We start from the raw sequence: 144,179 nt of genomic DNA, 5'->3' as shown, positions 1-144,179 counted from the left end.
TCGTGTAAACACTCGTACACGTGAAAATGACAAAATAAAAATTACTAATCAATTTGGATTGAAACAAGCGAAAACGACTCTTATTACCTTTAGCAGTTGGTGTTGCAGGTGGTAGTGGTGGTGGTGATGGTGATTTTGGTATATGCTACTTTTGACGGTGCTGCAGCGGAAACGCTGCGATTTTTCTTTGCTCGCCGCAATTGTCACGGTCGTTATTGCTGCTGACTTTCTCGTCCAGTTGTCCCGTTTTCCGGTCAACGTGTAGGTAGGTACTTACCTACCGGTGTATAGGAAAGTCGTCCGTTCGATATGAGTGGTGTTGACAGACTGAACAGATTTATTTTAGACTTGGGGCGAATATGAGTGAAATATATATCGACGACGACTACGACAATTATTATAATTATCGAAACATTTAAATTAATTTCGATGCCGATTACGTAGATTACTGCCAGTCATCAGTCATCACTATCTGTTAGTGGTGACTTCTATGCTCTTTAAATCTATGCTGGCTAAACTGTTTGATAAATGAAGCGAAGTCGAGTTACTGCTGATGTTGCTGCCTTGCAACTATTAGATACGCGACTATCATACGAAACTATAATATGTCAATGAATGAACGAATTTGACAACAGAATATGATAATGATATTGTATTGAGACGACATAATTATAACTGAGTGCGTAGATTGCACCAATTTATCTTAATGATAGAATCGATCGAAGCAGCTTTATACGTCCCAAAGTGGTGACGGCGGCGCCTCGAAATTACAATAGCGATAACGCATGCGATAATAATTACTCTGACCATGAGCGTCGAGTGAGCATTACGCGTAACCGAATGCAATTTGAACGTGCGGAAAACCGAACACCAATAATAATATCACAAAATGTGCATACACACCAACGATATATTATGTATAATATTATTATTAAACGGTATCACAATTATACGACAACGATAAGACGGTCAGCATGTGAACTGTATAGGTACCTAATGTATCCTATGGTTTAATTATATGTCGGGATCACCTATATTGATTTTTGTAAGAACCGATTTCAGTTGTTATCGCATTATTAACATAATATACTTATTAAAATAATATATAATAATAAAATAGATATTCACTATATCCAATTATTTTAAGTACCTTCTAGTATTCGTAATTGTTTTGATTATGCATTCGCGCGTGTTAATTATAAAAACGTTCTTTACGAATTATTTCATCAAAACATTCAAAACAATATACATATATATAAATATATAAATATATATATATATAAATATATATATATATATATATATATATATATATATAATTGTTGTTGTCGTTTAAATTTCAAGAACCACAATAGCACAATTTATTATAAGATAAAAATATAATCTATAAGTATTTGGTGGCTTCCCCTAACAATTTTTCAGTCTTGTTCAATTATCATGTCATATTTTCATTGTACCCTAGGGTCTAGAGCCTAAAGCAAGGATCGCAATCTTTAAAAAATTATAATCATTATAAGATTCAAGATTTAATATGCAAGGTTCTATCAGTGCGAAGTTGTTTTGTTTTTACTAAAGTCGGTTATTTTTGTGTTCATATGTCTAAAGCATTAACTATTGTAAGTTATTATTATTCATAAGACAATTATGAAGGTGTTGGAGCGAAAATATAACGGATAGACTTGTTATAATTATAAATTCCTACGTTGCAGTACTATTAATTAATAAATTACAATATCTTTATTTTTAAATCAATACTGAATTCCTGTGGTTCTATAATAATAATTAATAAGTACTACAAAATAAAAACATGATAGTCGACAATTATTAAATAGATTATAAATTAATAATTATTTAAGTGACGTTAAGATGAAATATAATGTTAATAAATGTTTAATAATATCTTAATAAAATAAAAAGTCATAGTTCATAAATTTTAAACCATTTTTTATTTTAATTAATATAATTACATTTTATGATAGGTACCTAGCTATATATTTTTTTTATGATTTAATTTTAAAAAGGCCAAGTTTGAATTTTGTTATACATTTTGAATAGTAACATAGAACATTTGTAAGCTAATTTAATAAAAATTATATATTACAATTTTATCTGTATATGCTGTCTTAAGAAATTAAGTATATCTAATTATGTATTGTTTTAATCTCTTGGTAGTGTTCGAATTAAACATTAAATATTAATACTTAACTAATAATAATAATAATAATAATTATTATTATTATTAGTTAATATTAATTTATTAATAATAATTATTATTATTATTATTATAAATATTCTGTTATAGTCTATAGGCGTTCAAAATATTTGGTGTTTAGTGGGTCACTGTAATGGATGTGTTAAATTTGAATTATAAATTATAATATTGGTACCTATAATATCATTGTATTTGAAATACAATTTTAAGCGAGGACAATCTGTCAGCCTATACTGGCTATACAACTGTATGTAATATATTTTATGAAAATATTGGAATTTATCAAGTATTCAAGTAATTATTAAAAGTAATTTAAAACAGTATCTAGGTCGGATTAATTATTTGTAAAAAATATAACTTAAAATCTTTATTCTCCATTTAAGTATTTAATTTCGTTCAAATTTTTACTCACTACATGTAACTGGAAGAATATAATTTATATTTATATATAAAGGGAATATATTTATAATATATATATATATATATATATATAATGTATAAATTCTTAAATTGTTTCGTAATGTAAAAATTGTTATTCTTTTATACATTTTAAATTCATAAGTAGTTCTTACTTATACCATATTGTGATCTGATTTACAAAATGTTAAATAATTTAATTATATATACATAAATTTAGATGATGAATGTCAGAAAAACTTTAAATACCAAATAAAATAAAAAAAGTTTTGATATTAAATTTACATCAGGATTTTGGTCGATGTACAATATCAATGAGACAATGACATACACAACATGGTTTTGGTTGGTGTTAACAAAGGTAATTCGCACATAATATTATAGAATAATAGTTAAATAGTACTATATAATAGTCTAAAGACAATATTACAATAATTTAACATAGAAACAACTATATGTTCAATTATAAATATATTTATTATTATTATTATTATTAAATAATATTACACTTGTATTATTGATTTAAATTAGGATTATTTTGCCATACAAAATTTATTATTGAAAAAAAATAGGGAAAGTTATTCTTCTTATTTATTGCAACATGAAATGTCTTACTACATTTCCAACAGTAAATAACATTATCAATAGGTACTAGAATAGTAAATAGTATAATTAGACAAATGAGGGAAATGATATCAAACAAACGGAAGTGAAAATATTTGATTCACGTATAAAATCAGGTGATTGCTATGTTTACCGCTGTGTGTTATAGCAAATTGAAAAAAAAAACAACTATTAATTATCAATTACCAAGTATTTTCGAAATACATATTTTTTCTTTTGTCATGATATTTGTTAATTTTTTAATTTAGTTGTAAGGCATTTAAATATAATTAAATTGTGTAGGTATATATATTATCAGAATTTTACATGTTAAAATAACTTTCAGGGCACGCCATTGGCAGCCTTTTGCATACCCTATAAAAGAGACCACCGCACGCATTTGATACAACATATACCTACCGTATAATGGGTGTGACGATGGCCAAAGTTGATTACAGAGGAAGTTAAGTAAATTTAAGTAAATATGTTTTTCGATACTACAATAGTTTTAACTTTTTTAATGACCTGCATTATTGATACATTAATACAGATACCTATTAAAATTAATAATTATTTTATTTTCACGGCAATATGCCTTCGTTATCTCGAAAATGCGTTTTATCATACAATTGTTTTTAACTATTCAGATGTAGACATATGAATACAATAATACATAATGCTATAATCTATGGGTATTTATACGTCTACTAAATTGTTAATGATATTATCTAGTTATTATTAATTTAACCTAACGCCATATAATTTAAATCAGCTGTGTAAGTGTAAAATTCAAATCCGCAAAATAAGTAGTAATCTTTCAAGACTAACTACAGTTTTTCTGTTTAATAATAATTGTATCGGAAGTTAACGCGTAGCTCAATTTCCTCTGATGATGTTATCAAGATTACATAAAACCTACTATGTACAACATTTCAAGAAATGTACGGATAGCTGTCAGTGGACGAATTTAAATTTAATTATTTATATACCTACGTCTTTTTGATTTAGAACGACACATTCAATTCCATAAAGTTATTAAATCAGAATGTACCAGTACAAATTTATTTAAAATTAACTTTTAAATAATATATTTGATCCATAATGAATAGATAATAAGCACCTACGCAGATTTATACACATAACACGTTTTTTATTAAACAAAATTTGTTTTTCACAACAAGTTAATTGGAAGGATTTTAGTTAAATCAATATTTTATTTTAGTAAATATATATATACATTGTTTTTAAAGTATTATTTTAATAATTTAATTTAAGCATCTTGCTAATAAATAATAAACGTATTTACCAAAATATAATAATAATAATATATTAATGTTTATGATACATATCTTCATAATTACTTGATTCTTTGATATTTTTAATAGAACGGTAGATTTTTTTAAATATAGGATCTTTGTATTTGTTGATTATGTACTAAGTATACAAATAGACCTAATATATCCACGCCAGGTTAAAACATAAAAGTTTGTTTAATTGAAGATCAAATATTTTGTGGAAAGAGAAGAAATATACAATCGTTTAAGTGGGTTTGAAAACTGTAATTATATTTAATTTTAATTATATTAATTTATTATATTTTCATAATAATAATAATTTATTAATTTGTTTTGTTTATTTGGTAGAATCTTATAGGAAAGGTAATAATAGTTTATTAATTTTCAATAAATTGAAATAATTTTTTACTAGTATTATCAATAGATTTTTGAATAGTTAAATTTTGTGTTCAGTTTTAATGTTATACATCATGATATGCAATCTTATTATTGATAAAACTTGTGAAACTAGAAAATTGAATAAAAGATTAATCAAATACTATTTGAATAAATTCTAACAAAAAAATTTAAAAATAAAATTGTTGTACCTACCTACCTAGCTGAAATTTCATGAAGTAATAATAATAACTTTAAGTATAATTTTTATTCTTTTTATAAGTTAGTTACAATTTTTGTATGGGCTTTTTTAAATATTGTAATTTATGTATTATAATTTTTAATTTCCATAAATAACAATTTTTTTGTCACATTGTTTGTTATAAGTATTTGGAAACAAAAAAAAAAAAAAAATTATCTTGGTAATATAAACAAATTAATTGACACGTATATCACTTACTCGTTTTAGCATTTATGTTGACATGTCGTATTAGCCGAAGTTGTGTAGACACTATAGAATGCATTTTGAACGTCCATTGGGAATTTATGTTTATTAAGAGTTATACATTACCTATAGGGTATAATAAATATGATTTTAAATTTAACTTAAAATATGAGAACATCTTTATTGTAACCCAAAATTCCATAAATTATTTTTTTTATAAATACATTTGATAACAATTGACGCGAATGTGGTAGTAGAAGATTTGAGTACAGTAAAATACCTCTTTTGTTGGAAATAAAAATCGAATCTTTTACGTACATTACCCCGGTCTCCGCCAATCTGAATTTTGCAATTTTTTTTTACATTAATAATTAGTACTTAATTGCTGTGAATTCATGATCACCTTTTTATAATTCCTGCTCTTATAGTTTTCCCGGAAAATTGATTTTTGCTGGGTGGTTACCCCAGTACCACCCACTAACTAATTTAACTTTTTGCAATTATTTTGCACCAATAATTAGTACTCAATTCCTGTGAATTCAAAACATTTGATGACAACGTAGTACAGAAAAAAAATAGAAGTAGGTGAAGTATGACTAATAATTCAAACGATGTTATAGGTTTTTTTTATTTTCAATAAAATTAAAAATCTGTGATAGCTGATATTTTATGATTTATGTTTCAAAATAATGTGGTTTAATTTGTTTTTATACTGTTTTATTATTAATTTTTATATACGTAAAATAAAAAAAATACCAAGGAGAGATTGCTTCTTTGCCATTTTATTATAAAATTGCATCATTAAATAAATCTGTAATAGGCACTACTAAAAAAAGGACGTAACACGTTTGGGCACAAAACAATATTTTTACCTGGGTTTTGAGAGAATGATGATTGGGAACATAGGATTAGGTACACATTTTTTCAGTCCTCAAAAATTTACACAACCTTTGGGTACATTATATTTTTAAAATAACACCACTATTGGGTACCAACGTTGAGTACTATACATTTATTTTATTTTCTAACAAAATTTGGACCAATGTCATATAGATAATTTCATATATTATTATCAATTTTAAACTCGTTATATTTTTTTATAAAATATTTAAAATAAATCTTAATTAAGATTTTAATATAAATAACAAGTACTAGATTTATAAATATTCGTAGTCACTTATACTATACGATAATAATCATATAAGAATCAACATAATATAATTGATATTAATTGGTTTGTAGATAAATTATCGAGCAATAAATACCATTTTTGTAGATCACGCTTATATTATGATGTGCTCCCAAACATATCTCATATTATATGTGTGCGCGAACGTTCTCTGATTTACCTGCAGGTAAAATTATAAAATACCTTTTTATTCCATGTGACCAGACGTATTTGTACCCAAACGTGTTTGATTTTGGGGCAATGTGCCCAAACGTTTTGTGCCATAAAAATTAATAAAAATGTTCGTGAATATTTATTAGTATCCGTGCAATCTATTGTACATTCATGACAGATCAATTAAAAACAGGGATACTTAAATACGGGTACTTGCTTCAGGAACATCTCAAATATACCACTCATATATTGCTGCACAATGCCAGTGTATACTAGTTGCCTCCTAAAATATATGAATTGCCTCTTAGTTTTATCGTAAATAAAAAGGTTAATATATTAAAATATTATACAGTATAAGTTATAACTATCACCCTAATTTTTTTATCTAATAAATGTTTTATAAATTTTAAGTTTATATTATGTATAATAATATTACACTTGTTTAAAATGTACAAAAGGTATCTATAAATTTGTTGGTATTTTATTTTTTAATTAAACTTGCTCTTATAAAATCTATACATACAACTAATATTTAAGGTATATTCATGTTAAAAAATTAATTGTCATTTTAGAGGTGCCAGGATTTAGATCTCTATCAGGGAAAAAAATATGTTGTGGCCTGGGTATAATCGCCATAAAATTGACATAACATATTTGTATTATACTTCAAAATTACAAACTTATTTTGATACGTATTTGGAACCACTTATGCATTTATTATCTGTTCATTTTAAGGTAACTAATACTAGGCCCTTTTTTGTTTTTCTAGGTGTCAACTCATATATAGTCGGGAGGCAATTCATATAAAAATAAATGACCTTTTGAACTTCAGGAGACAACTAGTATGCGCCCCACAATGCACATTACAATATAACATTGAACAATGTATTTCTTTATGGTTTAACTTTTTACATAACATTATTATATTTCATGTTATACTAATAAGTAATCAAATAGACTATTTTAGGAAAAATATTAGATTTGTTGCTCTAACTTTGGAAGTATTTATAATTTAGTTACTTATAATAACTATTAGTGGTTAAAACTGTTAGAAGGATATAGTAGTTGTTCAGGATAATATTAAAGATACCAAAATATAACAAAATATGATAAATATTAATATGATTATATTAATAAATTAAATCTACAATAATGAGTAAAAATAATAGTAATTAATTATCGAAAATAAAATATTATAAAACTATGTGTATTTTTATGCTTAAATCTAAGGAAATAATTCGTACTAAAAACGGAAACAAAACAATTCGGTAGCCTATCGTGATGAGCAACAACGTAGGAAATTCATAATTAACGACTGTTATGGTTATAGGCCAATAGTCCACAGTCTATTATATTTCAGTATATTTTAATGTATAATCGTTTGTGTATGAAACTTATAAATGTCATGTGGTGATCGAGAAACATAATATAATATTGTCTCCCCATAGACACCGTTCTCAACACTAATGACGTATGGTTTTATTATAATAGGCATTCAAGTAATAAATTATTGTAATTTTTAAATTGTTATTAAGCTTCAATACGAGAAATGTCTGGTGCCGGCACGCTGTGGCTCGGAGTGAATATTTCTTTTAAATTGTAGTAGGCTCCACCGGTCAGTGCGAAAAATGCCAATATGACATAAATAGAATTTTTCACATGGCGTAAGGTTCTGCGGATGGCCATTTTTCGTCTGGCTTTATCAGTCTTTGCAACCTTTGACATCAGCACCGCCGCTGAAGCTAATCCATTTCCATCTTCCACTGTTTCACCATCGCAGTTTGTCCCTTGTAGGGTTTCTTCGAAGTCATTCTCGCTTTTTGGGTCCCAATACCACGCGGTTTCCATTGCTACAGGTATTATGATACCAAGTACTGAAAAACCGACTGAGCCGACCAGAGAAATCATTGGCCCGACGTCGGGTACAATAGTCGCGATAATTACTGCAATCAAAAACGAAACCATAAAACATCCATTAATAATTTATCAATCAACTTGTCACGATTGATTGTACAGATATATTTCGAATAATAGACAGGAAACAATGTACTCCGAAGTCAGTGGTGTACCCAAGGGATAGTTTAGATTTTTATCCCTCTATTACTTTTTCCATTCTAATAAATATATTTTTTATGTAACTATTATATACGAATGCTGAAAAAAGTTTAGTTTAGCTTATACTTAACACCCTATTCATTTATAATCAATAATCAATGATTATTAATCATGACCACACAACTGCTTCGAGTCCTCAAGTATTAAGTCCATTTACATTTGTATATGTAACTATCAGAGATGTTGCCAGGGGAGGTCATGGGGTCCAACCCCACTCCCCTCAAAAAAATAAAATAAAATAAAATTCTGGCTACGTCTCTTACCTATACTAGATAATATTATTATGTCTTGTGTATACGCTTACCGGTACCGACAATTAGGATAAACCTCATTATATAATAATCAAGATTGAAATTTTTTTCTTTTTCCTGTTTTTTCGATCCAATTCTATGAAAAACTTTTGGCTCTGTCCTTCTTTTAAGCCATTGCCCCACAAGATCCGCAGTGACAGTCAGCTGAAGTCCGTATGTCATGAGAATTCCCAAAGTCACAACAATTTTTACAGCCTCTGAAAGTCTAAACAAACACGAAATTGATAGTTACAATATAATAAATAATAACTTGTCATTACCAGGCTTATCGTATAGGTAATATATATGCAAAATATTATGCCAACCTATTATCTGAAGGTAAGTTGAGTGGCACGCTGCCCAGACACCGATCACCGTAACGTACATATCCGAAGAATCCCAAAGCCCCGTTGAGTATCACGATGATAAGCATAGACCAATGTAGCGTGTAAGTTGGTGGGCCAATAAGTTGGCGAGGTTTCTTCATTGAGTTTTCGACGTGCATGAGCTTTATTCGTGGCAGGTGCATAGGTTGGAAAATGACGAGAGATGGACGGAGGAGTGACATATTCAACAAGACAACAAAATTTAGTCTTAAGGTTATTGAAAGCTAGTCGTTGATTGTGCATTTGCATTAATAATTGGGAGGAAAATAAACATGCTTCCAAAAGTTCAATTTTAATTTTGAAAATATACATAAATTTGTTCGTTTCTTTTGTGTTTTGCAGGAAGTAATTTTTTATTTTAGTAACACTTGAGTAAAAATATATTATATTATTTACGTATTAAACAATACAATAAATCAAAAATCAATTTCTTACTTAACCAAGAAAAGAGCATAAATAATTAAAATTTGTTTTCAAAATTAAAATTGGGCTTTTAGTACTGGTTGAACCTTGTTTGGATTTTCATGTTGAAAATGTTTTGATCACAATATATAGTGACATGTGTTTGCGCGTATATACGTTACAGATTTCCAAGAATCTTAGCCGTAGTACATTATCTTTAATTAAATAAAGTGTTCGGGGAACTCACGCACACTCATAATTAGTCAGTTTAATATATCACAGTCACGCATTACTCGGATATAAAATATTGCCTAAATCCAACTCCTTAAGAATGGTTTACTTTAATCAGTCTTAAATGATATGGTAAATAGGCAGTGATGCTTTATTTAAGGGGCCGAGGGAGCAGAATCTCTTATATAAAAAAAATTATTTTATTTTATTTTACACCTGGATATACCGTACCCATTTTGAATATATTATAATCAACAAATATTCAGGTACCTACGCATTTATGATATAAATATTATATTATAAATTATACACTTTTGAAACTCCTTTATAATTTTTTTTTGCCAAATCAAGCACTGCCTATAGGTATAGTATAATATGTATGTATATGTATGTATATGTATATATATACCGGGTGATTCTTTTATCATTTAACACTCATTATTTTAAAAAGTATCAATGTTTTTGAAAATATTTTTTTACAGAGTTTCATATTGTTAAAGAAACAACATTTTTATTAAAAAATTATATTTTTAATAAAAACGTTGGTTTTTTAACAACTTGAAACTATGTAAAAAAAATATTTTGAAAAAAGTAAATACTGTTTTAAATAATGAGTGTTCAATGATAAAAGAATCATCCTGTATATATATATAATACATAAAAGTAATATGTGTGTTATTATATATTATTCCTATGCTATTGCATGTATTAGATTTGAGGAAAAGATATTTTGTATTATTGTAATATATATAATATATATTTAAAATGTGTTATTTTACTATAATCAATATTTAATCATGGTTATAAAATAAAGTTACCTGTATTAATGTATTCGATGGCATAAACTATAATTTGTATTGCTTAAAATATTTCATTTAGGTATTAGTTATTATTGTGTTGAATAGAATTATACCCAATTATAATAGTAATACATCGCAAAGTGAACGGATTTACCCTTTTAACTATAACTACACATAGTCGGAATATTATGTAGTTTTAGTTAACTAATTTTTATTGTAATGATATATGTGTATGTATAATATGCATAAAAATATAGCTGATTTTTTAAAAATCATATTGTAATGTATAATATGATAAACATATATTTATAAATATATAATTGTACCTACTTATAAATTAAGTTTGGATTTGTTTTATATTTTAATAAAATTAATGGACCTCACATATTTTATTTTTCGAGTCAAAATAATGTATCATTGAAATATTCGTTCTACGATCCTGACCCTAAAATCTACTACCTGTAAGTCAGTGGAATGTACATTCCTTAAAAGAACAACATACCTACATATTATCGAATACCAGAGATTTATAATCTCCCCTTCCAAACACGGACGCATGGATGTTTTATGATATAATAATAGCCACTGACGAATTTACAACAACCCCTGCTGAGTAATATGTATAACTCTAACTGCGTTTATGTACATACCATATTCTTTCAACACGTTTTTTTTTCAAATAGTGTAGTCATTTATATAACAATGTTGTAACTTTGTAGGTACGAGAAAAAAAATAAACATGTGTCTTTAATATAGTTTTGACTGTTCTTAGACTCAAGTATATTTTGTCTGCTTACCTTCTAAATGCAAAATGAAACCTATTTATAAAACGCATAATATTATGAACAATATTTGAATACTTCAATAATGTACTGGTAACCAAAAATAAATCTAAACGGAATGATGTATTAACGCATATTATTTTGTCTTTTTTTTATCTTGTTTTGTCGTGTCATTTATATTATGAACTTAGGCTTCCACGATAAAAAAAAATATTTGAAAAATAAACAATGCTCACCATTCCAACGCCCTCCATTGAACACAGAGCACTTCCGGCAAACAGCGACCAGCGAGTAATTGGCCATACTACCAATTTTGAACGTTCTTCGGGGCGGAGAGGGTCACGTCCTCCATCGTCAGTGAAAATGAAGTAAAACAACACTGCAGCACTTGCCGAAATGAGCACGTTTGCAATAATGGAAAATGGTACCAATAATTTGATAATTCGTATCATTCCCATGGGAATGATCAATAGAGCTACAAACAAGGGGTACCAGCGGATGTTCAAATCGTGAAATGTGTAGCTCCAAGTGCCCACTTCTGCACCCGTAGTGTAAAGGTCGACGAGCTGTAATGGAAAAGGTGGATGCTGAATAATCTGCCATTATAATATACGTATTATGGAACCGTACAATGGCTGTAAATAAATATAAAACGTTTACACGGCAGTGCGTTTAACGAGTCTCCTTATCTGTTTGTAGAATATTAAGATGAGATTTGATTAAAATTGTTTCACTTAGTATTTACGATCTACCATAATAGTTCTAAAACAGTAATGCGTTTAATTTCTAGCATTAATCCTTATAGGTGATAACAGTGTATTAAAATAGATTTTAGTTGTGAACTTTTCGTGATTTATATAAATACGAGCCAAATTATAATGAAGTAGGTATAGTTAGGAACTTAATTTATGTAAATGTTTTGAGGTCTGAATTATTTTTTATGTGTTTTGATATAATATTATAAGCGATGGAAAACCTGCCTATATTTAGTACACTGTGCAGTATGAAATGCACACTAAGAAAAATGTGGTGAGGTGCCATATATCTAATAAAAATAAACATGTTAGTTACTAGATTTTATGTTTAATTAACTATCCGGCATGTACCTATATTATTATGCTGGTTTGTCTAAATCGTACCTGCTTAGTGGTGCTCGCCACGACGCACACGTAGATGATGTTGACTCCGTAATAAGTTACGATCAATGATATAGTGGTGAACTTACTGATGATAGTATTTGGAGTTATGGTAGTGAAGTAGTCAAACAAACATACAAACAAACAAAATATTTTATGGTTAATAATACATTGGTGAGTATGTAATTTAGTTCAGAAGTCTATACTATTGCAATATAGAAAGTGTAGGAGTCGCGAATTAATGCAAATGGCTCAAAATCCCAAAAATCAAAAGGATCTCAGCTATATATTTTATTATATTCTCGGGAGGTTCGAGAATCATAGGTATGCATGATATATGAGGTATCTATGTATCTACTTCGACCTTTATTTATGATCAAAGATATTTATACCACGATATTATTTTCATCCGAATACATATTTGATATGATAATTATATTTAAATCCATTACATTACATTATAATATATGCAATGTTTATAGGTAAATACTTGTGTATATAATTCGAAATTTTCGTATCATTGTAATAAGATATATTAGTATGTCACTCATTGCAATCGACTATAGTTAAGAGTAGGTATAAATTAAAATGATATGTAAATACGATTTATTACAAGAATATATGGAATGGTTATCGAAGGGTATTATGATTTGTTTATTTTATATACGTACTTGATAAGTTTGGTCCATGATGCGAAGCGGCCTCCAGAGCCGTATTTAAACACTAACCCCACTGTTTCCGGGAAGTCCAATGGTTCCAACACTAGTTCATTGCTTTTAATATCGATTGGCTCTTGGTTATGTTCTTCTTCAGCCACATCATTATCTACATTCTGATCTGTCAAAATCATAATGGCATATTTGGGGGTTCGCAATACCTGTGATGCCCGAACCTAAACATATGCATTATTGAGTATTCCCAGTAAAGTAACATAATTATTATTTATTAATTTAATAATAATTGTGTGGTTTATTACATTTGAAGTCAAAGCTGGACAAGATCAATCGTGTTTACTTAACGAAGAAAAAGTTTTAAGCTTAATGAAATTCAAAAAAAAAAAAAGAATGAATTGCATTTTTTTTTAAAGACAATACATTTAACTTTGACAATATTTTACTAGTTTAGTAATACTTAAACTCAATTTAAATGGATATCTTATTAATTTAACCACAACTTCTCAAGGTTTTTAATATAATAATATGTAAATGTTATATACTAATATTAATATACTATACACATATCAAATATTATATTAATTATATTAAAAAATCTTTATTATTTTATTTATTTTATATATATTTTATAAAAATATATAACTTGATGTAATTTAAAACCAACTTGTTATTTATTCAAGCTAATGGCTGTAATAGAAGTTAATAGATAGGTTCAGTTAAAATTATAAGTAGGTATATTAAAATAAACTAAATTACTAAGTTCAGAAATTCAAATAAAACATTAACTTGTTATGGTTAATAATTTCTTAAAATGAATTGAAATTGTGTCCACCGTATTGTGATAATAGATGAAAGATGCTCTTACGTTTAAAAACTATCAATATTTTTCTCAAAATTTATTAAAATTTAAGGGATTTTATTTTACTTTTATTATTTTACATGTTTTTTTTTGTAAATTATTGGTATCTATGTTATAATAATATAAAAAATAAAAAATCATATGTAATTATTCATGAACGATTTGTTGTTAATAAATAACAAAGGTATAATAATCAATGTTTCCCTGTTAAATAAAAAAGAAGTATTATTACTATAAATCATATTGTAAACATATTGTATACTTAAATATAAACAATAACCATAATAATATATTATATACATTATACAACCATAAATATTATTAACTGGGTAATAATATTATAATTCATTTACATATTAAAGAATTACATATTTTAATTAAAATATATTAATATTGACCAGTTTAGTCAGCTGATATATCAAAAATTCCATGAAGTACCTACGGGATGCTGTATGATATCTAAATGTATCAGTGACTGGGTGGAGGTAGAATATAGTGATATAATTTTATGCCTCATTCAAATTTCTATGACGAGTGTATGTATCTTCCTGAGTTTAATTTATGGAAAACTACATCGATTGGCTTATTATAATATTTTGAACGTGGACACTGTACACGCGAGCAATAAAAAAAAATATGTAGACATTATGAAATTTTTTAATGTCTATGCCAAACGGTGAATTTAATTAATGTAATAATAGCTAATCTATCCTAACCATGGTGATTAGTCTATACAGATATCTTGCTTAGTCCAAATTCAAAAATGTCGTACAATAAATTAGTTACATTTTATAAATAAAAATCTCTATACTCACAATAAAAGACATCATATTTAGAACCGAAATTCCTAATATCATGGTGCCTATTGAACCCACCAACAGTCCAGCATTGCTAAAAGCCTCAGGCATGGCTAAGAACCCACCGCCAATGGTTGACTTAATGATATGCATCATGGCCTCCAAGTTTCTGTATGCAGCGGGTGAACGAGTGTAGTGGCGGATGCAGTTAGTGGTCGGAAACCGGAAATAAAACACGGTGATATAAAATATATGCATTTGGTTATTTTGATTAATTTCTTTAATTTTATTACTTAACCAAATAAACGAGTATTGATTTATAATAAATTAGTATAGTTTCTTACGAGATTCTATCATCCTTCTCATTCGGAATGTTGGCGGCTTCTTGCACTTCTATGGTGGCACCATCTTCGGTAGTGCCCGTTGATTTGGTTTTCATTTTCTTATTAATTACTGCATTCCACATTTTCGCAAACTTTATAATATATAATGCTAAATCAGCCAATAGTGTTAATCAAACCGAATGCGATTATTATGTTATTTTCTGTAAAATAATTATTAATTGTAGTTTTATGTATTATATATAATAATATAGGTAGAAAAGAAATATGCATTTTTAACTTGTCTAAATTTATTAATTTCTTTATTTTTTAAAGAAGAATTACTTAAATTAAAATGCATGAAATATTTTCATTTTAATAATATAGTCTAATGAGACACATTGAATATGACCAAATGAAAACCCATTAAAACTGAACCAGACATATTACTGTTAATAATTCAATAAATAAAAAATATATTATGAAAAATATTCCTGTTATATTATTTCTTAAGCTAACAAATAAATAACCTGAAACATAAATTAAGAAATAAGAATTTATTGTAAATATTAGGTATAATTAAAAACATTAAATACCTCCACTAAAATCTATCAATAACAAAAATATGTGTAAGTAAGTAAAAATTATAAACGATTCCTATTTAACGAAAATAATTTCACGATAATAGTCACCAACAACTATTAAATCAAGAAAAGACTTATCTAGTAAGAATGTGCTTTGTTTACTCGACGCTTATAGTAAAATACCATGCATATCATGAAATATATTTCATAAATTTATAAAATTGGACACACACATTTCTCTTCCGCAGTTTTAAGAAAAATGTGCAATTGGGTTAAAAATTAAAATAAATAGTATAGCTGTACTAAAATTAATAAACTTAAACATTATTAAATTATAATTTATTTTGTTAATAAGTTAAAAGATTTGAATGTATAAAATTATAATAAAATTAATGAAATCTTTTTTGTCTTAAAGTATGATATAATTGTATTTTCTATTGATGTGAAATTAAGTAGTCAATATTTTTAATTATTAATACTTCATTTTTATTTTTTATAATCCATTTATCAAGAAAATATTCTAAATAGTAATATAATCAAAAAAGCATTTTTTATTGATATAAAATTGAGTCTTATATAATATTTTTCATATTATAACTATGAGTATAAAATATATTGTTTTTTAAGAAATTCTCATAGAACATTTCATGCAAATTTTATGAATTATAATAACGCTTTGAGTATCAATTAAATGCACAGATGCCGTATTTTGTGCCTAAACTAAATTATATATAAAAAACAATTTCTGGTTAAAATTACGGCTTTAGAAACACTGAATAGGTCAAAGAGAAATTATAAAATCATTATTGGAATTCGTAATTATATTACGTGAATAATAATTATAAAGAAAAAATGATTTATATACATATATTATGCACATAATTTTAGATTGAGAATGTGAAAATCCGATAGTGATTGAACGAATGCAACGAAAATTCTAAAACGTCTTAGAATAAAATGTCATCATATATTTATTTATATAATACATCATACAATCAGAACTAAAATAAGTGGCTGACGAATAAAAATATCATGTAGGTTAGGATATAAATTATTCATAAGCATTGATAGTTAAGGTGTGATACTTGGATGATCCAACATTTTGTTGGTTATCCCCTATCAGTCCATTCATCACTTACTTCAACTCAAAATAATTAACAAGTAATAAGTCATTGATTCGATATTTGAAAAACCTTCGACAAAATTCTCAGAAAACATTATGTTTTAATATACCACAAAAAATAAATAGGTTGTGGCAAAAAAGGTCAGGACACAACGATAAACTGACTAAATAACGATTCGATAAAAAATTACAACCAGGAACGTCCAAAAACGATAATTATAGTCTTGTTTCAACGCGTAAGACATAAATAATAATAACTGAATGGATCAGATAGTTGGTCAATGCCCAAATATTTATGAACAGAAAGAACAAAATAAATATAAATTACTTTATACTAAATTGCTGAATCCGCGAAAAAAGTGATCGGTGAGTATACACATTACACAGTAATAATAATAATAATAATAATAGGTAATTATAATAATACGTTTATTGTAATTTGTAATATACTCACAGTGATACGCACAGCAGCAGGTACAATAATGTACAATGGCGCGTGATCGTGGAACAGGTTTTTGGCGGTGAAAACACAGTGTAGCAGTTGGACGCGCTCTACGATGTGGTAAATGCAACTGCAACTCTTGGCTGACGGGTGGACGACAACTGGTGCTGGGCGGCTCTACAGAAGAATCCGTTACAACAATTATTTTATATAAATGCTGAGTCGGCTCTATCTCACCGGTGTACACCGTGCTGCTTTAATGTCTCAATGCACACTGAAAGGGACGGATCAGTGGACACGGTTATATAAGCGCGTCGCGGACGCCGAGGAGATGGTGTGGATCTCCGTCGAATTATTTGACTAAATGCGTATTATGCGTGCGTGAGTGCGTGAGTGCGTGAGTGCGTATGCGTGTGCGTTTTCCCTCTGCGGTCCGGTGGTGCTGCACATGACCCGCTGGAGGGGAGCGATAGAGCGGTGCAGTGTAGGGTGGTGTTTGGGTGGACGATTCGGGAGGGAGAGGGGGGAAGGGGACATCCGAAACGTTTCGAACATCTAACAAAATAACAATAGGTATACAACATTCTACCAAAATATTTTATTATATGCCTCTACTAGCATTCACTATACGTATAATAATTTATATAAACACGCCTCCGGATGATGCACACAAAATTTTTTACCGCACACTGACTGGCTCAACAAAGTTATGCGTAGGTACCGATGTTGTGTCGTTGGTGTGGTTGGTTGTGAGAGGGGAGGGGTTTTGAGGGGATGCGTCCACCATTGTAACGCTGAGCAGGTCGCGTATTATACGAAATGTATTATTATATTATATACTTCTAAATTATAGTAGCACTGTATTGCATTGCTATTATGTTACAGAATACTGTGTTGCTGTCAAGTAAAATATTATTAATATGCAGTACTGCAGTAAGAGAGGCTGTATTATTATTATTAAGGGTATCTGTCTTAATAATACATTATAATTATTATTTATGACGTGAAAAAAGTAATAAGATTATATTATATAGGATAAAAATTAAAAACATATTTACGTATGGGAATTGGATCGTTCTCGTTGACGAAAAATATTATTTCGAAAATGATTTAAAATTTACGATAAAGAAGCATATTTGATATTTTATGTATAATTTAGGCACATTTAAAAATAACAAGTCTGACTTTTTGACATATAATATATCATATTACGTACCTAATAATATTTCAATCTGCTGTACGTATACAAATAAAAATTATACTTTTGGTCACCACGAAGGAGATTGTCTAGCCACACAAACGATATACAACAACATTATATAAAATTTCGAGATACGTTTTTTATTAAAACATTGATTTTGGCCATAGGTTTAGTTTTACCGTCAGACTTGTCAATTCAGCGTTATCATTACTCACTAGTATTAATTTTAGTGATTACTAATGAGTGAATTAGTTTTTTCTTAGAGACGTCCGTACGCCGTAATAAGGCGTGAGCATTTTTTCGATAATATATGTTAAATTTTATTTTTTCATAATAGGGTATACCCATAATGGGTAGTGATTTAAAAATTCCTGAAATCAACCGATTTCAAAAAATATTATTTTCTCGTCGATTTTTGTATTAAAGGAAGTATCTAAAAATTAAGTAATGACCTACAATAATCGAAACACAAAAACCTGATTTTAGTGTAATACTACTATTTTAGTAGGGCGAGGCACGTGTGCTTACAGATTGAAACAACTAATAATATTATAGTGCAACGCCCTCTCATTAGTGTTAAAAAAACAACAAATACATATTCATAGGCAATACATTCAAATCAAAATACATAAACACATTATTATTTTGTTTTTATAAATCTAACTAGCAACTTATCATAAAGCATATTACACCAATTATTACTTTAATATTATAGAGTCTTATAGTTTTTTATTTAAAGGTAACTAATTATTTCTTTATGTCTAAAATCATCAGACCTTTATCACCATTGTTTCTACATCCTGTATCGATAAAAAAAATTATTAATTTTTATAAACTATAATAACCATTTGTGTTATAATATTTTTTGTTTCTATTATACCCTATAGAAGATTTCTTATTATATTATACGTTAAAATTCTGAGATGCAGACGATTTTTCAAGAACAATAACCCAAAAGACATTAATATCATCTTTCTTGAAGAATATGATACATACCTACCTAAGTATAGTTAATTGGAATTTTAAAATAATCGTTTTTGATTATTTTTGTGACAAACATGTGTAAAACCGAAAATCAAAATATTTTTTCAGTTTATATATTAACTTATTATGTTATAGATCACCTTTGAATCTAGGTAGAAATAACATTGTAACGAAATCAACTATATCAATTATAATGACTTCAAAAATATGTCTACGAATTAGGTATTGCATGCGTCTATTAACTATGGTTTACAAATTTTATTAGAATACATAGTTCATATTTGGGTTTGAATCTGTGTAAAATTGTTATAAAATAAACAAACAACCATGATGATAAATCTGATAGTATCAAATGAAGTAAATTAAGTGTATGTGAATGTTGACAAGTTTTTTAATCTATGAGTTTAAATATTTATTCATTACAAATTTATTCAATTGCCAGTGTTTATTTTAAAACAGACAACAAAGAATACAATTATAAATACTACATAATCTAATATAAATAATTATTCAATCATTAATAATATCTTTACTGCGCAATAAATTAATTCAAACTAGATTTTTAAGCCGTCATTTATCTTTTGTTTTTGTTTAAAGATACCGTATACAATGTTAAAACATAATAGCCAATCATATTAAAATATATATATTAAAATAATAAACATAATATATTGATAAAGATTTAAAAAATTAAATAAAAAGTTTGAATCATATAAATTACAAAAATCTTGGAAGTTTTTCGAGTGTGTCCTGAAGTGGCCGTTATTTTATGTTTGAAATGCGTACAGAAAAAGGTATCCCAGTGCGTCCTAAAAAAAAAATCATACTCCCCATGCGTCCCAAAAAAAGATATGTACTAACGAGTGTCTCGCTGTCTGTTCATAGTTACACTGTTACAAAAGCTTCTCTATGGGAATTTATTTCGTCGCCCGTCAGTTTAAAAGCTATCATATTTACTGTGAGTGATACTTTTATAGTAAGTGACAAAGTCTTTACCGATATTATTTCAAAACATATTATTAATGATAAAACTGTGTGCTGTAAACGGAAGTTATCAAAAATGACGTGTAAAGCGTCAAAATTCTATATAGGCGCTTTTCTTATTAAATAAGTGAGTCGTAAGCAACGGAATAATTGTTGTTTTAAAAGCTATAAAATATTTAATATTAACGTAAACAGTTCTCTAGAAATTTTATTATTGAGTATGTTGTAGTAGTACTTCATTATTATCGAAGTTGAAATAAAATTTAATTTCCCCATTGTTACTGTCACAGTTGTCATTGTGAAAATTTCGTATCTATAAACTATTGTAATTGTAAATTTGAACGTAAGACTTGTGTATCTTAAAAGTTTTTAGGCAATTAGTTTATAGCGTATAGCTCTGGACAAAGGACTATTCTATGTAATTTGTTTATAAAAATGCTCTTGAATATTGATTTATAATTTGCCGGTAATACTGCAAACACAAACGGAATATGTACCTATGTAAAAGGTAAAAATCATCAAGGTACTCAGAATATCACATTAATTTTAATTAGACACCTAGGTACTTAGTACTTACTAAACACTTATAGGCACCTTGAGATGTTTTAAGTTAGTTAAGTTTACACTACAAACTCAAAATATTAATCGCTATAATTATAACAGATCAAAGTACCTACTCTACTTATATTATAAGGTTGACACAAGAGTGGTTCTGTAGAACCTAAATATTGTAATATGTTATATAGGTACGTTTGTAACCTATTATATAAAAGCAGAGGACACACACACACACACATAAACTAATATAAATGCAGGTTTAAGTACGCCACTGAATGAAGCACCGAAACAACAGGTGCGTATTTTTAAGAAATGTAGTCGTTTGGTTTTAAAGAAAATATTGTCCATACAAACTATAAACCAGTCTCTTTAAATATTTTGGTTAGTTTTAAGAAAAAAGTTTCAAAACTTAAGTGAAGGAAGTGGGATTTTCCAATGCCAAGTATACAGCATCTAAGACGGCATGTCTGTTATTAAATTTGAATTGTATTTATAGGTCTTATACGTATATTAAGTTGATATTATTATGATATAAACCCAGCAAAATTTTAGTTTAAGTATAACGACAAATTTCAAAAAAGAGATTCCACATTTTTTAGTAAACTGAAATTCATATTTCCATGATAATATGTTATTAAATCTGATGATTTAATACATGTGCCTAAACAATTAAAAAACTTTAAACTTTCCCTTTTTAGTTTATTCATAATAAAAATTACACATAAATATAATATTTTGAATGGTATTTATTAACAGCTAATATACTTACGAGTTAATTTTATAAAATAAATTTAATATTTTGATATCATTTATTTCTAATCTTATGGTAAGGTATTAATTAAAATAAAATAATACGAAACCTCAATTAAAATAAAATAATTGTTATCTATTGGTGTTTAGTTATAGTCTGATAATTTAACTTGTTGCCCAACTTTTAACGTGATACATTTGGCTGTAAATATTGTGTTTTGTTTTTCGATTACGAACTAATAATTATATTAATATAATAATTGCTTCGGACAATCGAGCATTGACTTTTTATCGGTTCCACATATCCGGTTCAATATGTCTGATTTATCTGTTCAGACGAATTTTGTTCTGTTTGTTTGTTTTATTTATTTTTTTTTAAAGATAAACCATTATATTAAAGAAAACCTTTCACCCTTGCGTTGATTAACATACAATGACTTACATGTACAAGTGTACGTGTATAATATCTGTGTCCTTTCAATTTTTACGATAACCTTTATGCTGGATGTTTACTCACATACTCGATAACAAAATCCGTTGTAGTTTGACCTATAACGTTGAACCTAGTCTTATATTTTTCGGTGAATTATTTATTACAATATAGTATTATATTATACAAGCGAGTTCTGCGAAACTTTTATAACTTATATAAATTATGTAACTAATACAACAAAAAATATAATAATAATTTTTATTACTTCCAGACATAAACTCCTAACACGATATAGAAACGACAATTATTCGGAACATAATGTGAATTATATTTTTATAATAAAATTTGATGTGAATGTATCTAAAATATAAAATAATTATGTATAAAATAATTATTGGAAGCCGTGCATCGTACATATATAAATTCAAATGACTTGATATGACCAATAATGATAATTCTTGAATTTTGTAATTTAGGTAATTGTAGTTTTCTCGAATATCATTTAAATATAAATAATTCAGTAAAGGAAACTTACAACCGATCACTTAACATTCCAAATTAAATTTTTACTTAGTAGTTAGTACCGGATAAAAACAATACAAAATTAATTATTATTTTTATTTTTTAGCTACACTAGGTATATAATAATATTTTAAAATTATTTTCTAATACCATATTATCCATAGACCATAGGTACCAAAGATGAGTGAAATAAACTAAATTACTAATTTACTATATTGTATCCAATTATTTGATTTTAGTTTTTATGTCTCTTTTTATAAATGTGTTGAACCTATGTAGATGAAACTTAAAAAAAAATTGTTTGTACTGATATTTAGATATTCTATTTTATTTCTAGATATTTAATCAATTTGAGTCTTAATAAAATAAAATTCTTCTCCTTCTCATTTGATTTTATAAACAGTGGCGTATATAGGAATTAATTGGGGGGGGGGGGGGGGGGGTTATAAAAATGCATTTTATTATTATTATAAATTAACTTTATTTTAATAATAAATTATAAAAACTAGAATATTATATAAATTAAATTTAAGCAAAAAATACAATTTTCGAGGCAGGTTTGCAAAATTATTAATCACTTCTTCAGTGTCTACTGAAATACTGTGATGATTTGACATGAGGTCTAATCCTGTTAGTCGATTTTCACTTGTACTATTTATTAAGTACGACTTCAACCTTTTTAGCGTTGAAAATGATCTTACCGATGATGCTGTTGATACCGGTAAAGTTACTATTATTGAAATCAAGCACCATATATTTTGAAAAAAATCAACGGATACTTTATTGAAAGTATCAATATCAGACTTTGGACACTCATTCTGGAGAATATTTTTCCATTTTTCTATCCATACTTTTAATTTTGATTCAAATGTATTGTAACTGGGTAAAACCTGTTTATAAAAGTCTATACATTTTTTGATACATTGTTTAGAAAATCGTTCTATTAATTGATTTTTAAAATAATTGAATTGGGAATTTCGAAAAGGGCTCATATCTGAAAATTAAAATTTTTTAGGGAACTCAAAAAAACTGATTGTCTTTTTAATTTTGTTTTTATTGAACCGTTTTTTTTTTCCTAAAATTACAGACAATTATTTAATGTTAAGCTCTTGTAATATATTATTCTTGAAGTGAAATTTTATCGGAAAAGCGATTCATTAAGTTTTCTGAAATCTATTTTAGTAAAAATTCGAGATGGGCCCTTTTCGAAATTCCCAATTCAATTGGTAAATGGTATAAATATTGTTCCTTTACAATACTGTTCCGATGATTGACCCCCCCCCCCCCCCCTATAAACGCTACTGATTTTAAATGTTTATTATAAATTTGTATTATGTATTCAATGTATTTTACTATATTACTCAGTAGTATGTACACCTTATAATAATATACGAATAGATCGGGTTTACATATAGAGTAATATTTTAGTAGTGACCGGTTTAATACTCGTCAGTGATGTATTATACCTATAGTTAGTATGAAAATAGTGATATATTAATATCCTTCATTAATACACCTAAACATATTATGAAGATGTGAACCACTATTGAATATATGTAACGATATTATAGTAATAATCATGTATTTATATTATATAAATTATAAAATTGTATTTATTACATCTCAATCTCAATGCATTTCCGATATTAGAGGCGCTTTCTATCTTTCAACTATCGATGTACAAGTCCTATAATACAACTGATACAAGTTTTTAAGTTTTTTTTTGAAATAAATAATTTATAGGTATATTTAATTTAAAACAATTTATAGTTTAATATTAAGAACCAGAATATTGTTTTGAAAATATTCATAAAACATTGAAGAAGTATTATTCCAATCAAATCTCAAATATGCTTAAGTATTTTATTCATTCTGCATATTAAATTATTGAATAATATGTAGAGTGAATAAAAAAGACGTATCCCGCATCATCATTGTGCAATCCATTAATGTGCTTATATTATATTATAAATTATAAAATTGGTATTAAAGGTACCTTTCTATGAGCCAAATTTGAACAAATATTTTAAATGAAATATATACATTTTGATATAGTTAGGTAGGTATTTTATTTAAACAACTACCTAACTTCTGCTGTGAATTAGATTTTGCAAGTTGTTTGTTGAGTCTAGATATTTTTAAAATCGCAATGTGCACGGAAAAATAAAAATCAACGTATATGTCAAAAGTTTCAAATTTCAACGTTTAATAATCTGTAAATTACCTACATGTCTGTATGACTGTATAGAAATCATAGATTTTGAATGTACTTCATCATTCAATAAATTATCGGAATAAATTTATTGAAATCTAATAAAAATTAAAAGTAGACGGTTTTGAAAAAATATTCATTATTGAAAAGTAATAATATCTAAAAACAATTATATTATAATAAACAGTTCATTCATTCCTATTATTTGTATTAGATTTTTTTACTATTGTTTTATTTAAAAAAAATAAAATTTCTATTATTTTTTTTACCAAACAGAATTTAATAATTTTTTAATTCTAGGAGAATAAATAATCAGCACGAAACGACAACAACTGATATCACGAATTCATTATTTATATAATTATTTTCAGTCTCACATACTTTAAATATTTTATATTTTTAATTAATCAATATTTCAATCATGTACTATTTATTTCGTGCTGTATTAGAATAATATTAACAATAGCATAATAATTATATCAAATTTTTATATTATATTTTAGATGTTACCTATGGTTTTGTTTAAGCATTGAGTTTATATAAGTAATCCAATCATATTACTTTACTCTCTTTATATGTAAATATACGTATATAATTTTTATAGTTTTCCAAATCCATAATTAGTGTTTACATGAATGAGTTTCTGTGACAACCTTTGATACATGACGTATATTTCTATGATGTTTGCCAAAGATTATTTTACTTGGACGTTTTCAATGATTACTTTCTCAAATAATGAAAATATATTGAAGTTTCTTGTGCATAAAAAAAAAAAAACTTAAATGTTATACCATTATACCAATATTGGCCAGAGTTGAGAGCATCAATTAAGTATAATATGATTACTTAATTTATTATGTATCGAGAAAACAGAAACTAGTGAGAATATTTTTTTTTCCTAACTTCACATTATCAGGAAATCAAATTTGTTTACGGGTAATACATTTTATAGCATTATAAAAATATATTTATTCAAGTTATTTTAAATTGAAATATTAAAGTACCTACCACATATTTTTTTCTCGGATACAACTATATATTAATTTACATGGGTACACATTTTAGATTCTATTTTCAATAATTTTATTTTATTTTAAATCTATAATTTCATTTAAATGTCATCAGAAAGTTTTAAAATTTGCTACTTATATTAAATTTGAGTTAATTACGACTAAATAGGAAATAAAATATTCTAAAGAATCTAATCTGGCCTAGTTTATCTAATCGAAGTTTTAAAATTTTCTTTGATATTTATTTATTAGAAATACCATGTATCCCAAGAAGTAGGATACACTTTATCACTATCATTACCCTGTAAATCTTTCGATTATGTTTGCGTAATATAAGCTAGACTAATCGATCAAAAATTCTTATGACCTAAAAATTTTTTAAACAATCAAAATGTCTTGAAAAAATCGATCAATTCATAAATAATGTTTTAAATAGTGGTTGCCATTTAAAAGAAATTAAGTTTTGTTACGCATGCGCAAAATATATGAGTTAAATAAATTTGAAGTTATAGTAATTTATGATCGATTAGTTTAGTTTAATGTTTTGCAAACAGAATTGAGTGATAAAGTGTACCATGTTTTTTGGGACCTACGGTATATGTGTATAATCATTAATTATAATTCAGAATATCTCGTCGAACCAAACTTGGGCATTCTTTATTACTATTTATACATTTTTACTTTTTACTATAAACTATTGTTTTTTTAAAATGCTAGTTAATTTTTGGTAGGCTGAATTAATTTTTATATTTCAATTTTTTTTTTTTTGTGAAGCAAACATGACATAATTGATATAACAATAAATTCTACATTTTGCAATGAGTATTGTACAATATTACGTTTTTATTTCGATGCAAAGGAATACTCAAATTCAGTGTTTTTAAATAATAGAAATTAGAAAATTTAATAAAACTGTAGGTGAACGTCCTCTTTCAAACCTACTAAACGTATTGTGATCAAAAACGCATTATTTTATGAATAACTTAATAACATTTTTAATATTGAGATTTAAAAATATGTAATTATTTATACTACCATCAAACTCCACTGTTTGGTAACCCCTATGTACTTTTATTACTATAATACTTTATAGCCATATGTAATAGGTTCAAAACATGCTGGATAATCTCTCCCTTTGGAAAGATTCTAACTATCTAGGTGTTTTATAATGTAGTCGTATATGTTAATAAATAACCGGTTTGTTGAGAAAATTTTAAAGAAATATTCTATTCCATTTAGATTTTTTTTTTAAATAGCTGTGAATTACCTATTATTTTATTCAGAAAGGCGATAGGTACGTATCATTTACATTTCCGCTTTGGTTTTATCTTTTCATAAAAACTCATACACTCTAATTTATTCTTTGAAATAACATAATAAAATATTACCCTACCAATCGAATTAGTATCAACTACAAATATTACATTTTAATAATATTGTTATTATAAAATAGTTAATTTAATAACAGTTTAATCGATTAAGTATATTATTCAGAAATCATTAGCAAACTAGGTTTAAAATGTTAAAAGAAATTTAATACATAAAATATATGAATATATGATATATCTAATATAGGTGTAATTTAATATATTATAAGCTAAAATCTAAAACAAAATATACATTATAATTTATAGATATACAAAAAATATAAGTTTTACATACAAACCATGCACAAGTAAAAATATTTTTGAGCCAAAGCATCAAGTTTGAATGAAATGTTTAGTAAATAAAGCTGATTTATTATACGAGTATATAATTAAATCTATTAATTATTTTGTCAATACAATTTATTTAATTCAAATAGTATTAGGTTTACAACAAACTATAATTATGAAAATGTTAAATATTTGTTTAATTTTATAATATTGAATAAATATAAAATATTGTTTATCACTGTTATATAATATTATATTCAATTTAATGTTTATTAAACGAAATTAGTTAATTAGGTACTTAATTAAATACAGAAAGTTACCTGTTGGTCATCATATAGTCATTTCTTAACTTATCAGAGCTAAAAAAGAGATATGGAAACATTTTAACCTTTTAAAAAATTGAGCAATTTCTAACGGCATAAAGCATTTATAATCTACCTATATAATTTAGAAACGACCATAATATTATATACCTGTACCTATCACCTTTAATCTCTAAGCTCCATATATTAAATTTAAATGAGGCATTATCAAAAACTACCTAATTAAAAAGTATTATTTAATTTATATGATTAGCTATGAAGATGAAAATAATTATCAAGTTGTTTTTTTTTCGATAGGTTAGTAGTCTAATATTTTTGGTTACGACCAATCTTATCATTAATATTTATTTTTCCTGGTAATTTATTCTACCTTATACCTATTGACTATATAAAAGATGAATTAAAAATACTGAATTCCTATTTTTTTAAATTTTTTTTTTTAAGTAATAAGTTAAAAAAACCTTTTGTTTGTACAACAAACTTATGTATACAAGTACTGTATACTGTATACATGTATACAAGCTACTGGTCTCATTCACTCACCACGGCAAAGTTATCCTGTCATGTACAATGATTTGTGTTTACAATATGATTTAAAATATAACCTTGCGTTTTTACAGAAGTAGGTAAAGTAAACCATGCCATTTAGTATAAACGTAAAGAACATTAGGTAAGTTATAAGGAAAAACAAATAAACAATTGTTAATGCATAAAAATTTTAAGATAATTTGAGGAAATATTATCTTAACTCATCTGAAAAGAATTTAGTGTATGTTAAAAAAAGATATATAACCACTTTGGTCTAACATATTATAGTGCAAATTACAATTATTTTTTAAAAATAAAATCAACCTAATTATTATGGATTCTAAAAGAAGTTATTGCATTGACGTAAGTAATTAATTGTATCTACCTATACATATTCTGTAGTAAAATATAAGCTTCAATATACAAATTTGAGCGTAGTTTCAGATAAAAAATTCAATTCAGTTAGTATTTTTAGTGAGTAAGAAAAAATTTCAAGTTCTTCAATAAAAAAACAAATAAATTCAAGTTTTTGACAATATTCAAATCATTTTAATAGAATTTATTAGTTGCAAGTTCAGTACTGGCAAATTTGTGGGCCATTATTACAAGAAGGTTGGGGAACCTTACAGGTGGTACACTGGTACCTATATAGGTATTTTATAATAATTTAATAATTAGGTAGTTATAATATTATAAAGGCTACTTTAGGTAGGTAGATAATAGATTTATTCTAACATTGATTTTTGGAATTTTCAAACATTTATATGTACTAGCACAATTATATAAAAGGTTATTCACGAAAAATGCAGCTTTGGACAGCGATACACAATTAGGCACGATTACCTATAATTTGTTCATATAGGTTTAAATCATATTCATTATTTGAATAAATGAAACACACAATATGTGGATATATTTATATAAAAATATTATTATGTCCATATATATATATGATATACAATATACATTAATAATAGATAGAACAATTCCTGTTGTAAGTGAAACGTGTAAACAGGAAAACTCGGTAAACAAACTTTTTCAATTACTATTAATGTAAAATTTGGAAAATCCATACCTATTGATGGATATTGTAATATTGTTAGAAAATGCAGAGATACCTTCATCAAAAATTATAACTGTGAACTGTTGCAGGTGTTACCTATTGACTTTTTGCCTTAAAATATTTAGTTCCTATAATATAATGGCACAGTGCTTCAACCATTCTAGTACTTGTTTACCGGTAGTTATTATGGTTTATAATATTTAGACCCGTATATTTTTAATAACAAAAATTTTTTTTTAAATATTAAATCATCCGTAGAAGACAAATTTGTCTGTCAGATGGTAGGTTTTAATGATTCTCCAGAAGCCCTAGCGATGATGTCACGAATGTTGTAGAATGCACCACCAATCAATGCTATCAAGCCGAGCAGAAGAAGTATCAGGTTCTTCACGTGTCGTATGATTCGGCGACAGCAATTACCTCGTTTCGATGACCTGCGTTCTGCTCCACCAGCTGCAACAGCTGCCATTGTGGCTGACCCACCGGCCACTATAGCTGTCGTCCCCGATATCGTCACCGTCGTTACGTCCCAGCAGTCTTGTTCTTGACCGTCGTCGTTTTCGTCAGACCAGTACCATACAGTTTCCATTAAAACGGGCACTATCAGGCCCAGTGTTGAGAACCCGACAGAACCCACGAGCGATACGAGTGGTCCAATGTCTGGTATGGCTACGGCCACCACAACTGTAATATTTGGAGATAAATGAGATATGTTAAAAAAATTCACATGTGATGCTGTGGATGTGTGTGTGTTTAGGCACAACTAGGGTCAAATTTTAAAGTGGAGGGGGGGGGGCTGAAGAGGAGGGATCTGTTTTTTCACTACACCATTATACTGTTTTATTAAATTGGTATACTTTAAAATGGTTTGTTAATTGTAACCAATATAAAATTATTTAAATATTCAAATACATATAACATATATAATTATCTATATTATAAGAATAAATCGTGACCTTGGAGCCGAAAGCATACATTTCTTTCTAAAACATAAAGTTTATATATTTCTCTCTGTCGCTCTTCTAAACAGCTGATTAAAGTTATTTTAATATTCCGTTTTGTGAGCAGTCGTAGATGTTTATTTATTTATTTACTATCATTTTGAAATATAAAGCCTGAAATTCAGCATCATAAACATTCGATTTGGAAGCGTTATTAATAAAGCGTGGCAAATCGGTGGATATGCTGATGATATTGTAATAATAGCAAAAAATTATAGTGCTACGGGGGAAGCCTATTCTAATATTAAAATCAAGTGAAGTTTTATGGGATTAAAAATTAGTACAGATAAAACTAAAGACATGGAACTATCTGCAGTGGAAGCGCGGCGAAGGCTAAAGGTACAAAACATTACAATCGTACACTTCAAGTTCGAACATACGGCATTCGAACACATGACCCTCATACCACAGCAAGTACATGGTATATTATATTCATGCTTACTGGTGCCGAATATCAGGATGAACCGCATGCTATAGTAGTAAGTCATTAACTTTGGTGAAGAATCATCATCTTTAACTTCATCGTCGCTGTCAGTAGATCCACCCATGGATTTAATGAGCTTGTTACGCAGTCCCTGCCACGCCAGGTCAGCGGTGACGGTCAGCTGAAGTCCATACGTCAATAGGATGCCCAAAGCGATCATAAGTTTTATGACTTCTGACAAACTGACATTGAAAACACAATAATATTATAATATCATAAATCGTCATCATTAATATAATAACCTAAACATATCTTGTATTAACATTAACAATAACTTTAACTTAATTGCGTAAAAGACTACTATTAGCGTTAACAACGATAGCAGCCGATTGTGGATTGAAATAAGTCATATGGGCCCACTCCCTCTTAGTGCTCTGCACGGTGCGTTTTAGGAACCGGACCAGACTTTAAATTTTAACAAAATACTAAAGTCGGACTGGATCTTATTTAAAAGTAACAAGAGGACCAAATTCAGACCAAACCCATGGCTACATATTATTCATAGATCAAATCGCACCAATAATTAAATTAAATTTGATAGAGTACACTGGAATCAGATTGCTGGTTCAATCTTAAAACATTCTAGACCGTAAAAATGTATTAACTGGACCGGGCCAGACCGTAGAAGTGTATGGATCTGACCCTAAGTTTAGCGAGAAATGCTCAAACTAGATCATATAAATTTATTTTATATTAGACTGGACCGAACTGTATAGCTTAGTCTGTGTTTTTTTTAAATGTGCTTTGTGTGATGTTAAACATATTATGTGACGTATCAGTGTTGAATTGCCTACATGTGGAGCCACATGTGCGAAACATCTAATAATTCATTAAAATAAAGAAACGTTTTTCTTAAAAATATCTACATACTTTTTTTTTTGATTATGTCATGTTTATTTCCTTAAATAAATGATCTTTTCAATTTTCATTCACATTCTCTATGTAAAATAATTTCGATCTTTCATATTTGCCAGGTGTCTCTCGACGGCTCACTTTTTTTTACTCTTCGCTATAGTAGTCCTACACATCAATTATTAAGTAGTATTTTTCATATTTAAATGATGATTTTTTTCCAACGTGTTTACACTATTTTACACTATATGTATTTATTTAATCGTTGTTGGTAAATTGTTTGATATTTTAACAATTGAACTATTTGATTAACCCATTGAAATAAACTATTCTGAATAATAATAACAAGACTGTCAATATTAGAGTGGTCAATTAAAAAAAGAAAACGGTATTTTCCATAAGCTTACAACAGTTTAAAATAATGAGCGTATAACGGACTTGTTTCGTACACTGATAAACGCATTTAAAATAGCTATAACAAAAATTATTTAATGATCTTAAATGATAAAATTATATATATATATATATGTGATTATGTAAAATTATTTTTTTTAAATAGTTGTCATAAAATGTAACATGGTTTAAGTAAACAATTGGTGGGGGACATAGACGAAACTACGGGGGTCAGGCCACTATGGCCATAGCCTGACCTAATACCAACTGGATAATATACTGACATAATACAATTTTAAATTTAAATAAAAAAACTTATTTTATAATTAGAATTTTTTTTCATATTTTTCATTTGGCCTGCCCTAATACAATTTTCTAGTTTCGCCTATGGTAGGGGAATATTAGTACATGGAATATACTAGTATAATATATTAGAATATACGTAGTATATTACATTGAAATTCTAAAGAAGAATCTTATGCCTAATGGAAATATTAAAAACCAAAATCTAAATTATGTAAATCGTCTTCAACTGAGTTCAAGGACTACAGGTTTTTAATATTTTTTTTACCTGCCTAAGTTATTATGGTTTGGTCTTGGTGACAATATTTTAGAATGTTTTAGTTTTATTTATCGTCAGAGTCATAGTGGATACATAATAATTAATTCTATAGGCATAACCAGAAACGAGTAAACGACTACCTATACTCATTTAGATTGTAGTAAATACGGAAAGTCTATATTATGATATTAAATATATTATACAACATTACAGTTTATATGCAACGAAAACGAAAAATCACCTCTCTTTCTTCGCATAGTATACAAAGTGGGTCATATAATACTGACTACACTAGTTTCTCGTCAAATTTGTAATCAAAAAATTAAAAATTTTCACATAAATTAAGTACTTATAACAGAAAAAACTTGCAAAGTTGAGCAGCATTAATGGTTTATTAAGTTAAAAATAAATAATGGAGTTTTTTAACTTATTAACTTAAATATTAATAGAAAATTAATAATAGTTAATATTTAATGACGAATAAGTAAATTAATAAGTATATGCAAACAATTTTATAATTAAATTTACATATGTAAATTAAACACAAATTTGTCAAATTATTTAATATAATAAATCAGAAGAAGCCGTAATCACCCGTATAAATAGCACATGGAAATGGCAAAGGCCATAAACCCAAACCTATTCTTATGGGTTGATAAGTTAAGTTACTTAATTTTTAAGGCAATTGACGTCAATTTTATTTTATCCCTAAAAATACGCTCCACGGGAATACTGATTCAGTCCTATAGTATCCTCCTAATTATTTTTAAATTATTAAGTAACTTTAAAAGTGGCCATTTTAATTTTTGTTTATTGTAGAGGACTTATATCAGTATATTATAATTTGTACAGTTTTTTTTTAATTTTCTACTCATTACACTGCTGCAGCTTACATTGTTTCATTATTATCTACTTTTCACTATACTTAGTTCAAACTACAATCAGAAATGTGGGGAACAAGGTCTAGGTATTTATCACTTACTTATTTTGAGTATCTACTTATGTACCTGTAGTATTTACCTATGTTGTATTAATTTGTTGAAACATTCATCCAGGAAATTATGTAAATTAATTAACAAGACCACATACATTGAGAGTATATTTACAATAGAAAAGACGCAAAATATAATATAAGTACTCCTTTATAAAAAATATAGTATAATTTATTTAATAAAATTGATTTATTTGTATGTATTTTTTATATATTTTTTATTTATGTTTGAAGTATTTGCTTTATAAAATATAACTACATATTACTATATTAAATAATAAGCACATTAATTAAGTACACTAAAATATGAATTTAAATGATTCACGAATTTAAAATCCGAATAGAGTTCTTTAGTAAATGCTGCTGGTTTTAAAATGCATTTATAATATTTTATGTATAAAAACAGAGTTATTAATAATAATATTACTAAAATAACTATTATTAGTAGTATTAATAAATATACAATCACAACATGGTAAAATGTTCTAAAAAAAATTAATGTTTTGAGTTATTAACCTAACGTTTGTTTATCTAAATAAATTTTATCTAAAAATTGATTAAGAAACTAATCGAATCCACTCTGTATAACCTACCTAACCTGCTCTAACTGCGTAGTACCTTAGACCGCAAGCTGGTGCAGCTCTACAGGTAGCTGAAACGGAGGAAATATAATACGACACATTCTTACAATATGTGGCAACCTGGAGAATGGTTTTGTATGCAGTTTTGGAAAGTATTTTTAAAGAAACGCCGTCGTAGAGAAACAGATTTTAATCGTACAATAATATTATTATTATGTTTTAGATTAGTGGTTTTCTTTATTTAATTATTATTTTTATTTTATTTGATTGCATATATTTTACCAATATTATAATAATAGTATGGCACATATATTAAATTTTAATTTGACTAAAACAGTAAAACGCATATAGGTACTAACCGGTTGTCCTGTGGGAGATTAAGCGATATGCTACCTGCGCACTGATCTCCGTAACGCAAATACCCGAACAAGCCCAGCACGCTATTCATAGCGATGATTACCAGCATGGATTTGTGCAGCGTGTAAGCAGGTGGTCCGGTGAGTTCCAGCGGTCTCTTCATCGCGTTCTCGATGTGCATCAGCTTTTCGTGTGTTTGACAAGGACCGAATGATGACACGAGTGAACCAGCACATGTAAAGAGACGTAATACGTTAAGCCATGTTATCATACTATAGCCTATAGGCTTATATTAAATGCATAATAATGCGTGTGTAATATTAAACAATTTTATATTATATTATTATGTTCCTGCATAGCTAGGTGGCCGATATTTTTACTTGGTCAAGTTAAATTATTACCGATTAGGATACTTCTCGCCCTTCCTGATTAAAAATAGTTAAAAGTTTTTAAAAAATTTGTATTTTCTTGACTAAACTAAGAATTAAAAATAAGCAATTGTTTTAAAAGTTTTTGTTAATTCGAAAAAAAAATGTTCTTGTTTTGCGAAATCATAGTAGATTATAATATCATACGATCGTACATTTGTCGTAAAATGTTTGTTGTAAAATGTCCATATTAATAATTAATAGTAAATATTAGATCAAATGCCTTTTAAAAAACTTTGAAACTATATTAAAAGGACGCCACACCAAAAAAAGTTATTCAAGTTTTAAACAATTAATTTTTAAACTATCAGAACTCTTTTCGTACACTTTATAGTCTGAAAATTTCGTTTCTTAGTTATGAGAAACTATTATTATTATAACTATAGCCTTCTCGGTTGTTTTACGCGAAAACATTTTTTGTTATGTTATTGTACGTTTGTAAGATGGAGACAACACATTGAGGGGATGTGGTGTCCTCTAAATAAAAGATGGAAATCTACAACGTACTATTAATTGTTGATGGTCATAGAAAAAATCATGGTGAATCGATTGGCATCCTAATAATGAATCAAAAGTACTATTCAAGTCAAATTTCTAGTCAAATCCACTGTTCCAAATTACAGGTTTATCCAAAACAAACTTTTTGCATACCTAAAAATAATATTTAGACAGTCAAAACGTACCTACTGTTTCCAGTTTTATGACAAAACATACTCCATATGATTTTAAAAAATGTTTTATTACTCGTGTTGAAAGTATTGATATGAAAAAAAAAGTTAATTCAAAATGTAATAAAATTTTATTAAAAAAATAGAATCAAATTTAAAATTAAAGTTAAATTAAAAATATAATCATAGCATATTAAACACGTTTCAATCGCTTTGAATATAAATAATATATTATTAAATGATTTTAAAAATTGACTACCTTCAAAATGATGTGTGTATAAAATTGTTTAAAAATAGTTTTATTTTTATATATTGTTAAGATACAAAAAATCATTTCTCCCGAAAAATCAGTATTTTTATGGTAATATGTTTTAGATTTGCACCCCTCATTTATGAAAATAATATTAGTTTTTAAAAGTTTGATCGTATTTGTATAATATACTTATTACAACAAATTAATTAAAACATAATATATATTATTTTATATATATATATTACTAACTATAGGTAACTATTACCATTCCAACGCCCTCCAATGAGCACAAGGAACTGCCGGCGAACAGCGTCCACCGGGTGGCCGGCCACACGATTAGCTTGGCTTGTTCCTCGGGCGCGAGTTGATTCGATCTGTCGTCACCGAATAAAATGAAGTAAAACACAGCCAAAGTGCCGGAAAGCATGCAAAAGTTGGCGGCCACTGAGAACGGGACTAGGAATTTGATCAACCGGACCATACCCACGGGGATGATTAACACCGAGACAAATATCGGGTACCAACGAATGGACAGTCCATGCATCAAATGACCCCACGAGTCCACAGCTGCGTCAGTGGTATAATGGTCGACGAGCTAAAACATGTCCGAGCGTGGGGCGCACACGGTGTAAATTGCGTTACGAAATTATTGCACATTTTTATAAATGTTAATGTTTACAGTATATTGTTAATTATTTGTAAAAATAATAGTAATGAATTACTCTGTAACCCTTATCCCTAATTCAATATTGTGTAGTATGAATATTTTTGTCCCGTTTTTTTATTGTAACCAATGGCAAAAACTGAAAAACATTATTTTATTTTTAAAAAATTAAAAATATTCATATTATGTACTACTTTTTGATAATATAAAAAAAAAACAATTTGAAATTAAATGAATATAATCATTTCATATTTTCAATAATACAGCAAATTATATAAATTTTTTTCTTAAATAGCCAGTTTAGGTACATCCAAAAACAAACACACTAATTGTTGATAATTTTATTTTTTCCTACGAGTTTTCAAATAACTTCACTTAGATCTTTATTGTATTCTAAACACATGTTAATTTACGGCGCTTACCATTACCTCAATAACAAGACCCAAAACCGAACAATACCACACACAAAAATAGTAATCCACACAGATTTATAGAAAGATATATTATTCTAATTCCACTCAAAACAAATAGTACGATACTGCATAAATTTATTAAATATGAAAATTTATAAAACATATTATATAGAAATAAATAATTGAAAATAGCATCTAAATGGTCATAATTTGTAGTAATATAGTATAATAGTAATAAAAATACAATTACTGAAATATAAATATTGTAGGCACCTATAATGGTTTAAAATTTAAACTTGTAATTTTTTATATTATATTCCATTATAATATATTGATTTTATTTTAAATCTCACGTACGATGGTTCATTCATCTTTTGCAGATAAAGCTTAATAATTTTGCTGTAGATTATTGTCGATAATCGTCCAAAATAAACGTGTGCAGTCATGGGATATCCAATATTTTTGAATCTGCGTGTGGTTTTTTCCCATGCGTATTTTGCGCGTTTGTGTGGTTATAGGCGACGCTCTTAATTAAAACTACTTACATTTAAAGTGAATCGTAGTTAAAATCAAACTAAGTCTCAATGTTTAAATACACGAATACACTATAAAGTATTAATATAAGTCATTAACGACATTAACTATTAGTTATTACAATTATAGTATAAACTATAAAGTATACTCTAAAAATGTCAAGTACTAACGAATAATACTTTTAAATAATTACAACAATATAACTAACATAGTTATTATTGCTTATTTAAAATGTAAAATTATCCAAATTTGAACTAAAAATAAATATTTAAAAAACTGTGGTTGTATAGTTTCTAAATTTTTTTAATTGCAGAATTAACAACTTACGTGAAACCTTGTTTTAAATATTCAATTCTTAAAACGTTAAACGTTTTATAAATTTTTAACAATTTAATAATTTGTAAATTTTCAATTAAATACATTTTGTCAAAATTTTAACTTTAAACAGTTATAAAAAAAAAACGTGTTAATGTATTTTTAATATTTTCCAACTGCTTTATATCAACTTATGGAGAACCTTGTATTCAATTTTCAAGCGTTTTGATCCAACAAATAAAATCTCATTGAAGTGTATGAAATAAAAAGCTTATAAAAGGAAATTTCAAATCTGCATTAATTACCTAAAAATTGTTGAAATATTTTGAAAATTCGATCATGTATAGAAAATACTATTATTGAAAATTTCAAGTATCTACCTAAGATAATTTTTTTTAGAGTTACACCAATATCTAAAATCGATTTTCTCAAAAACCTATTTTGCATAAAATTTCCCATTTTTCCTAAATTTTTTTGTATCTCCCGGCGCTATGAAAACCACTTGAAATTTTTTTAATTTTGACCTTTCAATGCACCAACTTAATTCACTTTCTAACCGAAAAAGCTACAGAAGTTTAAAATCGAAACATTATTTTGACAACTTATCGTGTATACAGGCACAAAAAATAAATAAATTAAAACACACTGCATTATTGTAAAGTCAATATATTCATCGGTTTGCTCAAAATCTTAATAGGTCTATCAAATAGCTTTTCTCATGTGTTGATAAAAATTGATATATAAAAACCAAAAATATATTAATCGTTTTTTATAACCTATAGTAAAATATTATATAATTGTAGATATATAAAATTATGGTTCCAAAATATTCACACTACATCTATAATTAGGTCTATAGAGATCCAATGAATGAACATAATATATTAATATGTATATATATATATGTATATCCAGACCCAAATAAGGTTACACCTACCTGCTTACACGTACTTGACACGATGCACACATATATGATGTTCACCCCGTAATACGTGACCACCAGGGATATACTTGTAAATTTTCTGTTATCAACAATATTAATGTTGTGGTTGCGATTGATGGAACATAAAAAACATTTTTGTAGATTAATACATTTGTTTTGATATTTATTGGCTGACCTCATTAAAATATATTATCTTAAACTTAAAAAAAAAATTACAGTTAAAGCTTTTTATTAGCATCAATATGCAGTATCACAATGGTTAACACAATGTGTCCTAAATATTATTATTATTTTACTGCATTGCAGCAATGAAAAGTAGGTACACAAAAGCAGTATGAATTTCAATGAATCAAAGTAATTAATCTTTCAGAATCTCTAATCTAACATACGCATATACCTACTAAAGACAATGTATTATTATTATATACATATTATTAGTTTTTTTAATATTTGTATTACTTTTTGTTTATTTTATTGACTAAAAATATATTACCTGATCAATTTATTTATCATCATGGTATCGTGTATGTGATTAATTTTTCATTATTTATGTATTTTTATGGACCTACCTAACAACTTTTATTACCTCTCAATAAAGCACTAAGGTTCAATAAAAATTTGTTTGTACCATTGTTCATTGGTATGCTATTTCTAATCGCTATATCAATTACCTATAGACGATAGGCCTATGGATCTAGGACATTTTGGAGTGGCCGTTTTGGCATGAAGCCATTTTGACGTGAAACCGTTTTGGCGTAAATTCTCAGGTTATTTAAAATAAAATTATTTATTATTATTTATTCAATTTAAAAAAATTCAGTTGATTAAAAAAATTTAAAAAATCTAAAAAAATACAATTGACAATTGATAACTGATAATAAATTAAAAAACTTACTAAAAAAACATTATTATTGTAAAGAAATATTATGTGCTACACCTCTTAAATATGTTAAAATGTCTCGTGTATCTGTTTCTTGAACTATTTTTAATAGACGTTTATCTGTGTCAATAATTTCTTGAGCTTTTTAGGGGGACTCTTTCCTGATTCCAATTGAAATAAATAAGTATCTCTTCCAGCTTGAATCTTTTTTAAACACGTTATAAATGATCATAATGTTGGATGAACCATTCCCATTTCAATTTTTTGTCAGATGAAAGAAACAACCATAAATAATAATATTTGGGAAATGTTTTTTCATTGCATTTATAACAGCTAATTCAAAGTCTAATGAAATTGATGTAGGATTTAATCAAGTACATAGATTTCTTAACATTTGAAAAAGTTTTTCATACGTTTTTGTATATTTATCAGGCAGTAATGCATATATATAATATATATATATATATATATAATAGGGTGTAGTACACCATTTAAATATTCGGCAAGTATGACTTATTATAGTACTTATAATGGTAAATTAATTAATATAATAACCTGAGACACTTACGCCAAAACGGCTTCACGTCAAAATGACTTCATGCAAAAACGGCCACGCCATAACGGCCGCGCCAAAACGGCCACGCAAAAACGGCCACGCCAAAACGGCCACGCCAAAATGTCCCATTTCGTAGGCCTATTGTTATTGCTTATGATTAGTCATTAGTTAGTATTCGTACCTCAAGAACGTCGTATGAGAAATTTTTTATCTCATAAATTTTAACGAATTTTAATTTTAATGCGCCTAAATCATATGGAAAAATTAGGAATTTTTACACTTCACATAGTTTAAAAAAATAATCTAAGAGTCAACATATTATCAGTTGATACAAATTAAATTCTAGCCGTTGGCAAATCATATACTTGACCTAACCCCTCTTCTCCCCCAAAAAATTGTATAATGGTGGCCCTTCAATTCTCTTTCCAAGTATTTAAGACAGACAAATAAAAAATAGGTAGTTTTGCACATTAAGATGGGCCCTCCCTGCATAAGTTGCCTTCGTTTTACAAACGTATAACATAGCATAATATTGTACATTCAAAATAATACATTAATCAAGGTTTTTTTTTAATAATTTAATTTCGAAATAAGTTATAAACAATTGTTTACAAAAAAAGAAAATGTACAGTTTTAAAATGCTCATAATTTGCATTTATAAATAAAAATTAACAAAGGCCTCCGAAATACCCTAAAATATTATTTTAACTTGAAATTTTATAGTCTATCAATTCAAAATTACTATTTTATAATTTGTTAGTAATATCAAAAATATAGTGATTATTTAACAATTATTATATAATTATTAATAATTATATAACAATTTTAATGTTGTACGTCCGTAAGACGATGCCAACACATGTTGGTATGGTAAATAATTTCGAAAAATATTAAAATATTTATAGTTGATTGCATCAATGAACATATTAAAGATTAGTCATTGCATAATGAATGATCAGTGATTCTCACTTACAAATGTCACAAATATGCACTTAAATACACTATAGAGTGACCAAGCGATACGGCTTACATCAATATAATTTCTAAAGTTATGAGAATTGGTCAGCCTCGTATTCATAAAGATAAATATATACCTAGTTTATATAAAGGACCAACATATATTTTCATCAAAACTGTAAATTTGTTACTTTATATCTATAAATTATAATATTCTAGGGTAACCACAGTTGCATAAAGTTTCTGGGATGTCAATGGAATTACGGCCTTTCATTACCAAACCCTTATCACATCGTCAATAAATCAAGGTACAGATAATATTTAATTATTTATATGGTGATAAACGTACCTGGCAAATGACGCAAGATGAGCGAACCGGCCACAGGCACGATACTTGAACACAGCGGCCACAGTGTCAGGATAATCCATTGGAGGCAGAACTAACTGATTGCTGTTCCGCCGTTTTGGTGGCAGCTTACTATCATCTTTGTCATCAACTTCTCCATTGGCCACCGCGTCGTTCTTACCGTTCTGTTCGGCCAAGATGATGTCAACATATTTGCCGGACCGCAATGTCTGCGAGCACATGACCTAAATCGTAAAAGAAAAAATCAAAACTATAAATTATAACTCCAAAGTTCCTTTGAATTATTAAAAAAAAACAGAACTTGTCCTACTAAATATATTAAACAATAATCGTTTGAAATATTTATGAGTTTGATAATATTTATAAACAACGATTTTGATTATTTTGTTGTTGTTCACAAAATTATATTCATAGAGAAACTACATAAAATTGAATATAAATTTAACACATTCTTTACAGTGACCTCGTTAATAATGAATATTTTTACACCTACTATACAGCAGACAGAATTTTCCGAGTTTTTAAATGTATTTGGGTGAGGCCTTTTTGAACGAATTCTTAACTAGGTAATATAATGACTTAGTTTAATTTCCTAATGTTATTTTTAAGTTTATCATTATTCTTGCTTCTATGTTATTTTAGCCATTGTATCTAATACATTAATAAATAATTATTAGACAACATACCTATCTAATGAGCTAAACAATTTATACCGATGGAAAGTAGTATTTTACTTAATAACGGAAAGCTGAAAACAGAACAAAAATCACTGACTCATAATTCACATTTAAAATATAATACTATTATAATGTTATGAAAGGTAGGTATATAGAAAAAATTGTGTTCATTCTGCTGATTTATAGAAGATGTTATATGTACCTCATCACGGAGGTCATAATAATAGATGCATTCAATTTGGATTTAATGTTAGTTCATAGCATACGAAAATTGATTCTGAGCGGAGACTATTTGTTAGTTTATATTACTTTCATTGTATATTTATATTTCCATGATAATAATTTACTTTAGTATTATGAATACATTTTTTCAAAAATATAGTATTTATTATTATAATAGTACATATCTATATACGAGTATTTATATTTAATTATTTTTTTAATTGATTGGTACTTATTAACTTATTGTAATTAGATGTGAATAAGTAATGGTGGTTCATGGTATAAATAGGCGATACCTTAAACTCATAATGCAAATCTAATGTTGTTTATAAACGACTGCCTATGTTTATAATGGCATCTAATATCTAAAACAGTTATGTTTAAAATGTAATTGTGTAGCTATGTATAATAGAACCTAATAATATAGCCATATAGGTACATAAAAGTTTTAAATAATATGTTTGATTGTTTTAGTAGTATTTTGTAAATTATTTTCAAGTTTTAGAGATTAAAATTCATAATTTTTAATGAAAAGGTAATACAAAGATCTTCAAAAGTTATTATAAGTTTATTGTAAAATTTACTAATATTAGACAATTTTCATGTAAGATCATTTTTCGCATAGATGGCACTTGGTGGGGGGGGGGGTCATGAGGGGGCAGTTGCCACCCCAAAAAAATCTTTAGGGTGGCAAATGTATACTTTTGCCCTCCCCCCAACAAAAAAACCTATTATTTCAATCCTTTATTAATGAATCGTAATTCGTAATAATTGAATAATCGAAATTCGAATATTGATAAAATGATAATTATTTTTGAATTTAAACATTGTTTTGTAATTCAAAGTAAAGTTTAAAGTTATTTTTACAAAATATATAGATATGTGTAAATCTAAAATGTGAATTATTATTCAAATATTCATACCCCAAAATACAATTGTTATTAGTTTGAAATATCTCCTAATATTTTAGCTTATATTTTTAAATTATTATACTTTATTTAAGTAAATTAAGTTAAAAAACTTTTTTACTGAAATCAATTTTGGTGAAAATACACTTCATACAAAAAAAAAAATTAAATCAATGTTGAAATTTTTTTGGGGATGATTGGGTTATGAAAGTCAATTAATTGTTTGCCCCATCCCCTGGAATCATCACCAAGTGCTGCCTATGATTTTTCGTTTACGTAATAAAAGGATTACAAATTTATTTTTCATTAGAATCAATTACTACATAGACTGTTTCAGTAACCTAATCACTACTATAACAAAATACATCCAAGGGCGTAGCCATGAATTTTCAAGGGGGGGGGGGGGGTGTTACGAAAAATAACAACTTTAATAGAAAAATAAACCATGAATATAGTTATAAAAAAATAAATCGTATCTCTGTATACTAATATTTGAGTATAAATATTATAAATTCGCTGATATTGATGTAATTATACCTATCTATCTTGATTTGAAAATAATAAACGTGATTACCTATTAACAAATAGCTGTAAGCCATACGGCAACAGCATACACCATCATAGTTCGTTTTACCAATCTTTGATATTATATTTTTATAAAATATGAGCATACCTATTGTTATGTCAAATGTCAATTACATATGTCACTATATAGTAATAGTTACGTTTCCGTATGGGGTGTATGGTCATTGGTCATATTGTAAAATAATTTTTCTTGCCCTATATCATTGTATGTATATTATAGTAAATAAACACGGTCAAGGGTTTTGTTACTACACTTACAACATCTCCCCCCATCGCTACGCCACTGGGTACAACATAACAAAAATCGAGCTAGTCCTCTGGTTTAAAATATTCTTTTCAAAAGCTGGGGGTGTAGTTGTTCCTATCAACCCTTCCGTATTCTTTATTATTAGTCTTTTGATAGATATATTATTATCGTATATTCTATTCATAATTTTGAAAATCTGATCCACTTAAAATTGAGGGGTAGGTCAAATTTCTTGCTGGGTGGGACACGGGAATAGGGCTAAAAATAGATGGGGTTTTCTCAACGTAGGCTGAGTGTGAGTAAGTCGAAAAGGTCTCATTCGATCCGTTAGATAATGCCATTTAGTTTCTACAATGGAGCAGTGTAGTGTCGTTCACCGTGTGTTCGCGTACGACTCATTTGTCAAAAACAACGAATTGATAGTGAAAGTACAGCGTGCATTCAGAATTGTTTTTAACATTAGTCGGCACGGTGCGGTTCCCGATCGGCAAACAATTATGAGATGGGTCACTGCTTTTCGAACAATGGGAATAATAAAATTACAACAAGCCACCTGGCCTCGTAACAACTCCCAAAAATACGGAAAGGGTAAGAGCCGCTGTTCTCCAAAGTCCAGAACGCTCGGTGCGTAAATAAGCTTAGGCTTTACAAATTAAACATGCTTCCGTTCGACGCATCATCAAACGTGAATTGAACTTCCATCCTTATTAAACTTAAAAATTTTATCATACTTGTGTATGATAAAATATTAATAAAATAATTGTACGTCTACAACATCATGAGTTATATCTATTTGTTTTTGTCCCTAATTCCGTGAACCCCCCTGTATTTCGTATATCTATCTTTTAAGTGTGAAAACAAACTTTTATACACTTATTCTGTTTTGAATTTTATCGGCCTGAATACGTTCTACGGATATACTCTAAGCACGTATACTCACTATGCACGACATCATGTTTAATACTGAAATGCCTAGTATTACGGTGCCCACGATGCCCATCACTATGCCGATGTTATGAAAGGCTTCGGGCATGGCCAGAAAACCTCCACCGATGGTTGCCTTTACCATATGCATAAGTGCTTCGTTGTTGCTGTGTGGAGATTTCAGTACGTCCGTCAAATACCGAGAAAAAACCATGAAAAGATTAGATATATTATGTACCGCACATAAAATCACATTCTAATTTTCATTTCATTTTTCCAAATAACATTGGACAGAAATCGATACGGTGGTACTTAGCACCATAATTTTTGGAGCAATATCTCGACTTGGTACCGTTTTCCATTCAGTGTGCGTGGAGTGCTATGCACATCAGGATCATAGCCAAAAATAGGTAAATAAAAGCATTGGCATTACCCAATGACTGCCCTAAGTGGAATGACCCAGGTATTTTGGAACGAGTTACTTTGTATAACGGCATTAAAATGGCGATTGTCTCCCTCCTCCTGATAATATGATCTAACTACCTTTAGTGCCAGGTATCATGCAGCAAAAATCTTAAAAAGGCCGTTATATCAACATGTCTTTGCCTAACCAAAATATAACACAGTAGATTTCACGATCAGAAAAATCCGTTTTACTCTGTAAGTTAAAATATTTCTAAAGGCGAAGAGCAGCTTTTCTTTTCTTTTACTTTAATTTTGAATCAAGTATAGATCATTTCAAAATTGTAAATTTATAAATAAACTTTAATCAGGCACACAATACTGACGATATAATAATGATGAGTATAATATACTCACGATATCTTGTGTTTTTCGGAGACCGGGATGCCGACGGCTGCGGCCGACACCACTGACGAGGCGTTGGACATAAGACGTGAGTGTCGGCGCCGACGACGCCTCATCTCCGACGCCGTGGGTGACCCGATAGCTATTGGTACTTCCGTACACTTCCTAATGACTTTAAGCTTGGGACTCGTGGTCTGTGACTGTACCTCCACCATGGCGCAGTGGTTTACCGGCTTCACAATTTTTGGTATGTATGTTCTCCGGTTGCCGTTGCCAAGCCGATAAGACTCAGGTCACAAACTTTTGTACGCAATGGAGTCCCTTATATGATTATAACAATAATAATAATAATACTATCGTTGAAATGCAGGTTATGATGCTTGCCAAACGAGACAGGCGTCCTTCACGTAAACAGTAGCCTACGCGAAACTTACTATTGACGATAGAAATGTATCGAAAACGCAAAAACAATGTAATGTCATGTATTATTATACGACTTGGTTTATATAAAGGTTACCGGCTGGTTCTAACAATGTGTTCTATACATTATATTATATGTACACACCGTATTGACGCCACGAGAAAACAACACCATCGATTATATTATTTTTTGGTTACAAAAAAAAAAAAATATGATAACAATAAAAGTAATAATTCAGTCAGCCTGGCTGTGAAAACCAAGATGAATTGTGTCGTGTATAACGCGTTAGGTCGAGTGTGATGTTAAAACCACCGTCGCGGTCGGTACAGTGCGTGTGTTATCGCCGATCCAAAAAGGTTATCGCCAAAAATCCCGGCCAACAGGTATATATCATGGCAGGTTCTATCACATAAGTATGTGGGGGATTTTTCACGTTTGTTTGTTTAATACGATGAAAGGATTTACAGCGACTTTGTCTGTGAAGGTAAGAGCGGGGAGATTAAAAACGAAAAAAATAAATACCGATAAATCGATCGTATCCGGATACTTACTGGTTAATCGTCTTATCTAACAGATTAAGAATAATAATAAAATATCGAATGTCACCGCTGTTAACTACGGTGAATAAGTATGTGATAAATAATATAATCCCATGACGGCAAATGTGATTTATTGCAATAGTGTAATAATGTTATAAAACACAAAAATGATATAATTACATTAGGAGTGGCAAACATCGTTTGATTAATATCAACTAAAAATAAAGGCAAGTACCTATTTTTTTTTTTTGATGATCTACTCTCGTAAACAAAAATAATTATTTTAATTTTAAATTTAAATTTGTAACTAATATTAACAATTAACATACTAATTAGGTACTGATATAAGTAACAAAATCAATTAGAAAAATTATATGAAAATATATTTTTAATTTTGTATTGTAGTCAGCGTATAATGGAATATTCTTGGTAATAATCTAGGTAATAGTAACTGACCGCTAAACCAAGATGCTAATCTAAATTATCATTAGAAAGTATAGTTCAGTATTCAGATTTTATAGCTTAGTGTGAAGAAATTCCATTTCACACAAACACTTTAAGTCAAAATTTATATCTACCTCCTTAATGTAAGTACTAACAATGAGGGGAGGTTAACTTTGAAATTGTCTAAAATCGACCATTTGGCCACCCTTGCTATACCTATAGGGGGACATCCCGAGTGCGTCCCGTTTTTAATTGTTACCTTTTTTATAACCCGAGTGCATCCGCGGTCTTATCGAAAAATTATATTACAGTGTCCGAGTGCGTCCGCCGTCTTTTCAACAAATTATAATGAATAGCCCGAGTGCGTCCTCGGTCCACAGCTGCTATAGGTATCTATTTAAGATAAAATAATCAAACTTTTAAGATACCTACATGTTTGACGATGGATATGGTGGTTAAAATGTACAATTATAATATTTGCATTTGTACATTTATGACTGTAAACACTGGAAACAGTGGGGAAATTAATTTTAGCGCCGATAATAATTTTACACGATTACCAGTTAAAACTTACTCAGTTACGGTAAATAAGTGCTATAGTGAAATTGTGTGTTAAGTAGTGCCGTAATATTATATAATACAAATTGTCAATTTGCAAATTTTCAAAATGTCATTGCCCGAAAACATGTTAAGTCAACATGGTAAGGAAATAAAAATTATTGAAGGGTATAATTTAAGATTTCATAAAATATTAAATAATGATGTAAGACAATGGAATTGTACAAACAAAAAGTGTGAAACATATTTTAAAACCGATAAAAGGGGAGATACTGTTATAGAGAATAAATTAGATCATAACCATGAAAAAGTGTACGGCCACTTAAATGAATACATCATGAACTTAAGAAAATTAACACAGATACATTAAATAAAACTTAACGGTTTAAGTTAAAATAAATTAATAATAATAATAATAATAATAAATTAATAATAATAAAAATAATATTTTGGGGTGTAAGCCAGATCACCTTCTCGTGGTGCACCCTGGGTAATTATAAATGAACTGGGGACGCATTCGGGCTATGTAAAAATTATGACCTTTTTTTCTTGGAACGCACTCGGATGATACTTTATTCTGGACGCATTAGGAACATTAAAAAATGGTCATTTCGGGACGCACTCGGGAAACTCCCACCTATAGCCTTATTCGATGATATAATAAAATGTATGACAACGGTCTAAGGTAAGGCTACACGCTTGTCTCACTGCTATGACAAATGCGATATAACTTACTATATTAATATTAAATTAGCTGCAGACCTCCCCCACCGACACTGGATTATCATTGACCACGACAGCATTTATTGATTTAAGCCCTGACCATCATGTAGTCTGCAAATGGTTGCAATTACATTATTGGGACTGTTTTTTGTTAGCGCGATAATAAAATAATAAATATTGTATAGATGGTGCTTAACAAGCGGACTAACGTGTTTTTTACAAGGCTCAAGTACCTCTATAGAGTATAGACAGATGAAGCGGCGGCAGCAGTCGAGTGCTGTTCCTTCGATTTATTTTTGAGCCGTATTCTACTCAATAATTATAACTTATAATTATTTTTAGAGAATATTGTAAATGTAAACATATTTCAGGTTTAAATATTGTAGTGTTGAATAATGCCTTAGCTTTAATAATAATGATATCAAAATCGAGTGTTCATGTGCTTCACTGTGTACCAAACGTCGAATTTTAGATTTAAGAAAACTGTATCGGTTATGATTATGAATCATTTTAAAAAGCACTTATCCATTGAAAAGGAAATACTTGAATCAATGATTTGATAATGTTTTTTTTTAAATTTAATATCTCGCATTGCATACTATTTAGATCTAACTATAATCCCAATCAAGAATAGGTACTGCCGAAAAAATGGGTACACCAGCACAAACTATTAATAACACCTTTGTAAACATTAAATAGAATAATTATTGTTTATAGAATGACTTGTAGTATTTGTTGTTCCTCTCAGATCCACGCACAACCGCTCATTGAACATCAATAAAGCATTTCCACGTAAACTGGTAATTATAATATTTGAGTAAAAACCATAAACATGAAGGACAATATTTTTGAGGGTTTATACGTTTTGTATTTTATTACTATTCGACTTCATAACCATTTAGCTATTTAAAAATGTAATATTGTATAAACATAAACTATTTTAAACAATATTTAGACAAATCAGACATTTTACAAAATTACACGAATACCTACTCATAACTCGGTCGGATATTGAAATATCGTAAAAAAAAACAGTATATGAACAGTGAACACATATTATAATGTTCTTACTTTTTATGTTTGATATACTTTCAATCTAATGTTGACATGAGTAACAAACACACTATGAGTTCGACCTAGTAATGTTAATTTATAAATTATTAAAAAATTATTGTTGATAATGCGCATAGCATAAGCATTTACTTTTATTATTTTAATGCTTTTTCTATGCTCTAAATTTATACATTTAAAAAAAATTCGTATAACTCAAAAGTTGTAAGTTCCCATACTACTTTTAACTCAACTCAATTAAAAATCATCAATCATTTGCCCAGGATCGATATTATGTATCTGTTAGGAATCCGGTTTACTTTCATGTAGTTGGATTTATTTATTTAATATTTGAATAGAATTTATTAAAATTAATAAATCTATTAATATATAATAGGTGTACCTATTAAAAATCGATCTCGCAAAATACTGCAATAGTTATTATGTATGACGAAATTATTTTTCGTATTTCATTAGTTTTCAATCAAGGATTGTTTGTGGCACGTGGGACAATAGACAATATTGTTTCTTTCAAAACCTCCGTAATAAATAGATAAAGCTAAAGTTTACTATCTATGTTCTGACAAAAGATTAATTGTATGTACATTTGACTTTATTTGTGAACAAATAATGAATGGATTTTATTTCCTAAAAGCACTGATAAAGTTATTTTCTTTCTAATTGAAAATATTTTTATCTACATTTTGACGAAATAAGAAAACATGTTTTTGAACACACTTTTGATAAAGTGACAATCATATGTAATTTATATACATACAATTTACTGATATTACATAAAACTGAGCCACTTGTAATTTTTATACAAATGCTTTATAATTTTTTTCACTTCTTTTTTTATTTATCTTAATATTTTGTTGCAGGCGTAACCTCCAAGAGAAAAAAAAAACCAGTAGCTACCTTAAAAATCTAAGTTATCTAAGTATCGTAGGGTAAAATAAGGACTAACAATTAATATCTACATTCTAAAATTAACGAACAGTTTACAATTCTGGTGAAAACTTCACGACAATTTTTTTGGATACTGATTAGTGTAGTAATACAATATTGTTTAACATCAATCACTACCGTGAGGGACCATGTATAAGGGAACAAACATAAATTTGATTTATTGATGTCCCTAATTCAGTATAAGCCATTATTCACAAGTAAATTCCCTTAAAAAAAAATAAATGTTTATAATAATTTAAACAATATTAAATATAATCAAACAATAGGCTATCCAGAGTAGTATACATCATAAAATTGTGCATTATTGTGTTTGGGAGGCTTGGCAGATATATCTCCTTAAGGCAAGATACTATATATAATAATAATAGTGTTACATTACAAATAGCGCGTAGACATAACGAAAACAAAGTCCCCAAGATCGCAACAGCGTTCTCTCTCAATATATTATTTAAACCTAATATTAGAATTCATTATGATTTTAGATATTCCAATAAGCGACAACATAAATACGTAAACTAAAATAATTAATATTTTATTTTTATTAAAGCTATTATAAACGATATTATCTTTTTTGTTATCTTTAAATATTTTGTCGGTCCGGTCTTGTCATCCCTAGATTCTTTTGCTTTCTCTTGCAATCAGTTATAATAACGTCTCGAACTGGGAACGCCATGTAGGTGACCTCTTCGAGATTACACAGCTTCAAATCAAATATTAAGTTAAACAAAAGTGGCTGTGCTAGTTGTGTAGAACAGTAATATAGGCTGCAATTCTTTTAGTATCCTAGGTAAACGGCCACACAAAGGATAAGGAAAACTTATTATGAATGCATACAAGTTCACGTGGTTACGATCTGACGACCAAGGTATAGTGACATGGGGGAATCGTAAGTTCCTACACGAGAGTAACAGGTAGACAATTACATCCGTTAATTCCTACATATGTGATGTGTAAGTTCCTACACGAAAAAAAAAAGGTACGTATGTTAGTTCCTACACGGCGGAAGACAGGTACATGTGTAAGTTCCTACACAGTAAAAAAAGGTACACGTGTAAGTTCCTACACTAGGAATATTATAAGTTATCAATCTAATAACAGTTATATCATTATTTTTAAAATTATTAAATATTATATAGAATGGATAATTTTTATTTTTATTTTTTTCAATAAATGACGAATTATTATTATATTATTACAATTATTATTTTTAAAATTATTAAATTGATAATATTTATAAGGTAAATTATTAAATATTATAAAGAATTATATATTATATAGAATAAAGGGTTAAAATGTATGACAGTATTATAATATGATATATCATTATAACTAATATCATATTGATAACTTATAATATACTTAGTGTAGGAACTTACACATGTACCTATTTTTTACTGTGTAGGAACTTACACATGTACCTGCTTTTTACGGTGTAGGAACTTACACATGTACCTGGTTATTACTATGTAGGAACTTACATATGTACCTTATTTTATCGTGTAGGAACTACCATATGTATCTTGTTTACCTGCTAGGTCTCGTGTAGGAACTTACATTCGCCCGTGACATGTGGCAGGTAGGAGGTATATCGTTGATGGGCATGGAGGTCAGCTGACCTTTCCTTGGACCCGCAATTCTACTTAGGTACACGCGTCATCCTGGCTAGACACTATTATATAGCCATATGCGCAGCGTCCGCGTGTAATAGTTCGTCATTATATTATAATGATTATAATGAAGTATATAAGTAATTAATGTAAGGAATGTTGAAACGATTGAAAATAGGATACATTTTTTTTCACTGTAGGTAGTAGGTAATTCTGCGTTGTGTTTATGATTTCTGAAATAACATATTATAAAAATGTTTCACAATCACGGTGACTAAAATATTTAAATATGTTAAATCGTTTAATCATCGACGTTCTTCACGTGATGATCACACTTTGTACGGTGGTTATCACAGTAGTCGAAATTACCGACTTTCAATGGACTAAAATATTCAATAAAAAGAAAATTACTGTATAACAGTTAAAACTTAAATAAAAAATAAAAGTAAATAATATTTATACAAAGCATACCTATTACCTATAATATTTATAGGAATTACAAATATGCTGATGTATTATTTGTAAGTCTTTATAAACAAAACACGCCATCATTGTAAACTCAAAAAAAAAAAATTATTAATGGGACGTAGTGTATACATATCGTATTTTTTAAATGTATATGACATATGTAAATAGTATCGATCAGTAAACCTCAACGAGTGCTCGATCTAAACACGAGACCTACACTATATAGTATATATACATGTACAATGTACATAGGTAACATAAGTAAAATCGTAATAGTATACTTTTCACACAGACAATTTTTTAAAACTTTTATTGTAAGATTAATTTTGAATGGATTATGATGGGCATAGGTATTATACAAGGCATATTGGAATTTTAGAAGAAAGAAAACTAGATGAGTTTCTCTATATAAATTGATGTCATCAGGGCCAGCCAAAAATATTTTGACGTCCGGGCAATTTTTTGAAAGGTGCCGTTAATCAAATGCTCCATAATACATTTAATACTTTTTATACGAGTACTTGCCTACATATTTTGCTTAAAATTCTTATATTTATGGATAGGTAAAGGATTGCAAAACTTATTTGGATACGATTTATAGACGTATCAGCTGTAACCACATACTTTTTTGATTTTCCCAAGTTAATGATTATATATCATTGTATATTATTTTGTAATTATTTGTAATATAATAATAAAAACTGGAAAGTGGAGTAAAATATATAACAGAATATTCTGTCATAGATAATTTAGTCATTTAGCTATATTTTTGTCAATTTAAATAAATATTAAGCTAAAATGTATAAAATATATTAGTATATTAAAAGCGCCCCTAAAAAAGTAGTACCCCGGGCAACCAAGCGGGTCACCCGTATCTTGGGTCGGCACTGGATGTCATCACCATAATACTCGTACCTACAATTTAAAACTGAAATAGGAATGTTTATTTTAAAATTAAACATTTTCCTGGAGACTTTTTATTACAAAAAGTAAAGGTTTATTAATTATTAAACGGGAAACGCACATCGCGACTACACCTTTACCGATAATCGCCGTGCCAATATTGTACCAATTGTATCAATTATTATATTTAGACAAAACCGACGATACTGTAATTTATCATTTAAAATGACACACTTTAAATGGTAAAAAAATCTAAGTATTATATGGTCCGTAATCATACTTAAAAATATCTAAAATCAGAATTATAATAATTGTTTACCTATTAAATATAAAAATGGTGGTGAGTACGATAAGAAACATCCTGTATATTATTAAAAGTTGATAAACATAAACTAATTAAATAATATAATCTTAAATAATGTAAATAATATGATGTTTAATTGGCTAATAACCTTGTACCTATATGAAGCCATAAATATTTAGAAAAAATATATAACATAATAGGTATAACCTTTAAAATTTCTCTAAGGTCATTTGTACTAAATTTATGTTTTAAAAAGTACATTTCACAAAACAAAATTGTCCTATACATTAGTCATTAAGTTATGGTTAAGTACTTAAATCAGTAAATGTATAGATACACAAAGAAAAATTATTTAAAAAAATTCAATAAAAATTAGAGCGATTTTGTTATTTTTTGAAATGACCAAAAAAGGTAACTTTATTTACCTTTCGTTTATAATAATATGTATTATAATTAAATAAAGTTCAATTTATTGTTTCGTCAAATATTAACACATAACACAGTTATTCAACATTAATTAGTATAAGTGCTTATATGAAATAATTCATTTACATAAGTAAATATTAATTTGTAAAAGCAATACCTAGGTACCTACTGCAGCATACTAAAATTTTTACTTTTTAATATAATAGCCAATAGGTACTGAATATTATATTTTATAATGATATATGTTATAAAGTGATCTTTATTTAAATAGATTAAGTTCATTTGCTAGTAAAGTCAGGCAAATAAAACCAATTTTCGAGTACCTACCTATTATCAATAGACTAATATCTTGTTATCTTTAATTTGGAATTGACTTACTATTTTATTAATTTAGATCAATAATAATAATAATGTAACATAGTGTATGCTTGTAGTAGGTAATAATATTATTTAATTCAAGGATGCCAGAAATAATTATTTTTACTAGAAATATAATTATTACATTATTTGTTTTTATTTATTTGTTACCGTCTGATGTTCATGGTTTATTTGTCAAATTGTTATTATGATTTTGTATCAGAAAAGTAAAGTTGGCAATTATATTTATTTATTTAATATACTAGTCGACTCCGTGAACTTTGTTGCTGGTTAAAATATCACTATGAATATAAATCATATTAAATACCACAAATCTACCTCTATATATGACTCGAAATGTGTAGATTTAAAGCATCTCAATTTTCATAATATTTCTAACAGAGACATATAAAATAAAGGTTTAAAATTAGATTCAATCTTTTTTATTCTGTAAACACTTTTTCTCCCTTTAAACTTGCTCAAAAGTATCAAGTGCATCTTTTCTGAAAGGCAATATTTTTGAGCTGATACTTCAAAGAGGTCATTTTTCGATTTTCGAAACGGTACTTGAAATAAAAGCGGTTAAAGGAGAAAAAACGTACGATTTCATCATTTTATAATATTAAATAATAACGGACGACGTTTTCTACCAGAAATATTACTTCAAACGAAAAATGACAAGAGATCTTTTTGTTGTTTTTGGATTTTGTTCCTTACAGTTTAAAGTTCGGAAAATTTTGGTCATTTTTAAGCTATATAGAGACATTTTAATTTTGGGAGTTATTTTGTCGTAATTTGGTTAAAAACATTCGTAAAAACTTGAAATTTGAGTTGTTAACTTATATTAGCCTTACCTAGACATGGTAAAATTTTGGAAACATTTGAGCGACGTTTTTATCTAAAAAATCTAAGATTTGAAAATTTTTAATAATCTATAATAAGATATCTATATATATAGACATTCTAGAAAGATAAACCGGCTCGTTAGGTCAATATGATATAATATCATTGAATTAAAATTTAATTCCATCCATTACAGTATCCCACTTGTAACCTACTGTACAACATAATGACATCCTTGACTTACCCCCTTTTAGATTCTGAGCGGAGCGATGAATGTATTGATTTTACCATGATGTGTTTTTTTTTTTTGTCTGTCATCAGTCTAGAGCGCGGATTTATATGCATTAATAATCAATCAAATATGCGCTAAAAATCTTAAATATATGCATAAATATAAGCACTAAAATGTTAAAATATGAATGAAAAATAAAAAAATATGCATAAAAAATTTATTTTTGGAACATTTAATTAATACAATATATTATAAATAAAAATTATTGAACAATACTAAAACCACTTTTCTTTTTTTTTCCACTTTCACTATTTTCGGGTAGCTTTATTTAATCTATATATACAAAAAGGAATCAATTTATATCAAAAATGTCTCCTAAAATAAATGTACTTACCTATATTTTGATATTAATCGAAACAATCGAAACTATAAATATAATTATAATATAAATATAATTTTTTTTTCTTATATTATAATTGAAAATAGTATAAATTTAAAAAAATTCCAATAAAACAAAACAAACATCGAAATATGCACTAAAACATGAAATATGCAATTAAAATTGTAAAATAATCCCTTAAAATAGAAAAATGACAAAATATGCACTAACAAAGTTTCATTTTTTAAATCGTTATGTCATGAAACAAATTTTGTGCTCACTTAGCATATCATACGATCAACCAGAATAAATATGCAAATGCATACACATCCTCGCTCTAGTCATCACGTTTTGGGGTAGTAAAAGTGCTTCGATTTATGACTTCAGTACCTCGTTTGATCAGAAAGGGAATCTAGTTGGTACTTTGGGGGGGGGGGGGTCAAATGTGAAAAATTCTTAATAATTTTTAATAATCGAGAAAAACAAACTAAAATTTAAAGGAAAAACGGGAATTTTTACGCACACTCATTTTTCGACAAAATTTATTTTGGTTTTTGATGTAACATTTTTAGTTTTTTTTTAATTAATATCGATAAAAATATATTTGTTAGGCAGAAAAGCTTGAACATTTAATACAAAGCTCTTAACATATTTTTACAATAGCAGTTGAAAAATAAAAGAAATTCATAGTCACAATTTTTTTTTATAAGCATTCAAAGTTTGAATTTTACAGATAAAATATGTAAAAATCACGAAAATTCACAAATTATTTTATGCAAGAAATTCATAAAAAAATTTCCTTTTATATATAAGAATTTTAAATTTTATATAAGGCTCCTAACATATTTTTACAATACCAGGTGAAATATAAAAGAAATATATTGGCACAATTTTTTTTCACAAGCATTCAGTTTGAATTTTAACAACATATGTAAAAATCACGAAAATCACGAAAATTCACAAATTATTTTAAACTAGAAATTATTAAAAAAATTTCTTTTTAAATCTAAGATTTGAAAATTTTTAATAATTTATAATATATCCTAGACAGATAAACCGTCTTCGCTCAGAATCGTTTTTCGTATACAATGATATAATATCATTGGATTCAAATTTAATTCCATCCATTACTGCAGTAACCCACTTGTAACCTACTGTACAGCAGAACGACATTCACGACTTATCCACCTTTTTTTATTTCTTGCATTTTTTTTTTTAATAGGTCCCTAATAAAGTTCTGACCAATTGCTAATTTCTTTTTCATAATACAAATAAGATAATATTCCATGTAATTATCAATTATAATAACTGTTTTATTTTATAACCATTAGCAATAACCCTTAAAATTGACAAAAATTATTATTAGTATTGTTTGTTCGTGTTATATAAAAAATTCTTAAATTTGCAATAAAAATAATAAACCTCACTTATCGAGAGAAAATATAGATCATCATTGGGATAGTGTACCTAAATATAAATAAAGAGAGAGATAGAGAGCTCTAATGAAGAAAAAAAATTAAATCGGTTAATAGGTAGATATATTTCCAAAGATTACCCCTAAGAAATGAACATAATTTTTTCTTCTGTATATCATATATTAATATAAATATATTTTATACGGTCAATAGACAATAAATAAGTAATAATGAATTGAATAGTACCTAAAAATAAATGCTGCGTTTCGTAAAAAAATAAAAACCAACTTCCCATTTTTAAAGAAACTCTTTTTTTTTATACATACCTAATAGAATTATGTTTTAATTTGAAATTTATAAACAGTTACCTATAGCAACAGCTATCATTGCTTATGTACATTTTATATAAATTGTAACATGAAATACCAATGGTGACATAATTATAATTATGTGGTTTTATAGAAGTACGTTCAAACACATGTAATACGTAATATTAATATTAATAGTTGCATATTAATTATTCCTAGGTAATATAATATTATGGTTATTAGATACCTACTTATAATAACTAGTGGCAATTATTTACTATCTTTACACATTTTTCATAGTGTATTTAATTTAATTATATTTGTTATTTTCACGAATTTCCCAGCATCTCGATCTCGATGTAATATATTATTATATTGTATGTTTGTAAAATGTATTCTACGGGAAAGTGTATATTCTGCTTAGATAATAAAGTAATACTGCGTGTGATCGATGTCGAAATTGTTGTAATGTAGAAAGCTTAAACCGCGTTTATTATTGTACAATTGGATTTTATGTATGCTGGCACTACGTCATAATCCATTAGTTTTTTTTTATAAGATAAGTACAAGATTTAGTTTTTCTATTTGCAATATTAATAATTTTCGACAGGAAGTACCATTTCGAAATTCATCATATTATTATTATATTATCTTATCTGCATTCGTACCTATAGGCCATAACAGAAAAAACAGATAACATTTTTCTTTACAAAATATTACATCAATAAACATGTATTATATAAATAATTAGGTACCTACTACAATATTTGTATTATAATTCAATATCATATTAATTATATTGAATAACTTTAAAAAAATTAAACTGACGTAAGTATACCTATCTAGTTTGAATAAAGCTTAGTTCAATTTAAAATAATTCATGTATAATGTATTTATTATACAAATTAATTAAAGAATTAATTGTAACCTTAAAAATTGCATTGAAATTAAAAGTTACTAGCAGTAATTAATCAATCAAATATATTATATAATTTATAAATTGTTCATTGTCATTGACCTATTATTTACTAACATACTTAAACAATCTGCACAAACACATATTCCATTTATGAACTGTTTTTATTTAGTGCACTTTAATTTTTAAATTCAATTCCAATCATCAAAAAATTTCTTTATCTAAACGCACATTAATATTAACTATATTATGTCAATTTATTAATACATAACTTCACTTCCATTCACCAGTATTGTTTTGTTATTATTCTATTCCTAAATATAAATTGGAGTACACTTATGTCATAACTTATTGTCTTATAAAACGATTTAGGTAAATTGCACAGAAGAGAAATCTCTACCTTTCGTGATATCGTTATTCATTTAAAAAATTTGAACAACGACTATAAAAAATTCATAAAATGCTATCCATAATTTATTGTATTGACACCATTTATTAATGTGCAACAATATTCAGTTATTTTATATTATCATCGGCAGTTATCCAACCCACATAACACATCAAGCCACATCTAATAATAACACTGTTTGATATTCACAGGTAGTCTTTCAGCCAGACCAAACGTGTGGACCACTGTTAAATACTGTCCACTCAACCATTTCCACCTCATTCGTCTTGGTGATGTAACTTTATTAAATTCTATCACCTTTTAGTTATTTACATTGGTAGTAGTTGTAATTCTAAGATATTATTTGTGGCTACCTATAATACGTATTTTATTATATTTTACTGTACACATTGATATTTTTGAAACACATAAATGAATTTTAAGTTATTACCTATTTATATATTTTTATAATACCATGAACATATTTACACCATTCTGTACACGGTCCACCACTTACTCGAAGAAGAAGTACACTTGTAACCTTTTATAGTGCAGAGCGAATTCCTTGATAATTAAAAATCAATTTGGGTGTGGAATTTTATCTTCCGCTTCAAGTACTTGAATTTTTTTAAAAAACAATTAAACTTCAATTTAAATTCCAAATGGGATTTTATATACTCATCATTATTTTTGCTTTTATGATTTGTACACTATCATTATAAAATAGTTAATATCTTATTCAAAGCAAATACTAAGCTATAATGAGCTAATCATTAAATGTTAACGTGATTTTTAGAATTCAGTAAAAACTACTTACGAGGATCCTTTTATTAAACTGTCAAGCCATTATACTAAAATATTTAGCATTATACTAAAATAATCAATTCATGATTACAGTGATTCATTCGACGCCTATTATACCTATAGCAGAACGTACAAACTTACTCATCTTTTTTTTCTCAACTATTTTGAAAAGCAACGGGGATTTCTTAATCTTGATCCCCCCCCCCCCCCCCCCCCGAAAAATTTCACACCAGTACCGATTTGAAAATTAATAATTTTGAGGTAACAATAAAAAGTGGTGACAATAAACCTAAGTGCATCGTTGCAAAACCATTTACGTAAAAAGAACTTAAACATTTTTTTTTTTATTTGACTAGGTATATTCATTACTTAAGTAGGTACATTGCACTTTCAATAATTTCTAGTTCAAAATTTCATTGGTTATCTTAAACAATAAAAACTCTTCTCTTGTTTTCAAGAATATATTTTATAGGTATGTAGCGTTTGTCCGACATCGAAGACCGAACAAATCAACAAAACTAATATAGATAATCTACTATGCAACCAATCAAACGGCTGATATATATGAGACACCCCGTCTATGTATTATTGTGTCCATCAATAAACCGTATATAGGCAAGTAAAAAAACAGAGTGAGATAGGAAACGTTTGAAACGATCGTGTGTAGAAATCGGAAATCCGTCACGTCGCGCGTCGTACGTTATGTACACATCACTTAAATCACACCGATCTGTCGGATAAAGTCACAACACATATAGACATATTATACTGTTTTTGGGTGCAAAACCATATTTCTTAGCGGAAATTACCGAACATTGGTGTGCACAGCGCTGACCTAACCGACGACGGTGTACATTGAATGTATATTTACTTTAATAATATAGGTAGCTTAATATGTCTTTAGTTTTGCGGCGTATGCATTGGGACGGCGCTGTTTCACTACCTATATCAATAATATAAGATTAAATCGACGTTATATTGCCGATAGATTTTTGCCTAGTCCTCAAACCGTATAACATTGGTACGTACCTTCTATAAAATGAAACGAACCGTTCACGCTGTAATAATATAATTATTAGAGCGAGGATTTGTATGCATTTGCATATTTATTCTGGTTGATCGTATGATATTATGCTAAGTGAGTACATAATTTGTTTCACGACATAACGATTTAAAAAATGAAACTTTATATTAGTGCATATTTTTGCATATTTTGTCATTTTTCTATTTTAAGGGCTTATTTTACAATTTTAATTGCATATTTCATCTTTTAGTGCATATTTCGATGTTTGTTTTGTTTTATTGTAAATTTTTTAAATTTATACTATTTTCAATTATAATATAAGAAAAAAAAAATTATATTTATAGTTTCGATTGTTTCGATTAATATCAAAATATAGGTAAGTACATTTATTTTAGGAGACATTTTTGATATAAATTGATTCCTTTTTGTATATATAGATTAAATAAAGCTACCTGAAAATAGTGAAAGTGGAAAAAATAAAGAAAAGTGTTTTTAGTATTGTTCAATAATTTTTATTTATAATATATTGTATTAATTAAATGTTCCAAAAATAAATTTTTTTATGCATATTTTTTTATTTTTCATGCATATTTTAACATTTTAGTGCATATATTTATGCATATTTAAGATTTTTTTAGCGCATATTCGATTGATTTTTAATGCATATAAATCCGCGCTCTAATAATTATCATCCGATGACTATTTTGCGAATTCATTTAGTTAGTGAAAATCTAAACAACAACACGATCAATGTATAACACTTCACGCTCATAATAAATATTGGGTCTAACTAATCGTTAAACAAGTATTTAAATTGGCCTATATAAAAGAAAGCATTGATTATTTTTTAATTTATTAGAAAAATATACAATCTGTAAACATAAATTACAATAAGCACATCAGCGATAACATACATTGGGAGTGAATGCTTGAGGAGAGTAACACTAAATTGATTCGATTTAAGCTGAAATAATGTGAGAGCACATTTTGCGTAAACACTATAAGCGCATTTGTTTGATTTCTTAAAAATGTATTTTTTCCTTTTCTATTGATTTAAATAGACAATGAATAACTCAGCACATTCGTGTACAACTATTGCTAAAGGACGAGCTGATGACTGTTTTGTTTAAATAATTTATTTTGTTTGTTGTTTTTTTTTTTTTTTTGCAATTAACTATACCTATTGTAATAAAATTATTATAAGCTGAAATAATGTTCAATGAATTTATATCAGGTCTATTGATAGCTATTTGTAATGCGCACTTGTTAAACCGATTGAAGAGTTTGCTGTTTGGAACCAACGTGTGCAAAAGAATTAAAATTGAAATGGTTTAAATTTTGCTGTTTTATTATTTGTTGAAAATTGACCACGAACAATATTGGCTGGTATTGAAATATAAAATAAATTTCGTAAACCTTTACCGATAATGTGAATTATTATTGTGAACTAAAGACTACTATTATAGTATTATTTTAGGTATAATACATGTTCCTACAATCCTATACGGTATAGCTCATCGATGGACCTGCAGTCTACTGCCATGCGATACTTGACCAAGTTAGATTTAAGACTCCTTATTTCCATCGACGATATTCCTATATTTTCTGCAATTTATATAGAGCGTTTGAGCGTAGATACCTCTATAAGTCTATAACTATAATATCCTCGTAACCGTGACCAATATTTATAGGATGACTCGCATTTCCAACTATAAGGTCCATTATTTAGATTTAATTACTATTTACTATGCATTTTATGTAAATCTATTAAAGTTTGCGTATTTGTTCATTGTACCAATAACGTATTTAATTTGTAAATTATATGTATATCAGCCACAGCCCATTTCTTTAAATAAATCATCGAAACTACACTTCTCTACATTAAAATTTGATGCGGTGCCATTATAATATGAAAACTAGCTATTATACTGTGCTGGTGTTTTGAAGTAAACTCGCATCTATTCTTGGAAAAAAAACATAATCTAATAACTGACTGTCGCAAATATCATGCAAAAATAAACAAAATAGGCATAGTGGAAAAATTAAAATAAAGTTTACTTTGTTCATTGTTGTGATCTAAACGACAAACGCAAAACGCATTCATGGTAGCTATAATATTGTCTTGGTGACCGAAAGAGCACGATATATTGCTCGAAAACCTAGAGCTGTTAATTATAATTTATAATATTAACACGGCAACACGCAATAAATATAAGCTTGGGTGGCTACGTTTCCGCATATTTATACATACGACTGTAATGACAACGTACCTAGGCATACATAATAATATATTTATTATTTAATATTATTACAGTGTCACAGTTTATGCAAAACGCATAGTATAGGTATAACAGCTTACAGGTTGCAACAAAATATAATGTAATTTCGTAAAGATCTCATAATAATATTATATACCTACTGCAACTGCATATTTTAGTCGTTTGTTGTTGTTATAAATATTATTTTAATATATTTAAATAAATTAGTACAGAATATGCATTTACCGCAGACACGACGACTTGCGAACGACTTGTGTGTGTGTGTGTGTGTGTGTGCGTGCGTGCGTGCGTGCGTGCGTGCGTGCGTGCGTGCGTGTGTGTGTGTGTGTGTGTGTGTGTGTGTGTGTGTGTGTGTGTGTGTGTGTGTGTGTGTGTGTGTGTGTGTGTGTGTGTGTGTGTGTGTGTGTGTGTGTGTGTGTGTGTGTGTGTGTGTGTGTGTGTGTGTGTGTGTGTGTGTGTGTGTGTGTGTGTGTGTGTGTGTGTGTGTGTGTGTGTGTGTGTGTGTGTGTGTGTGTGTGTGTGTGTGTGTGTGTGTGTGTGTGTGTGTGTGTGTGTGTGTGTGTGTGTGTGTGTGTGTGTGTGTGTGTGTGTGTGTGTGTGTGTGTGTGTGTGTGTGTGTGTGTGTGTGTGTGTGTGTGTGTGTGTAATATTGTTGTGCAATTGTGTGCATTTCATTTCATGCACACATACCAGATACCGATACACTTACCTACCTAATATAGGAACAAGTTATTCTTAACTATAAAACTAAAGTCGTCGTCGTCACGTTGGAGAACAGAACACGCGCGTCTGTGTGAGATAATGCGACATCAAATTATTACTATCTCGGAGCTATTACTTTTTTACAATAATTTATAATATATTTTGTTTGATATACTGTAGGTACACAATAACTACAAATGGGCATATAATTATGATTTACAACGTCGCGCGACATTTGGACGCGATGACCGTAACGGCCAGGACGACAGACGAGGCGATATATTATATATTATTTATATTGTATTATATGTATATGGATGTATAATGTGCTTAATCATACGATTATGTATATATAATCACCGTGCGATGACTGTATATTATAGTATTTATATAATTGTTTAATATCATAATGATGGTAAGATTACGGTAGGGAGAAAACATATAATGATAATAATTAGAACAAGAATAAAAATAGTATAAGCAACGATCATTGTGATAATAAATGATATAATTATATATTAAACCAATTTTTTTAATTGACATTTATACATTTATAATAATATGATTCCAGTAGGTACCATACAAAATATTGTACTTTATGATTTTATGCATTCTTAAGAATCAATAATGAAATAAATAATAAATTATTATGTGAAAATAGTAAAAGTAGTAATATTTTGAATTTTAATAATAACTATAATGATAATGTATACTAATGTACCATATTAATTGCATATTTTACGATTACAAAATATTTTCTCGTGAACTATCATGCGTTTGTTAAATTATTAGCCCAACATCATTAAAAAAAAAGTCATAACATTAAAACTAAATGTAAATCATAGGGAATTTGTCATGATCACCATATAATAATATTATAATAAATAAAATTATATAGAGAGAATCTTTAAAGCGAAAAACAATATGAAAATAATGTTTGCGCTGGAATTAAACTACACACTAACTTATCAACTAACAATAATAATAATAATATATAATATCATACACACAAGTAGTTAATAAATAAAAAAAAAAATGTTTAAAACAAAAGGCAATACAGCGATAATAAGATAAAATATACATGGGCAGCGTTGTCGATATTATTAGTTATCACCAAAAATAATTACTTCGACAGGCGACAGTTTTAAAATAATATCAAAAATGTAAGGACGTCTAGTACATAATATAAGTATACATAGGGAGAGGCGAAATGTTTCTGACGATGAATAATTAAATATGATTCGGACGAAAATGCACACAGGCGATTGAAAAATAAAAAAATAAAAACAAGAAAGTCGCGTATTACAACAGTGATTAAAATATTATAAAGGTATAATATATATATAGGAAGGTAACCATTATTATAGCCATGCCGGGCTGTATGGCTGGCGGGCGGGGGTGGGCAACGACGACGACGACAGCCGTTGGTGCAGTGGATGGTGTATATTATAATATTATTATCTTATTGTATATTGTTTTGTTTTCCCGTCCGCCAATCTATTGTGGTGTCACGTTCGCCGCTATCAGGAACGCCGATTCCGGTCCCGGTCCGATAGTGGTGGTGCCGGAAGTGACGGCGGTGCCGTTGGCGTTGGCAACGTGGTGACCGCCCTCGCCACCTAATCCGTAGAACGCCACGATGTCCACGAGCGACGCATACGTGCCGGACACCAGTGCGATGAGCGCGATCAACACGATGGCCACATCCTTGGCCACGATCCAACGACTCATGCCCTTACGGCGGCGTCGTGTCGACCGGCCGCTGCTTCTCCTCCGCTGTGGCTGTCGCTGCACCGCCTCCAGGTCCGTGTCGTCGTCCACCGCGTAATAGTCGCCGTCAAAGTCCAAGTCGTCTTCCGAGTCGGTCGCATCGTCCGCGTCCTCACCGTCCTCGTCACCGTGGTTCCAGAACGCGACCAGATGGATGACGGCCGGACACATCAGGCCCAGTATTGAGAAGAACACTGCACCGATGAGCGAGATGAATGGCGCCAGATCAGGCACCAGGGCGGCGATAAACACTGCAAACATAATATTATATTGTAATATTAAAGTATTAGTTAATGACTGTATTATAATATTATTATGTGTTGGAAAAACGTATATTTTGCAGCAAAATGCAGAATGTAAAACTGCAGTTGCAATAGACCGCTGCAGGTTTACGAATTATAACGTCGTTAGTTGTAAGTGTTTAATAATTAATATTCGATCAAAATTACGCAAGTAAATACTATAAAAATAATATCAGAAATACGATTTTTCGTTAGTAACAAATTAAAATTGTTATTTAATAATTTTTTAATTTTTAATTTTGTAATATTATATTTTTTTTGGACTCCAGGATTATGGCGATAACCTTTATATATTAATTGTCATATCGAACGATATACAGCCAAATAGTTTTAGAATAATATATTAATATGGTAATATTATTATTATCAGGTGGTGTATCTTTGGTGTTTGTCAAACGGTCGTTCAAAATTTCAAATATAATCTCCATCATAATAAATCGGACGATTTGTCCGGAATCACAGAAAAACACATTTAATATACCTAGGTACATACATTACAATAAGAATAACAGGGATGATATATATATATATACCATTAGTTATAGTAACCAATTCGTAACCACAAATTTCGAATTCGTAACTATCTTACCGGTTCCCAGGATCATGGTGGCTCTCATCACATAGTACGCTCCTTCCATGGGTTTCTCCTGTAAGTTAGACTCGAGTTCGAGCTGCTTTTTCTCATCCACGGATGTAATGGTGGCCGTAGTGACCGTGGTGGCCGTAGACATGGTGCTACCGGCGATGGTGTTCACGACCGCACCGCAGGACGTCGATGTCTTGGTGTCCGCAGAATACTTGTCGTTTTGACGACGCTTGCGCAACCATGGCTCCAGGCGGGTCCACACAATCTCGCTGGGCACGCAGAACTGCAGACCGTAAGAGAAAAGTATGGACAGCGCCACCATGATTTTCACCGACTCGGCGAACCTGCAGCACAATACGTCCGTTGTTGAGTGGACAATTTTATAAGTTATATAGGCTCGCCCTACGCCCTACATCACTGTATTATAGCCCCTACCATGTTTGATATTTATATTATATAACGTATAAAAATGTGAACGTGACTACTCAAATAAATTTCACTAAACACACGTTATTTGGACATGTGGTGAAAAAAACTATAAAGATCCTCTGTCGTACAGAAACTTTTCTGAACAATAAAGAAACTAACATCTAAACGGAAGTGAAAAGAGATGCAATCATGTTGCGATTAACAATGACGGTATCAGTGATGTTCGACAACAAATTTGAATGGATACAATTCCTAGACCTTATTCAAGGTTTTTCTAAAAAAAGTTGTGTAAATCCTAGAATATACAGACACTGTCCTAAAGGATGTTAAATCTAATAAATAAACGGTAGAAAATAATAATATACTTTTTGAAAAATCTTGAATTTTTATTCAAATTAAAATTCACAAAATCAATACTAATAATATTATAGTTGTAGGTACCTATATTAAATTCAACCATGCATCTTTTGTTTACATTTCTTTAATTTCTATTTTATTTTTGTGTCAGCTTTTACTGACATAATTTACCTATTTATCCAAGGATGTAGGTACACGTTTTTAATAAAAGTCCGAAATTATAACCTAACCTAATTTTTATTGAGTGCAATTAGTAATTCTTAGCATTAATTATTAAAGGTTATGAATACATATGGGTAAAATATCTATAGGTAGTAATGTAATATACATCTGGTAACGTATATTATATACGAGAATCTGGCTGAAAATTATGTATTAACCAAATGCAACAGTAAAACGGACGCAAGAAAAGAAATTAAAATCCTATGAGAGTTCTTAAAAGCATAAAAGCATTTAAAAAAAATACTAATTGAGCTCTCAAAAACGATTTTTATTTTCAAGACACGATAATGATGGCTAAGTTTTGTTTTTAGTATTGTATATATTGAAAAATACCGTTAAGAAGTTACAATTGTCTCTGGTTATATAATATACGTCTAAAATCTACGAATTTTTACATCAAGTTGGCAAAAATTATATATCTATTGTGACGAGTGACTAAATAAAAGTAAAAGAATAGGTAGCATTAAAGTTAATTTTGCAGCATAAATATTTCTTTCTGAAACATAATTTAGTTTTCATAATATTGATATTTATATACAGCATTGGCGCTCATACTATTTACTATCTTTCAAGCCATATAAGCACGATCGATTGTACTTAATAATTGTTGCATATTAATATATGGATTAGCAATGTTGCATATTTTTAACGTTTTATTTATTTAAGCACTGCAATTGCATTTATACGTACAGATCGTTGGGCAGATTGAGCGTGATCGATCCGTCAGTGGCGTCACCGAAACGCAAATATCCAAGGAATCCGGCGACCGAGTACAAGCACACGACTAGCACCATGGCGGCGTTCAAAACTCCGCAAGGACGAGCATTGAGGAACCGTTGCGGATGGCGCATTGAATTCTCGATCGGGAGTACCTGCAAAAGTCATGCTGTGTGTAGACTATTTACAAAATTATATTATTATGGTTTTACGCGACGACAGAATGCATTTCTATTAATGATAAAAATATAATCAATATAGTTGATTTCAAATCGAAACGTGAATTTTAGTTCACATCATTAAAATACTATGTAGGTAACCGTGAAAGTATTTTTATATATCAACTAGGTATAAAAATATATTAAATCAGAATATTTTGGTTTTTATTTCAGCACGAGTTCTATGTGCTATACTCACCAAGAAACGCATCAGAATTTCCCTCTACAGAAAGTTAATATAAAGTTGTTTTACAATAATATGACACTATATATATTATAGTCATATTATTTCTATTATATATTTAATTGGTTTCTATATAAGTGGATAGTATGATAGGTAGTAACACTATGTGTATACTAGAACCGTAGTAGATGTAGGTACTCACGGTGCCGATGCCCTCCATGGCGAACAGGACGGTGGCGAAGAACAGGGGCATGTGGCCTACGGGGGCGATCCACGGGCGGGATCCGATTTCCGGCAGTGGTACGGCCGCCGTCAGGGCACTCTCGTCGGCAAACAGACTGACGCCGGTCACAACCCACGACATGGTACATCCCAAGCCGACCATTATGAACGCGGTGGCTATGGCCGAGAACGGGACAAGCAGACGGAGCGAGCGAACGATGCCGAGAGGCACCAGCGGGATGGCCAGGCCGAGGATCCAGGCGCGGATAGACATGTGCCATTCCAGTGGAGTGTGCGTGTCGGCCACCTGTGCGTGAACGATAAACCACATGGTGAACATTACATTTTTTTTTTTGCACGACATTGTGTGTACAGAGTGTATCGCGTAAAAAAAGTTATCGGTATAAACTCATATACGTATATGCCATAGGCGTATCCAGATCTCATTCGCTGCAGTTCATGCACATCATTGGCATATCCAGGAGAGGAGGCAACTGCACCTCTCCCACCCAATGCCAAAAAAAAAAAAAAATGGTTGATAGGGTTTAGGGATATGACCTCCGAATTTAAAGATTTTAAATTAAAATCAAATTTCGCTGGTCATGCCTGTGCATGATAGACAAGACCCATGGACACGCCTATACTACCTATATGGTACCTATATAACGTGTGCTGTGAGGCTGTAGATATTGTACAAGCATGTGTGTGCATAATATTAAATACATATGTAAGTGGGTAGTATAAAGCCTCAATTATACGATACGTGGTCTGGGGGAATGGACCCAAAAACTATAATATTGATGACTCTAATAAAAGGTGTAATTTGTTTTCAATTTAAAAAATACTCACAGTGAACCTATAATATTGATTGCATAAATAATAGTTCAGAGACCAGAATATAAGCAGATGACATTTATACGTTTTAAATGGCAATGCGTTTCACTTTGATATTTTCGGTGAATTGCACAACGAATAAAATATCTAATGAAAAAATGTTAATTAATTGTTGTCGAGATATCTATATTATGTGAACGTTATTGTAATTTTATATTTCAGTAAAATCAAAACCATAATAATGTGTGTACTATAGTTATCCATTTAATTTTAACAGCATCTTCCAATAATAATATACACGATGATTCGGCTAATTAAACACTCTAAAAAATAGAACCTTGTGTAATGTGTATAATATAATATAATATTACCTGCTTGAAAGAAGCGGCGACGAGAACCACGTATACGGTGTTACCAAAATAATACGTGCAGAACAAGGCGGCATTGACAAACTCTCTGCATGTTCAGTTCAAAAATATAGTTTACAATTCGTTGTATTGAACAGGGTGCATCAAAATGTAAAAAAAAAAAAAAAAACAAATTAGAAAATTAATTTTATTCGGTGCCTGCACTATTTGCTAACATTTTATTAAACCACCACAATATTGAAGAAAACCTGCAAGATTTCTTCGTTCTATCGTATGTTATACTCTAATAATATTTATTGAGGTGAGCACAAAAACAACGCCTAGCAATATTATTAATGGTAAATATTAAAATCACCAAATAATATTATACTCAGAATGTTAATAATGTTATAATCTTACTGTAATAATTGTCTCGCGCGCTCTCTCTCTCTCTCTCTCTCTCTCTCTCTCTCTCTCTTCCTGTATTTACAAATGTCATAAAAATACAGTGCAATTCACCAATGTCACCAACATTTTATGTAGTTAATAAGTACAAGTAGTATTTAATAAATCATGCTCAGTAGGTATTGATGAAAATGGCTTTAAAAATAGGTTTTAGTTCTATACCTACTACCTAGTACTGAAAGTTTGGAAAAATATTAAAATATACGAGTAAAAATATTAAAATATACGAGTTCATACACATAGTTCACGTATTATTACATTCTGCCACTCAGTATAAACTTCGCAAGTGTGCAATATTAGTGTATAAAGTATAATAGTTTTACCTATAATATAAGTTCTAACTTAGGTATATGTATTATACCTATATAACGTATATGTTACGTGGAAATGGTGCTTGGAATTTGCAAATAAATTAATGAAATGAATATCAATTAATATAAAAATAATATGTTCAAATCTAAAGCTGTTGAAGATTATTTGTATGCATTTGGTTTTTCGATAAAGATAATGTTTAAGTTGCAATCAACTATTTATAAAATATCAATTCACATTTCAATTAAGAATATATTGTATTATTTATTTTAATATTTACTTATAATTCTACATTAATTATCTACGTATTATGGTACAGTAATTTCGTCAAACTCAACTTTCTTTTAATAACCTATTATGCTTATTCCTCTGCGGTTTATGAAGGCGTGCACCTCTGCCAAGACCAGATTTCCTAATGACAATATTATTATTGCATCCGACAAGCGGAAATATACTATAAACTATTACTAAGTATACCAATTATAAAATTTCACAACATATATATTATACATATGATATTTACACATTGGCTATAACGTGACTGATACTGTTGTTATTGAAGGCAATCTTATATTTGATCGTTCGTAAAAGGCCATGCTTCATGATTTTTTGAATATCTTCATAAAAGGTCATGACATTTTGTTATTGAGTGATGTATGTATATATTTATATATATATATATATCATCATAAATGTAATAATGTTTAAAGATTAATAATATTTATCAGTAATCACCAAATAGTATGTGTAAACATAATAATCAATCCATAATATGTCATTACAATTACCTACTAAATTACATATTTACATATAACATATTATTATTATGTTATCCTTGCAGACACGTATTTTGAGAGGACGATAAACTAATGAGATCGAACTAACTTCTTACAATAAGCATTGACTAAGAAATTTAAATACATTTAGAAATAATACTCAATGTAGTTTAACGTAATGAAAATGCATAGTAGGTACCTATTGATAAACGTGCATATCGTGGTTTGTATTTTATCACTATCTACGAGTATACTGCAAATTCATGATAACCAGATTTTACAAGTATTTATAATCAATGACATTATCCATATGAAAGAAAATAATAAGAAAAATATAATATTTTCAATTGAGTGAGATAAAAAAATATTTTTTTAGTCAATTTAAAATATTAATGTACGTTCGTCGTAATATATTATAATAATAAATTAATATAATACCTTATAATATCCAATGCATTGTATTATTTTTTTAACATTTTAAATTAAATTAAATATTTGTAATAATTGAAATACTACTAATATTATTATATACATAAACGTTTAATGTGTCATGTGTGGGAAACTTATGGTTCTCACATTTTTTGAAACTGCTTATAAAATTTATTTAGATGCTTATCCTCATATAGTCCTATATCTTCTATATCCAAGGCGATTTAATTGTAGGTGATTAAAATGACATATTATCATAATAACCCTGCGTATTCTTATTTCTCTATTAGTTTATTACCCCATTAAAAGTTCATAAGTATACTAGAATATTTAATATTAAAACGTAAAACCTGTTGATAGCTGATAAAACAATTAATTAGAGAAAAACATATTTTTTAATTTTGTTTGTGTTAAGCTTGAAAATATTCAAAATGTTTTATAATCTCCTTTTTATGTTATTTTAATACCAAAATATTACTAGTATATACATTTATTTAACCACTAAGATAATCAATTTTTGAATTATGAATGTGATATATATTCTACAGATTTTTCCACGGTTTTCAATTTAAAATGTATTTATGACAACGTCTTAATGAAGATGAGGTATTTGGAGATTTTACAAATGTTGAAATTTCTAAATATGGGTAATTTATAAGTACCAACTATTAACTAGAACTATGAGAAAAACACATAATTTAAAATGACTAATTTGTAAAGATTCTGAGCGAGACATTGAATAAATTCATGATATTGATTTAAAAAATAATTATTTCATTTTCATAAATTAAAATGATAATTTTTTTAATTGACTTTTTAATAGAACTCCTATAAGGTCACCAAATACAATTCAGTTTGAGTCTTAATCATTTAAATAATTGATATTAACTAACAAATTAAAATGTACCTATTGAAATTATTTCAGCGTCTGGAAAATATTTTAATAAATTAAATTTATGAATATTATGAATTTTGCATGAATTAAAATATCTAGTTTTAGTTATGGATTAAAATGTAAAAAACCTGAAATAAATTTTTGTGTTAAGAGTAACTTGTTAATCATAATTATAAACTTTGTAGATTCTTTCATAAGTATAAATAAATAAATACATCTATTTATCCATATGATAGTGTTTATATTCAGAGTTCGTATATTTATTTATTTATTTATTTAAGTAGGTTGTAGGTGTATCGACGTATCGTATTCATAAATACCAATGTATTATAATATATGATTATAATTAATTATGGGAACTATTAGAATAATAGAATCGCTATAATATTCTATTGATAATTTATTATAATTTTTACCTACATAATATACATTGTAATAATTATAAATTTATAAATAATAGAAAGTTATTGAATATATTTTAATAATTTATTTAAATATTGAAAAACTTATACGTTACATATAAATAATTAATAGAATATACCAGAATTAGTATACCTTTATTTTGTTATGAAATTTAAAATTTAACTTTGCTTTAACTTATTTTTTTCTTATAATATAAATAAATAAATAATATAATGTATAATATATTTGGTTAAATATTATACTTCAGTCATTTTTAGTGTAATTCGAATATAATCTAACTCAACGAAAATCAAATTATTATGAAGTTATTCTCTTTGATAATTTTTTTTTTTTTTTGAACGATACAAACATTAGATATATTATATAATATATACAGCGATCAGTGGCGTATATAGGGGGAAGGATGATCTAGTGGGTTGCACCCCCTTCCGAAGTTACAGCTTTAACTGTTAAATATATATAGTAGCCTCTGGGTGCTAGATCATTATTGTTAGAAACTTTATATTATAGCCTACCCCGAAAATTATTTCTTTATACACTACTGACAGCGATGTAAATATTATAATTTTTTAATGTATATTGGTAAGGTTGTATAAATTAACTACGGAGAGCCGATAGGTATTCACAAAATATCTTACGTCTTTAATTCATAGAGGTTTAATACTCTTGTGATATACATTATTTAATTGTAATGGAGGCTATAGAAAGGTAATTTAATGTTCCAAAAATTTTAAATTTTAAAAATGTGCCAATTTAAAAATAAACGGACAGATAACAATATAAAATCATTAAATTTAATAGCCAAATAAGAATGAAGATTTTAAATGTAGGCATTCATTTTGATGTTATTATACATAATATAAAAAACAATAATCATACAAATATTGACTTGAAAGTCTCTTAGAACTCGTAAGAAAAATAATCTTTGATAAAAGCTATTAAAAATCTAGAGAAGAAAACTATTAAGCAACTAATTGTAGAGTTATAAAAATACAAATAAAAAAAAAACATCTACTGACGACTTTTCTCAAGGTAGGTATTATTTTATTTTATACATACTTTAAACTAAATTAGATATATCTACATTTTAATGAAGTATATAATTGCTACTACAAATACGGCAATCGCTAATGTACCTAAATAATTCATTTACATATACGTATTTAACATAAATTAATTATTTATCAAGTGCCGTTATATTCATTAACATTGAATTATGAATTTGTATGTTCTTTATACTGAAAATTCAGTCGTTCAACACACAAAAATTAAAATAATTTGTTATAAAGGAACCATAACAATATGAAACGAAATCGGTTTTAAAAAGCATGGCTATAAGTATACAAAGCTACTAAAACTTGATACGAGGAATAAATATAAGTTAACAATTAATTGGATATAATATTAATTTCATCCACAATAATGTGAACAATTGTTGGTAGACTTTCCATAAATTTACCTAGTTCATTGTAATTGCGTATAATGAAATTTTATTAAATATAGTAATAATGCATATTTAGATTGATATATTATTTTGCTACATTGCATTAATGCATTAATTTGTTATTAATATAGGTACAAATAATATGTATTGTAAACGTTTTGTTTTAGAATTTATAAATAACAGTTTGTACATTTTAATTTGTTAGTTATCACGTAATACCTATTGTGTATTTCATGGTGATATTATACCAAACATAAAATATATTACAGTATACCATCATGCAATACTGTTGTATCTTAAAAGTGTTTGCATGTTATATCATCTTTGTACGCAGGGCTTTGCGATCTTCACATTTATTTGTAGTCTCATGTTCTAAAATTGTAACGGAATTTATAGGGAAAAAACATAACATACATTTTTAATTATATCTATAGTTATAGTCCAAAAAGAGTTAAAATGTTGTGAATATTGCATAATATTGTATCATTAGTAATATAGAGTTTGAATATATATATATACACATATGAAATAATTATGTATGTTTATTGTTTACATAATAAACAAAGTTTTTGGTATTTTCATAAAGACTGGAGGACAACGATCAAATTTGATGAGAAAATTTCGATCAAATTTATGTTGTATTGTTAACTAGAGTGCGTGTAACATAACTTACTAGAGTAAATTTAATTGTTTTAGTGTTTGTTGTCAGTTGTCTGAAGTCATATGAGTTTAAGTAGGTACCTACTATAATATTATGTCATTTCAAACAATCATGATTCTAATCTACTATATCACACAAAGTTGTTTATCCAAAATAACAACTAAACACACACTGTGAAATATATAATAACATTTTTAATTACTGAAATCTTTCTTAGTAAATTTTCATCTACTCGAATTATAATTAATGAAAATACATTCATCAGCTTCTGTCATCTAAACTAAAAACGACCTTTACACTTCACACAAAAAACATCCAGAACATGTCTAGAAAATAATACGAAAATGTAGGTACTATAAATTATAATACATAGGTACTATGACAACACGCTATGTTCCGGAAGTCTTTAGCGTAAGGATCGCTATTGTTAATTTTGAATTGTTTTACCCTATATTTTTATTTATCGTTTAATATTTCACTTATATTTATTATAAATAAGATGAATAGATTAATATTTTTATCTAAACGCAAAAAGCCTATATGGTAAAGTAAATGAAATCAAAAACCTAAACAGTAACAGAAACAAATTAAATATTTACGACACTCAGTTCATTTTTAATTTTTATACACATAATTTTTAAGACCAATAGATACTTAATTATATCTGCTGAAAAATAGCAATATTATTTAAATTAGTATAATATAGTAACAGGCAACAGCAAAGTTTCTAAATAGGTACACACATACTTGAAAAAAGCTCAAAGAAAATATTATGAAAATCTATATTTACATATTTTACAAATTTTGGGATTGACTCAAAGACCATTTTTATTTCTTAAGATATTCAGAAAAATTATCTGTTAAATAATTTTCAGTATATAAAAAGATGGTTCCTATTTTAAGAACAGAAGTTTTTCTCCATATAACAGCCTAAAAGTAGCACGAAAAATCTCAAGAACTTTAAAATATGGCATCAAGTCAATACCTTCTAATTTGAAAAATCATATTTTGAATAACAGTGTTATTGAAGAAAAATGCTGCAGGTTAGCATGTTTGGTAAATCATTATGCATATTACCTATACCCACGTTTTAAAAAATCCCGAAGTCTCAATAAAAAATGGTAACTATGTATACTTTTTTTTAAAAAGACTAAAAAAATGAATATACTTCTATATAAAAATAATTTATCTGTAAGAATATTACAATATTACAATTTACAAGACATCATCGACTATACTACAGTATACTTATTATTGCTAACATTGCATATATAGTGTAATAATTATTATTATTATATCGTTGCGGTGAAGTGACTACAACAGCGATCGATCACTAGGTAGCTATAACATTTAAATATCTATGTACCTATATAGCTATACTACTTAACGTTTTTCACACACCCGCCAACAAGAGCATGTGGGGAGGTGAATAAAATTAAATCACTGGTTTTCAATCTCGTAGGCCGCCACCACAGTTGTAATGATGGATTATTATATAAACAAACAACCATTATGCTGCGTTTATCTATTATACGAGTGTAAATCCGAAATCGAGGGTCACACAAAAAAAAATACATAAACTGTCTAATAATAATCATGATAAAATAATTAAGCCGGAAACCATTAAATTGAATAAGCATAATATTATTATAGCATACCTGGCGAACGTAGCCCAGGCACGGAAACGGCGAGGACCAGTGCTGAACGCGGCTGCAGCGGTGTCGGCAAAGCCGAGGGCAGGGCGGCGAGTACGGCGGGCAAGCGTTTGCGAACATAGCACCTGAAAAACAATATCACTTCAATATCTACTTCACACTAGTTTAGTTTAGTTAAGCATGTGATTGCGAGACGTAAACGTAACAATCATAATATAAATAAACCACAAAAGAACCATATATAATATTATAATATATATTGTACCTATTTAGCTGGTATTATAGGACATGGCGGGTATCAGAACATAACATAATATTATCGGATAATTGTAATTATAATACACAGCGGCAAAAAATTACCAGATAGGTATATCATTATCATTAAAATATATTGGATGAACAGACTCAAGGTCAAAAATTTTTTTATAAAACTTTTTAAAAAATATTTCCGGACTATTTCATTTATTTATTTTTTATCTACCTATCTCTAGTATCTCTATTTCCATTATATATAATATTCCATACATTTTAACAGAACATTATAATATAATATAGCTACTCATATATTTACTTTTCACGTATTCAACACAATATGTTTTAAAATATTATAATACATTTATGTTCCGCACTTCCATTAGAGTTAGTGTAATTGTCTTATTTTTATAGTAGAGAAAATTAACCTATTGTCAAACTCATCGTAACATATTGTCCGTACCTTATGTCGTCGGTTTTTTTTCTAAATGTTAGCCATCATAAGTATAGATAAAATATTAAAATTTAAATACAATTTTTCATCGGATTTTATGATTTTAAATTCAATTTAAATATGATTCTAGGTAAATTTACTCTAATATCAAAAACAACAAAATTGCATTGTTGGCGGAACGTAACGAACGTGCAAGAAAACGAATGCGCTCTCAATCTCCGCAGTAAAATATTTGAATCGTCATTTACTATCTTGTGTTAGCTATATAACATTTTACACAAAATTCATTTTTATTTCTATTTGATGTATCTACGCACATTAATACTTCTATTATATTGTGTTGTTCCTTTTCGGCTTATGTTGATGAAATACAAAATTTTATTTCTAGTCAAAAAGTTCAAAATTGTAATTCAAATAAAGTCTTACTAAATTTTTCTTATAAAAATGCATTAATATCAAAAATAAATAGACCCATTTTTTTATAAGCTTTCAAAGTTAAAATATTGTGTAAATTTCGTCAAAATCACAAACGTTATTTTGTGGTTCGTTGTTGTGAATAAAAAGAAAATTAACTACAAAAAATGGAAATAGTTCATGATTAAAATAATAATTTTTTATATGCAATAACATTTTTTTTATTAATCTATTCTACCGTTCTTCAGTTGGTATGTATATAATATTCGATTATGGTTTTTAAGAATAATAATTTATAATAGGTATAATATGATTTTAATAATAAAATACGCATGGTATGGTTTCGTTAAAATTTTTTTCAATTTACCTTATATTACAAAACAGAAAAATAGTTTTCTAATAATAATTGATAGTCATGTAAAGCATTATAAAATATCATTTGAAATAAAAGTTGACGCATCGCCTTTGTTCAGAGTTGTGTATTGTTTGTAATGGTTTAACAGCTAGTGGATTCAAATAAAACACATTCATTAAATAGTGACATTTTTTCGCCTGGTATCACAACTGAGGTGGGAATCACAATAATATTACTTCAAACTCGGTTACATCGTTTATTGAACAAATTAAATAGTGACCCTGTCGGTGATGAAGTACGCTCGAAAATCAAAACCTAGTGACTAGGACTTTTCTAGTTTATTTTTAACATTGATTTAGTTTCTTTAATAAATAATTTAACATTTTCTTTTTTTTAATTGCCACGTTCTCAAATATCAATTTAGTATAATATTATATAGCTATTAACTAAATTAACAAGTGATAGAACAAAATGCATTAGAAACACAATTGTGAAGAAAGCACATCATTTAACAACTCGTTTAATTTATATTGATTATAATTGTTAAGCTATGGCTATTTGGATTAATTATGACTTGGATGACTAAGATGTATACTTATATAGTTATATATCTGTAATAGGTACTACCAATATCTATAATATATACTGTGGAAGCATTTATATAAAAATTCAGTTAAACAGAAGTCGAGACAACGTGTTTTATAAAAAAAATACATAATAATAACCTGACAAAATTGTTTTGTCGTAAGACTTACCAGAAGGTATATGCAATGTGTACAAAGCGTTCCGATGGCTGCCGTGCCGATAAGTCCGAAGATGAGCCCACCGTTTTTAAACGCGTTTGGCATGGCGAGGATGCCACTGCCGAGGCTGCTCTTGATTAGATGCAATAAGGCGCCGCTGTCACTGTATAACGCATTGTTGTATATTATATAACCCCGATGGTCAGGAAAATATGAAAAAACAAACAAACTTAATAAGTATTAAATATTGATTACGAGGAAAAATGAAAATTTAGTGAGTGTGGAGACATATTCAAAATTACACAGGTATTGCTCATCTCAAAAGATCTGCGAGGCCTTTGCGGGCCACCGCTGCAGCCGTTCATGCTATATATTATGCCATAAATGCTTATTATATAATATATAATATACATACATGGCGTACAAGAGCATCAAATTATAATAACACTGCTTAGCTTGCAAAACTACATAGAACCTGCGCGTGGCCTTTCCTATCAACCACTTACACGGAAAATCAATTTATTGAATGGTTCAATAAAATATAATGTACTAATCATAGGCCACTAAATTATGTTTAAGAGAACATTATAACTCATTATTTATTCAACAAATGTTTAGCGATTGTTCATGCAATTCGTTTGTGTAGAATAACACAATATTAAATCATCTTGTTACCGCGGTACCGTTAGTACCACAATAGTCCAGTTATAATATTATACCCGATGTCGTAGCGAATGTTTTCTTAAATTATTTATTATACGTACGTGGTCGCCTTAGACTTGTCTCGCATCTGGAACGGATCGTAACGCGGCTGCTTCTTGCCGCCTTTGCGGCGTCGTCCGCCGACCATCCCGTTGCCATCGGCCTTTTCGCCCTTGCCACCGGATATGATGTACGATGTGGCGGTCGCGGTCCCGTCGCTGACGCTTCCGCCGTTGCTGCTGCTGCTGCTTCCGCTACTCGAGTACTCAGTCAGCTTCATACTGTTGTTGTTGTTGTTGTTGTTGTTGTCAGTGGTGGTGTGGTCGTTATCGGTGTAGTCGGTTTTGTTGTTGTTTGCAACGGTGACGACGATACAACGCGACGATACGCATTGGCACACACGGAGACAGAACACGCCGTTTTTATTCAGTACGTGCAAGCACAATGAACGGCAGCCGAACAATGAATGACCGCACGGCGCACAAAGACGATGGTAGTTTGGACGATGGTTGGCGTCGTACCGAGAGAGATGGATGTGGCCCCGGAGAACGTGAAAAAAAAACCCAATTCGATTACAATAATGTAATATTATTATTATTATTATTTATTACTATTATTATTATTATTATATTTCATCACGTACGCCCTCACGCGGCATGTGCATACATCACATCATCTGCAAATCCGTTGTCGTATACGTATACCTAATCTTACGCGCTAATAATATATATTAAACAAATGTATATAATTGTATATATTATAATGTATAATATAATGACAGGTACTGCACGTCGATGGTAATTATAACCGCAAGTACCTACGGGCTACGGGTATACCTAACCTCCCATCATGTGATAATATGTAGGTATATACCTATGTGTCATGTCGCATACGATTATCGGTGTTTACTATGTGTATAAAAAAAAATCCGCAAACATTTCCTGCAGTAGATGTATAGATGTATCTGCAAGGTGTTAGAATATGTCTCGCCTGCACGATACCGAGAAAATATCGCGAGAAAACGCCACGGTTTTCCGGAAATCGTGTACATAGGTGTTATACGTAATCTGACCACGGACATCGTATGATATGATGAAATAACCGAAGCACGAATGTAGGTACGCTCAAAGCCGAATCAAGACAACGTCGAGCTGATGCAAGAGGAGAACGAACGAACCATATTATACGAAACTATTCTCTACAAGCGTCACAACATAAGTACGAGTACGTTAGCGTAGGAACGCACATAATAGTTTTGTAACCATATACAATAACATAGTTACTAGTTAGGTATAGGTATATATAGGTAATATATAATACGTGGGCATAAATGCAAAGCATTAGTTCAAATTGTGTGAAAAACGCACACAAGAGTGCGAAAGAATGTCACATGTCTCCGCGAGAAACATAATACCTATGTAACATTATGTTTCCGCAGTTCTCCCGTGGAATCTAGAACGGATAATTATTATAATCAAAATCGCTGTGACGTCGGGAACGCGTATAGGTACTTATATGTATATATATATAATTGTATTTATCCATAAAATACACACATAGCCCGTGAATTATAAGGTACCAATAATGGTATAAATGGCGGTAATAATATTATTATTGTGCACAACATATACAGTATAATATACCATATACCTACATATTATTATGTGTTTACGAGATTATAACGCGCACTTCTCTAGTCCTCTTAAACTGGTGCAAGTTACATAATAAATTAACACTATCTCATTCGTATATATACGTATATATATATATATATATATCATTATCAGTTGCAGCAGTGTAACGCGAACGGAGAGAGAGAGATACGATGATAGCATGACTGTAAGTGAATAATACAATGTTATAATTACGTACGTAGGTACAGCGAGACGAGATAATAATAATTATTATAATATAATATTCTATACCTATTAGAAAGTACGCTAGATAATTCATTTGCGATTAATGTCGTCGTTGTATTGTCCGAGTGATTCACGTGATGATTTCGCGGCTCAAAGAAATGTCGAAGATTATACACTACGCGACCAATGTGCGCGTGTGCTTGTACATATTACTATATTATTATGTGCATTTTTCGAGTAATAGGAATGCACGTAAATGCAGTGCACTGCATGCAGTCCGTTGCTTTGGCCGATTGATTGACGAATCGCGCGAGCTCCATCTACTTCGCGGCCGGTGTCAATTTATGTTACACATATTATTTCGGACGTGTTCATAGCAGTTTTAATCACCCATTATTTAAATTTGTACACGATGATGTATTGGTATTAGGACTTGCGAGGGATGAGTTTTTCGGTACTTGTACTTGAAATACCTGCAAACTGCCTTATATAGGCATACGTTATTTGCAACGCATGTACTAATAATATACCATTATACTCTCTATATTATCTTTAATCGGTATCATACTATACCTGATACACCACACAGGTATTGATCCCCAAAAAAAAACTGTGGAGGGGGGTAGTTGAAAAAAAGAAAAACGCTTTCAATAGCAGTCGTAAAATTAAACTAACACTACATGGCGTGGTACTTATTAAACAGCGTGGACGCACCAAGAGTCATGTAGAGGCAGCGTAGTGGTAGTTGCAGAGGGTCAAATCCCTTGAACCACCCTCCGCACTACCGATTGTAATCCCGGAATTGTTTTCGCCAGACAAACAACGTAATGGGGACGGAACTTGTATAGGTAACTGAATGTGGCCTTGGTGACATCGAGCGATCAACAAAAAAAATGTATACACATGGTACACTGCAATATTATATTAAATGCACGTGGAACATACGTTTTCGTGATCATATAATATAATAATGATAATACAATTGCTGTGGCAAGTGAAAAACACACGCTGCAACCCAACCTATTGTAATGTATGAATATTGTGAATACGTGACTAGAGTTACCATTATCAAAATTTCTGAACGATGATATCGATCAGTTGAAAATATTATCGATAACCCGCTTGAGTTGGAATCTAATTTTACTCACATTTTTAATACAAATTAAAGTTTCTTAAGAAATCCAGTAGCATAATTTTTCCAAGGGCAAACATTTAGCTTATTCCAATTATTTGGTTAATAATACATTTTTTAACCTTATAAATTGTACCTATTTACTGATTTATCATACAGTTGCCAATTATATTTATGTAATCGTGTAAATACTGTTAAAAGTACCTATACAATTAATTTATAAATATTATATATTATGCATTATATATGAAATTATATATAAAGCACGTTTATTCTACGCCAAATGCTTATCAATCAGAAATTGTTATTATTTTACACCAAGTTCAAAACTTAGCTGCAATCACGTATACCTACTAAACATTGTGATAATACTTACAATATTGTATGCTAATGTGCAGCAATAATAATATTACACTCAAAAAATATGAAATATGTACTCACGTAGACGATGTAGTTGATCTTTCGTTGGCAGCGGGGTTGCCATTCGTCACCATCAATCCAAGGGTTGCTGGAATGTCTATTGAATAAGTTGACGCATTGCGCTTATAGTGTTGTTGTGGTGTCGGCTGTTGAAATTGTTGTTTCTGATGGGGTGTTGGTGATTGTGTCTGTTGAGAATTATTTGAGATATTGGTACTGTAGATGCCGTCGGAACCACCGCTTAACCGAAGCTGTGTTTGGGGCTGATTGCTGCCCGTCGATGGAGCCTGTGAACTCCAGTCAACCACGTCATCCGACAATACTGCTGCCGGATTATCCATTTTGATGTCTCCGTGGCTAGATATTCCGGTGACAAATGTCTGGTAGTTGATTTGGTTCGCTTTGGTGATTGAAGTGGTTTGTTGATAAGTAATGGTGATAAATTATGGTGATAGGCTTAAATTTTATTTAGAATCGTTCAAGCTGATGTTCAATTTTTCACACTGTTCATTCATTTGCTTAAGTTTCGATTCAATGAAACTTCTATGATTATTAATGACCATACGAGTTATATTAAATGAAGCATGCAGATCATTAATAAGATTATCAACGTTATTCTCTATATGAGCTTTTCTTGTGGCAAGTATGACTGGTTCCTTCGCACACAAGCTCGACGAGTATTCAGTATGTGATGAACAGAGCTGGTTTTTATCCTCAGTCGAACTAGATGTATAGTGATTGTTTTTTTTGACACCTGAATTTTCGTTGAGATTTTGGTGAACAGCGTTTAAGTTGTTACTTTTACTAAGCGTATCAATAGGGGACGGAATCACTGATCTATTGCCAATGGAAATTTTACTCCTTTTCCTGGATTGATGTTGGAAATTTTGGTTGTTGGTAGAATTGTTTATGGTCAGAGAAAACTGGTGTTGTGAATCCGGTGATGGCGAGTGTGACGATGATAGACTGCGCTCACTGTGACTAGAGCTACTCAGTGGTGTATTGTTACTGTCACTGTCCTTGGAACGCTGAAACAAAAAATTGCTAAATTTATCAAAAACGATCACGTTGTAACTGCCTACATTAGCAGGTAAATTAATTTCATTAGTTAATATATTATACTGAGGCATGAAATAATCTTAAAGTTTGAAAATGGGATGTGAAGTTGTCGGTTTTTCAAGTGTGTAAGACGAAAAAAAAAGAGAGTGAGTTTGGAATAAAGACACATTTACATGTAATTTAAGTGGTTTAACAGGTGTTGTTGTTATATGAGACTGCGCACATACCGAAACACGTGACGATGAAATATTCAGAGACTTATTCAAAGGCAAAACACGTGATGGCGTTGGAGACGTATTTAAAGAATCGCGTGCTGTTAATGTGCGTCGGGAAATGCGTAGTATTTCTGAACCTTGCAATGTTGATGATTGTGAAATAGATTTTCTTGATGACATTTGTGTAACGGGTAATAATGATGATCGGTGGTAGCCTATCCGTCAGTTATGCAGGAATCGAAAGTAAGTAATATGTGCAGTGATAACAATCGAGACAACGTAAATTGGTTTATAAGACGTCGAAATTACGGAGACATATAACTTGAATTAATACAACAAAAAATGCAGACACTATTTATTTAAAATTTGAAGTAAATAGTAAGAGAAAAAACTATTTTATTTCGATAACGATTTTCCGGAAGTTCCCTGAATACGATCAAAACAGACTTATTTGACTGATGCGCAATAAAACACTAGCTGTGTATCATAATAATATAACGTAGGCCGGTCATACTACCCGAGTGTATACGATATACCAATACAACGATGGGAGCCGACAGACAGCCGAGGCATGTATATATAGATGTCGTGGAGGGTGTGTGCGGGGACCCCAGTTATACCATGATGGGGAGTGCGGGGATCGGACCACGCTGAAAATTAGGCTGTTGACGAATTCAGCTGTTCAATAGAGGGGATAGGCGCGTAGTCATTGGGTGAGTGTCGCGCGGGGATCGGACTGAAGACATTTATCGCCGAGTTTTATTAGCATTTTACAGGTTCAAGAGACAGCGGTGGTAATACGCACAATAATTTAACAAACTATAATGCAACTGTTGCTGCAGTTTCGTTGGCATTTTTATACATTATATCCGTGCACATTCGAGAGATTAATCTAAAAAAAGTAATATTATACCTTTTGAACAAACCTTTTATGTTCGATTTGTAGCTGTGACTCAGCGGGGGTTGAGGCCGAAATTGTAAAATATAAAATGTCATTGATAATGAAAAACATTTCAAAAACGCCATTTGAAAAAGCGATAAATTGCGATAAAAAAAAAACTCATGTTGTTTGTACTACACTACTACCTAGAAACTGTTTCTAAAATGTGTCACTGTATTTCGTATTTAGATCCGAAAAAAAATATTTTATTATTTACGTTGTTATTCCAGTTGGCAACTATATTTTGTCATTTTTTTTTCATTATAAATGGCTTTTGAAACATATTTCATTTTCATAATAAATATTCTCTATTCAAACATAACTTTATATCTATTAATTATTACCTACAGTGTACACTATACTACTAGGTATGTAATAATAGTAAATATTTTACAGCTATATAGTTATTTAAATTCAAATAGTTAAATCAAACAAGGTTTACAGTAATATTTGATTGTATGATTTTATATATTACATAGAATACCAATAAACACACTTGCACAGTAACAAAAAACCCACAAAATAGTTTTCATTCGGTTAGGTTCATAATATTTTTAGAAAACATAAATATTTTACACGTAGGAACAAATCTAGAGGATTTTCAAAAGTTTTTTATTGCCTTTTTTTATATGTGCTTATAATATAAGTTAAAATTATAATATAAGAAAACATAATAGATATTATATATTTTATAAACATGTTTTGTACCTAACCAATTTTATTTGTATTAAATACACTTAAATATTAAAAATTTGAATTCTTCTTAATTTGATTTCATAGTGAAACTATACTCTAATTCAAGCAAGATAATATATTATGCTGATTTTCGTCAAGACACGATGCGTTTCTCGTTGTACAAAGACGTAAGGTGCACACACATGAAGAAAAAATTTTCGTAGCTGTCAAATAAACGCCACATAATGATTACATACAAAAAACGTACAAATAACAAAGAGGATTCTTCAATACAATTTAGGTATTAGTTTGTATAGACTGCTATCGTTCCCGTACGGATTAACAGCCACCATAATTCACAATAACAATTCACTTATAAAATTTATTTATGCTAAACATTTTTTATAAATTTCAATTTTCAATCTAATGATTGATTATAAGAAAATGTGTTCATATCAATAATCATAAGATAAGAGTTCATCGATATTATCGTGTAAAATATGGTTTTAATTAGAAATAAAAACTTATCAGTAGTCACCGGAAACATTAACTATAATGATTGTAGTGGATCCTATTAAATATGACTTTATTAGAAAACTAGTCATTAAAAAAAAAAATTATAAATGTTAGTATTATTGATATTATTTCAAGACAAATATAATTTATAATGGCCCTATCTTTATATAAAAACCGTTACATGATGAACCTAATTAAAATTTTAAAACGTAATTTAAAAATGTATTAATATTGAACAAAATAAATAATTGCATTACTTGTATAGATCACTTGGAATAATATTTTATGATGAATTCTATCTATATATTTGGATTTTATATCCAACTTAAAAATTTGTGATGGTCACAATGCACAAGTATGTTTCAAGCACAGAACAATAAACTAAATACCTATCCCCCAAAAAATATGAAATAATCCCGGTTATTAAATAGGTACTTTATTTTAGTGCGTCTGAAAAAATAAGCTGTTAATCAGTTTTTAAATATTTGCCTCACGTTCTAATATATAGGTAATATCAGATTATACCAGTGGTACTTATTAAAGGTTTACTCTAAGACGCAGATTGTTACGTAATGCATTAAGCTATAGCTACTATATAGGTATACCAGTTTAGTATATTATATAACTAAATTATCATTTTTCAATAATAGAATACATAGAGAAAATAAATTACATTAATATAATTTAAAGTACATATAGGCTTTAATAGTATTTTAGTTTTTGTAAATAAATTATAATAAAATAAATCTGAATAAATACAACCAAATTAAGTATGAGTGACCACTATAATTGTGTCCAGCGGTAAATATATCTCCCAAGTTTGGATCCTCAATTTTTTGGGATTCAAAAGGTACTATTTTTGACATAAATTATCAGAGTTTTATAGTTCTATATTATTCAATAAACTAAACTTAATTTTCGTTTCCATCTTTACTCAGAACCATAACTGTCTTTTGAGTATTATTACCATAAATTGTTTAAAAAAATTGTTTTATTTTCATTTACATTTTTTTTTCTTAATGTTTTGAACAACAAAAATCTTTTTTAAAGTTAAATATTAACTTATAATTGTACATTTTATAATTATTTGCCATCATCACAAACGTCCGCTTGATAACAAAAATATATTCATGTATATTATTTTGTGTTTTGTTAAATATGTTAACTGATTGGAATAAAAAAATCAAATATAATTATTAGTAGGTATGTGGTATTTTTTCTGATCATACCATATATTATTCTAACCTAACCATATTGTGGCATATTACACTAATAAAAACCATTATATGAAATTTTTTTTTTATAGATTGTAATTATTAGTATATTATTAAAATTGTTTTCTTTTAATTCTGCTATAGTATTTCTAAGTAATATTTCTTCATCTAATAGGTATATGTTTGTTTTACGATTATTTAAACAAGTATCAACTACTTAGTTTTATTACCTAAGTGTTACATAGACATCTTATTGTATATTATTCAAAACATCGATGAACAAAAAAATATTAAGCTGTGCACTGTATAATAGAACATATACTTTTGAACTTTGAACGAAAAGCCTCACAGCTATTAATATAGTTTCTATAAGTGTCGCTATTATTAAAAGGAAAAAATAACCATAATATTATTGATAAGTATGAAAGACGTATTTTCTTAAAATAGTATAAGTACACGAATTATTCGCAACTAAGATATAACACAAATAAAACCTGAGTCGAATATAACTTAGGTACCTACAAACACCAGGGTACAAATAAGATTAGACCTTTTTTATAGTTATCTAGTAATACAACTTAACTATGCAGCCACAAATATAATAGATTACTTACAACATAAAAAGTAAATAAATTTACCAAAAATACCCAAGGTCCATGGACCCATGTAAATATATTATGGTACAATGCATAAAAAAATCATGGGATTTTTATAAAGGTTTTTAAATTTTAGTCTTGATTCAACTTAAAATACAATTTCATCTCTCTGCGCAGTTCATTGAATTGTTAGAACACGTGTTACGAGTTTACAGTCCCATTCTACACCTAGGTAAATATATTAAATATAATAGTCTTTGAAAAATCATGTCCCGTGACCCTATGTCAAAAAAACTCAATAGGAATGACATACTAAGCTAAAAATTCTATTCAGTTAAATGACAATGAGGGTCTCATTCAACAATACAGATGTTTTTGCTCTTCGAACACCAACCATCACCCCCCCCCCCCTTCATCCCATTGACACTCAACATTTTTACTACGATGTCACAACAGTTCGACCCTTGGCCACGACTTGTATGTGTGGTAAATATAGTGTACACAATACGGCGTATATTATACTACACATTCTATTCTATTGTATGATAAAATACTCGTGAAACGCATTGTTAATATAAACGACTGTGTGTGGTCAGTAGGCACAGTATAGATAATTTATTGGATTGCTAACTGCTCTTATCGGTAATGGATAGATTTGAAGCCCACCAATTTTTAAAAAAAAGGCAGCTAAACGTTAATAGTACAGAGAACAATGTCATATTATTTATATTCATTATATTTATTTACATATTATTTTAGGTACGTATTCATTATTATTTATTATAACATGATATGTGATCTAGGTATATCCCTTATATTTGACCAAATAAGTATATACTTACGAAAAAAGTTGTACCTTATTTCGTTTACCACTATTAAAACAATCAAAAGCACATCATGAATTTTTAAAGAACCTATTTATAAATTAGATCTATGGAAAAAATTGGTGTAATATGATATAATGTTATTGGTGTTCTTTTTTAAGTTGGCGGCCTAATTAATTTATGACTTGACTTTATTATCACAGTTAGAAATTTAGTTTATTATCTATATCTGTGTCAGTAGGTATCAAGTATACAGGTGACAATATAATCTTTAATCTCAGTTTTTATCCACTTCGAATTTGTAAATATGGTATATTTTATAGAGTGCATACGACGTACCTATAATAGATACAGCCCCGGGTGCATTAATGAAAATGTCATGGTTTACTACTAGGTATAATAAATTATATTACAGCTACATTGCAACTAAAATTAAAAATAATCATTTAAGTTTTAAACAAATCTTTCACTGTTTATACATTTTATTAATATTTATATAGAAAATAATATTGAATGTCGATATAAACATAGTGCACAGTATTCATTATATAACTTACATTCATTCGCTTATACTGTTAATTTATAACGATTAAATCACATTTTATTATTATTTTATTCGTGATTATTTAATACACAACTATTATACCTACTATATACCTATCAACTACAGGTACAAATATATTTTTTATGTACAATGTACATGGTATTAAGATCTATCTATCTATGGGTCATAAATAAATTACAACACATCATGTATTAAAGAAAATATCAATAATTTATCACATATTATTCTTATAAGTTAAAATTCATTAGTTATACAACTGTATAACCAAAATAAAGTTTTCATAATTTAAATATGAAACCTATTTTAACATCTTCACCCACCAAAAATGTTTCTATACTTTATGGAACAGTAAAATTAATTTCTTGTTAAAAATGGAATGATATTAATAATATGTAGAATTTAGATTTAATTATTAGTAAATTATTATTATTATAATATCATTAAATAAAATTAATTGATTTCTTGAATGACCATGACTAAAACAAAATAACATTAAAAAAATTGTTTTACTACGAGACGCGATATTTTTTTTAGATATAGGTTTTATATTAATATAATATTCTACAATCATAATGACATTATGATTTTATTATTATATTACATTGTAATATTAAATTTAGAATTGTTTATTTTATGTAATGTAGTAGCCCTACCTAGTACCTACTTAATCTGTTCTCTACATCCTAAATGATTGTAATAGGTAATAGCTATATCATTAATAGGTAGTGAAATTTTAAATATTGAATATTGGTATTATTGTTGTAAATATTGTGATGGTAACCTAAATACTTATGAAATTTAATGAATATGAAAATAAATATTAGATATAGGTAATAGAAGGCTGTATCATTAATATTTTGTTATAGGTACCTAATTAACAATATCCGATTACGTCCGATCAAAGATAAATCCGTTTTGTAACCTATACTTGTAAATAGTTTTAATCGTATCCTGGTTATATTTATAATGATAAATTATTCCATCTACAAAAAATTTAAAAACCTCCTTTTTCTTTCAATAAATAAAAAAAATAGATAGGTTAAAATAACTGATATGATGGTATAGGTTTTACAGAGTGCAGAAGGTACTGTATCATCAATAATGTCCCCATAATGGATTTGTTAAATTTGAATTCATTGATTTAAATTTTAAATTTACCTATTATACGTATATACGTATAACGATTCTGAGCGGATGTGATCCAATTTTTTGGTAACCATGATAAAATTATTTTTTGTTTTTCCCCGTTATTTTGAAATGTAGGTAGATAGTAGGTACTGATAAATTTCTCCTTTTGGCCCACAAATAAATACAAACTAGATCCAATTTAGTACCAGAAATCTCTTTAAAGTTTATGATCGGAACATTTTTATGAGGTAATATAAAAAATATCAATCAGAAACTATCGAACATAAAAATGAGAATAAAAATAAAAGCACAAATAGCTGTAAAATCAATTCATTGTTTCATTCAAAATCTAAAATGGTTATAATAAACAGCTACGCAGGTTTACGCGTATTTTTAGTTTCTTTGAATATAGATATTAGGTAGGTAATGTGTATACATTATTCTCGTAGGTACCATGGCAAAATAAATTATTTTGTCATGGTATGTACCTACCTAGTACCTACATAACACTATATTATACATTTATAATTAATTATATATACCTATTTATTAAACGTAGATATTAAAACTAATAGGTAATTTGTATTTTCAATTGTTAAGTTTACTGCACTTTTATGGCCACATTCATCATATTATACCTACTAATAAAGTAGTAAATAATAGATGTCTATTTTAAGTTTTTAAATTATTCACACTATTCAAAATCTATACGAACTTTTTCAGTTTATTGGCATAAGTAAGTAAGTAGCATATTGCTGACAAATTGTAAATTGTAATAGCACGTTGAGTCGTTGAAATATAAACGAATAAAAGTATAGGTATATAGGTACCAAATTAATAAGAGTGGTGGAACGGTCACAATATGCATACATAATTTAAAGCTATTTAAGTTGCCCGTGTATAATATAAATTATGGAGACCATAAAAATTCATTTTGGTTTAACCTAGAATTTTCAATGACTTGAAATAAAAATTGTGCATATGCAAATAGGCTTCCCGTTTATAACATGTTAATTCATCAATATTATAATTCATCAAAAACTTGATAATAACAAGTATCAGTTATAGGTAATTGTTTATATGATATTTTTTTCGAATAGCAATAAAAAAATGAATAAAAACGATCAACGAACCTTCGGCCACGCGTGGATTGAGGAAGTACTTATAGCTATGGGCTATATAATATCAAAGTCGGATAGATTGAATATTGGTACATAATATCTACTTATAATGTTATGTAATATTTGCATATATCATAAAAACGCGGTCTGCGGTCAGTTGCGGTGAATACAATTTAATCACGAATTGCATACACTCAAGTTTTATTATAGGAACCTACATCACGTATATACATGATCGCTGCACAATATAGCACATTTCGACGTATTATCTTTATATTAAGGTAACCGAAATCGAGGATGAACGATTCAACTTGTTAAAATAGCACATATTCACGTCAACGTTAACACCAAAAGCATCATACTTGACAAATCATTATTATCATCATATTGGCGAACTGCACGTGGTCAATACGGATGGATTTTGCATATTGCAGGCACTAACTGAACTGAATAATATGCCTGACCTTTGGTATAAAAACTGTACCACCCTAGTTGGCTACCAATTCGAGTCTTCTCGTGAAATGAATAATGAAACTTAGCTACTTGATATGCGATAATATTTGTAAAAAGTGAAGATACCGCTTAGGTTAAAAGTTATAAGCCATGGATACATTCATCATATTACTGATATTTGGCAGATAAGCTAGTAAAATAATCTTATATATGAAAAGAAACATTAGCAAACTCAAAATATGACAGCCTCTAGAGGTGTTGCACTTTTTTTTTAATATACACACAATTCACTTTCCATATATTATACAATTCAGTAATTGATGGTATTCGATTTTTTTTTTATACAAGCTCAAAAAGACTTTCTATTCGTTACATAAAATCCAAATCAAATGTTAATTAATCCGAGACACAATTCAGACGTCTACTGGATAGTATTAGTATAAAAAAACTTTATTCAAGTAATATTGTCTTCAAAAAAATGTTAATACCTCATTTATGCGGGAAATAGTCATTAATCACACCTTATAGCATGTGTAGATTTCTGCTGTTTATAGCTATATAGCTGATCACCCGGGCGGATGGGAGAAACTCCACGGGCCGATGATTATTGCGCGTGCATATATACATATACTATATATAATATATAAGTGCAATCTGAGTGTATAATTATTATAAGGTGTGTATATACGTGCAAGTATAAAACATCAGTGATATTTAATTGTTCACCATTGGTGGGTGACCAGACGTGGATATACTGCTGCAGGATAGCTCGGCCTATATAATATTATATTTATATATATAGGTATATAGGTACATAACAGTATGTCTAATACGCGACAGTGTGTACAATTTAATTATTATGTACAATGTACAAGTACTGTATAATAACATTATTATTTATTATGATTGCATAGTAATAACCACCCTTCGACGCTGACGACTGCAGGTCAGGTAAGACCGTCGCAGTCCGTCCGCCCGTTCGTCGAGTGTTCCGGCGTATCATCGGTTTGTAACACATGCCCACACACTGATATGCATTAATGCATTATCATAATAATAATATTATTATACATTATTATATGTTATTTATTTTGTATTGCACAACTCGCGCACTGCCGTCGACGTATAAATTTGTTATTATGTATCGAGTACCGATATAGGTATGTAGTTGAGCATTCATCGTCGTCGTCGTCGTCATCATAATATTGTTATTATTATTTATTACTTATTAAAAACGTGCCATCTCATCAATATATTATACAATATACACGCGTGAATACATGATAGTGATTATAACAATGTATACATAATATGCGTAACGATGATGTATTACGCATCAACGCCTGCCCGCCCGACGAGTGAAAAAAAAATACACACGGACACTCGTCTTATTTTATTGTATCTGGTGTTAAACGAAATCATAGGTACATTATTAAACTATAATAAGTAAAAGTATCCATATAGGCGCACATTTCGAACAATTTTACGGGAAAGCAATAAAATCGAAAATTTACCCTGTAAAAAAAAAAAAAAATAATAATTTTGATTCACTTTTGATCTGTAAATTAATTAATTTATCCATGGCTATTGTCGCAGTGACCAGATATGTAATGTAAACACGCTTATGAGTTATGATAATAATATCTTATTATATTATGTTCTCGCAGATCTGGTCAAGAGTATTTTTTTAGAAAGTTCAATGAAATCGGAAATCTACTCATCATAGGTACATCAAAAATATTCAAAATCTCAGTTTTGACTCATTTTAAATTTGTTTAATAGTTAAGTGGCTAGTGCCAGAGCTACCAGACACATCGTCCAAACACTCTTAAATCACGTTTTATGATAATAATATTATTGTATTGTCGTAACGACCACGGCGCGCCGCGTAATTTTTATTGTATTTCATACCTAAAATATACGTATTAATATATTGTATTATAATATTAAATATTAATTATTATAACCTATATATATATATATATATATATATATATATTATATATACCTATATTCCTACTCGACATCATTGTACGTAAATATCATCATATTATTATACGTATCGCACTCACGACTTATTGAATTAACGGCGGCGGCGCTTATTGAATATTAACGGCGGCATTGACGTGACCTTAACACACATACATACGATTTCGCACCGGTTGTTCGACGACCGCATGACGACGGGCACAGTATAATAATTTATGGATATATTTATGAAGTTATACGCTGTTTAACGACGCGTGCATTACACACACGTATTTAATATACACCTATATTATGTACCGCGGCTACTTAACTGCAGCGGCGTCTCATTAATAATTAATAATAATAATATAATATGCCCATACGGGCAGAGGTACGAGGTACGATGTACGATATTATATATTATGTTATACTCGCGATTATCATAATATTACCTATATACATGGGTACATAATATTATAACTAGATTTGCCCCCGGAACTATCTATATACGTTAATACTGCACAACGAATTTAAAAAGTATCATCAGTGCTATTGTATAATTAATATAATATCAAGACGTGTAATCGTGTACATCTATACCTGAATACTTTAGCGCTTATGTCGTCCCTGCAATTTATTGTTTATACTATTATAATATTGTAATATTATTATTATGCTCGTACATAATCCATGAGCAGTATCAGCTATATATTCAGTTGTGCACTTGTGCCTACCAAGACAGAGAATATCTACGTCATAAATTATGATATTAAAATTGTATTTTATTGAATATCGTTCAATTTTAATTTACCTATTGGTACCTAATTATTATAGTATTGCCGATCTCAACTGTCTTATGCACATTTAAACTTTGAACATTGTATATTATAAAAATACATCATATTATGATATTATATTATTATGCATGAATGTGATGTCTTGCACTCGCACGCGCGTGTGTATAAGTTTACGGTCACCGTTTAGCTAAATTTCTGAGTTAATTTGTAAGATACCTATAAGAATAATTGTATAATATACCTATTATACATATATATATTCTATGATATTATGTAAGTAATAACTGGAGAAATAATAACTAATGTAACGACGACAACAACGGTAATTGGAAAATTATATACGCGGGCGCGAAAAATGACATGGATTTTACAACCATTATCGTCATTATTATGTTATTATAGTTGTTATTTCAACAATAATAATATTGCCCAAAATAAATCGGCGTATTGTCCTCAGCTATTGTCTCCGTCGTGTAAAAACAATCAACGGCGACGACGACGAAGACAACGAGAAAATCAACTTGACTAGTCGTAAATAAATTGTATTGACAATGAAAATTATAATATTTACAGCGAATAACAAATGCGTGGGGCTTAGATCCCCATTTGTCGGTCGCCCTTCATAGCTTCACAAACATATCTCATAACCTCACAAAGAATAAAATTATAAAATAAATTATTAACATTAATTTAATAATAGGTATACATAAATTGTGGGTAGGTATTAATATATGTATTGTATATAAATTATAAATATATACCTAATGTATTTGAAATAGTTTAGATACAGATTTGGACAAATTTGAGGTCAATTACTAACTGTGACAAAACAACCGTTTTTATTATTCAAAACATAAAAATTGTATTTATGATTAATGATTATGTGTATATATGAATAAAAAATAAAAATAAAAACAGGAAAGTCTCTGCATGCAGTATAATGCTAGTATAATAGTAGGTTTGAAGTGTACCTATCAACATTGGTGAGTAGGTCATAGTAATGGATGTGTTGAAATTGATTCAAATCATAAAACATTGTATACGAAAATTGATTCTGTAAGGAGACACAATATCATCAGCATCTATTCCTGAGTTTATTTTTAATTTATTTATATTACTATACTAATTTATTTATCTAGTAATACGGCATCTAACACTTAAATCATTACTAAAAACAATCGATTTATTATATCATATTACATAATTGTTATTAATTAATAAATAAATACCTATATAGGCTAGGGTGGATTAAGTTCACGGTAACAAGGTAAAAGTTAAAAAATTTCATTGTGTATAGAAAATTATAATATATTTAGTAATAGGAAGATGATACATGTTGTATGATTAATAATTTTCAAATGACGACAAAATCCAATCTTGTTAAAAATTTACATTTCTAAAATATTTCTGTTTTTTGTAATTTTTTTTTTTAGTTTAAATTAATTATTTTTCAACAGGTACTATAGGAACTTTCTACTTTCGAGTTTTACTCCAACTGAAGTACCGAGTAAATAGATCCAACTCTATATAGTCTTTATACCATAAATCAGAACGGTTCAGCTGTTGATAAAATCATATAATTTGTGTTCACTATTGGATTATATTTTATGTATGTTGTTTATTAGACAGTAGATATTTAATTGCATTTTTGATTAGTTAGGAAGTACAGGGGCAGTATAGGCAGGAATTGCTGCACTAGAGCATTTTTTTTGATGGATGGTGAAACTGTTGATTAACCTGTTCGTGGAAAAATTTAAAGGACACTTCATTTATATTGCTATTGTTCTCTTTCTAACTACATTTTCACAAACAATGGTCATTACTTATTGCGTGTGCTACTGAAATTATATGAATAAAAATAGAATATTTTGTCAATGTATGTACGGGAAATAAAATATTATTCTACTGTAAATGATAATAATTACGACATATTATATTTATAATAGTTTTCGTAAAAATTTTGTGTATTTTAATTTGTTTATTATTTTTGATTAATAAAATATTAAAATGCACATATTAAACCATTTTATAGTCGTTAATTTTTAAGACATAATTATTCACCTATATTGTGTAAGATTAAGATTGCATTGTGAAACCTGAAGTATAGTAAATGAGTGGTTTTATTTTAGACTAGCTTTTAAGAAAAAAAAACGTATAAAATGAACCATATTACATCATACTACACCTTGAACCTCTACAAACTGCGCACACCCATGATTGCCAGTTATAAATATTTAAAAAGTGTAACTTTATTGTATTAATTTAAAATTTAGTAGGTATAAGCGTATAGCTAGGTCGTTAAAATAATAGAACTTATAAAAAAAATCTATGAAATTATGACAACTTTGTAATTTGTTCAATATTGTGCATAAAAACTAACAATTAAGTAATTATTTTAAACATACCTAATATTACTTGTATAGTATTGTATATATCTATAATACTTAATATATATAATATTACCTATATTTAAGATTTACCATACCATAATTAGTAATATCTTTATATAACTTTACACAATAACATAAATAGCATAGTTTAAGAAAGAAAAATTGTATTTTAATATTTGTTTTTGGAGTTTTTAGCATTTTTATTTTTTAACTTAGAACGTTTATCAATTTTATCGGAAACGATTAAACCATTTTTTTTGCCACATGACTACGATGTAATAATGGTATAAATATCAATTACATTTATCACAATAGAAATTATCGTTAACATTAAATTTACCATAATTTTTTTTATTACGCTATTGCAGCATTTTAAGATATTTAATTTAATTTTTTTTTAAACTATTTATCGAACATGAAAATATAACTTATAATTAAATGACATCGGACCCATGTATTCATGGTCTTTGTAAGATGTAATGAATGCGGATGCAGATGTTCTACGTATTATAATATATTGACGGTTAAATAAGATCCGTGCAACTCGTATAATGTCACCTGATGGAATTTGCATATTGTTATACCCTACCGTCAATAACAATTGCCTTTTATTCATTATATACTATTATGTTTTACAATATCAATTATGTGTATGTATAGGGCTTGGATGCACATTGCAGTTATTTTTGAGAATCTTCCTCAATATTTTTTAATAATATTTTTGAAAAAAAAAAACAAAATATTTGCAGTTTTCAATATTTATATTATTATTTTACAGAATTAAATAGCTATTATTATTTATTTGCAATAAAAGTTAGTTTTTTAATCAATATTCTAAATGTATAACACTTTGGTATGAACTTTTGGTGCACATATACTATGTAAATATAATAATATCAAATAATATGTAGTAGATATACTATGTTTTTTATAAAAATAAAAATAATCTTTTAATTTAAGTAAAGTTAAAATTATACTTTCGAATGTAACATAAAGATACCTTAATATTGAATAATTTCGATTTGTTTACAATAATTATAACATTGTTCATGACGCATTGCTTCGAGTTTAATTGCACAACTACTATCAACTCTAACATAGGTATCTATTGTATAAATCAATACATTGCATCCATTAATATACATTTACCCTGCAGTGTCGAACCTAACCATTTTGTTTACCTGTATAGTATATTTTTTATATAATATATAAATTATAATATCTTGTTGGCTCAAATAAACATATTTTACGAAAAACTGATTTAAAAAATAATAATTTCATAAGCAACATTAATTGCCATTTCCTGAACTAACTCTTTTGAAATAAAATCTGAATACAATAAATATATTTTTATTTATGTGATCCAATTAAAATAATTAAATAATTATTGCTAGCATATTTTATTATAATATAATACTTTATAATATACAGTTTATAGTTGTATAATGATCAGAAATAGTAAATATGTATAGGTTAAAGATGGGAAAAATTCCAGAGGGGACTAATGTCTCCATAAAGTATTAAGCGTTCCATATATAATTTTAGGTATAATGTCTAATGTATAAAATTCTAATTTGTTAAAGGGGACGCTTTTTAACCGCCGTCAGAGGTAAGAGTACTGAGTTCTCCTGCGTCTCCCTCCACTTTAACACTTGTTAAAATTTATGAAAAAAATTTTAAATGATTGAATGATTTTATTTTTTATTTGTTAACCTACAGCAACATATTACATAGGTCATTGTGGGGTGCGAGTGGTACTGTAAGTTTTTTAACGGGGGTGGAGGGAACACGTGAGTGAATTGTACGAATTGTATTATAATATCATCAAATCACCTTATACCTTATCGGTATCGAATTATCAAATGGAGTCCATTTATCAATAAAAGTATACCCATGCGCCTACATGTAGACATACACAGAAAAAATTCTACAAATTATAATATTTATATTAATTCAATAAAAATTATAAAAAACATTTCAAAATATACATAACAAAATCTATATTTTATGATTATTATATAACACTAAACAAAAAGTTCGAATTTGTATTATGCAATTACTGATTAGGTCCTTAAAAAATTAAAATTAAAAACGTGTGTTTGTATTTCTGTACATCATGCATGCCATACTGTGCGCATGCATCAATACTTAAGTATCATATACTTTTCACTTACAGGTACGTCCTGTAGAATAGGTGAAAACGATACGAACAAATAGCAGAAGAGAAAACGAAACTGCCTATATGTGTTATGTAGACAAATTATTATACACATAAATATAAATATATATAATACGCCAACGTTTCACCGAAACGATGATCACATATATTATTAAAAAAATACACAAATACACAATGGAGCGGCGCCGATTGTCGAACGGCAATCAGATACCAACAATACAATAATTTTTACAATCCGATATAATATCATACTATTATTAATATGTTTAGCCATAATAGGAATGTGCAAGTTTGTGCGCGTTTTGTGTGTGCACACACGAGGAGAAATTTGTCAAATTGACTTCCCGCAGACGTGCCGCCGCCGCCGGTGCTTCCAAACTTCATTATTATTACCTGGCGACGACTTCAAAGTTCCATGTTCTACAACGCACCCTACATCATTAAATAGATTTGAGAAACAAAAGTATTTTTTGATTATATTTCTGAGCAACAATTGGTGAATATAATATACGACCCCGTGTGGCCTTGTAAATGTGTAATCCAATCCAGTTTAATACGCAGGTTATGTACCTATAGTACTTACCACCTCAACGTTTAGGAAGATTTGGGCAAGTTACTCAATATATTGTACTAGGTAAAATATTGATATGGTCGTTATGTTTGGAAAAAAAAAAGATGCACCAACAATAATCGTATAACCATTGAATATCCACGACTAGGTAGATTAACTGTGAAACCCAAAAAACTTCTTTTTTTGAACTTGTATTTGCAGTCCCATTTATGAATTATCAAAACATAAAAAAAACAATGTAACGTGAACTTTTAATTGTAACTTGTAACTTGTAAATTAAGTTATAGAAAAATGTATAACTAGTTACAACTTACAAGTTAGAAGTTAAATAAAAAATGAGTAACTTTGTTACAAGTTAAAAAAGTAACTGAGTTACGTATAACTTTGATGTGTCCAACCCTACACCTAGGTAAGTGATTAATTATTAAAATAACAATGCATATGCGACATCTGAATCATATGATACTAAAAAAATAATACTGAGACGATCGTTAAGTGAGTGATACCTGATTTTCCTACTTGAGAACAACAACATCGCTGTCTGAGTGGAATATAATCATGATTTGGACATAATATATTCTGTGGTTATAAAAACTAGATCTCGTATTATGCGAAAACAATATCATTCTCTCCTTCCAACTCGGTTACCTACACATTTCCTATTATTGTGTTTGCAGTTTATCTATATTATAATAATACGAACGCGTCATTACAATATTTAAAAAATATAATAATGTTTTACATAGTTTATTATTTTATTATGTATGGGTATTATAAGAGACAAATTGATAGCTAAACAAGTGTTGCTTATATTATTATTATTGTATTGTAATATATTTTCATGATAATAATAAACGTCCGCGTATTGTGTGCGATCATGGTTCGCCCTCGCCACGGTGTGTTTATTTTGTTGTTTATATTATTATTATTAGGTAGGTTATATGGTCGTGGTTTTTGTTTACACGCATAGAGCCACTCAATACACGATGACGTTTTTATTTTTTTTTCATTATTTTATGCTTACCATTATTATTTACGTTTTACTTTTAAAATTCGTTTTTTTTTTTATGTTATTATTAATAAACGCGGCGGCGGCAACAATCACTTGTTTGGGCTCGAGCGAGGGCACGAGCTAGCTCGCGATCGCTCGACCGCAGCGGCGGCGGGTCGTTATATCATGTGCACACATGCGACCGCGACCACGTCTTACCAACGCCAGCGTATATGTTACCTATATACTCGATTCGGTTTCACCTTGGCCGGTCGACGAGGACACCGCAGCCGGTCCCCGCTGCCGCAGCAGCCACGGCCAAGAAGTCGTACACCGGCGTATAATAATAACAATAATAATAATATATACATCATTATATTATTATTATTATTATTTAATACATCACGAGCCGCCGCCACTCGTGTGTTCTGTGTGTATTATATAGTTATTACTTTTATTATATTATATTATAATAGTTGTGCGTGTACCTACCTATTACGCGGCCATTATATTATTATTCTACTTGTTATTATTATTATTACGATTAAAAACATTACGGCGACGATTATTATTACTATTATTATTATATTCTCGTTATCAGCGGCGGCGGCGGCGGCGGCGGCGGCGGCGGCATCGACGACGACGATAGTCGCCCTTCGACCGCGGCTGATGAAAAACCGCGAAATCTCGGCAATAATTATTATTACTGCGTAATAATTCATAATAATGGGACTCAGTGGTGCGGATATAATACTAACATCATGCAACGATTGTAACGTCGATATTGAGCGTGCTTATATGTATATATAATAAAGTCGTGTGAATAGTATTTTTCATACTTTCGCGCGTATTCGGCTTATCGGCCGCGGTTTTCTTTCCGTACCTTAAATATAATTATCATCATTATACTATCTACTCTCGCGTATATATAAAAGTGTGTAAGATTAAACATATAGGTACACACGGGTTTGCATGGTGAGAGAGTTAAATCGTAGCCCATAAGGAAACATATTAATAATATTATCTTATGGGCCATAACTAAGTAATAATACTATAATATAGACATAATGCAAGTGTGTATAGTAGTTACAATCACTCATAACTCAGACCTATTATAGACGTGTGTCGAAAATAATAATTGACGGTAAGAAACTGGTTCACGCCCGGTACCATTAATATATTGTATTTCACATATATAGGCGCACGATTGACAACGAATTTGGTCGTTGGTCTATTTTTTCATTAATGATAGGTGTTGTAGGTATATACACTAGTACACTACATATGCAATCACACATATGCGTAATAATGATAATTAAGAGGTACACGCGAGTATATTATGAAGTTGGAACATAATATCAATCAACCATAATAGCACATTGGTACGCGGGTGCGATTGTGTGCAACAGGTATGCTGCAGCCTGCAGTGTATGACATGAAATTAAGTACATGATATCATAATGTATACCAAAATTACGTGAATTTCGAGCTTGTAAAAAGGCGTGTTCGATACCTCGTGATTTCACTATTCGGTCATTAAATTATCAACGAGAATTATTTGATAATATATCATAAACTTACTATTATATCTGAAATAAAAAATTATCTATATTTTATAGTACACACTATAATCACGTATCTTTCTTTATATTTGATTGTTATACACATATACTTTAAACTAAGATAATAATAATAATATATATATATATATATATATATATATATATATTTAGTTTATACGTAAACTTAATATAAATATATCATGGCGGTTTTGTTTTTTGTTTTCACAGAATTGATATAAATTAAATTTCGAAAATATTAAAAATTTCGAAACTCCCAGCCGCCGAAGATACTACATAAATATATAATATATAACATATATTGCGTATACGTGGACGGGTCATCAAAATTCGGCATGTGTGTATATTATACACAAGAATAATCTATTACTGCAGCCTCGACTTAATAGCAGTTTTCTCCACACGTTATAATCCTGTATCTTTGTCACCATCTCTATTAGATATATGCATTAAAACAGGCTATGATCATGGTGCGTCCAAGTGGCAGAGAGTGGCTACTACGAAAAGAGCAAAAACGCAGCAGTAGATATAAGCATATAGGCTTTATTTTATTGTCGAATTTGAATATTCAAATGCATATTTTATGATATTGCAGACGACGCTACATAATGCATCAGTCGGACACCCGTATAAGCCGTATAATGATTCCGGATTTCGATTTTGAATAGTGGTATTTCTGGATTTCGTAGTTGTAAAGCAATTATGAAATTCAAAAAAATAATTTGAGTGTCACACCAACACGCGCCTACCCGTTATACATGCAGTCGCGGTAGTACGAAACTACAAAATGTTAAACTCTAAAGTTACACAATGCAGACGGATTTATATAGGCGTATAGTGCGTACTATATTATAATATTTTAATAACGTGTGTACGCACCTATAATTTATTGTTGGTATATAAAATAAAATAACGATCATAAAAAAAATTAAAAAAAAAAAAATACAGGTCGAAGAACGTCGAAAATGGCCTAGTATTTACTGTTTACATCACCACACGGTCGCGCGTGATTTATACACGACAAACACGTCTGAAACAACAACTTTGACGAAAACTGCCTATCGATTTACATCACATGCACATAATAATGATAATATACCATACGATTATAGTGGTGACCGCCGACCGAACTAAAACACACAATTTCCAACGAAAATGACAATTAATTTACATCATACGCATGCAAGTAAAGCAATCGATACGAAATCTATATACGATTAATGAACAATACACGTTGCGCGTAAACATCACCATTAAATCATTATGATGATGATGACTATGGGTGCAGTTAAATCATCTTCTATGATGTTGGCTATATACCATGATATTAGTTCTAAGATTTCTAATATTTGTTAGGTTTCCTCAAATCGTATATACACAATTCGTCAATAATTTGTGTGTTTGAAATATGGTGTATGATGTAGTATCAGCATGTAAAAGAATATTATCATAATATACCTATATATATATCTATGCAAATTATGTGTCGACAAAATATTATTTAAATATGAAATGTCACGAATAATGTATATTATTACCGGCCCGCTTATATTGTGTTTTAGCCGCATTACAATATTCACTTTCATCCCATAATGCCTACGTTATCTTTCAAAACCGCACAACAGTATGCTCGCGCGTGCTAATCGAAACATTTCACGTTTCTATAAAACTGTTTTGTAAAATATAACAACGGTTTTTACACAAATCCTCTCGATAAATCGTCTGTTGGCATTCAAAAATCAGAAACAATAGCAGAAACCTATACGGGGCCGTAATTAGATTTAATAATTAATATAAATATTTGTGACTTGTGGGGGGATGTGGGGTCTTGGTTAAAGAAACCGATGACTTAAACTAATAAATGCAAACTGGAGAAAATTTGTTCTCGTAATGTTCTAAATATATTTTGTAATAACGTTCACTATAATTTTCATATGAGGTGATTATAATCTCAATTTTTGATTTTAAAATGATTTACAAATCAACACATCATAACAAATATTATGATAGTTACTGTTACTATAGATAGATAAAAAAAAATGTAGGCATTGGATCATTTAATTCTTTAATAGATATTATTTTATCTAACCAAGTCAACCTTAATAAATAATTTAACTATTTTATTAATTGGTTTGATGTTATTATAAAATAATTATTATAATAAAATAAATCAATTACTTTAAATAGAAATACCTACTAATACATTATATATGTATTTAATGTATTAATAATTTAATTTGAATAAGAATTTATTATACTAACGTGTTAAATTTTTTTTTAACAAGTTATCAGGGTAATTACTTTATATAGGGATTTTTGTATTAGAAAGTTCGTCATTTCAGTTTGGTTCAAATATACAAATTAGAGAATTATACCAAACTATATGCCACACAATTCAATCACTTAAGTATATTTTAATAAAAATCTTAGATTCATTATTCATATATTTTTTATTTATTTATGATATGTATTGCTGTTTATTTAGGACAGTTATTTCAATCACACGTATCATACGGGTAATTGCATACGCGCGCAAAACATTGTTTAAGTTTATACGTGCCACTCCGTCGATGAAAAGTATATAGAGTTGTTAAAATATGGTATTTTATGTTTGTATTATATTATATATGTATTATACGATACTATATGGTATAAAACCATGTAATATACTATAGTATCTACTATCTTAAATTATCAACAATTTTATTGAATGCTGGTAATATTACTATAATTATTATAATGACCTACTTTAAAATGCCTTAAAAATTTCAGAAAAAACATGTAAAAACAACCAACAACAATAATCCAAGAATTTATTACTCTAAAGTCTAAATTAACAATATCAATCCTGATATACCTAGTGACGAGCAATGAATTGAATTTAAATTAATATAGTTACAATTCACAGTGAATTATATTCTTAAATAGGTACCTATCAAATAAATTTTCTTATAATATCAACGAATATTTTTTTTTTAATATCACCTGTAGAAAAAAAATTGATACCATGTATATAAAACATCTCAAATATAACAATATTATAAAGATACACAATGATACTTCCATATGACAAACTTCCCATTAACGAAATTTTCTGTTTAACGAGTTATATTTGAAAACCACGACCTTCATTGTTACAAATATGTTATTCTATTTAACAAATTCTTCTATCATATGATTTTTTTTTGTTCCCCATTCGGCTTCATTATAAAAAAAGTTTCCCTGTATAATAATTAATACCCACATACATCTCAAAAACACGTGTGGATATATAAATATATTTATATATATATATATATATATATATATATATATATATATATATATATAATATATATATACTAAGGTCTCTTAGTACCTGAAAACTACTATAATGTCCACAGAATAATAATGACTTTATTAATAAAAAAAAAACTAGATATCCTATTTAAAAAATGATAACATCCATATAGAGAAAAAAGTTTTTAAACAAAATGAAAATGAAACATTGTACTATTTGTATTGTTGTAACAAAGACAAAGAGTCTAAATACAATAATTAGATACCTTGTTACAATAATACAATTGTAAATAACTATAACAGTCATAAAAATTCACAAAAATACCACACTGGGAAGTGACCTCACTGTTTTATCCATGAAAAAAATGTCTAACCCAATATTTAAGCAGAGAATTCTTATTAATTATGATGAACAACGGTGAACGATGTAGATAAAACTGTGACTATATTCACTTTGAAGTGTGGCAGATATTTTTGAAACTTTTTATGACAACATAGTTTAATGTTGAAAGTTATTCAATAGGTGTTTAGGTCTCCTTTATTAGAAGTTCTATTTACTCTATTTCATCGTCATTCACATACTAAATTTAAAAATAGTAATCTTTTTCTTATTATAGCTCGCAATCATCAACTTATGTGACTGTAAGGTATTTTAAATGTATTTCCCTCTACGCAGTCCTAACCCGAACTGAACTGATAGAATCAATTTTAGACTCATCGTAATTTTTTTTAGGAACCGAAACCCAATCGATATTTTAAGGTACCTAATATTTTTCGATCATTTGTACACAGTTATTTTAGGTTTCAAAAATCAATAGATATTGTATCCAGATTTAGACAGAATAATAGTAATAGGTAACTTTAATAATAATAAAATAGACCTGTAAAAGTTATTTAATAATAAAAATATTATTACTTATTGAATATTAATATGATAGTATGATTATGTGTCCTACATGCAAGAAATGCGTTTGTATTTAAAGTTATCGATAATAAATCCAATATTTTAGGGTTAAAATAAATGTAGATTGCAGATTTTATAGTGGGTATTGAAATATTTTATAATAGGTAATATATATTTGTAATTCATTATTTCTAAAAGTAAAAAAAAATTGTATATCAATCGTTTCAGAGTTGTCATTTGTTATTTAATGCTCAAGTGTTCATTAGCAATAATGATTGATTATGTTTAGTATGATAGTTATATACCCTATATATATAGTATATACCAATACATAATTTATACCATTACCATAATCTAAATATTATAACATCAAACATAGATCATCCAAGTGGTGAAGTATATCTGAAATTTCAATGTTTAGACTCTAAGGATACAGTGAAACTCCCATAAACAGCGAAATCATTAAAATAGTTAATACTATTATTTTAAATCGTAGACATAATACGATACCTAACTTAATGTTTAACTAAAAAATAAAACAGTGATTTATTACAGTTCGTTCATAGACCATGTCGATTTTCTTATAGATAGTTATACCAATACGTAGGTACTAAATTAAAAACAAATATTTTAAATACTAACAGAAAGGACTAAACCGATGTGGTATTAACCGAAATATAAATTCCATGTTTTTGAGAACTTGCAACTACAAAACCCAGCCGACATTTTATTCAACCTATCCGTAACGAAAAAATAGTCGCGACATATACATTATAATAATATGATAGTATAACGTACAATGAATGTTCGCTAAAAAGCCACATAACAAGAATATCGGGTAAAACAATAATTTTTGAAAATGCGTCGATAGGTACCTTAAGCTGATGGTGCAGGTGAATTTGCGCCGGATTTCGCGACTACTCGCCGCAATCGTCACCGCAGTCGGTGATCTCTCGTCTCACGCACGTCCTGATGCTTTCGTCACGAGCACGCGGAATACCGCTCGAATGGTATAATATAATATTATATTGTAACTGTTGTACAGCGGCTGCTGCTGCTGCTTCCGCAACGCGTGGACGCGCCGCTGTCGTCGCCTTCCGTTATGCTCGAACTAGTCGTGCGCAGCGCTCTAGACCGTATTCTTCACGTGCGAAGTTATATTATTATTATTGTTGTGATAAAGCGGAGTGCGTCGGCTACAATTTTATACCGCGACGTACGGTGCAACGACGGCCTGCGGTTGTATGCGTGCACAACAACAGTGTCAACAATGTTATCGGAACATGCAGCGTGCTTGTATGCAAAAGCGGCGCGATGCAGCAACGGTTGAGTGTGTCGCGCTGTAGTAGTGCGAGCTGCATGTGGTGCTTGATGTTGGCGACGGTGTTGGCGCGATGACTGCTGCGACTGCAATGCGGTTGCCACTGTATAGTGCGTGCGCGGTCGGATGAATGAATGATCGACGAATACAAATTAAAATTATATAGAGCTAGATTTGATCCATACGGAGTGCGGTGGCGGCGGCGGCGTATATCGGAGAGTCGGAAGGACTTTCGTCGGCCATACGACTACTGTTATTACACGCGTTATTGGATGCGGTGGAAGTGGTGTGCAAGTGGCGATGGTGGAGGTGGTGGTCGCCGATGACCGTGGTGGCGGCCGGTCACTATGAAATAGTTTAATATATCGTATATAATATTATATATTATAATATAATAACACACATAATATTATATTTATAGTCACCATCATACACAGCAGGTGGATACCTGGTTGTTTGTTACGTTATATTATATACCTATTGCACGATGTAGGTATCGCTGTATTATTATACCTACGCTATTACTAGAACAAAATATATACAATGTATATACGTATAATATTACGCGTATAGTTGACGCCCGCGCGAATTATTATTATTGAAGTTCGGTACCAACGAATATAGCAGTAGGTACCTACTCGACAACACTCGACCTATAACGCGTGATCTACAATATAGGTTAGGTACATGATTATTATCATAACGACGTTAACCATATTAATCATATTATATACCTCGCATGCGGCGGCGACGGCCACACATATTATAGAGATATCGATAGATAATATTATAATTGTTGGAGCGAGGGCCACTTATATAGGTACGGTGCATACATATGTGAGCGCTCACATATATACTGTCATTATACACACACATGCATTTAGAATATAATATATTATATAAGTATGTATAGGTATAGGTGCAGTGTGCCAAGGTACGTGTGAATTATGCGTGCGCGCGTGTGATATGAAACAGCATAATATAATAATATTTATTATTATTATTATTTTTATTATACTATTTAGGCACCATCGACGACGATAAGAAAATGACAAATTAAATTTAAATAAATTAGCACGTGCGATAAACCTGTAGCCGCAATAACTATTGACCCCCCTGTGTTTTATTGTACATGCAATTATCGCCATTACCTGTCTACCGCGAAAATTACCACGTATACCTATATATAATATTAAACTGCAAAAAATGATAACAGCAGCGCCGTTTCGATTTTCCGCGTGAATGGATATCTATACCATTAATTATAATATTTCAGCGCCGTAGTGGCGTTCGAATCGTTTGATGTGTAGGTACTTGAAGGTGTTATGTGACAAAAGTACTATCCAATTCTCAGACGATAATGCGATGTAGGTAGGTATATGGAAAAATATCAACTCGACAACTTCTAAAATATTATAAGACGATTGTTAAATAATTACAACGCAGTAATATTATTGCTATATTCTTACGTAATAACTTAATATTAGTTTATAGCTTCCGCGAAAATGTTGAAATATATCGGTAGTCGATACCTATACAAGTTAGCAATAATAATACCAACATGGTTACATACAGAAAATTATGCATATTAAATTTGGTCCGTTGAGACTTCGAGATACCGAAGTTCTACTGTATATAGTAAGTCTCGTATCATTTAATAATATAGCGAGTACTGATTAGAGTACGCATATCTCACCACAAAAGGTGACAAAACATACGAAAGCTGCACTTAAACCACCTAAAATGTATTCTGTATAAATAAAAACATATGAAAATCCTATAGAATAAGACATCTAATTTTTGCAATTATATTATGTTTATCAGATATATTCTGATGGATTCGGAATTACTACCATGCGCCGATCGCGATAAAGTGGTTTCGGATATAAAAGGTATGCGCAGTTGTACTCTGCAAAATACAAGCTCGGACTCGAGCTAAAAGCATCGCAGTGGCTAAATACTCTGATTTAACGACTAATATTAACATAAGCGTAATTAAGTATGGGCTTGGAGCAGGGGGAATATTGAAAAACGTTTACTTCCATGAGGCATAAAATTGACTTAGAACGAGAATAGGTACCTATGATGCAAGATTGTTTATAAAATCAGGTAAATGCTTAAATTTATTATGCTATTTAGAAATTGCAGTGATAACTTCAGCAATTTCTTTTTTTCAAATGTAAGAATTTTTTTATGTCAGTTATAAGGCTGATGAACCTATTTATAAATTTAAATAATTGAAAATAATATGGCCCTTAACCTTAATTATATTTAGGTAATAATTTAAATTTATAACTATGAAAGAAAAAAATAAGGGCGTGCATAGTTCTCGCTGAATTATACTGGATAAATATTATGTGTATAAATGTATACATTATGATAGCCATTTGAAATTATACCAATTTAATAGAGAAGTGTAGGGTAAAGTTTTACATGGATAAATAAAAAAATAATGGTTCTATGTGTATATTATGGTCTATAATATGCATATGATAATATACCTAGACCATAAATTGAGATATACTGGATACGGAAATAGGCAGGTTACCATGTAAGAAAAAATAATTCTGAAAAGTGCTTTTTTAAAGTACAATTTTATTGTCCTAAGCGCTAAGCCAAACGACTATTCAACACAAACTATACCAGTAATAACAATATATACTCACCGTTACATTCTAACAGCACCCAAAAACCAGTGTCCCAATAATGTAATTGCCCAAAACACTCAAGCTAAATTGATTGACATCACACATATGAACGCATACCTAGAATTCACATGGATGACTACTTCTGCATTGGTATAAAAGAAAACGAAATGACTGATAAACCATCCTATTTAGGTAAATCATAAATTATAAGTACATAAAATCAATCTTATTCTGTAAACATATACCTATAACTACATCACCATCTAAAACATGTTATCCGATATCAAATTTAGGTAGGTACATCGTACATGCATAATCCAATTTTCTCGCTATGGCAACACTATATTAGAGTTATATCCCTTCAACCAACAAACTTAAAACTATCAAAGGTTCAGTTACACCTCCAGACCTTCAGAGTTCAGCCGTCGTCAAGTTATTAGGCGGTTCCATTTTCCTTCAAAAACGAGATACGGTTTTCCTCCACTGTCCATTTTCCACCAGAAAAGTTTCATTTTTTTCCTCACTTGTTTTGGTCGAAAAGGAAATCGATCTATTTTAAATTTGGTCGAAAAGTGAATTGGCCGAAAAGGGAAGGGTACGTTTTTCGCTGGTCGAAAATGACCATGCCCAAAAAATTTAGCATTATAATCGATTTACTTTTTTGTTAAGTATAAATTATTTATACTGACTATTTTATTATTTTATTTATTATTTATTGAAAGAAAATGGTCAAGAATTATTATATAATGCCCAAGATCCGAATCGACACGCAGCGACGCAGCACAATTCTAAATCCTCCATGCAGTATATAAAAGAAGACATCAATCTCAAAAATAGTCACCTTGTGATTTACTAAATAAACTTTAATATTCAAAATAATAGATATAGCCAATCATACATCAAATTTATTAATTACTAATTTAACATATTCAGCAATATCTGTATTTTATAGTAAAATAATATACCATCGACTTATAAGTTATTAATAAATAGCAAATATTATAGATAATAGCCTTATTAGTTGTTGCTAAGCCAGTTAATTCTTAAATGAAAAATAAATAGAACAATTTACAGGATATAAATTTATATGGTTAATAAACGACCCCGAGACATACGGAAAACATACACATTCTTACGAGTCCGTATAAAAAGTTTACACGTGGCTTCATTTTCGAAAAAAAACGCATATAATATATTAATAAAATATAATTATAATCTATTTTTGGTATCTATGAGTGCAGAGACGGATTTACACAATTGCCGACTCTAGACAAATTTTTTTTGCCACCCCATTACGGCTTAGTAAAAAACAAAATAACGAAATAATATGTAATCTATGTTTAGTATTTAGATAATAGATAATATACGTTCCGGCAGTCGTTCGATTATTTACTTGGACGTTTATTGTTATGACGTATTAGTATTATAAAATAATGAAGAAATTTTTTTTTTTTTTTTTTATTTTAAATGAGCCTCAACAACAAAGGTTATTGGCCTTTAACATAAATATTTTTTTTTTAACAAGAATAAGTCATTAACAATAATATATACAAAACAAAGGTAATAATATGAACAAAAAAGGTTGAGATATATCTCAGGGGCGTCATTTGGGGGGTGGCAGGGTGTGCGGTTGCACCCCTTACTTTTAGAATGTTACAATTGGCCTGCGCCTTGCTGAAGCCTAAAATAATGCACGAGCCACGAATGCACAATTATTTATATGATTAAAATCAAATAGTAATAACCGGTCTATATGGAAATAATTGAATGCAGGATAATATACATATACGTATGTAGGTATATCTATTTTTATATGGCCTGGTGATATTTCAAAATGGCCTGCTTGAAACTTCGCACACCCGAAAAAAAACCTGAAATGACGCCCCTGATATATCTAGGTTAAATAATTTGGTATAGTTTGGTTTGTTTTAGATAACTGATTAATTTTTCAACGTTGCTTGGCTGGGGACTTAGAGCTTCTTCCAGATTATCTTCTATGTTGAGCTTGGTTCTGATGTCGGTGAATTTACGGCAGTGGCATATTAGATGTTCAACCGTAGAAGTTTCACCGCAAGTTTGACATTGGTCAGGATCTGATCTGTTCATAAGAAATGAAGAAATTATATTAACAAGAATATTATGTTATACAAATATTAAACATTTTCATTTTCCATCCTTCAAAGTAATCACCGTACATAAGAAAATCAAAAAGAAACCTAGAGTATATTTTCAATAAAATATTGGCCTAAAATTGCCGCCCCTAAAAATTTGCCACCCTAGGCAGCTGCCTACTTTGCCTGACGCTAAATCCACCACTGTATGAGTGTCTAAAATATTTGATTTACTTTTAGAACTATTTAGCCAATCGCACATTGTAAATATTAATTATATTTGTCATGTGAAATATCTGTAGTTATATACACCATTGGCTAATAACAATAAGTAATAACCTTACAAAGCTTAAGCAAAATAAAAATGTTTAAACTGTGTGTATATCTAATAAATGACACCACGGAATATACCTATGACCACGTATATTAAAAATTATGTGAGTCGGCAACGTTACAATAGTTTCCTCACGGTTAAAATACGTCGATACAAAAAATCGGTTAACATTAATAATGCATCATATATAATATTATATAGGTATAATAGGTATATATACCACATTATAATATATTATTACATTTTATGAATCACATAATTTAATATTGTGTCTTTAGCAGCAAATTCGCATAATGTTACGGTCACACATCACCCGCGGCGGCGTGTATACAATTCGCCAACGCCGCTGCAGCAGCAGCAACAGTTGTAGACGTCGCGGGTGTGGTGACCGCGAGCGGGTGGGCGGCCGAAAGTCTACCGGACACGATGGCGCGCCTGGCCATCGCGCACGCGGTGTCCGCTCGCGATGACCGTCAACGGGTCGCGGATACTTTCGCCACCGCCCGCCGACGGAGCGTCCCTGATCTACGCGCGGTCACACCGCGGAGAGTAAATAATTATGAACGCATAAAATAATAATAGTAATAATATAATATATATAACGAGAACGTGCGATATCGTTAAAATCGCAGCGAACGCGTGTGGGTACCGCGCGTGAGTTGTTTTTCGCATGTTGTCCGCGATCGCATTTCGACCGGTCGGGATTTTTTTATCTCACCGTCATATAATAATAATATTAATAATTCGTTATTTATTTCCGCCCGCCCGCCCACCCAGCGCAAGTGTGTATAACGAGCACGGTTGTGTAATAAAAAAATTCGAGCGCGCAACATTCGCCAATTAACGGCGGGCGGGCGATCGGCAGCTATGTAATTACACACACACACACACACAAATCGGTCGCTTTTTTTCGCGGTAAACGACGCGGCGGCGACGACGTTTAGCATTGACCCCGTCGCGCCGTGGTCGTCGTACCCTGTGCGCCGGAAGCACGTCGACTTCACGGCCGCCGTCGTTATTTTTGTAATTTTTGCGTCTGTATAATAACGAGATTACATTATTATTATTACTATTATTATACTTATCGTACATGCAGTGGAAACGTATTGTTCGATATGCAATTAGGAGCGGATTTGATTTAGGTGAGCGTGTGGCGTGATGGCCTTTGAGCGGAACATACTTTGGGGGCTCAGGAATAAATGAACTTGACAATGCATTTTTTGATCATGAAATATTGGATTTTCCACTTATTGAATCTACTTATTAATATCGTGGGTAGATGTTCCTATAATCAGAGGCGTACTCAGGTGTTTTCAATGGTGGGGGGGGGGGTTGAACATTTTGTTTTTTATCACTGGGACTTTGTCACCTTTTTAAAAATATTCTTACTTACCTATCTAATCTTACAGTTCTTATAACGGATATAATGCATGCAATTGTTGTATATTGCATGTGGACATACGATTTAAAATAGATATATTTTGTTTATTTTTTCCCTTAAATAAAAATTTTTTTAGAAAATTGCTCCAGTAAGTTATAGTATATTCTCTGGGAAGAGGTTGCCACAGTGAGACACTAAAAATTACTTTTTAAATATTGTTTTTGTTTTAAGTGATAATCCTTCAACAGCGTTATGGTTTTATTCTAAATATTATTGAGCATTAAAAAACATATTAATACATTCTAAAATTTAACGAAATTTCAACCCAGAAAAATTTTTTTTTAAATGTCATAGTGTCTCATTGTGACCTAGCCTTGTACACAATGAGACACATCACGGGGCACTATGGTACATAATATAAAACCTTTTAAATTTGTAGTTTATCTTTTATATTTAAACTTTTCATTTCACAACATTTATATAATATGATAAAACAATTAAAGATATTTTTTTTAACAAATTTTAAAATAATTAATTGTGTTTTTGTACAATTAAAAAAATGTAGGTCTTCACTTTGTTTATTTCAATAGTTTTATGTTTAAGTTTTAAAAATTAAATAAAAATCATAACCTAATATCACTTTATTATGATCAAAATTTATTTCAACAGTCTTATTTTAGAGTTAACTGATGTTGGGTACAGCGAGACAACAGTATTTATTTGTCTCACTGTGTATCGATCTATTATTTTGCAGATTTTTCATTATTCTCGTATATTATTTAATTTATGATAAACAATTGTGCATATAACTAAATTGTGCACAAGAAAAAATTTAATTTATACATACCTTAAAATACGTAACTTTGAATAAAATTCGATACCAAAATTGAAAAAAACGAAGCTCATATTTTGATAACAAAAAATAACAATATTATGATAAGATGATAGTATCATTTTTGACCTGAACTTACTAATAGCACGGATATAGATGCTAGTATCTATATCTGTGACTAATAGTTAACCATTATGTTTATTATGATTTTATGAATCTTCTGGATTCTCCATCTGATGGTTAAATATTAAATTAGTCGACTTATATTTAATGGATCACTGTGGCCACCGGCCTTTCCCCTTAGCACGAACGCACACGACTACATAGGAGGTCATGGGAGAGGTTCAAATTCCTTTAAATTCCTCGATGTTTTCTTGATTTTATATTTTAAACGCCAGATGGCACAAAAAACCGTTTTTGGTTCAATGATCCACCAAATAATGGTATAAATGGTTCTTTATATATATCATAAAAAATTCGAAACGCTGCAGATATTTAGCAGATTTTGCTACGTATTACAGGGACCATACATAGTACGAATTACTAGTTATATAAACATGTCTTTAGTCATGACTATAATTAATAATTATGTTAGACTAAACAACTAAACAACTTCAACTTAAAACTTAATTCGAACTAAAACTCGTCAAAGAAGGTTTTGAGTTTTTGAATATATAATTATTAATTACTATAATATTATTATTTATTATTATAATATTTTGTTTATGTCATATATACATTAATATTTGAAAATTGTACTTAATAACATTTTTAGTACTGTTTGTCATGACTTGTTTTATATATTACTGTATTAGAATAGGCACTTTGTTTATCTGAATATTGTATATGACTATACGAGTATGATTATAATAGTACAAAGTGTCCGCGTACTGAAATGTACATTTTTGCATAACTTAACAAATTTTCCACGTTTCGCTGTTGTAAGTAATTCCTATTATAAGTAAAATATTCCAATCATTTGCAAGATTCAAAAATACTTATATTGTTTTTCCGATGAAAACTTAGTTTAAGTTCCATAAATCACAGTATTATATCACATATTTTTTTAATATGATGTTTAAATTTAAGCTAAATACATTTATATGTAATTATCATGTAAAACTATGGAGGCTCCTGCAGGGCTGCAACTGGTTCAGCAAATCCAGCCCGGGGTACAATAAATGTTCGTATATACAGCCTGCAAGTACACAAGAAATCATTACATTATAAAAATAATATATTTATCAGAAATAATGCGCATAGACTGCTAAATACAATATTAATATTTTATTAATCGAGTGTTTCGTACAATATAATATAGGTAGAATATATTTTCGTATATATATTATATTCTATACTCTGTCGCGCTAGGGGTTTCGAGTGCGCCGCTAGCCTGCAATCACCTTGACAAGGACGATGCTGCTATTACAGTCGTGCAGCACTCGCGGACATCGCGTGAATATTAATATATTATTATTACGATTTATTAAATTCCGTGTTTTTCGTAGATAATAATATTATAGTGTTTAATCATCGTCTCGCGTAATCCGGCCCGTTCATATCGTCGTCTTTATTTCAATAATAATGCATTTCACATATTATTATTATTGCAGCAGTTTATATGGATTATTATTATAATATTGTTATTACTTGTTATATAATATGCATTACTATTTATAATGCGCACTCAATAATAATTACACTGCAATGGACACGGCGTAAATAATATAACCGTACATATTAATAATAATCGGTCAACACCGTTCATTATTATTTATTATATAATAATATATTATTATTATTATTAAACCCGCGTATGATGAATGATAGCGTGGCGTATGGGTTGTACTACCATTGCCTCCGCCGCCCCAGTCAGACACCACCGCGTAAACGTTGTATGAAGATTCAAGTGAGTACTCTGCGGTCGCGTGACCTACATTTTATACTTTTAATGAGCGTTCAAATCGACTAGAACAATTAACGATATAGTTGCAATGTGATTATAATATAGAGACAGTTACAAGGTATATGGATGATGAACAAAAAAGTCAATGAAAATAAACTGTCTGTATAATAGGTGATTATTACTCAGTAATTAGTTATTACCTATTATGTCCGCGGTTGCTGTATACACGTCTGAATTTATTGTAAATAGTCGTACGGACATTTAAGTCCAGCGTAAATTGTTAGAGATGACAACAATTTTATCCTGGATTTCATGATGTGTGGTTTTGTGATTTTTGCATGTAAACGATATAAATATAATATAATGTTACGAAATACCTACAATAGAAATCCATATGAGGTACCTACATTAAACAATCGCTATGATTGTCACACAAAATGCTGACGTATCATAGTACGAATTTATGGTTTTATTATTGTTCATGATCATGAATAATTATCAAGGAAGTTTTACTGGATAGGAAAAAAATATTTTTACTCAATTTATACATTAAAATATTAGAATAGGTATATGTAAAGTTTATTACATAATTACTTAACGAATGACATACTAATAATATATTAATATGCATATTAATAACATTTTATTTTGTCTTAAAATTTCAGGGAACTGGAAACAGTCATGGATATTCTTCAGTTTTAATGGTATTTCAGTGATTCACTGAAGATTCATTTTAGCGTTTTCGTCTGTAAAATAATAATACTCATGACCCAATAAACTACTTAGCTAGGTTCTATACCTAGCTGAAAGACTTGCGAAGTTTTAATATACTTAAGGAGAATAGACATATGTATTTAATGTATTACCGTAAAATATGTTACCGTAATAATGTATTATTATTTTTGATTATTATTATATTATAATATGTACCATAATAATTGTGGGTACCTAGCCAACGTCTAACTGAATATAATATAGAACGCCGCAGTGTGTTAAATCAGTTTTAAGGACATCGTAGTGTGAATTAAATTAAATTCAGGGAAGTCAGATAACTATGTAGTGTTGTATAGATGTCAAGTGCACCTTATCATTGAATACGTCACTGTAGTTTGTGGAGTATGTGTTAAAATATATGAATCCCTTGATACACCACTGCATATGAAGAACAATTCTGAGTGGAGGCGGTGTATCAGGAGTTATTTTTTTTTAAAGATTTATAATATTATAATTTATTTATATGAATATTTAATTTAAGAAGAGTATCTTAAATTAATTTTTGTTGAAATAAAAATAATAATAATAACAAAAATTAGTTCAAGATATTATCCTACTAATATAAAAATATTTTACAAATAGTCATATCGATAAATTATAAGTATTATTCTTAATATTATGTTATATTCTCATTGTTTATAATATCATGTTATTGTTATTTAATTGCCTATTATTCATTGACGATGTCCACTTGAAATGTACTCCACAGTACATACCTACAGCAGAGATAGTTCCCCGAAATTCCGTTTATTTTGTTTATTTGAATATCATTTTTTAAATTATTATGTTATTTTATTGTTACATAAAAATATTATTCGTTGGGGAGGGGCTTGAAACTTTTATGTAAGCACGATGACATTTTAAAAATATTTAAATTTAATTGTATTGTTTATTTAAGCCACAAACCGATAAACTAATACACACCAACACACCTTTTTATGATAAATTAGAATATCCAACGCGCCGTGGTTCGTCAGAAACGAAGCACTTCATACAGACTTCAGACTCCCGATGGTTAAATCCTACATACAGTATCTCTCAATAAATTTTTTTAGCCAACTAAACAACGCCAAAAGTGCAGAATATTTCAAACTCAGCGATAAGCCTACCCTCCGTCGTCTCAAGCGCGAACGTCTTCATGATGCCCTTTCTCAACACCAATAAGATTTACAGAAAAAAAAAAAAATACACTTAGATTAACTAATATTATGATGTCATATTTTATTATTTATTTATTCATCTTTGTAATTTACTGTATATATTGTAATTAATTTACGCTCAACAACTTAATGATGTTAAAAATTCTTTATTATATCAATAAGTTCGATGACCTTGTATGTCAGAAACACTTTAATTTAATAAAAAAAAAAAAAAAAAAAAAAAAAAATGATAATTTAGTATTAACTTAAAAGTTAATAAAAATATAATATATGATATAAATATAAAATATGTATACTTTTTTTTCCTTATATTACCGAGGACTGGAAAAATAACTATGTTGCTATACTTATCCTCCGGCCTCCATCGTTTATTAAAACAAATCAATTAAAAAAACAATTAGCAGTGGTGAGCCAATCTCCCATTCATTACTATAACAATTCATATTTTATTATTATAGAATTTATTTATTTATTTTTAATCGTTGAAATTTCTGTCGATACCTCTGGCTCCAGTGGCCTGTCGAGCTCTTCTCTCCTCCTCCTTTGCGGGCAGCATGTAGGATTACAACGATTTACTCAAGTTTTTGGAGATTTAATTTACCGAGTAACTGAGTACTGACTCTTATTTTAAAATTACAATAATGATATTTAAATTTTATAAAACTATTTTTTTGAAACCGGGGAAATCACTGCTATGCATAATATAATATGTGTCAAGTATTTATTGTACATAGTCGATGATAAGGTCACTCTTTTAGATGCATTACATTTGAATCCAATGGTAAATCTTTGCAAACGAAAAACGGTTCTAACCTGAGATTGTATGTCAAAATTATTTTAAAGTATAATCCATTTTTATAATTTATCTCTATAACTATATAACGTATTTTATTTGTTTAGCAGTAGCAGGGTTTAATAAACTATTTTTTTCCAACGTATATTTATATTATACACAAACACAATATACACATATTATACTGATATACTATACCATATACCATACATCATTAATTAAGTTATAAATCATCGACTATTGTAATTTATTATGAATATACATTTATAGCTTGTATTGAATTGTTTGAATACTTATAAGTTATAAATAATTCAAATTATAGAAAATCATTTTTTTTTTTTTTTAATTTAATTATGTTAGGCATGAAAAATTATAATTGTAATAGGTACCAAAGTAACATTTTTATACATTTCATCTAAAATCTAACCTCAAATACTTATAAAAAAAATATTGACTTTAAGTTTAACTGCAGTAATCGGTGTTATTAAATTATGAGGAATGTTGTATTACATTTTCAGATTTTTGTATTTACAAATAGACATTTTAATATTCATAAATAAAAAAAAATATCTTATGTATGACTAATGAGGCTATGATTAAGGCTTATGATTTCATGCCTAAAAAATACTGATATAAAATAAATTTGGTGAAAATGTCAAGTATCTATAACGATTATGCATGCATAAATTGCAAAAAAAAAAACAGAATTGAATTTTTTTAAATTTATTTCTCGATTATTTTCGAATTATTGTAACTCTTGATATCCATGTCTCCCAAAGCATTAAACTAATATTTTTACCGATTTAAAAATTGAATACCAATACTCAATCTGATATTCTGATGTCAAATCGTTATTTCACGAGTCCGGTACCATATTTTTAAGCGTAACAATAAGTATACACCAAAACACGATACAGATACATCTTATTATCGCATGTCAAATTATAAACAGTTTATTTTTATGTTTATAAAACGGAGTTAAGGAGCAGTGTTAGGAACAGATAACAAAAAAATCATCTGGATAAAGATAAAGATAACAACACTAAATTTTATCTAAGATACAGATAAAAGATAAACAAATTTAATTCATCTAACAAAAAGATAAAAGATAAAAATATTTTATCCAGATAAATAACAGATAATTATAGAAATTAAAATTAAAACAACTAATTTAAAAAAAACATATACCTATAATATCATGTAAGTACATGCCTATATAATATGTTTATTTTCGACTTAACTTATTATATCATGATGTGTATCACCAAACATTAACTTCAACACATATAATTATATAAGGAACCAATAAGATCCAAGGGACTCTAGGGAGTAACAAAGTATAAATAAAAATTTGGGAAGTCACCCTGCTGAAGAAGTTGTTGAGTGGACCAAAAACAAAATTCACATAGTTAATAATATTTTTGGTACAGATCTATCTAATTTTCACTAAAAAATTTATCTAGATAAGTCAAATATTTATCTAAAATAAATACTTAGATAACTTATATTTATTTAACTAGATAAGATAAAAGATAAAATAATTATTATCTGGATAATTTATCTAGATAAATTTATCTAGATAAGTCCTAACACTGTTAAGGAGTCATAAATTATTGTGTTTAATTCTTCAACATGATCTAAAATCAAAACATTTTAATCTTATACGTTAAAACTTCATCATTCTAGTTGCATAACAAGGGTGTCCCAAAGAGATCTGACATTCTGACAAACGAAATAACTTTTGTTCTAATCAATATTTTTAAAAAATTTCTTTTAAATATAATCCATAGACACTTGCGCTACATTTTAGATTCTGAGCGGCGAGATGAAAATGTATTGATTTTACCATGATGTGTGTTTTTTTTTTTTTTTTTTTGTGTCTGTCATCACGTTTTGGGGCAGTAATAATGCTTCGATTTTTGACTTCAGTACCTCGTTTGATCAGAAATTATACTTTTCTAAATAATCGAGAAAAACAAACTAAAAATTAAGGGAAAAACGGGAAATTTTACGCACACTCATTTTTCGACAAAATCGATTTTGGTTTTTGATGTAACTTTAAAACGAATGACCATAGATACATGAAACTTTCACAGAATGTTTATATAAGTATATTCTATCCACCATGCAATTTTCAAAAAATTTCGACATAAGTTGAGCTATTCATAGGCATTTGAAATTTTCGATCATTATTAGTTTTTTTTAAATTAATATCGATACAAATTTATTTGTTAGGCAGAAAAGCTTGAAAATTTAATACAAGGCTCTTAACATATTGTTACAATAGCAGTTGAAAAATAAAAGAAATTCGTTGTCACAATTTTTTTTTTATAAGCATTCAAAGTTTGAATTTTTACAAAATACGTAAAAATCACGAAAATTCACAAATTATTTTAAGCTAGAAATTCATAAAAAAATTTGTTTTTTAATCTAAGATTTGAAAATTTAATACAAGATTCCTTACAAGTTTTTCAATCTTTATCACACATAAAAACTCCACCGGAAATTCAAATTAAATTTTTATGAGCATTTGAAATTTAAATTTTTACAACATTAGATTTTCACTTTTAGCGATTTCCTTATTTTGGTGTAACTCTAAAACAAATGACCGCAGATACTTGAAATTTTGACTGAATGTTTATATAGGCATTTTATATATTTGATAATATTTTCAAAATATTTTGATTTGTTTTGAGCTGTTTACTGACATTTTAATTTTTCAGCTTTTTTAGTTTTTTTTTTCTATAAAGATCGATAAAAAATTATGATATAATATCATTGGATTCAAATTTAATTCCATCCATTACAGTAACCCACTTGTAACCTACTGTACAACAGAGCGACATCCACGACTTACCCGCCTTTTTAGAATACATTTTTTATTTTTTAATACTGAAAATAAAAAACTTAAAAATTAATAAATTTTTTTTTCGAAATATTCAATATAGCCAATTTGTAAATTTTATTTTCAGAAAATTTATATGGTAAAAACAATTATTTAAGTCATATGCCTAATTTTTTTAAATTTTTTTATACCAATATTTTCGTTAAGTTAATTATAGTAATTTATAGTTTATACATCACATATTATTAAAATAAATACAATAAAAAAAATAATTAGATTTTAACATGCACTTATTTAAAAATGTTCTTATAAAATATTTTTAAAAAACTTTACTATTATTTGAAAATACAAGGTTTCTAACATAAACTAGATCGTAATTTACTTAACGAAAATATTGATATTTAAAAAAAATTGTAAAAAATCAGCCATTTGACTTAAATAAGTGTTTTTACCATATAAATTTTTCTAAAAATCAGATTTACAAATTGGCTGTATTGAATATTTCGATATTGCATGTGTCTATGAATTATATTTAAAATAAATTTTTTTTTAAATATTGATTAGAACAAAAGTTATTTCATTTCTCAGAATGTCAGATCTCTGTGGGACACCCTGTATAGTTATTTGTCATATATATATTACTCTATTATCTTTTATTTAATTAGTATCTAAGTCTAAGTATTTAATTAAAGTGAGTAATATGATCTGTCCCTGTAGAGAACAAATATCAGATAAACTATTAAATATACGTTTTGAATAAAAATAATAAAAGTGATGAACGTATTATAATTCTAAATTAATCATACAAAATGAATAACTAATATAGTTAATTGGTAGGTACTTATATAGATAAAATAAAATAGGTTGTATTAATTAAATCTTTTCAAGAAACTTTAAATTTTATAATTTACTAAATTTATTTTGTGTAGTACCTAGATACTTTAATGAATGATAATAATGTTTAATAACATTAATGATTAAAACTTACATTTTAAATACATTTATTTAAGTCACTCAATAAACACATACAATTAAAATATGAATATATTATACTAAGTACTTACGCCTCTTATTAATATTTAGCTAGGTAATAAATTATTATGTTGCAATATAAATATTTCAATATTTTGTTTTAAAATATCAATACTAATGAGTAATAGACAATATTATTTTTCCATAGATGATAAAAATACTAATAGATTTTATTTTTTTTGAAGTTTTGGTTCTGGATATAAAATATATAAGTACTCAACAAATCGATACAATCTGATATTATTAGTACCTATGTAGCTATATATGAAATATTATGCTGACGTGTTAGATACTCAACAGCCAATCTTACGATTTTCAGAGCTGTAAGTTTTGAGTTTTACAGGACACTCATGTAAGTTGAACTAATACTTTAATAAAACTGTTAATATTATAATTCCTAACACTTTAAAATATCTTTTTAAGTTAATTAATTAATTTTTTTTTTGTTACAGTTTTTCTTTCGTAGCATATTTTATGACATCAAGCTATCAAGGTATGGTACAGGCAAATATAGTAGTGTCACAATCACAAAAGCTCATATATTTTGACATTTAATTTGTTCTTAAATGTTTTATCCAGTTTGGTGGTATTTGGTAATTACTAATAATTAGGCACCTATCTATAAGTATCTGTGGTAAAAAGAAAATCAATCCTATGAATATCTAGATATAAGTTATGTGATTAAAATCGTTACTTATGTTTCTTAAGTAATAACTTAGTCGGGTGGCACTACTGAGTGCCCTCCCCCATCTGTTATTCTCGATATGTAAATACTATATCTAAATTACTTATTGTACTAAATTGTTGTATAGATTGTAATTATATTTTAAATAAAGCTCTTTCAAAAAAAAAAAAAAAAAAAAAAAAAAAGTAATAACTAAAAACATAATATATTATTTTATAAGTTCCTATAAGTTGACACTATAAAGTTAACTTATGTTGATCACCATATACGTCTTCATGAGAATGCAGATGGCTAATGAACACGTTATAACGCAATTAATTTGTATCTTGTAATATAGTTGTTGGTGTCTATAATTATAGTTTTCATGAAAAGTCTAGCGTTTCATACAAGGCTTTCCGTGAAAAATACGTTCTATATAAAGTATAAATTACGATCAATATCCATATCCAAGTTACGTCATCATTGTTATCGTCGCCAGAAAATTTCGTTTTCCAGGGACAAAAATATGGTTATGATGTGATGCACTGACGTCATTGTCCTTGTAGGTTTATGTAGGTACATTTCTTAAAAATTGAATTTAGTTATGAAATATTTGATATTGGCTGACAATCATATTGATGAGTGTACTACTTAGAGTCGAATGTTACCTCCGACCTAGGTCCGACCTCCGTACAACCGTAGGTACTCTAAATGTGTGTGTATGTGAGATTAATGATTTCCTTGGCGGCTATAGACGACAGACGTACAAGTATATATTATAAGTACCTATATACTTGCATACAAAAAAAAAAAAAATGGTATAAATCTTATTGCATTCTTATAATGTATGTATTATTTCAAAATTGTACATACTATATTTAATGATTAATTATTTTATAAAGGCACCAATATAGGTAGTACTGGCAGAGTTATCTAAGATAATAGGATTTTTGTTATTCTAAAAATAAAAAAAAACTCATATTAAAACTTATTATTTAAAACACTCAATATTCTTACGATGAGGAATGGATTTAAATTTATCTTGGAGAACAGCGTCTAAACAAGTATGGTTAATATTTTTAAAGGTTTTTTTTAAACTATTTATACAGTATTACAGTTACTTACTTACTTAATACTTTAACTCGAAAGCACCCCACACGCTCTATTTAGCACTCCATTTTAGTTGAAATGATATGTAACTGAAAAATTCGCTTACCTACACGACCTGTGTATTGTGTGTTCTGTATATTACGAATGTCAATTATCGTAATAATTTAGTTGTATTGCGTTCTTCATTTCTCAAGTCACAAACATGTCAATTATCAATAATCGATTTCGCATAAATCAACAACTGGCGAATAAAGACAGCGCCTACGTGGTGAGGTCGCCATGTAAATTGTCACACTTACTTCACTAAGTTAAAACATCCACACATAAAAGGAATCATCTGAATAGTTAAGAACAGTTAGGATGGTGGAAAATAAAAAATATTGTGTACCTATAAGATTTTTAGGCGTCAATACTAACTTGTACCGAAAAATTCTAAATACCTAATAATCATAAAAAATATCTAGTGAATTGTATTCTAAAAATAATAAATAATTTTTAAACTTTTTAAGATATGAGTACCTATATATAACTGAATGCAGTTATTATACTTTTAGGAAAAAATAAAACTATTTCAGTACGACTTAAATTTATGAATGAATTAATGTTTCTCGTATATCATATACCTACCAATTCTAATAGTTTCTCAATATTTGTTTTCTATAATAATATTTGTATTTATTCATTTATTTATGTATATTTATTGTTTTTAGAAAATTACGTAGTTATTGTAACTACGACCAGAATAATATTGAGAATTAGATATGAATACTACAGAACAGATACCCAGATACCCAGGTAATATTAGTAAATAGGCGCATATACATAACAAATACACATTATTCAATAAACAAAATTCATTACTTAGTATACATATTTGTTTTGCTGATGCCCATTTGCAATAAGTTATAGCTAAAACCAAACTTAGATACGCCAATACATATTTTATGCTAGTATAATTAATATTTTATAAATGTATTAATACATTATTAAGTATATTATTGTTTGTTGTTTTGAATTCCATGGTTTCTTTCTCAGATGTCCTCCACTGAACATTGTATACAATTTATTTTATATAGGTACCTACGAGTTCCGACGTGATTATGTGTTTGTGTGCCAATATGATTCATTTCTTTGACGAATTGTATATTTTCATTTCCAATACGGCACTCACAGTTGAATCAATTACAATATACGACGTTTGGGTAAAAATGAGTACCTACACGTATGCTGTAATTATTATTATTTATTTTATACGAGTATTATGCATATACCACATTAAACTAACCACATTATAATGAAATATCCATACTTCATAATAATATTCATAAAATGCATTTTTAAATTAATTTAGTAAATGTCTTGCATGAAAATCAGTAGGTACCTACTTATTGAAATAATATAATGACATAAATATTTTTTCGTCATAGATTATTATGTTAATATGTGTTCAGTACTCCAGTGTTTTCTAAATAAATTATAAATTATTAAACACAATACTGAATATATTATTTCTAAATATTTATCAAATACCTAGTTATTATATACATTGGAATGTTTTAATATTTATATTAATAAATAAGTAATATTCATACATGGGAGATCTGAATAGCTTACGTATATCTTGTTGTATGTTATTATTTATCTAGAAAGATGTTATGTAACTAACCTATGCTGTACAGTGGTTCCATAATATAAAGTTGTCATATAATTATAACATTTTTATATATTATAAGCACTTTAATCTAACTACGGATCACTAATAAAAAAATATAGCGATGTTATAATTTTATCTTTTATCGTTTTTAGGATATTAGTGATATTATATTTTCAGTTTGTACATATACCTAAGTTTTTTTCCAATTTTTTGAAATTTATAGATATTTTGAATGGTATCATCACGTTACATTAGCCCCTTACTAGTCTTACTTAAATTATCAAATAAATGCACATAAACGAAGACTTTGAGTAAGTAAGTAGGTATTGGTACATTTTTTTCTACTCCCGAGTACATTTTGAATTTGACACTAATTCAGTTTATGAAATGTAACCGTAAACCAGAATGTTGGTTTTATTTAACACAATCTCTTTGTATCGTCAAATTCAAGAAAATAGCTTTTCAAATGAACATGAAAATGATTTGAAATTGGAAAATGACTACATAATTTAATAATATATTTGGCTAATTGTTTATAAATCCTGAAAACGCGAGTGATGGTCATTATTTCGTCGAGAATTTTATACTCGTAAACGAGTATCCACTTGATGAAAGTACCTATATATAAATTTGATGATTTTTATTTTATACTTTATACACAAATATATTATACATTTTTGACAACTATTTTATTTGCCAAAACCTTGGAAAGTTGCATTTTCAGAACTTACATGCATAATAAAAACCTGTTAGTCATATCATGCATACTTAATAAAAAATTTGGTATCGACATTCTACATCTAATTTTACAATGTTCTAATTGGAGAACATACGTGTTTATTGTAAATTATGTATACTGGTAAGCCAAAAACCTCGAAACCAAATTTTGAATTCATAAAAAAAAACCAATGCTTATAAAATCTATATAGTATATATAGCATATCATCATATACAATATTAAGACACCTATTTATAATTAAATAGTTATTGCAATTATAAATTATGAACCATTAAAATTAAAATTAAAACTATTTACTTTAAAAGTAAGTTATTGAATTTCACAATCTATGTCATATATTCCACTAATATTACTTATAGAATATTACATGGAAAATTTATCTGAATAAAACAAAAATAAAATTATCTACCTTGTATGTTTATATGCATACCTATACCTACGTATTTTATAATAACTATAATAACAAGATAAATCAATATTATACGTATGTAATATAACTATATTATATATTTACTTCGTAAATGATATATTTAAATAAGTTTTTTTTCATATAATTTTTTAAAAATAATCAATTAAATAGCTTCTTATTTTAGATAGTTTAAAAATCGTTGACAATTTTAAATTTGGATAACTTCAGAATATTTTTATTTTAATTAGCATAAAAACTGAAGGGTTTTTGTCTGAAAATGGAAGTATATTATTTTGGATATGGTCGAATTGCACTTGGGTTTAAAAAAGGTAATGGTCGAATTGCACTCGGGTAAAAAAAAGGTAATGGTCGAACTGCACTTGGGCTCAACAAGTGTTTCAATAAAGTTATCACACATTTGAAGGGTTAAACATTTAGTTAACACTCATTTTCCTATAATTATTATATTATATTATATTTTAAACGCAAGGCGACTGAAGATATATGCACCAAACCTAGTAAAATATTTTGTAATGGTATTAAAAATATACCAATGGAACATTTACATGTAAGTGATGTACGTAATATTAAAAGAAATACATATATATAATGCTAGAAGAAAGATATTGCCTCAATTCCCTAAATCAATTGAAGAAATTCAATTACTTCTTGATGAACGCGGTGTTCAAACAAATAGAGATGAATTATTATTATTAATAAACAACAAGGAGTTGAAATATATTGTTTTCAGTTGCATTTCTAATTTAAAAGCTCTTGCACTATCAAAATGGTTGTACAATGGTACATTTTCATACAGCCCTAAATACTTCAAACAAATGTTTACAATACATGGTTTTATCAACAGCTATTACATTCCACTCGTCATATGTTTACTTTCTGATAAAAGTACAATATCATATACTAATAAATATATATATACTTAAAATCTATTTGTGAATATAGTTTCCAAAATAATATTATTATATCACCATCCGATATTTTAATGGATTTCGAAAAAGCTATTCATTTTGCGTGTAATACTGTTTGGCCTCAGATAAAGATACATGGATGTCGCTTTTATTTAGCACAGTTTTGGAATAGAAGTATCCAACAAAATGGTTTAAGTAATGACTATAAAGATAAAAATAGTGATATTAGAAGGTGGTTAGTTCATTGTTACGGTTTACCATTTCTAAGTCCAGGAAGTGTATCTGAGTATTTTGTCAATTATTTAATGAAATCAAAGCCTGACGACGAAAGAGTGACACGATTTGCGAATTATTTGGTAGACGTATATATAAGTGAAGAAGCTCAGTATCCACCTGAAGTATGGGCTCAAGCATCAGCAGAGCCAACTTTAACCACAAATACATGCGAGTCTTTTCATTCTCACTTTAATTCCAGCTTTTATACAAGGAACTCATCCAAATATTTTCATGTTCATAGAAAAGTTAAAAGAAATTCAAATAGAAGTATACATTAAACTAAATAGTATAAATGAACCGTTTAAATTCCAAAACTCTAAAACAAAAAAAAAAAAATCGTGAAAAGTTAGAAAATTTAATTAATAAATATAATAGTAGTCAAATTCCAATTGATGAATATGTATCCACCATATGTTATTGTTTGTAATATTTATAATTATTTTAATTTTTTTAATTCCTTATATCATATAACAATATGAAGTTATTATTTGTAATATTTGTATTTATTTTGCTTTTTAAAATTTAATTTAATTTTTAATTATTCATATTATATGGCTGTAACGAATTAAGTATTTTACCTGTAATTTTACCCGGGCGCAGTTTACATGTCACCTTTTTACTCTTGAAAAAACTCGGGCGCAGTTTACATGTGTGATTTTGTGTTTACCTGTATTTGGGGCGCAGTTTACAATCGCCGTAATTATCAACTAAATAGTCACTAAAATCTTGAACTGCTTGATTTTCTGGGATAGTTTATGTCAAAAAACGCTATGGTGTACTTATTTAATAGCATTATACATATATATTTGTATATATTTGGTTTAAGTTTTTTAAATGTAGTTGAAGTTGGCGAATCTTATACAGAAGATTTTATGTCAACTATCCCAGAAAATCAAGCAGTTCAAGAATTTAGTGACTATTTAGTTGATAATTATGTTTCTGACGAAGGACTTTTTCCACCTTACATTTGGGCTTGAGATAATATGATGTCTAGTCAAAGAACTACTAATGCATGCAAGTCTTTCCACGCGAAGGTCAATAGATCATTTTCATCACCACATCCAAATATATTTGTTTTTATTGATATTTTTACACAATTACAAATCGACACCTACATTTTAATGCAGAATACTGACACAAGACAATCAACAACACGGTACCAGAAAAAAAAATAATATTAAAAAATATATTAACTTATGTACTCGAAAGCGTATTAATAGGCTAGAATTTTTGAATACTGCAGTTAGTCATTACTACAAAAAAATATATATAATAATGACAATAATTGAATTTGACGATTAAAAAAAAATGTTTGATAATAATAATATATGTATAGTATTATACTCGTATAATATAATATGATGTATAATATAATAATTATAATTTAAATATATATATAACATAATGTGATGTTTAAAACAATAATTTTTACCACACAAATGATTAAAATCGTTGTCAGTCCTAAGCCTGTAAATGGGAAAGAAAATGAGTGTTAGTCCTAACTCCTTCAAATGCATGATAATTTTATTGAAATACCTTTTTAGCCCAAGTGAAGTTTGACCACTACCTGATTTTTACCCGAGTGCAGTTCGACCAAAAAGAACATGTTAAAACCAAAAATTAAAAGTTGTAATAGAATACACAGTGATTAACATAACAAATTTAAAATTCCAAGGAAATGAGGAGATATTTAATTGGTATACAATATTTATAATATGTTATTGACAGTGCTCAATTTAAGAATTATTAAGTAGAGATACTCAATCCAATAATTTAAAATCTACATTAGGTCCAAGCAGAATTATTTAACACAGATATCTTTGTCAATTATAGATCAACTCTATTGTAAGACAATTGAAACAGTGGCTATATATAATATGTGAAAGGTAATTAAATATTTTGTTACTTAATACCATATTTATTAAAATTAAACGTTCAATTGTATTTAACTTAGACAATCTTTCATAAAACAATTTTTCTATAAAATAGTATGATTTATTAAAATATAAGCTACATAGGTACCCATACTTTGACTAGTTATTAGGAATGTGAAATTTGAGTGTTGAATGTACCTATACCTAATCACAATTTAAATTTAAATTGCCAGGTAGGTAATATTTTGTACATATTATTCTAGATGGATACTTTAAAGTATTGGTAGATATTAATTGATTGACATAAAAAAGAGAGGGGTACATATTTTTAATGAGGGTTCAAATAGATACAAATCAGGTACAAAAGAAATGAGATATGTTTGGAGAGTTTTTGACAATTTACGGGTGCCACGACGACGCACCTCATATGAATGACTGAGGGAGTCGGGCGTACATTATGTTATGATTCTGATTTGATTAATTGTGGAATTTATTACATAGGTAACTACAATTTTTTTTCACAGTAACAATGTAATTAATATAGTATGGCTGATAAATATTTTCTGCCCAGAATTGTTTTTAGTATACAATTATATTAGGTATATAATTTAATTCAAAATTTATACCATTCATCACAGTCGCCCACTTGTATCCTACTGTACAGCAGAGCGATATCCACTTACCTGATTTATTGACTATGTTTATACATTGTTTGAAGTTTATATTATAATTATGTGTAATATGTACCTACTTAACTTATTTAATATGTACCTATCTAAATTACTTACCTACCTATAGGTACTTGTAGATACTTAATACCAACTACCTAATATAAATTATATTTACCTATATTTTTTTATTTTACTTTTATTCTATCAACTATAATAAATAATTAATTCAACGACTTACATCATGATTAGTATATTTTTTTTTTAGTTTTAGAAATACGTAATATTTACCTGGTTATTTAGTTGTGTTTCAATACTAAAATTGTTATGCCAATTAAAACGACGTATTTTTGTTGATTCAAAACTTATAAGTTAAAAGTTATAAGTGAATTATAATTCATACAATTTGAATTTGAATATGAATGCAATAATGAATTCATAGAAAAATAGTTCTAATCAGAGAATGTGTACAGGTTTCATTATTCATTATATATATCTGAAGATATTTCATAGTTAGTTAATAGGTAACTCATGTTGCAGTAAATAATTTGTTTTTATTTTAGTTGTACAATTTATATATTATAATCAATTTTAAAATAATTTTTTTTTTCTGAAACCTTTGCTGTTTTATTATGTATTATAATTGCTATTTTATTATATTAGTTGTTTTTGGAATATTTAGTGTTAAACTCTAAGAAGAAAATCGTTTATTTGTAATTTGTATGTTATAAATTAATAAATTGACATTTCTTACTTGTCACAATAATTAAAAAAAAAAAGAACCATATATTTATATGTTTATAAACCATTCGTATACCTACTTAAAAGTTATTACATATTTTAAATTGTATTTTTTAAAAATGTTAATACCGATATAGTACCCTAAAACATGGTAAAATAATGTCGATAGTTATGAATAGTGAAAATAAAGTGGAAAATTATCAGTGATTAATTAATTAATTAATTAATTAAAGTGAAGCAAAAACCATTTTTTTAAGACACATTTCTAGAAAATAGGTATGGTATAGTCATGCCTAATTTTTAAGTAATATCGGGGTAAATATAAAAAAAAAACATTTTTTAGTAATACATCATTGAATATGAAATTGTAACAATGTTTAGAAAGTATGTATTACTTTTCAGAATCCTAATTGTTCAAAAAAAAAAATTTTCAAAATAATAATCTACTTAAGGGGGCTGTGCCAATAAAAAAAAGTGACTTTTAGACCAATAAGCTAGACAAAACTGAAAGAATTTGGATTGGCAGCTTTTAATTTTGAAAACGGATTATGATTGATCAACAAGTTAACTAGGGAATGATCGAGGCGATATTGAATATTTTTTTCAGCTGTGATATTCACAAATAAAATATCAAAAAAATATGATATTTTTCATTATTAATAATTGGAATATTCAAAATCGACTCGATCATTCCCTAGTTAACTTGTTGATCAATCATAATCCGTTTTCAAAATTAGAATCTTTCAAACCAAATTCTTCCAGTTTTGTCTAGCTTATTAGTATAAAACCCACATTTTTTCATTGACTGGAGCCCCTCCAGCCCCCTTAAGATTTATTTTATGAGGAGGAATTTAAATATATTGAAAATCATAATAACCAACAAAACTAATGTTTAGATTGGTCAAATCTACATTAATTTTGAGTTTTGAAAAATACAGCTGCAGCCCTCTTAAAGAAATGATTAAAAAAATATAAATATTATATATATATATATATACAGGGTGTCCCAAAGAGATCTGACATTCTGAGAAATGAAATAACTTTTGTTCTAATCAATATTTAAAAAAAATTTATTTTAAATATAATTCATAGACACTTGCACTACCTTTTTAGAATACATTTTTTATTTTTTATTTTTTAATACTGAAAATAAAAAACTTAAAAATTGATAAATTTTTTTTCGAAATATTCAATATAGCCAATTTGTAAATCTGATTTTTAGAAAAATTTATATGGTAAAAACACTTATTTAAGTCAAATGGCTGATTTTATACAATTTTTTTAAATATCAATATTTTCGTTAAGTAAATTACGATCTAGTTTATGTTAGAAACATTTTAATTTCAAATAATATAAAGTTTATATTTTATAAGAAAATTTTTAAATAGGTGCATGTTAAAATATAATTATTTTTTTTATTGCATTTATTTTAATAATATGTGATGTATAAACTATAAATTACTATAATTAACCATAATTTACTTAACGAAAATATTGATATTTAAAAATATAACAAAATCAAAATTTGCCTCGCTTTCGTTTTTTGTAGTCTAAGTTTTAACATATTACCCTAAATATAGCCCTGCTTTAATGCCATAGCTGATGGGGAGGAGGAGCCATGAGTGTATGCCCACCTTGGCATTATTATTGGTGATTTAATCACGGTTATATCCTGATATAAGTAATAAAGTAATATAGTATTTATATAAGTGATTTAAAATTTCGTATTTTAAATGTTCATCAAAGTTACTAAAAAGTATTGATAATGATAAGTTCTTGTCTAAATGGACATTTTTTTTTTAACAGCAAATAAATGGTAAGCAATACATGGTTAAACAATATATTAATCGTTAATGTACGGTTAAAATAATAATTAGAAAATTTTGAATTCATCACAATATTTTGTGGTGTATTACAATTTTTAAATAGCCCCCCTCCCATTGATTGAGCTCCAGCTACGCTACTGCCCTGCCTACCACCGAAGAAATGCCACCGCAGGCATAGGCCTGTGTTTACCTAAACCTAACTAGTAATGTTGAATATTTATTTATCTATAATATTATGTAAACACGTAACAATTATTAATAATGCTATATAACTATACTCTATAATCTATACGATCATAGCATTCCACCTTCAGTACAGACTTAAGATTTTTTATAGAATATTATAATAAATACCTACTTCATAACATTATAACTTATTATATAACTTCTATCAGTTCAACTATGTAACAACTTTGTACTGCCTTTATAAGTCATAATTTGTTTGCCCAATCACAATTAGGTATTTATGCACATTTCAACAGATAGTAGGTACCTAGTACCTACATCTTAAATACGTTTTCAAGTTTTTAATCAAAACCAATTTTTGTAGATATTTGTTAGGTAACCATCTCACTTTTGATATTGTTTAATTGTTTTAGACCTTATAGGTATACTGTAGGTATACAGAATATTTTACAACAATGCATAATAATACTATAATAATATATAATGAACCATAAAAATATGTGTGTCTTGTAACTAATATTGTTTTAACAGACATCAACCTTCAACATTTTAATGAAATATAAATTCTGACAATAGAACGATTTTGAATTTTATTACGTATTATCAACATTTAATTGATTTTTCTATTAGTTCGGGTTGAGTATTGTTGTTCTTGTTATTAGTCATATTGAGCTATAACTATTTTAAAAAAAAAAATTGATTTTAAAAACAATACCCATACAATAACCATAAATGTCTTATATCTATTAAACTATGATATTGTTCTTATTTAATGATAGTTATTTATTATTTTATACTGTGCCAATGTATCATTCGGAAGGTTCTACATCCACATAATTCCTTATCACTTTATTCAGACTTAGTGGTGTAATTAGGAATTTGATTTTAGGGGGGGGATTATATGTTTTTAGCGAAATCCGTAAGACTTATACATTAAACTACCCCACTAAATATAAAATCTTAGCAATAAAATAAAAACATGTATGGAGGGTTCTATCCCCCTCACCACCCTTAATTACGCTCCTGAAACTATTAGGACTGATACTTAAACGTAGTTAGTGTTGATACAATCTGTTTGTATTTGTGTTGCATAAAAAAAGTCTAATCTAAGCTTAAATTGAATACAGTCCATATAATTTACATAATGTATAAATATAGACATATTATAGTACATATTTTTTTATTTTATTTTTTTGTAAGGAAAACCCGCGGCAACTACATAGGCCATTGGGTGTGGGGTGGTACGGTAGGGATTATTTTTGTATATTTGTTTGTAGGTTTTTAAGTGGGTAGGGTTGTAATACGTGTTTGTGTATGTGTGGCAAGGATATGTTGCTAAAAATCCCGGGTGGTCACCCATCCGGGAGCTAGCTACTGCGGCCAGTACGTATGCCCAGTGCGTTTCTGCAGATTGAGCGTACGACCGCACCTCACCAAGTCACTATAGTACATATTATATTATACGTGAATCGAATTAGAATTTTTTTCAAATTTTTTTTTGTTTTTTACTGAACCAATATTTTAATAAATACCAAATAATTTATCTAATATCTTATATTGTTATTTTAAAATTTTTTTTGTAACTTATACAGTTATACTATTTTACAATAACCCTGCAGGCAATAAAATTATGAAAATGTTGTCGTTTAAGTAAGGAGAATAACATGTGTTTGGTATAGGTACGTTTCCTCAACAGCATATATTATAATATTTAATTTGAGGTTTCACTACCACAGAAAATCGTCAAGGTACACCCATGTCCCATTTTTATAGTTTAGACAGTTTAGTACAATGTTATTATATATATGACGTCTAATTGGTATCTATATTATATGAAATGGGTATATAAATAATGATGGTAGAAATAAAATAAATACAATTTATAAAATTTACACTGAATAGGATATTATAATATTTAAGCTTAGAGTACTATTAACATTAAATAATATAATTATTTTTAAAATAATGAAAGTAAATCGTAGATATAGATAGTAACTCAAAGCCTAATTGGCCTGGCGAGTTATTGAGTGAAACTCCGTGAGGGGTCACGACAATTTTGGGCCATTTAAGTCATGAGGCTGCTGACTGAACATTTGTTAAGAGTTTTATTTGAAAAAAATTTAATCTAAGTGTTAGACTTGCACAGACCATAGTATATGGTTGTAGGTGTTTTTGTCTGTTGATATTAAGTTTGTAAGTGTAAAACACAAAAAACTCGGTATGCCTAATTGTCCAATCCGGACGTAATTAAACATCTTATGGCGGTCAAATTATTTTATTATATGAAAGGTACAAGTTAATGTTTTAACAGGTATATTGATCATTAAAACAATAAACTAAAAAGTTAATGTATAAGTAAGAATATAGGTACCTAAAATATTAAATCTTATTAATTTTTTGTTAGTTTACTTTATCGCAAGTATTTCACTTGGGGTTGTATTTACAACCGTACGATAAACAGGCTTTATAGTCAAGCCACTGAGCTCTAATAACTACCTCTACAACTCTATCCCTTTATCATACTATAGTTTATTGTTTTAAGATAAAAAACTAAAAAAAAAAATGTTATCGTTAACAAATTATAAGTACACGTGAAACCTAAAAAACTCTAATAGGTACCGGACACTCCCGGTTGCTGACATTTGTTCAGCTATTCAGATAGTTCAGATTGTAGAAAGTTTGTATTTGGGTTTCAAGAAAACTTCCACTATTGGGAGGTGTTTGTTAGGAGAATTTTCACTGTAGTTAACTACTCATTACCCCGTCTTCGATTTAACCACCTTTAGGCACATATCAGTTCCGCCGATGTTGCTACTATAACGCGTGAACGGCACGATATGTTGATCATCGAAGCCGCGCGAAATAATATTTTTATTAATTTAATAATTATAAATATTATGATATAGCCAGTAAAATATAAAATTAAAATTAATTAAAAAATGTATATGTTTAGATAAAGCATCGTGTACACACACACACACACACACACACACACACACACAACAACAACTACAAAGCGCCTGCGTGCATCGTAATAGACGCCCTTAATGCTACGATTAACAACATCATAGTAATATATTACACACTGATGGGGACGGCGGCTCATACGATGATGACACGTCGTGGGCGGCTTTGGCGGGCGGTGCATTTATGTCAGGCGCAAACGCGCGCGCGCACCAGGAAAAGCCGACCTCCGCCGCCGCCAACACGGTTATAAATAATTATACATCGTCGTCTCTGAAAACCCAATGGTACAGGTTACATCTTACACGCATTTACATAATATGATTGTACACATCACATGCACCGTAATTGCAAAATGTCTACACAACGGATACCACTGTTATTATTAAGTACCACATCATATTGCTATTGTTTTGTTACAATAATTATTTTGCATCGTTGCATCATTGAGCATAAAATAATTATAATATATTAATATTACAATATTATGCTAAAATATTTTGTATCATATTATACTATGGTACCTAGTACCTACCTGTAGTCCTATATACAATAAAATATTGTATGAAATACAATAATTACCTGTATTATAGGTACCTATATATTGTCATAATATTACCTGCTTGTCTCGTGGTGCATGCGGAAAACTATAACTCGCGCAGCCGCGGCTATTGCAGTTAACTCACGTTTTCCGATCATAAAATACTATGATATTATGTTATTATTATTATTATATAAAACCAACATATGAAATAATCAACATTATTCGTTTATTGTAACGTAATTGTGTGTATAAATAGCAATATAGATGTATAAAATAACGATATAGCCACCGATATATGGTAATCATATACATTGTCTTTATAAATTATAATAGGTACCTATATCTACTGATGTTCTGCAGCCACGCCGCGCTGTAGGTACGCCAATGATAAATGGTTTAACTATATAATAATAATATAGAAATTATGCATTTTGTATACTATACCTATTATATATTTATTGTACATGTGCATTAAAAAAAAAAAATAAATCGATACAGTTTTTACATTAATTTATTAATTGATAACGGAAAAAAATAACATTGCACCTTTTCCACCCGCATGATGAAACATTTTTTTTTAGAAATTTTTAAGTAGAGTAGTTACAATAGTATTTTGAATTTCTAGATTTTATATTATTTTGACTTTTAAAAATACTTGCTCCAACGCATCCATATGGTAGCAACAGGCATTGGAGATAAAAAAAATACCGTGTTACCTAAGTATAAACAATTAAAAGATATTATGTAAATATTACATTGTAATTTTGTACTTTATGATAATGGTACCTAGCTAGGTATAAATTAGAAAGTTAGAGTTTAGTTCAACATGCATATGAATTTAATTAAATTGTTTAAAAACAAAATAAAATTGAATTACAAATTACAAATTACAATATGTAATGTGTATACATGTATGATAAATGATAATTAACATTGAATATTATTTATTATGTTCCCCGCTCTAGATTTAGTACTGTGACTAAATAAACATCTGCGTGTGTTATGTATATCAGCTAGCTAAAGTAGTCATAGTTAGTGTACTGTATACAATATATAGCTATACAAAATAATATACAAATACAACAAAACTACAAAACTAATAATGCTTGATGAATGTATGTGTACGGATTTTAATAATTAATAGATTTATGTGGACTCATTATGAAGGCTCATTCTTAAGGGTTCTATACGATTTAACGAACCTTTTCCCGTATTATGATTGCGAACGTTTTCACCTGCCTTTTTCCGTAAGTACAGCGTTGCTAGATACGTTGTTAGTAAATTACATTTATATTATATATTATTTTAAGTCATTTTTATAACCCCCAACCTCCAACACACCCAATGTTTTTAGTTATAAAACGAACACAGGCACAAACTTTGACAATAATAAATTCTATTAAAAACAAAGTACATAATCCTATTGCCAAAAAAGATTAATCTAGATTGCATCAACATTAAAAATTTAAATGTTTATAAAATCCATAAGAATCTAATTTTATATTTTAAAAAAAAAACTGAAAATTCATACCAAGGAAAAAATTTAAATAAAAAAACAAAAAAAAAACATTTTAAAAATTATTTTAATTTTTTTAATTTTTTAAATTTATTTGTGTATTAAGTTACTTGTAACTTAATAAACATTATTGAACAGTATTATTAGTATTTATATCGAATTTTCTTTTTAATCAATCAACATTGTAAACATTACTTATCATTTTGTATGATGTTATTTAGTTTGTAACATAGTTTTAATGTCATATTGTATTATTTATATATATATTTAGAAATATAAGCTTGGCAACGTAGTCTAAAAATAACGTTCGCAATCGTGTTAACCCCCGTTCTTAACTGTCAACGATAGAATTTTTTTGTATTCATTATTTTTTGTATACTGTTTTGGCTGCATACTACATGCGTCGCCAAAAAAGGTACCTATATTTTACAGGTACTAAATTCAACAGGTAACTTGCGTCCGGTTTTGGGGATGCAACTCGACCATATAATTCTTCTTACCTGCTGTAATAGTCATTATTGAGATGCGTCCATAATTATTATGTGTTACAATTATCATATATGTGTAAATTGTGTATATGGTATAATATCTGCGACTGTCAATAAATTAATATTATCAGTTATTATAGAGTTTAAGTATGATAAAATTAATTACGCACCATGACAATGTCCGGTTGTCGCCAAACAATTTCCGAGCTGTATTTATAAACTGCATGTAAGCTTTGAAAAACTAACACCAGATATCTCATTTGATAGATATTTATATCATAAAAAATTTAAATAAAAAACAAATTCTGCATTTATATATTAAAAAAACGTTAAACCAATTTCAGTTAATTTCAGCCAACATTAAGAATTCAATTGATAAACATCAAGACATAGGGTCAGGCCACACATAGCGGTCGAGCCGCAGCGGTTCAACCACTAGTGGTTCAACCGCCAGATTACCGTTCACATATTATGCGCGGTCAAACCGCGTGCGGTTATACCAAAGTATTGGGTGATTGAAAAATTATTATATTTTAAAACTTAGTAATTAATAGTACCATATACTACAGTTGACATGCTCGTAATACTACTGTTGACATGCACGCTGTTCCAAAATAAAATACAACAGATATTCATATATTTTATAATAGATTTGATAAAAAAAATTAAAATTATGTTTTAAAACATCAGTTTTTTTTACAAATAAAAAAACAGTGTAATTTTAGGTTATGAAAGTTACTAGAAACCTTAGGCTCCACTATTGGAATTCTTTTTTTTTAATGCAAATGATCTTTGAAAAACTGAACCGTGGTTATGAACCACGACTATGTGTGAACGGACTAATTCAAAATACAATGTGTTTTGATCATTTGGGCGGTCATCGAACCGCACGCGGGTCAACCGCGACATGTTGCGGTCGATTTTTCGACCGCAGCAATTTCCGCGGCTAAACCGCATAAGTGTGAACGCGTATCGGGCGGTTGCATATAAAATAAAACAATTTAAATTTGTTGAGCGGTTGAACCGCTATGTGTGGCCCGACCCATATTATTTATATTGTATGTAAACAGTTGCAGCTGCTGCGGTATGAAAATATGGGCATCGCCCGTTTTCGCCAAAAAAACCGGATACCTGATTTAGGCATAGCCCTTTTCCACCAAAACCGAAAAAGGTATGATTCCCGTTTCCGTCAAAATGTATTTTTGTGAAAAGACGTTTCCGTCAATTTGGAAACCATGTACAAATATTAGGTATATATTCTTATCATATAAAAATATTTTTATTTTTATAAATTATAATAATACAAGTAGATAATAATAATACATTATATTTAACTATTTCAAATTATAATACAAGTATAGGTCAAATATAGACTCAATAGAGTTTTGAAAAAACATATCGTTATTTTTAAATAATTAAAAATGCCACAAAAATTATTAACAAATTCCATTTTGAAAATCGTATTAACTGTTGTTAAACTGATGACGAACAGAACAAATACTGAATTAGAATATAAGAATTTAACATTAGTCAGATAATTATTGTGTGCAAATTATAAATAAACTATGATACAGTAATACAGTACCTATATACTTCCTTCCGTTGTCGACGATTATCAACAATTATTATCGAAGATTATCGCTGTACCTATTTACAATTTCGCAATTATTTTCAAATGCCATTGCTATTACACGTACGTGAAGTTGGCGAGTTGGCCCACCCACTTTGGAGTAGCGACTTAAAATCTTCACCAATATTTTGCGAGTTATTTGCGGGAATTTGCGAGTTCACTTTTAGAACTTGTGAGTTAGCCGTTTATGAGCAGCAAGAAAAAAAAATGGGAGGGCCAACTTCGCGCACGTTGCTATTGCCTACATTTTACATTACTATTTTATTTTATATATACCACAATAACATATATATTGCTTAAAAATTAAGACCATTGGTTTCCAAACTTTTTTGTTGTGGAAATGTCTTTTGGCGGAAACGGGAATCGTACCTTTTTCGTTGTTGGCGGAAAAGGGCTATGGCGGAAACGGTCAATATTATTTTAGCGGAAACGGGTAACTCCCGAAAATATAACCGATGTTTGTTAATTACCCCGATTGTCTTAGACTACCTGAATTAAACATTTTTTTTTTTTTTTTGTCTATTGTACTAGCTAATTGATCTACAATTTAAACAGATCATATTAGGTATAAATGCAATACTGTTCAATATTTAATTTTAAATAAATTAGTAGGTACAGATAAAACTATGGTAAGTATTCAAATACAAACAAAAAATTCGATGAACTCAAAAGTATTAGAATGAGCACTCTATATTACAAATATTAATAAGGCCGCAATTTGGATTAGATCTTTTTCGTAGTTATCTTTAGGACGTAACCCAATCCAATATGTGTCCATGATGCATTAAAGTCACCATAG

At 28.6% G+C, this 144,179-nt stretch overlaps 4 protein-coding genes across 6 annotated transcripts in view; all 4 read right to left on the bottom strand.

The window, feature by feature from the left end:
• LOC107163121 (proton-coupled amino acid transporter-like protein pathetic) overlaps positions 1–666 on the bottom strand; it is a 16,726-nt gene extending 16,060 nt beyond the window's left edge. Inside the window, exon 1 of the mRNA XM_089216371.1 lies at positions 88–666. The gene's annotated coding sequence lies outside the window, so the exon portion shown is untranslated. The remainder of the gene's footprint in view (positions 1–87) is intronic.
• A 7,130-nt stretch (positions 667–7,796) lies between these two features.
• On the bottom strand, positions 7,797–17,924 carry LOC107163116 (proton-coupled amino acid transporter-like protein pathetic). Its single transcript, XM_015510366.2, has 9 exons — positions 17,643–17,924; positions 15,506–15,705; positions 15,180–15,330; positions 13,503–13,723; positions 12,835–12,919; positions 11,932–12,261; positions 9,421–9,602; positions 9,109–9,320; positions 7,797–8,632 (listed from the first exon to the last, which is right to left on the bottom strand). Exons 2-9 carry the CDS (start codon positions 15,625–15,627, stop codon positions 8,220–8,222), a joined length of 1,716 nt encoding a protein of 571 aa, XP_015365852.1. The 5' UTR covers positions 15,628–15,705; positions 17,643–17,924; the 3' UTR covers positions 7,797–8,219.
• Positions 17,925–28,526: 10,602 nt separating this feature from the next.
• LOC107163130 (proton-coupled amino acid transporter-like protein pathetic) lies at positions 28,527–47,203 on the bottom strand. 2 transcript variants are annotated; one of them, XM_015510386.2, is made up of 9 exons: positions 46,857–47,203; positions 46,435–46,743; positions 45,632–45,782; positions 42,035–42,276; positions 39,287–39,371; positions 36,689–37,018; positions 35,077–35,258; positions 31,297–31,520; positions 28,527–30,537 (listed from the first exon to the last, which is right to left on the bottom strand). In XM_015510386.2, the coding sequence occupies exons 2-9, from the start codon at positions 46,635–46,637 to the stop codon at positions 30,128–30,130; spliced, it is 1,827 nt and encodes a 608-aa protein (XP_015365872.2). In that variant the 5' UTR covers positions 46,638–46,743; positions 46,857–47,203; the 3' UTR covers positions 28,527–30,127. The 2 variants fall into 2 exon arrangements, with proteins under 2 accessions (XP_015365872.2, XP_089072332.1); XM_089216206.1 differs by having other exon boundaries at positions 46,435–47,203.
• A 17,750-nt stretch (positions 47,204–64,953) lies between these two features.
• On the bottom strand, positions 64,954–109,511 carry LOC107163117 (proton-coupled amino acid transporter-like protein pathetic). Of its 2 annotated transcripts, none has more exons than XM_089230808.1 (10): positions 108,901–109,511; positions 84,082–85,088; positions 80,712–80,930; positions 79,960–80,110; positions 77,733–77,854; positions 70,694–70,778; positions 69,469–69,795; positions 68,838–69,019; positions 67,143–67,483; positions 64,954–66,502 (listed from the first exon to the last, which is right to left on the bottom strand). In XM_089230808.1, exons 2-10 carry the CDS (start codon positions 84,399–84,401, stop codon positions 65,979–65,981), a joined length of 2,271 nt encoding a protein of 756 aa, XP_089086934.1. In that variant the 5' UTR covers positions 84,402–85,088; positions 108,901–109,511; the 3' UTR covers positions 64,954–65,978. The 2 variants fall into 2 exon arrangements, with proteins under 2 accessions (XP_089086934.1, XP_089086935.1); XM_089230809.1 differs by lacking the exon at positions 108,901–109,511 and adding an exon at positions 86,261–86,280.
• Positions 109,512–144,179: the final 34,668 nt, after the last annotated feature.

The sequence above is a fragment of the Diuraphis noxia genome, unplaced genomic scaffold (genome assembly GCF_037042655.1).
Source record: "Diuraphis noxia isolate RWA-SAM2 unplaced genomic scaffold, SU_Dnox_SAM2 contig0001, whole genome shotgun sequence".
NCBI classification, from domain to species: Eukaryota; Metazoa; Arthropoda; class Insecta; order Hemiptera; family Aphididae; genus Diuraphis; species Diuraphis noxia.
Note: the sequence above shows the minus strand (reverse complement) of the source record. Positions and strands in the feature narration are given on the sequence as shown.

Coding starts and splice junctions, on each gene's coding strand:
- LOC107163116 (XM_015510366.2), bottom strand. CDS start 15,627: ATGTGGAATGCAGTAATTAATAAGAAAATGAAAACCAAATCAACGGGC. Junction 13,724..15,179: donor TAAATATGATGTCTTTTATT/GTGAGTATAGAG, acceptor GCATATGTTTAG/GTTCGGGCATCACAGGTATT. Junction 9,603..11,931: donor CAATGGAGGGCGTTGGAATG/GTGAGCATTGTT, acceptor CCACGAATAAAG/CTCATGCACGTCGAAAACTC.
- LOC107163130 (XM_089216206.1), bottom strand. CDS start 46,637: ATGGTGGAGGTACAGTCACAGACCACGAGTCCCAAGCTTAAAGTCATT. Junction 39,372..42,034: donor CATCTTGCGTCATTTGCCAG/GTACGTTTATCA, acceptor TGTTGATAACAG/AAAATTTACAAGTATATCCC. Junction 30,538..31,296: donor CATCCTGATATTCGGCACCA/GTAAGCATGAAT, acceptor CAAATATTACAG/TTGTGGTGGCCGTAGCCATA.
- LOC107163117 (XM_089230808.1), bottom strand. CDS start 84,401: ATGGATAATCCGGCAGCAGTATTGTCGGATGACGTGGTTGACTGGAGT. Junction 80,111..80,711: donor GACAAGTCTAAGGCGACCAC/GTACGTATAATA, acceptor TGCGTTATACAG/TGACAGCGGCGCCTTATTGC. Junction 69,020..69,468: donor CCATGGAGGGCATCGGCACC/GTGAGTACCTAC, acceptor TGACTTTTGCAG/GTACTCCCGATCGAGAATTC.